The sequence below is a fragment of the Bos javanicus genome, chromosome 22 (assembly GCF_032452875.1).
Source record: "Bos javanicus breed banteng chromosome 22, ARS-OSU_banteng_1.0, whole genome shotgun sequence".
NCBI lineage: Eukaryota > Metazoa > Chordata > Mammalia > Artiodactyla > Bovidae > Bos > Bos javanicus.
The window spans coordinates 24,722,632-24,866,810 of NC_083889.1; positions in this window are offsets into that span (position 1 = coordinate 24,722,632).

Below are 144,179 nucleotides of genomic sequence, written 5' to 3' on the forward strand. Positions count from 1 at the left end.
CCTCTAGTTGTTTATGGAAAAGTCCTTTGAGTATGTATTAATAACATTTAGCATTTATTGAGTACTTCCTATTGTTAGACATCTCCCTGAGTATTTTAGACATACAAATTTATCCAAAACTAACAGCCCAATAAAATCAACTTTAGAAATGAGGATACTGAGCAGAGATGTTAAGTGACTTGTACAAAGTCAATAGCTAATAAGTGATGGAACTGGGATTTTGACCCAAACAGCAGAATTCCAGAGTCGTCCTTTTTATCTACAGTGGTATACTACATTAGATTCAATGCTACAGTGGTATACTACATTAGATTCAATGCTACATTCAATTCAATTGCTATAAAAGCAATCATTATATTAGGACATTTGGATAGGATTATTAAAGTAGTTTCCAACTCGTAGTCTTGATAGGAGCAAGCTGCATTGTGGAAACTCTCATGTTCTTCTCACAGCTGAACAGATGATATGGAATAGACAGTAATGATGTTGTGAAGGGCATGAAATTAGTTCCAATCATCAACACTCATTAAAGAGTTAGACTTAATAACCAAAGAGGTAAGGGATTCAGCAGTGCAAGAGTTATTCCTCTACCTAACAGCTCTTGAAGTCTAGTGGGGAACAGATATTAACTGAAGATCACATACATATTAATTACAATAATGACAAATGCTGAAGAGTGGAGTGGCTACCAAATGCAAGAAGAACATATAGTCAGGCTTTTAACCTAGTCAGAGAAGGATGGGATACACTGAGAAAGTAACATTTAAGCTGAAAGATAAGCAGAAATTAATCCTACTCACAGGGCAAGAGAGTTTCAGGTACAAGGGAATAGCATGTGGCATCTTGAAGGAGGAAGGGAGGAGTCAGTCCCATTAGAATAAGATATTCATTGGGTATGGAAAGAAAATGCTAGAACTGTTTGTATTCAGTTAAGTCAACCTCTAAAATGTTTATTATATTGTAGTTTTATAAGAGGCATGCAGTATCAGTTTACATATATACTATGAATAAACATGTGTTCATTATAATTGCATACTCAAGAAATTTTATTGATGGTCACACAGAGTAAAAAATGCTTGAGGACTGGTGGTTTAAGCAACTGTAAAAGGAACATTATGAGTAAACTCAGGGGTTGGTGGTGATGGGGAAGTGGAACAGGAAATTAACACTGGATGACCCTGGAGACTTGGCCCACACAGGGCTTGGTGGACCAAGTCAAGTATTCAGGGTTTAAGAGCAAAGGGAAAGTTGAAAGGATTCTACCCATGAAATGCACACTTGTCCATCTAGCCCTCAGTCTAAGATGGCTACCAATTATAACCATTTAGAGAAAGGTTAGAGGATACACAAAGGTAAGCTTAGAGTGGACTTGAAATCTGCCTTAGTATTTATTTGGGTGCATGTTTTCTCTCCTTTTCCAATGAAAACCATGTGTTATGGACTGACTGGTTGTAACCACCCCCCAAACCCCACCAAAACATCCCTCATATTTAAATCCCTATCCCCAGTGTGATGGTATTGGGAAATGGGGCTTTTGACAGGTAATCAGGTCATGAGAGTGGAGCCCGGTGATGGGATTAGTGCACTTGAAGAAGAGATAAGAGAGAGTTGACATCCTCTCTCTACTCTCTACATGTGAGGATACAAGCTCAAGGCCCTGATCTGCAAACCAAGAATGAGGCTCTCACTAGATGCTAGACCTGCCTGCTCACTGATCTTAGACTTCCTATCCTCCAGAAATGTGAGAAATGTTTCATATTTGTTTAAGCAATCCAGTCTTTGATAATTTATTGTAGCAGGCTGAACTAAAACACCATGTGAAACATGATTATTTCATTCATCACTAACCTCTTCTTCTTACATAAGCTGTTATATGCCCCTCCAACGGGACAGTAGAATATCTGGCATACACTAGACATAGTAGGTCAGGCAAAGTCTGTAGGTTAGGCATATGAATTACACAATGACCTCAAGTTTAGCACATTCCAAATGACTTTTATTTTCATAAAATGAGGAAAATAAAATGCTTGTTTACCTATTGTGTTAGGTAAAAAGTTCATTGGGTTTTTTCTGTAACCTCTATGGGAAACATCAAATGAACTATTTGGCCAACCCAATATAAATCTGATCATGGCATTCACACTTCTGCCACTGAAGAAGTGATTTCCTTTCCCTGAAATATGCTTCTTTTTTCTCTCCTAAAACACCTTGTGTCATCTTTAAGCTCTCAGATGTATAACTTTCTGTCACTTTCAAGTCAGAATTCATAGTTCTCTGTTTGTGTCCTCAAAGACAATGCAATCCTCTTATTGTAGTAACTATTGCACAGTTTCTTAGCTAGATTGCTTGACATTCTTTAATTTACTCAGGAATTTTACTGGTATTTCATATAGTTTTGTGGTAAAATAAAAGATAATGCCTATGGAGCACCTAGAATGTTATAAGTTCTCAATAAATGCTAACTATAAATGTATCTATTTTACCTTTTAACATGTCTAAGTTCCTCAGGGGTGCAGTTTCTGTATTCACTTACTAAAAGAATAAATGTCTTTCAAACATAAGACTCTACACTTGCAGGTGATGTGGATAAATCTACATGTTCACATTTGGTGACTTGTCTACATTTTATTATCTGTTAGTTTACTTCTTTTTTTTTTCTTTTCTCATATTAATGCTGTCAGCATAGAAAGGACTACAGTTAGCACAGAAAGCAGAAATTTGGTAATAATCCTTGATTCCTTAATTTTTCCTCTTCATCTCCTTAAACCCACCAGAAAATTGTATGGCTTTTTAACAACTATATCTCAATTCTTCAGTCTAGATAGCAGAAATCATCTGAAAGAGTGTTAAAAAAGAATGACATAGATTCTGACAGACTAACATAAAATAGGTCTATGATTCAGAAAATATCACCTAATTTCAAAATGTTGTATATCATACTAAAAATTGAGAGAATGCATTAGTAAACAGTCTCTATTCTTTCCAAATTGATTACTACCCTTTTAGTGCAGGCAAACCAATATTTTTTTTATTGTCATTGATTTCTGTCTCCTTATTTCGACTTTGATCATTCTGTAATCAGATCCCCTCCCAGTGTTAAGAAAGAATAATTTCAAAATAGAAATTAGATTATATTTCTTCATTACTGAAAACTATTTTATGACTTCTCATTCCATACAGAAGGAGATGGCAACCTACTCCAGAATTCTTGCCTAGAGAATCCTGTAGACAGAGGAGCCTGATGGGCTGCTGTCCATAGGGTCGCATAGTGTTGGACACAACTGAAGCAACTTAGCATGAATGCATACGTTGGAGAAGGAAATGGCAACCCACTTCAATATTCTTGCCTGGAGAATCCCAGGGATGGAGGAGCCTGGTGGGCTGCCATCTATGGGGTCACACAGAGTCAGACACGACTAAAGCGACTTCAACAGCAGCAGCAGCAGCATTTCATACAGAGAGAAAAAGGTCTACAAGCCCTTGTCTTATGGTTTCTGCTCAGCCCTACTGCCTCCTATCATGCCCCTTCTTCTAACTCCTGCTGCTCTAAAATTCTTTCAGCTCCTCAAAGATGCTGAGCTCATTGGCAGTTTAAGAGCTGTTGCCCTCACTGTTACTACAACTGCCCAGTAATGTCTTCTGCCTGTCTCTTCATTTGGCTACTGCTGTTCTTCCCAAAAGGTTTTAACTGTCACCAACTTAGAGAGGGCTTCCCTGATCATTCTACCCAAAAGAGGGAAACTCTCACCATCTTACGTTATAGCACTCAACACAGTTGGAAAATACATAACTCATTCACTTCTGATTTTTTAAAATTTATCTGCCACCAATCTTGGTTTGGATATTCCTAGAAGTAGATCCTGAGTCAAAGATATACTTTGAAGTAGCTAATTTTGGATATTATTTCAGGAAGCACCAGTAAGAAAGTGTGAAACTGGAGGAAGGAAGCTAATTTAGGTACATTATTGAGCAGGCTGCTGTTGTGGACAGCTGAGGCTCAGCCCCAAAAGGGAAGTCTGGGGATAGGGTAGATATGCCTTAGAGTAGGGAGAGGGGACAAGGATGTTATTTACCCAACCACATCAAACTGATTGAGGGTTGATTTTCAATGATAAACGAGCCAAGAGGGTTCCAGAAGTTTTCAGCAGCCAGAGAAACTGTTCAAGCAAATCTTTCAAGGCTTGAGAAGTGTGCCTAAGAATAATGAGCATGGGAAGAACATGGATGTGACAACACTGGCATGGGCTACTCTGCCTCTCCAGCGTCTAAGCAGTGGTAGGAATCTTGTTCAAGACTATATATAACCCAGTACTTGGCATATAGTTGGTGCTCAGCAGATTAAAATGAAGGAGTGGATAATACGGCAAGTGGATAAGTTATACTTTATAATACAGAATTTAATTAGATTAATAAAGTTGGTTTGGATTTAATCTAGATCCTATTCACCAGAGGAGAATCAGACAGATCAACTCTGTGATGTAATAACCTGAGCTAAACCTAGTAATGACTCATTTATGTTACAAATCTTTATTTATTTCCTAGAGCAGCCATATCTAAACACTGAAAACTGGACAGCTTAAAACAACAGAAGTTAATTGTCCCAGAGTACTGGAGTCTGAAAGTCTGAAATCAAGTTATCGGTAGGGCCATCTTTGCTCTAAAACCTATAAGGAAACCCTCCCTTGTCTCTTGCTAACTTCTAATGGTCTGCTTACAATCTTTAGCATTCCTTGGGAAGCAGCTACATAATTCCAGTCTCTGCCTTTGTTGTCATACAGTGTTCTGTCACATGTGTCTGTTTATAAGGATATCAGTCATATTAAATTAGGGCTCCATCCTACTGCATTCTGATTTCTTTTTCCTTAAAGAGCTGTATCTGCAACAATCTTATTTTTCAATAAGGTCACTTTCAGAGATATTAGGGTTTACGACCCCAACATCTCTCTCTTTTTTTTGAAGGACACAGTTTAACCCACAATGGTATCCTTGAAATTCAAGTCTAAGGAAGAGCTAATTATAGAGTAAAAAATAGTGTTGTTGTGTTCAAGTCTCAAATCAGCCTTCAAAGTCAACTAAAAAACACACGTGTTCTAGGAAGAGGAAAAAGAAAGCTTTCTGGATTTTGAGTGGTCCAGACTCTCATACAATGTACTGGTATATTGGTTGCATGTCTGCTTGCCAGGAGGCAATCTGGTCTGTGCAGTTAGTTCTGTTTCCAGAGGGACAATGCAGAGAATATGCGGAAAGAGGGGCCAAGTTCAAGGGCAACTCTGGGATTCCCCCTGTGATCTCATTAAAGAAATAACTCTAGGGCTTTCCCAGAAAAAAAAAAAAAAAAAGTAATTTCATTACTCTTACTCCTAAATCCTCACATGCTACCCACTATGTTTTCAGAAATCAGATATACTTGCAATTATTTCCAAAAACCATTGCTTCTACTCAGGATAATTTGCAGATAATTACTCTATGTTTGTGGAGTATATCAACTGTGTCTGTAAAGCTTATTAGAGAGACAAACAGAAATACTTACCTTTACAGTTACTTATATATCAGGTGTTTTTCTATCTACACATGTAATTTCCATAAACTCTGACAATAAAAGGCTATCTTGTACTTAGCTGCTAAGAATCATTTTGTCACTTTGTATAACAGTGAAATGTTTGATCAAGGACTTCAACTTCTCTTAGAAATCAGTGTAACACAACAGCTAAAAGACTCTCATCACAAAAGAGACACAATTCTACTTACTATAAAATGCCAAAGTCCAATCTTATTCCATATGATTTCTGTGATGATTCTAATTGACCATTTAACACACAATTTTCAGGCAAATGGTACTCTCTTCTCTAAATTATTAACAGCAACATTAAAAACAATATTAATACATTATTATATAGGCAGAAAGAAGTGATGAGCAAAATCAACAGCCAAGACTCAGATATTTTAATAACTGAGACTTGTTTGTGTCAGATAGCTAATATCTCTTCCCACATATTTATAATCTACATTTTATGAATCAAGTGTTAAAATTATCTTGAATTTGAAGGTAAGTATAAATCTTACCATAATTTACATCTTCAACAATTAAAATAGCTCAAAAGTAATACTCACATGAAAATAAACAATACTATATTTGAACACAATTTTGCATGTGCAATGAATGAGTTTATTCAAAAGTGCAATTTTATGTTTGCATGCCACTTGCTTTAAGTGTACAAAAGTCATGAAATGCTTATAGAAATGAAATAATCCTTATGAAGAATAAGCTGTACCATAACTTAAAAAGAATCTTATTTTCTCCACTATCTAGGAAAAAAAGATTATAGGTTAATGGACAGAAAGAGAAGGGTGGCGATTTTACATAATATCTATGGTTTTTTATAATCCCTCACCTCGATTTACTATAAACATTTCATCTTCTATCCCCCTACAGTATTTATATGTCATAGGTAAGTATAATATCAAAAGTAAAAAAAAAATCTCATTTCATCCTTGATCCCATAGATAACCACTGGAATAGTTTGATATATATTTTCTAGAATTAGGAGTGCGTATATCTCTATGTGTAACTTAGTGTATAATTTCTAGGCCTATTTTTGTATACAGTTTCCTAGATTTAGTTGATAGTGGAAATATTGTTTGAAATAAAATTTTTCTATATAACAATGCATCCTCCCTCTCTTTCATGTAAAGACTGAAAGGGATTATGTCTCAACTTTATTTTCCACTGAAAATATTATATAACATTCACTTAGTTAGATACTAATTCTGAGATTTAAAAATATATATATCTTACCATATCAAACCTTTCCACATTATGGGGAGTTGAACACATAATTTTCTCTTGCAACTGCAATTGAGATTTGCTTTGTTTCAAAGGGAAGTTGCTTTGAATCATTTCCAATTTGCAGTGATGGCTGTAAATCATATGACCATTATGGCTCTGTCACCTCACTTGAGATTGGTTTTATTTAACTCACTAAGAAGAGAAGTAGAAGGATGACAAGCAGATTCAAAGAAAAGAGAATTTGAAAAATGAGTGTTTTACAATCTAGTGGGGGAAGTAAGGAGAGATTACAAAAATATAAGTCAGATTAATGTCTACAAGGCAAAAAAAACAGCAAAGCACAACTTTTCAGTAAAACCATATCTAGTAAGTTTCACAGAACAAAAAAGTTTTCTGAGTCCTAACCTATTGTGTAAACAAACTTCTATTCTTCTAAAGTTGCAGATAAACCTTGGGTGTAGGTTTATAAGAAAATTCCCTGGTATGCAGTATAAAGGACTTACAGTTATTCTTTTGTCTTTCCCCAAGTTTTGGACATTTGTCTTACTACCATTAAAGTTTATTTTGCTTCTCTGAGATACAATGTCTACCTATCTTAGTAACATCAATTGAAAACCATGGTCATCACAGTTTTTTAAAATTTTTATGTTTAGACTATCAAAGGAAATTTGATAAAAGATTTTTGAAATATATTTGCATAATATTTCATTTTATGGATTTTCTGTATGATAGGAAACACTTGACTCACATATGGGCATTTAAATTATTTTCATTTTAACTAATTCTCACTGAATAGTTTCATCACTTTAACCTTACACAACTCCATGTACATAAATTCATAAGCTAATCCTACAAGTGGAATTGCTGCTTCAGAATTTATATACATTTAAATATTATAAACTTAATTGTCAATTTTTCTCTATATAAAATGTATTTTTGCCCTCACAAGAAACATGTATAATATCATATATGAAACGAATTGCCAGTCCAGGTTCGATGCATGATACGGGATGCTTGGGGCTGGTGTACTGAGACAACCCAGAGGGATGGTTCGGGGAGGGAGGTGGGAGGGGGTTCAGGATGCGGAACACGTGTATACCCGTGGCAGATTCATGTTGATGTATGGCAAAACCAATACTATATTGTAAAGTAATTAGCCTCCAATTAAAATAAATACATTTATATTTAAAAAAAGAAAAAAAAAGAAATCACAGATATATTTTATTTATTTATTTATTTTTTATTTTTGTCTTTTTTTTTTTCTTTTCTACAGATATATTTTAAATAGCCATTTGGGAGACTTGTTTTGTTGTTTTTATGTATGTTTTTACATAATTAAAAGATTACCTATTTTCAGGTCCCTGGTCATTATTAAGTTATTTGAGAAGGAAGAGCAATGAGAAATGAAGGGGGGAAGTTCCAGGGAGTTCAGAAAAAATCAGAAAGCAAACAAACCAATGAACAAATAATGAATTTAGATAGAAAGGCATGGAGATTTCCAAAGACATGACAGAAAATATTAGCTAGGAACTAAGAGTTATTTGAAACTTAACGGTTATTTGAAACTTATGAGAAAAATAAATTGCAAATAATGCAGTTCCCTAAATGATTGGAGATGAGGTTTTGGCTAAACTCAAAGCTGAAGGTAATGGAAAGAAAAGTTAGAGACCCTTTTCAATGGCTGATTCATTCAAAAAGCTTTTAATTGTTAACTATAAATGAAGATCTCTGCCAGTAAGGGAAGGAATCTTCAGTAGTTAAAGAAAAAAATGGGCAGAGAAGAGTATGGATCTAACTGTGAACTAGAGAAAAATATTCTAACGTTTGGTTCAAGAATTCTAAGATAAGGAACGGCTTTTGCTTGGGACTCAAATTGATGATAGGGAATGGAAGGTCATGAATTCAGTGTCATGGATTGAAAAGGAATAGTAAAATAAAGAGATAAATTGTGTTTCGTGTACAAGAAGAGGGACTGAGATATGAAGAGGAGAGAAAAGAACTTGCTCTTAGCAGAGAAGGAACCAGATGATATAGAAACTTGAGTCTGCAAAAAAAAAAAAAATGATCAGTTAAGAACTGACATTACAGTAGTGACTAAAAGACTTTAAGAACTAAGAGCTAATATCTATGATCCAATTTTGAGTTTCAGTTGTCTAAAATCTTCAGAAAGACTACTCGGCATATGTGCGTTAAAATAAGAGAAAATTAGGACTAGGAAATGAAAAGCAAGTGAGACTGAAAATTCAGCAAAAGCAGAAACTCCAAGTTAGAGGTAACCATGAGATTTTAAGGGGCCTAGAATTATCAGAAAACATGGAGATATCTTTGTTCAACATGCCTCAATTGCTCAATATTACCAAAACAGGATGGCATAAGTTAGCACCCAGAGTATGCAAGCATTCATCAAGAGTTTAAAAATAAACCACAAATGTAGAAAATAATATGTTGCAAGAGAAAGGGCAGTGAACTAAGAATTGGATGATCTAGTTCCAATATTTCATTGTCTTCCTCTGATAATGGTGTATTCTTGAGCCAATTTCCTCACTGGTAATAGAGGCATAATAACATCTATCTATCACTGAGTAGTTACGAACAACATATATACACACACACACACACATATATATATATACATGCATATATATATATATATATATATATATGTAGGTGTGGTGTGTGTGTGTGTGTGTATAAAATCTATAAAGTGTAAGTATATAAAGTTTATATAAAACATAATACTCATATTTAAAATGCTACCACCCAAACACCAAAGTCCTACTGAGTAGCTCAGGGAACTATATTCAATATCCTGTGATAAACTATAGTGGAAAATAATATAAAAATATATATGCAGCTGAATCACTTTGCTGTACAGCAGTAACTAATACATTGTAAGTCAACTAGGCATCAATAAAATTAAAAAGGGGATGTTCAGGATGGGGAACACATGTATAATTTTTTTTTAATTAAAATTGAATAAAAAAATAAATAAAATTTAAAAAAATATTATCACCAATAATAATTACATTTGTATTTCCATATTTAGAGCAAAAGAGTATATATCTTTCACCATATCTAGATAGAACTAAAATGTATTTTGACTCCCACTTTTACCCCTAGGAGTTTCCAGATCAAAGAAAGACACTCAGAAAGGTTTTCTAATAAAAAAGAATAAAGATTTTCTAATTAGTGCTGGTGCCTTTGCAGAAAAGCACCACCATGACAACCTGAGCTGTTTTTGAAGCCCTTTGGAGGAGATTCTGTATTTATCCTCCACACCCTATCCAAGGGTTAAGAGGCATCAACATCCCCAAGCTTTCTTCTTTCAAATTCTATTCCCTTGGGCATTTTAAGGTTATTATTAGTCATACTCTTTCAAAATTAAACTTCAGAACCAAATGGCTTTTATTTACATTTTGATGCCATATTATCTGTTCCCCTTAGTTTGAAAATCAAAACAATTCTAGTTAAGAAGGGTTATTTCTCTGTACAAATTCAATATACAATCCTTATTCCCCTCTGAGGTATCTTAGAGTCTAGCTTTGTTTTCTAGATGTTCATATAATTGTCACAGCAATACTCTTGAAACTTGTTTTACCCCTGTACAAATTAAACAGAAACTAAATAAGCTCTGTGAATTAAAACAATCCTCCAGATATGCAAACACTTCCTGTGGGAATATTAAAAGATTTCCACTTTTTTTTCCTTTAAAGCAGAATTACATTAGATTACAATAAAAATAAATGAGAGATGGGATTTAATCAACACTATCATCCTTGAAACAAAGAAAAAGAAAAACAACTGGATATCAAACTTCCTTGTACATTCCTCTCTGTACACTTTCTTCGCCATTTCAAGAATGATGACAAACTCTACAACTTTTACAGCACTGAAAAGGGAAGACAATTCACACTTCTTCACAGCCAAAAAGAATTCTGAGGGAGCAGCATAAGTGGTTGGGAATCCCTCCTGATCAGTCTTCCACCAACACTGAGACGCTTAATCTCAAAAAATGAATCGGTTCAGTTCAGTCACTCAGTCCAGACTGACTCTTTGTGAACCCATGGACTGCAGCACACCAGGTTTCCCTGTTAATTACCAATTCTCAGAGCTGGCTCAAACTCATGTCCATCCAGTCGGTGATGCCATGCAACCATCTCATCCTCTGTTGTCCACTTCTCCTCCTGCCTTCAATCTTTCCCAGCATCAGGGTCTTTTCCAATGAGTCAGTTCTTTGCATTAGATAGCCAAAGTATTGTAGTTTCAGCTTCAGCATCAGTACTTCCAATGAATATTCAGGATTGATTTCTTTTAGGATGGACTGGTTTGATCTCCTTGCAGTCCAAGGGACTCTCAAGAGTCTTCTCCAACACCTCAGTTCAAAGGCACAAATTCTTTGGCTTTCAGCTTTTTTTGTAGTCCAACTCCCAAATCCATACATGACTACTGGAAAAAACATAGCCTTGACTAGACGGACCTTTGTTGGCAAAGTAATGTCTCTGCTTTTTAATACGCTGTCTAGGTAAGTGATAGCTTTGCTTCCAAGGAATGAGAATCTTTTAATTTCATGGCTGCAGTCATCATCTGCAGTGATTTTGGAACCCGAGAAAATAGTCACTGTTTCCGATTGTTTCCCCATCTATTTGCCATGAAGTGATGGGACTGGATGCCATGATCATAGATTTCTGAATGTTGAGTTTTAAGCCAACTTTTTCACTCTCCTCTTTCACTTTCATCAAGAGGCTCTAGATCGTCTTCTCTTTCTGCCATAAGGGTGGTACCATCTGTGTATCTGAGGTTATTGATATTTCTCCTGGCAATCTTGATTCCAGCCAGTGCTTCATCCAGCCTGGCATTTTGCATAATGTATTCTGCACAAAAGTTAAATAATCAGGGAGACAATGTACAGCCTTGACATACTCCTTTCCCAACTTGAAACCAGTCTGTTCTTCCATGTCCAATTCTAACTGTTGCTTCTTGACCTGAATACAGATTTCTCAGGAGGCAGGTTAAGTGGTCTGGCATCCCCATCTCTTGAAGAATTGTCCACAGTTTGTTGTGATCCACACAGTCAAAGGCTTTGGCATAGTCAATAAAGCAGAAATAGATGTTTTTCTGGACTCTCTTGCTTTTTTGATGATCCAACAGATGTTGGCAATTATATCTCTGGTTCCTGTGCCTTTTTTAAATCCAGCTTGAACATTTGGAAGTTCATGGTTCATGTACTGTTGAAGCCTGACTTGTAGAATTTTGAGCATTACTTTTCCAGCATGTGAGATGAGTGCAATTGTGCAGTCGTTTGAACATTCTTTGGCATTGTCTTTCTTTGGAATTGGAATGAAAACTGACCTTTTCCAGTCCTGTGGCCACTGTTGAGTTTTCCAGATTTGTTGACATATTGAGTGCAGCACTTTCACAGCATCATCTTTCAGGATTTGAAATAGCTCAACTGGAATTCCATCACCTCCACTAGCTTTGTATGTAGTGATGCTTCCTAAGGCCCATTTGTCTTTGCATTCTGGGATGTCTGGCTCTAGGAGAGTGATCATACCATCTTGATTATCTGGGTCGTGAAGATCTTTTTTGGATAGTTCTTCTGTGTATTCTTGCCACCTCTTCTTAATATCTTCTGCTTCTGTTAGATCCATACCATTTCTGTCCTTTATTGTGCCCATCTTTGCATGAAATTTTCTTTTGGTATCTCTAATTTTCTTGAAGAGATCTCCAATCTTTCCCGTTCTATTGTTTTACTCTATTTCTTTGCATTGATCCCTGAGGAAGGCTTTGGTATCTCTCCTTGCTATTCTTTGGAACTATGCATTCAGATGGGTATATCTTTCTTTTTCTCCTTTGCCTTTAGCTTTTCTTCTATTGCCCTATTTGTAAAGCCTTCTCAGACAGCCATTTTGCCTTTTTGCATTTCTTTTTCTTGGGGATGATCTTGATATCTGCCTCCTGTATAGTGTCACAAACCTCCATACATAGTTCTTCAGGCACTCTGTCTATCAGACCTAATCTCTTGAATTTGTCACTTCCATTGTATTATTGTAAGGGATTTGATTTAGGTCATATTTGGATGTGCTAGTAGTTTTTCCTGCTTTCTTCAATTTAATTCTAAATTTGGCAATATGGAGTTCATGATCTGAGCCATAGTCACATCCCAGTCCTGTTTTTTCTGACTTTATAGAGCTTCTCCATTTTTGGCTGCAACGAGTATAATCAATCTGATTTCAGTATTGACCATCTACTGATATCTCTGTGTAGAGTCTTCTCTTATGTTGTTGGAAGAGGGTGTTTGTTATGACCACTGCCTTCTCTTGGCAAAACTCTGTTAGGCTTTTCCCTGCCTAATTTTGTACTCCAAGGGCAAACTTTCCTGTTATTCCACTTCTGCGTTCCACGTCCCTGTAATGAAAAGGACATCTTTGAAGGGTGTTAGTTCTAGATGGTCTTGTAGGTCTTCATAAAACCATTTAACTTCAGCTTCTTCAGCATTTCTATTTGGGGCATAGACTTGGATTACTGTGATACTGAATGGTTTGCCTTGGAAACGGACAGAGATCATTTAGTCATTTTTGAGGTTGCATCTAAGTACTGCATTCCGGACTCTTTTGTTGACTATGAGGGCTACATCATTTCTACTAAGGGATTCTTGCCCACAGTAGTAGATATAATTGTCATCTAAGTTAAATTCACCCATTCCAGTCTATTTTAGTTTGTTGATTCCTAAAATGTCGATATTCACTCTTGCTATCTCCTGTTTGACCACTTCCAATTTACCTTGATTCGTGGACCTAACATTCCAGGTTCCTATGCAATATTGTTCTTTACAGCATCGGACTTTACATCTATCACCAGACATATCATCAACTGAGTGTTGTTTTTGCTTTGGCTCCATCTCTTCATTCTTTCTGGAGTTATTTCTCCACTGATCTCCTGTAGCATATTGGGCACCTACCGACCTGGGGAGTTCATCTTTCAGTGTCGTATCTTTCTGCCTTTTCATACTGTTCATGGGGTTCTAAAGGCAAGAATAGTGAAGTTGTTTGCCGTTCCCTTTTCCAGTGGATCATATTTTGTCAGAATACTCCACCATGACCCGTCTACCTTGGGTGGCCCTACACAGCATGGCTCATAGTTTCATTGAGTTAGACAAGGCTGTTGTCCACGTGAACAGTTTGGCTAGTTTTCTGTGATTGTGGTTTTCATTCTGCCTGCCCTCTGATGGAGAAGATAAGAGGTTTATGGAAGATTCCTGGTGGGAGAGACTGACTGAGGGGGAAAGTGGATCTTGTTCTGATGGGTGGGGCCATGCTCAGTAAATCTTTAATCCAATTTTCTGTTGATGAGAGAGGCTGTGTTCTCTCTCTGCTGTTTGACCTGAGACTAAACTATAGTGGAGGTAATGAAGATAATGGCAACCTCCTTCAAAAGGTTCTGTGCATGCACTGCTGCACTCAGTGCTGCCAACACTGCTGGAGGCCATCGCCAATCCATGTCTCTGCCAGAGACTCCTGGACACTCACAGGCAAGTCTGGGTCAGTCTCTTGTGGGGTCACAACTCTTTTCTCCTGGGTCCTGGTGAGCACAAAGTGCTGTTTGTGAAGCATCCAAAAAAGGATGCTTCAGCTTATAATGACTGTTTCGGAAAGCTTGACTCTGTCAATGGAATAGGGGAAAACACATCCACTACTGCTCTGGTACAAAGATTGTTTTCTCTGTTAAACTGATTTTTTAATTTTTTATGTTATTTAAGATTTCCTCCACCCATTTTCAATCACCAATGAAGCGAACAGGTGTTACTGAATATGGAACTGGCTGAATGACCAGAGCCTGTTCCGTAAAGCCCTAAATATCTTATGGAGAGTGACTTACATTACTTCAGAGTCAGCCTCACTAATGATGATTCCTATTTGTAAGGCATAATTCTTTTGTACTACGGGAAATACTTTACATTGATCTTCTTTATCATTGATTTATCATTGATCCTTGCAGCACTTTTGTCAGAGGGTGAATCATTCCTCTTTGGGCAAAAAATGGTGGAGCTTTCAAATGATAGCCATAAAATAACTCATTGTACCTAACAGTGTGATTTGTACACCATCAACGTTGGTGATAACAAGAAATTCATGTTATTAAAGAGTGCTATTACTCACTGCTTAAGAGCTTTGTGTCAGTGCTGTTTATAACAAAGTCCTCCAGCTAAACACCTATTTTCAACAGGAAGTTTGTGTCTAAAGTAAATGTCTTTAAATTTCATTGCATCCAACCTCAAGTGATCTGTTGTGAATGTGGTCATTGTCAACATGTGCAGAAGGCCTTAAAAACCACAAATGCATAAAGTCTGCTCTTAGCCATGATTTATATTTCTCCAGAGTTGGGGTTGCTATTTCAAGATTTATATTGATTTTGGAACATCATTATTTCATGAATGAACCATGTCAAATAAGAAAGGTGATGGTCATCTTGTTGTGGAATAAACATGGAGAATCAAAATCTGGGTCCAAATGCTGGACTAGCTACTTATAAAGTACAGGGATTTGAGTATATGTTTTTAAAGTATTCCTAGGTTTTGAGTAAATTGTTTCTAAGGTCCTTTGCAGGTTTCAAATACCATGACTCTGAGAGATTCAATGGTTCCTGGCATTGCAAAGTACACTCTTGGGCCTAGTGCTTAAATTTTTTGTGCAATACATGGGGAATATACAAGATACTAACAAAATCTAAAATCAGTGTGTTAAAGCAGTCTCTCACTTTGGTGGAAATAAAAAAACAAAACAAAACACACTAGAGCAATAAAAAATAATTTTTAAAAAATCCTTAATTTATTGCTACATGATGAATACCCTCATCACTAACAGGAATGTCCATGATTCTTCAATTTATTTGCAGAAGACTGATTTTACTAAGGCAGTGCGGTCAATAAAAGTGTCACAGAAAAAAAATTAATAATTAGTTTAAGGAACTTGTAATTATGATCATTATACACTGCTTCTTTTGTTAAGCCAGAAGGGGTAAATTTTAGAATATGCACTAGAGATTCAGCCATATGTCACTCATTAAAATTAATGGAAATGACAATCTCATCTTGTCCATCACACTGTGCTTTATGTCTAAAATTTACTCAGAGGAATTGTAAGTGATTTCCCTTCCTTTTCATCAAAATTTTCTGTAGTTTTTTTAAAACTAGTACCTACTTAAAAAAAAAAAAATATATATATATATACATATAAATATCATCTTGGTCATATTGATGAATATGGTCCTCACTTATTTTTCAACTTCATACCTCAAACTGTATACAGACATAAAAGAATCCATATATATAATAAGTAAAACAAAATATTATTTTATTACTTAAAAGCAAAATGCTGTAATAATTTATAACTCAGAAGCCATATGAAAAAGATGACAGATGAGAGTATAAAATTTTTAAATGTTATCATGACCATCATTTTTAATGATAATAATTTAATCAATTTTAGAAGCATCTGAAGTCATGACTAATTTCTTTTCTGTAACATTATTTCTTAAAAATGTGAGTTTTAACAGCCAAAAAAAAAAAAGAAAAAAAATGACTGTAATAATTTAAGTGTCTAAAATGGAAAAAGCTACTAAGAATATAAATTGAAAGAATGTTTTCTATAAATATCTGTCAGGGTTTTAAGCATTTATGCTTAAAATATAATGCTTAATAAAATATTATGCTTAATAAGGAATGCATGAAATGAATGAGATAAAGAATATAAGTTCTGGAATCCTGTGGGTAAAAATGTCAGTGCCTAAGTAAAAAGAAACATTAAATAGGAAATAAATGTCTGTGTGCTAAAATATTTAGAAAAGGAATATACACTGGTATCAATTGTTTCCTGGCATGTTATATTTAAATTTCTCTCTGGAAATTCATTGAAATTTCCTAGCTCCAAATATGACTAAAAACCAGGGAGTCATATAAATACTAAAAGACTGACTTACTGTGCATGAGATTGAATCAAAAATCATAGGTTTATGTGGAGGTGAAGTGGTTTTTATTCTTTTGTTGAAAAAACATATCATATACATATAATAAAGCAATGTAGTAAAGTGTATATATATATATATATATGTGAAGCGTATATGGTATACATATATAAATAAGTATACATTTATATTTTCAAGGTATAACTACTCATCACTGTTGTACAATCATTTACACATGTGACTTGCTGACTCATTTGCAAAGGTGGCAATTTCCCAAAATACCTAAAGGAGTTTTGATTAAGACAGTGCTAAAAGAGGTTGAAAAAATTAATTAAAAATATAATGTCTCAAGACACAGAGCTTGAAATGTTTTTCCTTTGTTCCTTCTGTTGAAATCCCTATTATAAAATGTAAAAAGAGAAGCCACTCCAATCCCATTTGCATGCAGAGTAAATAGAAATCAGCAAACGATAGTGTAGCTTATTAAATTTGCAATGTCTTTTATAAACCTATCTGTTCATTGTCTGTCTTGAACAGCTTTGCACTTCCTGTAAAGCATGATAAATATAGCATAGGTTCCTTTTAAATGTTTAAGTTCCAGAGAGCAATAAATAGCTTATCTGTTTCCTGCTGGAAAGTATAAACGCAATAATCATACAGATATAAAAATGGCTGCATTTATTCCTCTGGATGACTTCTAGTAGATCAGCTGCAGGAAGTTGAAGAAATGACAGTAATATTGGTGATTATTTTTTTTCAGTCCAGCTACACACATTATAAAATAATCTTAAAATGAAGCCTGTTAGAAAATTTAATATACTTTATCAAGAATTCATAAGTATTTTAGATAAAAATTAAGCAGGAGTCATTATTTGTCAGGTAAATTTCAATGAGGATTCCCTTAGTGGCAAAGATTGGAATTCTGACAAGAATTCAAGGTCTCTGAAAGGGACTGATTAACATATGTGACGGGAAAGCAGAGACTTTAAGTTCTTTCCAAAACAAGGACAGCAGGTACTAGATTCCTCTTGGTGGATCCGGTTCATGGGGTCGCAAAGAGTCAGATATGACTTAGCGACTGAACTGAACTGAACTGAAACTGCTATCTATGCCAGTTGAAAACAAAACAAAACAAAAACTCAGAACCACCCTCCTCCAAAAAAAAAAAAAAACCCAATACCTTAATTCACATAGACAAAATATGTAAAATAGAGCACTGATTAAGGATAAGGCTGCCATGAGATTACCAGATCTGAAAACTAGTACCACCAACACTTACTATACACATGACTCTGAAAAATGTATTTAATTTCCCCATCTTTGTTTCCTCTTTTGCAAAATGGGAAAAAAGTATAGTACCCACCTCTTAGAGATTTTATGAAGATTATGTGAGATCATAAATATAGGGTACTTATAGTTCAATGTCTGAACCATAACAGTTACTCATTAAATACTGGTTGTGGTTGTTGTTATCATTACATAATTACTTATGGCTAAGGGTCACTGTCTAGTAGCCTTTGAGTGAATGATGAGAATTATTGAAATACATTGATTAACTAAAATTCATAACTCACTAGAGTTTATGGGGGACTTTTTTCTTTCTTCTTTTAGTAGTATTGCAAACTTATGCTCTCATAAGCAGTTTTCAAGATTTTTGATAACATGCTTCATGAGTATTGTTGGATTTATTCTGGTTTCAAATTGTAATTATTCATGCATTAATCTTTAGTCATCATTTGCTTTTAATTGCTATGCTATTTTCATCCAAATTTGTATTTCAACCCTCTCTATTCTTCATCTAACTCACTTTTTATTCCCAACAGAAAGTTAAAACTTGTGGGACTGTGGTCCATGTAGCCCATTCTCTCACCCATGTTTGTCTTAGGATTTTAGTTCTACCTAAAAAGGTGAAAGTCAGAAAAAGTTACTCTGTTTTAGAGGCTTAAGAAAATAAAGGGATTCTTTCCATGAGGAATCTAACAGGTTAACATAGTGTGACCTAGTTAATTAAGTATTCCTTGAATAGTGATTTGTAATAATCTATTCAGTTCTTAAAATTCATTGCATCTGCCACTGACTTCATTTGTATTCTCTTTCTCTCTCTAAACTGAATTTTTAAACAGCCCCCTTTTATTTTTCCATTGATAATCTCTGCCTCCTCCATTCCATCCACTTATTGTCAATAGTTGTGTTTCCAAAGAGTAAACCCTTGATATTACTCTGACTTTATAAAAAAGTTTAAAGGCTACTATTATATATGGTGAGATTGACAAATGAAAGCAGACATAAAACCACTGACCAAAAGATTTTGCTCATTAGTAATAGCAGCTTTTAGTTCTGAGCTTAGTGTATTGAATACTCTCAACAGAAATTGCTGCTGCTGCTGCTGCTAAGTCGCTTCAGTCGTGTCCGACCCACTCTGACTGCAGCCCACTAGGCTCCTCTGTCCATGGGATTTGCCAGGCAAGAGTACTGGAGTGGGGTGCCATTGCCTTACTGCCAACTGGAGAAGGCAATGGCACCCCACTCCAGTACTCTTGCCTGGAAAATCCCATGGGCAGAGGAGGCTGATAGGCTGCAGTCCATGGAGTCGCAAAGAGTCGGACACTACTGAGCGACTTTACTTTCACTTTTCACTTTTCACTTTCATGTATTGGAGAAGGAAATGGCAACCCATTCCAGTGTTCTTGCCTGGAGAATTCCAGGGACGGCGGAGCCTGGTGGGCTGCCGTCTATGGGGTTGCACAGAGTCGGACATGACAAGCGACTTAGCAGCAGCAGCAACAGAGTTGGTAAAGGAAATCAGACTTGCCTGTCATTCTTGGTTTATGGAATCACATCCACATTCCTTCCACGTGGTTGATGATCTTTCGCCTGATGGTCTCAGCCTACCTTTCTAGTCTTAACAGTAATTTCTTTCCCATGGTAGAACCATGGGAAAGAAATTAATATTTTCTCAGTACATTTCCTGAGCCTTGGGTCACCTTTAAAATATTGTAGCTTTTCTCATGTTTCTGCTTGTATCTGACTTGGGTTACTTAGTATTCATAGAATAAAAAACACCATAGCATAACCTTCACTGGTCAATATTTACTCTAATGGATGACAAACTTTACCTAGGCTTAGATGACCTAGACTGAGGCATATAATATATGAAACTGTGCTGTATGTGAACCAATTTAACTCTTAATATGGCCAAAGTTAACACATTCACAGAGTTATGATAATGATTATTTTACATTGTAGACATGAATATATCTGAGAAACATTGTATCATTTTTCCTTCTTCAAGTTAGGGGTTCTGTCAGATCAGATCAGTCACTCAGTTGTGTCCGACTCTTTGCGACCCCATGAATCGCAGCACGCCAGGCCTCCCTGTCCATCACCAACTCCTGGAGTTCACCCAGATTCACGTCCATTGAGTCAGCGATGCCATCCAGCCATCTCATCCTCTGTCGTCCCCTTCTCCTCCTGCCCCCAATCCCTCCCAGCATCAGAGTCTTTTCCAATAAGTCAACTCTTCGCATGAGGTGGCCAAAGTATTGGTGTTTCAGCTTTAGCATCATTCCTTCCAAAGAAATCCCAGGGCTGATCTCCTTCAGAATGGACTGGTTGGATCTCCTTGCAGTCCAAGGGACTCTCAAGAGTCTTCTCCAATACCACAGTTCAAAAGCATCAATTCTTCAGCGCTCAGCCTTCTTCACAGTCCAAATCTCACATCCATACATGACCACAGGAAAAACCATAGCCTTGACTAGACGAACCTTTGTTGGCAAAGTAATGTCTCTGCTTTTGAATATGCTATCTAGGTTGGTCATCACTTTCCTTCCAAGGAGTAAGTGTCTTTTAATTTCATGGCTGCAGTCACCATCTGTAGTGATTCTTGAGCCCAGAAAAATAAAGTCTGACACTGTTTCCACTGTTTCCCCATATATTTCCCCTGAAGTGGTGGGACCAGATGCCATGACCTTCGTTTTCTGAATGTTGAGCTTTAAGTCAACTTTTTCACTCTCCACTTTCACTTTCATCAAGAGGCTTTTGAGTTCCTATTCACTTTCTGCCATAAGGGTGGTGTCATCTGCATATATGAGGTTATTGATATTTTTCTTGGCAATCTTGATTCCAGTTTGTGTTTCTTCCAGTCCAGCATTTCTCATGATGTACTCTGCATATAAGCTAAATAAGCAGGGTGACAATATACAGCCTTGACAAACTCCTTTTCCTATTTGGAACCAGTCTGTTGTTCCATGTCTACTTCTAACTGTTGCTTCCTGACCTGCATACAAATTTCTCAAGAGGCAGATCAGGTGGTCTGGTATTTCCAAACTTTCTACAGGATGACTTGATAAAGTGAAAAACATCATTTTCAGTTCACATTCCACTGTTTTTGAAAAAGGAATGCAACTGTTTGTGACTGCTGATATCTAAATTTCATTTTTAAAATTCTCTCTAGACCAATAAAATGAGATCCTGTTGATTTATTTTTGGTCAAAATGGATCGCTTAAGCTGGGTTTCAGAAGTCAGAATGTATTCATTTATTTTAGTCTCTCTTTGTAAAGACTTTTGAACTGCTTAAGTTGGCTTTGTTTAATCTTCAAGTTTAATGCTTTGATAAAATATCATCCTCACATTCTTGTTTTGTAATATTTTTCAGTTACAGGTTTTGAGACAGGCAGCTATCAGAATATGGCTATAAATCATAAATGATCATACTTTTGCAAGAAGATCCAATAATACGTGTGTAGAAATATGTGAGTGGCCATGTACATGAATGATAAGAAGAGGTGAAAGGTAAGTTCTGCTTAGCTTCAAGACCATGACTTCAATTATGTTAAAAAAAAAAAACCGTGTTTAGAAATTCTCCACTTAAATCCATATTTCCTTGAAAAGAAAAAATTTAATACAATAAACCAATATTGGGTATTAGTGTCTTACTTGAAATAAATTTCATATATTAATCAGTCAACTGGTAATGCCTTGACAAAGAGAGTAAAATCTAGAAAAACATCTGATTTTATAAAATTCCCTTCTTTCTTCCTTCTCTCCTTCCCTACTTCCCTCTTGACTTCTCCATTCACCTAAAATTTTATTTACTGAGCACCTGAAATGTACCAGGCATTTGGTATATTCTCTTTTGTAACTGGTTGCTCCTTAAGGATCTCATTCATTCTCATTATCTGTTTCCTCTGAAATGTGTACCAGCAGCCCAGCCCTCTCCCTTGAACCCCCATTTAGTACAAGCAAATATCCATGGAACATCTCCATGTGGATGTGTAATAGGCATCCTAAGCTTAATTTTTCTCCAACTGAACACATGTAAAGACTCTGAGGAGAGAAGTTGCTCATTAGAGTCAAGTAACAACAAAAAGTCTAGTGTTCTCAGAGCAAAATAAGAGAGTGATGACAGAGAAAGGCTGAGAACAAGCCTGAGGCATAATTTTCTCTCCCTATCTCCTGCTTAAATCTGTTTTATGGCTATGTGGTGCTTTCAGATTTAAGAATTAGTAAATCCTGGTTTCCACTTATTCTAGGCAAATACTGAGAGAGATCTTATATTCCCTAATTTCATTTCCATACCCCCACTCCCCAGCCTTCTAAAGACCACACAGCACTGGTCCTTGCTTTAAAATATATGCAAAATCCAAACACTCCAGCCAACTCCACTGTTAATACCTTGATCCAAGCTGCAGCTATCTCCCACCTGGACAATTGTAAAGCCCCTTAATTGGTCTCTTTGCTTCTACCTGGTTCCCCTGCACTCTGTGCCCTTCACACCAATAGAAGAGGTCCCTATGTTATCAGATCATATCAATATTCTGTCCAAAACCCTTTGGTGACTTCACTCAAAAAACTAAGTCTGCATTGCCATCTATATGGTTCTATGTGTCTAACCTTAGCTACCTCTCCAATCTCACTTCCTACCCTTTTATCTATTCTGTTATGCTTTTTCTGGCCTCCTTGCTGTCCCAGATAATCATGATGGTGTGATCACTCACCTAGAGCCCAATATCCTGGAATGTGAAGTCAAATGGGCCTTAGGAAGCATCACTATGAACAAAGCTAGTGAAGGTGATGGAATTCCAGTTGAGCTATTTCAAATCCTGAAAGATGATGCTGTGAAAGTGCTGCACTCAATATGCCAGCAAATTTGGAAGACTCAGCAGTGGCCACAGGACTGGAAAAGGTCAGTTTTTATTCCAATCCCAAAGAAAGGCAATGCCAAAGAATGCTCAAACTACTGCACAATTGCACTCATCTCACATACTAGTAATGCTCAAAATTCTCCAAGCCAGGCTTCAGCAATATGTGAACCGTGAACTTCCAGATGCTCAAGCTGGTTTTAGAAAAGGCAGAGGAACCAGAGATCAAATTCCCAACATCTGCTGGATCATTGAAAAAGCAAGAGAGTTCCAGAAAAACATCTATTTCTGCTTTATTAACTATGCCAAAGCCTTTGACTGTGTGGATCACAATAAACTGTGGAAAATTCTGAAAGAGATAGGAATACCAGACCACCTGACCTGTCTCTTGAGAAACTTATATGCAGGTCAGGAAGCAACAGTTAGAACTGGACCTGGAACAACAGACTGGTTCCAAATAGGAAAAGGAGTACATCAAGGCTTATTTAACTGCTTATTTAACTTATATGCAGAGTACATCATGAGAAACGCTGGGCTGGAGAAGCACAAGCTGGAATCAAGATTGCCAGGAGAAATATCAATAATCTCAGATATGCATATGACACCACCCTTATGGTAGAAAGTGAAGAAGAACTAAAGAGCCTCTTGATGAAACTGAATGTGGAGAGTGAAAAAGTTGACTTAAAGCTCAATATTCAGAAAACAAAGATCATGGCATCTGGTCCCATCACTTCATGGGAAATAGATGGGGAAACAGTGGAAACAGTGGCTGACTTTATTTTTCTGGGCTCCAAAATCACTACAGATGGTGACCACAGCCATGAAATTAAAAGACGCTTACTCCTTGGAAGGAAAGTTATGACCAACCTAGACAACATATTTAAAAGCAGAGACATTACTTTGCCAACAAAGTTCCATCTAGTCAAGGCTATGCTTTTTCCAGTGGTCATGTATGGATGTGAGAGTTGGACTATAAAGAAAGCTGAGCACCGAAGAATTGATGCTTTTGAATTGTGGTGTTGGAGAAGATCTTGAGAGTCCCTTGGACTGCAAGGAGATCCAACCAGTCCTTTCTTAAGGAGATCAGTCCTGGGTGTTCATTGGAAGGACTGATGCTGAAGCTGAAACTCCAGTACGTTGGCCACCTGATGTGAAGAACTGACTCATTGGAAAAGACTCTGATGCTGGGAAAGATTGAGGGGAGGAGGAGAAGGGGAAGACAGAGGATGAGATGTTTGGATGGCATCACCAACTCAATGGACATGAGTTTTGGTAAACTCCGGGAGTTGGTGATGGACAGGGAGGCCTGGCGTGCTGCAGTTCATGGGGTCACAAAGAGTCGGACACGACTGAGCGACTGAACTGAAGTGAATGTGCATGTCATTCAAAACCTTGGAAACTATCACTCCTTGGATATAATTTCTCCTCCTCCACATTTCTTCTGGTTTGTTCCCTCTTTTCATTTATATTCCATCTCATACACATACCATACACAATACCTCTAATACCATTAGAGGATATTACCTCTGCCACTTTTTTCTCTACTTCCCTTATGTTGCTTCAAGTTTCCACACAGCACTGATGTTATCTGGTATGTAGTTATAGCTTTCTGCACATAGTTATAGCTACATGCATATAGTTTTCTGGTTAGTAGTTACAGCTGTTCAAAATCCTATAATCTATAAGTTCCTATTAATCATATAAAGTCCTTTTGGAATGTGCTGCTTCATTCTCTCTTGTATCTAGCTCCTGGATCCTTGTTCAGGTGATAACAGTTGTTGAGAAAATAGTGTTTGAATGAACCATTATTGGTGTGAAGGTATAACATGAAATTATTTGAGCATTTTTGTAAAATTTGGAAGTAGAGGGAAGGTCACATACTGCATATAGAGCTTCAGTCAGGCAAAGGAATCTGTACAGAGTTCTAGGTGTCATGAAAATACTTGTACAGGAGGAGTGGAAAGAAACAGAGAAGCAAATATACACAAAACAGAAAGATATCACTCATTTTAAATTGTATACAATTACAGCTTTAGCTATTCTTATAAATAAATCCAACATATTCATGATGATTTGGAAGGGAGGCATGTTGTCCCTTTTATTTCCCCTCTTAATTTCTTTTTACCAAAATTATTCCTTCAGACCAGTGTGGAAGATGATGAATAGAAATATTTCTAAAACATGATTTTCATCCTACAAAATTTAACCAGAGATTTACCACTGGCTTGCAATAAAATTAATAGATTTGATTTATTGCAAAATCCCCTCTTCTGTATTATGTTAGGCTGTTTATGATGGCTCTAAGGTCTTTGGGCAATTTACTCTAAGTATCTCTTACTTTCCTATGGCTCATTTATTTCTAGTATATCTTGCTTATGTTAGGAATAATTTTGTTTTCTTCCTCCATACCTGCTGATCTTGTCACAATTAAAGCAGTTTCTTTTCTCTGTCACATCCTGCCGTAGGCCCATTCTCTTTAGAAGTTACGCTGACATTCTTCCAAGATACACATAACAAAATTATGATGCTAATATATCCAAATGAGTCAAATAATGTCAGAAAATTCTATTGACAGCTTTCTTTATCTCCAAATTGAGATCAATTCTCATTCTTGAGAACAAAATGTCACTTTGAAAGAGTGACAATGAAACCATGGTATTTTACTTTGGTTTTGCATTTTTTAAATACCTGAACTCTTTTAGTTATATTCCAGCTGCTAAAAACTAGATACTATGATATCTTCCAATAGTAAACTATTATAGTGAGAAGAGATCATTTAGACCAATCATTTATTTGAGAGATGAAGACACTGAGGAGTGAAGTAACTTGCCTCATACAGAAAGTGAAGTTGCTCAGTCGTGTCCGACTCTTTGCGACCCTATGGACTGTAGCCTACCAGGTTCCACCATCCATGGGATTTTCTAGGCAAGAATACTGGAGTGAGTTGCCATTTCCATATTAATAGAAAGAGAAAAGGGTACCTTAAGACATGACAGTATATATAACATCTTTTAGGGAACTAAGTTGCTCACAGTGTTTTTAGATAAGAATTAAAAAATCAGCTTAATTAAAAATATTATATAATACATCCATAAATTATACATATCTATATTGATGGTATATTTCCCCACTATATGTATTATGCATACATTACTAAATGCCTTGATATAGGAAAAAGTAGTGATAGGATTGCTATATTGAAGCACTTAATAAAAAGAAAATGGGTTTATTTTTGCCAGTTTTTATTTACTCAGGTCTTTATATACAGCTGGTGGAACTGTTATGTCTAAGTCACTAAAAGAAATGTTTATTCAAACATCCATTTATGAAGTGCTTTTGTATTCAAGTTGTCTCTGCAAGTCAATTTTAATTTCTTGTGGATACATCTACAAACTTTATTTTAAATTGTATTAAAATTCTGATCCTTTTCAAAATGAAAAGACAAAGATATAAATCATACTTAATTTAGCTTATGTACACATTTAGACGGGTCTTCCTAGTTGGTGTCAGTGGTAAAGAAACCTCCTGCCAACTCAGGAGACATGAGATGCAGATTCGATCCCTGGGTTGGGAAGATCCCCTGGATGAGGGCATGGCAAACCACTCTAGAATTCTTGCCTGGAAAATCTCCATGGACAGAGAAGCCTAAGGGGCTATAGCCCATAGGGTCACACAGAGTCAGACATAACTGAAGTGACTGAGCACGCACACACATTATGATGCACATTTGTTTGAAGGTAAAGAAACAAACTAAATGGTTCACGATTCTTCAGATATTGTAATATTCCTGTTTTTTGGTAAAAGCTCACAGACTTGTAAACTAGATAAAATAACAAACAGACTATGAATAGATATAGGCTTTATCAACCTCAAAAAATATTTGATAATCTTTTAAGAATGATTTTCTAAAAGTAAAATGGGACAAAGTATACAGGATAATTGTATACTTGGCACAGACATAATTGATCTCTACAGCTCAGTATAACCAACATAAATATTTCTAATATATACTTTCTTCAGTCCTCATGCCTTCTTTTATATATCACCTTATTCCCAGACCAATTCTAGTCGTTCAGACCTTCTTCCTACTCTTTCAATACCTGCTTTCCTAACTTTACATTACAAAAGATTGAAGATAATTTGCAAAGATAAAATGATCTTATATTGAAGGTGGGGTGAGGAAAGGAGCTGAAGTCAAGAGAAGAGGAGACCACTCTCTTATCCATTAGTAAATTCAATTCCTCTTCTATCAGCTGGCTTTGCAGATGCTTGAATTATTATGCAAAAGGAGTGTTTATCATAATGTCACTAGTAGATTTACTAATTTGTTTCAACACAGTATAAAGAAATACTTTACATGAAAAAGTCAAACTTCAGGAAAATATTTCAAATGACCAAAAGCAATAATGAAAAAATATATATATACCATATAATAATAATGTTTGTGCCATTAAAAGAAAAAATAGCTAGACCATTGTATTTGCGTTGAAAATAATATTTGAGTAGGGGATACCTAAGTGGATAAGAAAGTACAGCTCTTTGTTACTGGCCAGTAGTACGATATGACTGGCATTATGTTGTGATGAGGGAAGGCAGCAGAAAGAAATAAATGATGGTTGTTACATTGGATTCTCTTTTACAAGCTACCAGGTATTGTGTCTGCTTCTGTGAAAATGAACACATTCTATAGAGAGGAACTGAGATGCTGAATTGACTAGAAATCATGTTAAATTAGAAAGCATGCCATACAAAGAAGAGTAGATGTGAAGGCAGGGGGGAGATAAGAGGTGTTTTCAAAATCATATCTGAAGTTTTATTAGACAATGCTCAGAATAAATTCATTTTGTATGGCTTTCATGATAGAATTAGAGTCAATTAAGTGAGGCAAGAGAGAGTATGATTCAAAGAGAGCATGATTCAAATCTCTATTATCAGATATTTCAAGAAGAAAAGATATGTGTTAGAGAGCTCTGAGTACGGGCCACTTGACGAAACTATTTCATTAAAATAAAAGATAAGATGGAGGAAGGATAATCTGAAGGATTAATTACTTAAAAATCCCTACCACTCTTTGAATTTTATATTCAGTAGACAAAGATCTAATCACATGGACCACAGTCTTGTTTATCTCAATGAAACTATGAGCCAGGCCATATAGGGCCACCCAAGATGGATGGGTCATGGTGGAGAGTTCTGACAAAATGTGGTCCACTGGCGAAGGGAATGGAAAACCATTCAGTATTCCTGCCTTGAGAACCTGATGAACAGTATGAAAAGGCAAAAAGATAGGACACTGAAAGACGAACTCCCCAGGTGAGTAGGTTCCCAATATGTTACTGGAGATCTTGGAGAAATAACTCCAGAAAGAGTGAAGAAATGGAGCCAAAGTAAAAACAACACCCAGTTGTGGACGTGACTGGTGATGGAAGCAAGGTCCAATGCTGTAAAGTGCAGGATTGCATAGGAACCTGGAATGTTAGTTCATGAATCAAGGCAAATTGGAAGTGATCAAACAGGAGGTGGCAAGATTGAATGTCTACATTTTAGAAATCAGCTAACTAAAATGGATTGGAATGGGTGAATTTAACGTTATACCTACTACTGTGGGCAAAAATCCATTAGAAGAAATGGAGTAGCCATCATAGTTAACAAAAGAGTCTGAAATGCAGTACTTGGATGCAATCTCAAAAACGAAAAAATGATCTCTGTACGTCTTCAAGGCAAAGCATTCAATATCACAGTAATCCAAGTCTATGCCCCAAAGAGTAATGCTGAAGAAGCTGAAGTTGAAAGGTTCTATGAAGACCTATAAGACCTTCTAGAATTAACACCCCAAAAGATGTCTTTTTCATTATAGGGGACTGGAATGCAAAAGTAGGAAGTCAAGAAACACCTGGAGTAACAGGCAAATTTGGCCTTGGAGTACAGAATGAAGCAGGGCAAAGGCTAATAGACTTCTGCTAAGAGAATGCACTGGTCATATCAAACACCCTCTTCCAAAAACACAAGAGAAGACTCTACACATGGACATCACCAGATGATCAACCTCAAAATCAGACTGCTTATATTCTCTGCAGCCAAAGATGGAGAAGCTCTATACAGTCAGCAAAAATAAGACTGGGAGCTGACTGTGTTCAGATCATGAACTCCTTATTGCCAAATTCAGACTGAAATTGAAGAAAGTAGGAAAAACCACTAGACCATTCAGGTATGACCTAAATCAAATCCCTAACAATTATACAGTGGAAGTGAGAAATAGATTTAAGGAACTAGATCTGTTAGACAGAGTGCTTGATGAACAATGGACAGAGGTTCATGACATTGTACAGAGACAGGGATCAAGACCATCCCCATGTAAAATAAATGCAAAAAAGCAAAAGGGCTGTCTGAGGAGGCCTTAAAAAAAAACTGTGAAAAGAAGAGAAGCAAAAAGCAAAGGAGAAAAGGAAAGATATACCCATTTGAATGCAGAGTTCCAGAGTATAGCAAGGAGAGATACCAAAGCTTTCCTTAGGGATCAATGCAAAGAAATAGAAGAAAACAATAGAATGGGAAAGACTAGAGATCTTTTCAATAAAATTAGAGATACTAAGGAAACATTTCATGCAAAGATGGACACAATAAAGGACAGAAATGGTATGGACCTAACAGAAGCATAAGATATAAAGAAGAGGTGGCAAGAATACACAGAAGAACTATACAAAAAAATATCTTCAAGACCCAGACAATCATGATGGTGTGATTACTCACCTAGAGCCAGACATCCTGGAATGTGAAGACAAGTGTGCCGTAGGAAGCATCACTATAAACAAAGTTAGTGGAGGTGATGGAATTCCAGTTGAGCTATTTCAAATCCTAAACGATGATGCTGTGAAACCATTGCACTCAATATGCCAGCAAATTTGGGAGACTCAGCAGTGGCTGCAGGACTGGAAAAGATCAGTTTTGATTCCAATCCCAAAGAAAAGCAATGCCAAAGAATGCTCAAACTACTGCACAATTGCACTTATCTCACACGCTAGTAAACGGATGCTTAAAATTCTCCAAGCCAGGCTTCAGCAATACGTGAACCATGAATTTCCAGATGCTCAAGGTTTTAGAAAAGGCAGAGGAACCAGAGATCAAATTCCCAACATCTGCTAGATCATTGAAAAAGCAAGAGAGTTCCAGAAAAACATCTATTTATGCTTTATTCAGTATGCCAAAGCCTTTGACTGTGTGGATTACAATAAACTATGGAAAATTCTGAAAGAGATGTGAATACCAGACCACCTGACCTACCTCTTGAGAAATTTGTATGCGGATCAGGAAGCAACAGTTAGAACTGGACATGAAACAACAGGCTGGTTCCAAGTAGGAAAAGGAGTATGTCAAGGCTGTATATTGTCACCCTGCTTATTTAACTCATATGCAGAGTACATCATGAGAAACACTGGGCTGGAGAAGCACAAGCTGGAATCAAGATTGCTGGGAGAAATATCAATAACCTGAGATATGCAGATGACACCACCCTTATGGCAGAAAGTGAAGAGGAACTCAAAAGCCTCGTGATGAAAGTGAAAGAGGAGAGTGAAAAAGTTGGCTTAAAGCTCAACATTCAGAAATGTAACATCATGGCATCTCGTCCTTTCACTTCATGGCAAATAGATGGCGAAACAGTGGAAACAGTGGCAGACTTTATTTTGGGGGGCTCCAAAATCACTGCAGATCGTGACTGCAGCCATGAAATTAAAAGACTCTTGCTCCTTGGAAGGAAAGTTATGACCAACCTGGATAGCATATTAAAAAGCAGAAACATGATTTTGCCACAAAGTTCTGTCTAGTCAAGGTTATGGTTTTTCCAGTAGTCATGTATGGATGTGAGAGTTGAACTATAAAGAAGGCTGAATGCTGAAGAATTGATACTGTTGAACTGTGGTGTTGCAGAAGACTCTTGAGAGTCCCTTGGACTGCAAGGAGATCCAACCAGTCCATCCTAAAGGATATCAGTTCTGAATGTTCTTTGGAATGGATGATGTTGAAGCTGAAATTCCCATACTTTGGCCACCTGATGGGAAGAGCTGAGTCATTTAAAATGACCCGATGCTGGGAAAGATTGAAGGCAAGAGGAGAAGAGGATGTCAAAGGATGACATGTTTGGATGGCATCACCAACTCAATGGACGTGAGTTTGAGTAAACTCCAGGAGTTGGTGATGGACAGGTAAGCCTGGTGTGCTGCAGTCCGTGGGTTACAAGAATCAGAAACGACTGAGCAGCTGAACTGAACTCAACTGAACTGAGACAAAGATGATCTAATTAGAAAAAAAGTCACCTCTATTATAAATAGAATTTCTTTCAAATTTATGTGCATTTTCCAAAAAAATCTGAAAGTTTACAATTTTATGTCCATGAGATAAGCATATCCATCTTTATTATGCCATAGGCATCTAAACTCATACCTAAAAATATAACCATAACAGCAACAATAATAATAATTAAATTTACTATATAGTGAGCACTCAATAAAGATACATCAGGCATTAAGGATTTTAAATACATTTCTTTGCTAATTCCCCAAAACCTATTGGGTAGGTAGGATAGAATTCATGGATTTGACAAGACACACAGTTGGTAAGTAGCAGAACTAGAATTTCAACTCAGATTTGTCTGAATTTAATCAGTATGAAGTGAAGTGAAGTTGCTCAGTCATGCCCGACTCTTTGCAACCCCATGGACAGTAGCCTGCACCAAGCTCCTCTGTCCATGGGATTTTCTAAGCAAGAGTACTGGAATGGGTTGCCATTTCCTTCTCCAGGGAATCTTCCTGACCCAGGGATCGAACCCAGGTCTCCCACATTGTAGACAGACGCTTTACCATTTGAGCCACCAACTGGTATACTGTTGTTATGGCTTGTTCTTTAATGCTTCTCTAAATGACACTCGAATACATGTAGCATAGAAGCCATTATTATAGGGAAGAGAACTTGTTGTACCACACAGATATCCCCATGTATAGACCTGCAATTCATAAAATTTCCAAAAGCACTCAGTAACACTGTGGAGATCTATCTTTAAACAAGCCTCAGCAATAAGTCAAATGGGCATTTTGTGATATAACAGTCAATTCCTAAAATATTACCTTATAAGCTTAATGCTGTCAATGCTTATCAGAAAAATTAGGAATAATTTATTATAATTCTCCAAAGAGAAGAACTAGTTCATTAGAATTTATAAATACAGAAAGGTTTTTACATTTTCTACATAAAACCATTGTTTCTCTGCCTTCCTGGGAATGAACCTAGTCACGCAATAAAAATGTCTTTGTGAAATTTTACAGAGTAAAGGCCAAGTGAGAGAGTAATAGTTTTATATTTTTTTCTTTTCTTAAAGAGGGCTCTTGTTTAACCTTTTATAAGGTATAAGGGACAGTGTTTTTATTAAAGTAGATTTTTCTTTTGAATCAAACATGAACTAAAACATGAAAAATAATGGAAATGAGACTAGCACAGAAACTAAACATAACAATGGTCATTCAAAAATGCATCATTGAATGTAATTCTTCACATGATAAACATAGTTAATAATCTGAAGAGTCAAAAACACAACTGAGAATGTTAGAATAAGAGAAGAAAGTTTAAACACAAAATATATGTTCAAAATCTACATAAAAAGACTGGCTTATTCCATCTAAACAAAAACAACAACAAAAACTATCTGGCCTTCTTTAGATCTCTTTCAAGCTTGGATGTTGACTCATAGAAATTTGTAAGAAAGAATGATTGCTATAAGCAGACAAATCACTAGCCTAAAATCAAGAACGAAGAAAAAAAGATCATATAATTAAGCACAATAACTGAAAACATTCATTTTGTGATAAGTGTTCTTTTGAACTGAGTATCTGAACCGGCTAATTTGATTTTTTTCTCCAATAACAGAAAGAAGCTCGGAACAAAGTTTTGAATTATGCCAGGCGTTCCTGGTGGTTCAAATGTTAAAGAATCTGCCTACAATATAGGACACTCAGGTTTCTCAGGGAATCTTCTCGATTCTTGCCTGGAGAATTTCATGGACAGAGGAGCCTAGGGTGACACAGTCCATGGGGTCACAAAAATTGGACACAACTGAGCAACTAACACTTTCACTTTTCCATCCTAGGATTGGAAGAGAGATTGTTTATTCACATCAGTAAGGCTATTTCTTGGCACTGTGAACATTGTCTATATATCTGCCGGGACTCAAATAAGTGGTGAGGGAAAAAAAGGCCACCATTTGCCATCTAAGGTAGTTCCTTATAGCCAGATAGGAGAAGAATAAGCAGAATACTCTGAAGAAATTCATCACAAAATTGAGTTATATGGACAGATTGATGGCAACTGGAATTAAAATGTCTAGAAATTACCACAAAGAAGAGTCTTGGAACTATATTGTGTGAGTTTGGCAAAAGCACTAGTAAGTGAATAGAAAGATATTATGTTGAGAAATTAGAAAAAAAATAATCCAAAACAAACTTTTCAGAATTAAAAGAATCATAATGCAAATACACAGAGATGGAGAGATGGAGCTCTGATAAAGTGATATTGAAAAGACTAAGTTCAAAGATTGGATCTGAAACAAGAATGGCATGGAGCAGGACCTTATGGTCATTACACTCCATGTCCTCTTCCTGCCTTTTGTCCATGGAAAAACTTCAGCCAGAAAATAAATTTAATCCAAGAACTGAGAACATGCAGAAACAAAGGAAATGGTCAAAGGAGGCCAAATAATAATAACTTAGTTATTAAGCATAGTCAAGGACCTTTAATTCCTTCTCAAGGGCTATAGATAATATTCTCAGCCATATCCTATGAGCCGCCTTATAGAGACTGAAACCCCCACCAAGTGAAAGAAGTTAACTACATGATGACCAGACTATAGTCATGACACAAGCTGCCACAATTCCAAGCACTGGCCCTAAAGAAATGGAAACAAAAAATCGACTCTGAAGCTGAAGGCTAACTGTACCTAAAACGATCAAGATGATGCTGGTCAGACCACTACCAACGAATTTCAAGACAACTGTCAGAGATGACTGTACTGCATGTAGCTCTCTCCCTCAGCCTATAAAATCTGATTGTCATTGTGAGTATGAATCAGCCTTTGGGTAGGACTCCCCTCCACCACAGGTTGCTGGCATCCAAAATAAAACACTTTGCTTTCCATCAACCTTGCTTCTTTACTGGCTTTTTGTGTGGCGAGCAGTCAGAGCCCGACTTTGGTTACAAGAAGACAAGTGGCTTCATTTCCTCATCTGCAAACAACATGTGTTCAGTCTACCCTACAGAGTGACAGGGACGATCATACGAAGACCTCTCAAAGTGCTTTGGAAATTGCAGATGGTTACAAAAATATCAGATAATGATGGTGGTGGTGGTGGTGGTGAAGAATGAGGAGGAGGAGAAGGAAGAGGAAGAGGAGGAGGAAGAGGGAGAAGGAAAAGAGAAAGAGAAAAGAGGAGTGGGGTGGGAAGGGGAAGAAGAAGAAAATACGCTACACAGATGGGCAGGGCTCCGCACAGAATAAAACACTCTCTGGAAAGTAAAGTTATAATCATGGTATAAATTTAAGCCAAATTAGTGACTTTGTTTAGGCATTTACCAGAAAAAAATACTTGAACACATTCTTAGTAGAAATAAACTATTTTAGAAAGCAAAAATAAATACATTTTTAAACAGTTCTCTTATTTAATGGGGTTTTAATATTTGTCTAAGAGTCAAGACCAGATGTCAAAAGTGTTTTTGTCTTTTTTAATTCAATTAATAAAATATTGTTCTAGTAAATGGAAGATGAAGGTGAGTTTTTCTGAGAAATAAATGTGTTGATAAGTGATACTTTTACTTTTTTTTTTTTTCTTCTTCTTAAGGATTATTTCTTGGATGTGAGAAATCCTGTCAGGAAAAAAAAAAAAATTGAAACTTTTTAGATGTGGCTTCTGTTTTGAGTCACAAGAAATGGGAAATGGTCTCATGATTATTCCCTTTTCCTTTCTCCTTCAATTGCAATTGATTTTTATTAGAACCATGAGCATTAGAAAAAGAGTGTCTGTCTCCATTAATGAACTGAGATGTGCAGGTGCGTATGATAAGTTCATAAATATCAGGGCTCTAAAGTGCACAGATTCCCCCCAGTTTTCTGCAATATTTTTTGTTTCTTATCTTTATGACTAAATAATGATGAGAAAACTAATGATGCCATTACCCTGTAATTGGGAATTGAGCCTGTTTAGCAATGATAAAGCGTGCACCGAGCAGAGTTAATGGGCCACCAAGCAGCCCCACTGGGTAACTAGTCCATAGAGCACAAAGACTGAACATTTGTAAGGTAAGATGATGTTCATAAAAGGCAGTAAGCATCAGGAAATGTTTTCTACTGATAACTACTGCTCTATCAGCCTAGGGAGAGTTGAGAGCTCAAGAAAAGATCTAAAATGATTCTTGATGTCAAGAGCTGTCTGCCTCCATGATTTAATGTTTTATAAACTTCTCACTGGCTTTACTTTCACCAAAGAATCCATTATTGTAATCCTACCATATTCTACCTCATAATTTAAAAGGGAAAAATATTACAGATGTTAGGGGCTATAAGTGAAGTTGCTCAGTCGTGTCCAATTCTTTGGGACCCCCATGGACTGTAGCCTACCTGGCTCCTCCATCCATGGGATTTTCCAGGCAAGAGTACTGGAGTGGGTTGCCATTTCCTTCTCCAGGGAGTCTTTCTGACCCAGGGATTGAACCCGGGTTGTCTGCATTGCAGGCACACACTTTACCATCTGAACACCAGGGAAGCCACCGAGGGACTATGAGCATATGTCTTTATTTATAATACTTGTTCCATCATGGCAGCTGGAACATAGTAGTTGCTTAGTGAGCTATTTGTTCAATCAAGATGCTTCAAATTGGTAATAATTACTATTATTTATTGAGGCTTTATGCCAGGCATTATGGTAAACACTTTAGATAGATCATTTCACTTAACCCTCACAATAATCCTTTGAAGTGAGTTTGATTAACTTCTTCAGATTTTAGTTTGGAAATATGGGGCTTAGAGAGGTAAAGTGAGTGTGCTTAGGGTTATACTATCAGTAAGTAGTAAAACAGGGATTTGAAAGAAACATGATTCAATTCCACGGTCTTACATCAGACTGCATTATAGCACATCATACAAAGTGTTTTCCATGCATTAACTCAAATAAGCCTTTCAAACGTTCTTTCAATTAGGTTGAGCTGGTTTTGAGCTCCCTTGTACAGATGGGAGTTTAAAGAAATAAATACGTGGTCAGGATTTACACAGTTATCAAATGACAAAACCAGGTCACAATCCATTTTCTCTCTCTCTGAAGCCAGGGCACCTGGAAGTGCAGTGCATTACATATTTCCCAGTCAATCCCCAAGCCAAGCATTCAGCACTAAATGTTAGAGGAAAGCATCTTATTTTTGGAATATCTAAGTATCCTTCTAAAAAGGGACACCTCCCCTCTGTGTCATTCTTCCCTTCCAACAAGAGCGGAGGATGCAGCCTGGGTCCAGTGCTACCTCTCTTGTCTCTTTCAATCTTTTCAGTGAAGTTCTTTTCCCACTCTTACACCGCACATATCTAAATCTACAGCAAGTTTTCAAGTTATTTTAAGGTGGATCCTTTATCACAGCTCTTGATTTCACAGAATGCGAAAGGACATTCTGCTCTCAATTATACTCACCAGAATGGCTGCTCTTCATCCTGTAATCCCTAGGAGGCATCTCTCTGTGGTTTGGGGTTTTAGACATCAGTGGAAGCAGCTGTGAGTATAGTAACATTCACCCAGTAGCTACTGTCACTCTAATCATCACAGAAGCAAACTGCACCACATGCCACAGAAGCAGAGAGTCACAGCCCAGATCCTGAGGACCTCTGGGGCATGTGCCACAGCCTGTAAAGAGCTTCATTAACTTTCTCCAAAGTTCTGACTTATTTAGCTGTTGTTTAAAATATTATTTCACATGCTCCTCCAGAAATAATTCTGATTAGCTAAATGGTACAGATTAGCACAAGACATCTAACAAAATGGGCTTTCCTTGTGGCTCAGCTGGTAAAGAATCCACTTGCAATGCGGGAGACCTGGGTTTGATCCCTGGGTTGGGAAGATCCCCTGGAGAAGGGAAAGGCTAGTCAGTCCAGTATTCTGGCCTGGAGAATTCCATGGACTAGTCCATGGGGTCACAAAGAGTTGAACACAACTGAGCAACCTTCAGTTTCACTTTCACTTTCTAACAAAATATCCCTATATTTGAGTGGAAAATTCAAATACATTTTTCCCCTCACTGGATTTTCCAGAATTTAAAAAGGTTTTGGCCTCTACTATAGACTCATGTTGACACATTCTGGGCATGTAGAGGAGAAAATGATGACAGTTTAATCATGAAGACATGAATGAGTATGTTTGTAGCTGAGTATATAGATATCAGGCTTCCCTGGTGGCTAAGATGGTAAAGAATTCGCTGACAATGCATGAGACCTGTGTTTGATCCCTGGGTTATGAAGAGCCCCTGGAGAAGGGGATGACAACCCACTCCAGTATTCTTGCCTTTAGAATTCCCAGTGGAGCCTGGAGGGCTACAGCCCATGGGGTCACAAAGAATAGGACATGACTGAGCAACTAATACACACACATAATTACCACACAGAAGAATTTAATATATAGTTTTCCTTCACCTAGAAACCTTTACAGATGGAGATTTGGCTGGGGTCCTAAGGAAGCAGTACAAATTACATAATAGTTAAGCCCTGTCCTGGGTGCACATCAAGTTAAAGACAAGGAGGAAGGCTGGAAATTTTGTGATAGATGCGAGGAAATGAATAGTTTCTTCACTTTATCTTTTTTTTCCTTCATTTTTTTCTTCCTTCCTTCTTCCCTCTTCTCTTTATTTTATGACCTAGCATAGATTAGGACATTTCTATTTTTTATACCTCCTTTCCTTGATGGAAAAGACTCATTTAAGCAACCCTTTATAAAATATTTGCTCTTATAAATAGACATGTTCCCTTATTTCCTTCCACTGAACTACCTCAGATAACCTTGAGCATAGGTTACTATTTGGTTTGTCATGCAGATTTAGTTCCATCCATCCATGTATCAATCAAAGCATTTATTGATTACCCACTGTATGTTGAGCAATTTCTGGGGACTGAATAATGATTCTCAGACCGGCATTACTGATGATCAATGACCTTCTTATCAGAATCTTATGTTTTTATGCTCATGTGTTCCAGAGGCAACCAATCATTTATTTACATCCACAGAGCCCTGATATCATTGTGTTAAGGTATTCCATTTAGAGAAAGGTAAATTTTGCCATCAGTTCCAATGATCTGTTTTTCAATTGAAGAAGGAGTAGTTTGAGTCTGTCAAATCATTACAATATTCCACTGAAAGAAAAAAAAAGTCTAAAAAACTGCTAATTTAAAAAGAATAGTGTCATTAAGAAGTGTTCAATTTAGGGCAGACATTATTATCTGTAATATCACAATCTATTCATTGCCTGATCTGTTGAAAGTGGAATGTGGCATGAAGTTCAATCATCTTTTTCAGTTCTACCCTTGACACTTGGTACCCACTAATGTGGAACCTGTGGATAAAGAGCGCTGTCTGTAGTAAGTCATTTTAAACAAGGGACTTGAACATTCTCAGATATTGCTATCTGCTAGAGTCCTAGGAAATCCCTCCCCTGGATACCAAGGACAACTGTAACGAACAATAATAAGCTTATTTGGGCATCAGAATAAAATTTTAAACTAGGGAGGGAAGTTATCACTAGCGATAGTAATAACAGTGCTAGCAGTAATAGAAAATGGAAGCGACAGGAATAGAATAAGCTTTTATCACCATATCTATCCAACTCAGCAGCATCTGTAGCTACTTTCTCTTCTTTCATTCCTCTTCTCTTAGGTGCATTCTCCACCCTCCCATTTAAGACCAATCCTCCCCATTTGTACAAGATACCAATCTTTTCCATCTACTCAGAACCTCCACTCCAGCATATCCCCCCTCCCCTCTTAGAATATCACTGTTTTCCTATCTCTCCTGAATCCTGCTCACCAATGTATAAATATATTTGTTTTTACTTTTTTTTAATTTTTATTTTATTTTTAAACTTTACAATATTGTATTGGTTTTGCCAAATATCAAAATGAATCTGCCACAGGTATACATGTGTTCCCCATCCTGAACCCTCCTCCCTCCTCCCTCCCCATACCATCCTTCTGGGTCGTCCCAGTGCACCAGCCCCAAGCATCCAGTATCGTACATCGAACCTGGACTGGCGACTCGTTTCATACATGATATTATACATGTTTCAATGTCATTCTCCCAAATCTTCCCACCCTCTCCCTCTCCCACAGAGTCCATAAGACTGTTCTATACATCAGTGTCTCTTTTGCTGTCTCGTATACAGGGTTGTTGTTACCATCTTTCTAAATTCCATATATATGCGTTAGTATACTGTATTGGTGTTTTTCTTTCTGGCTTACTTCACTCTGTATAATAGGCTCCAGTTTCATCTACCTCATTAGAACTGATTCAAATGTATTCTTTTTAATGGCTGAGTAATACTCCATTGTGTATATGTACCACAGCTTTCTTATCCATTCATCTGCTGATGGGCATCTAGGTTGCTTCCATGTCCTGGCTATTATAAACAGTGCTGCAATGAACATTGGGGTACACATGTCTCTTTCCCTTCTGGTTTCCTCAGTGTGTATGCCCAGCAGTGGGATTGCTGGATCATAAGGCAGTAAATATTTTTGTATTCATGAAAAACCTCTCTTGACTATACTTCCCAAGTTCAGTTTACTGCCATTTTGTTTATTCCCATATACAATAGAACTCTTTAAAATAGTTTATATTTCCTGGCTCGATAAGATGTTCATCACTTCTACACTCTCCCTCAACCAGCACTGGCTGGTTATGGTAGCTATGACTTTCATACTACTGAACCCAAAGTCAATTCTCAGTTGCCTAATTGATCCAACAGCAACATTAACCACAGCAGACTTCCTCCTTCCCGGAAATATTTTCTTCTCTTAGCATCCTAGACCTCTCTCCCTCCCTCTTTCCCCCTTCTCCCTTTTCCTCCCTCTCCTTTCTGGCTCTGGCTGTTCTTCTCCTACATCATTACCAGTTCTTAGTACATCAGTTTTTCTATTCCCTGACCTGCTGAATTCCAGATTACTTTGCTTCTTTTTCTTACTTAATACCTCTACTGAGATGCTAATACTTATCTCAAGCCAAACACACCTGAATCAGATCAGATCATATCAGATCAGTCGCTCAGTCCTGTCTGACTCTTTGCGACCCCATGAATCGCAGCACCCCAGGCCTCCCTGTCCATCACCAACTCCCAGAGTTCACCCAGACTCACATCCAATGAGTCAGTGATGCCATCCAGCCATCTCATCCTCTGTCGTCCCCTTCTCCTCTTGCCCCCAATCCCTCCCAGCATAAGAGTCTTTTCCAATGAGTCAACTCTTTGCATGAGGTGGCCAAAGTACTGGAGTTTCAGCTTTAGCATCATTCCTTCCAAAGAAATCCCAGGGCTGATCTCCTTCAGAATGGACTGGCTGGATCTCCTTGCAGTCCAAGGGACTCTCAAGAGTCTTCTCCAACACCACAGTTCAAAAGCATCAATTCTTTGGCGCTCAGTTTTCTTCACAGTTCAACTCTCACATCCATACATGACCACAGGAAAAACCATAGCCTTGACTAGACGAACCTTTGTTGGCAAAGTAATGTCTCTGCTTTTGAATATGCTATCTAGGTTGGTCATAACTTTCCTTCCAAGGAGTAAGCGTCTTTTAATTTCATGGCTGCAGTCACCATCTGTAGTGATTTTGGAGCCCAGAAAAATGAAGTCTGACACTGTTTCCACTGTTTCCCCATCTATTTCCCATGAAGTGATGGGACCGGATGCCATGATCTTAGTTTTCTGAATGTTGAGCTTTAAGCCAACTTTTTCACTCTCCACTTTCACTTTCATCAAGAGGCTTTTGAGTTCCTCTTCACTTTCTGCCATAAGGGTGGTGTCATCTGCATATCTGAGGTTATTGATATTTCTCCTGGCAACCTTGATTCCAGCCTGTGTTTCTTCCAGTCCAGCGTTTCTCATGATGTACTCTGCATATAATTTAAATAAACAGGGTGACAATATACAGCCTTGACAAACTCCTTTTCCTATTTGGAACCAGTCTGTTGTTCCATGTCCAGTTCTAACTGTTGCTTCCTGACCTGCATACAAATTTCTCAAGAGGCAGATCAGGTGGTCCGGTATTCCCATCTCTTTCAGAATTTTCCACAGTTTATTGTGATCCACACAGTCTTTGCCCCAAAACCTTTCCCTATTACATTACAACTAATGATATTTCTATCCTTGTAGGTTCCTTCCACATTTAGAGTCATTCTTGATATGTCTTTTTCTTACACCATACGGCCAATCAGAAGATTAGCTTGGCTCTACGTTCAAAATATATCCAGAGTCAAACATTTCTCACTATCCCCATTGCTAATGTTACCAACTCTCCCTTGGGTTGTCATAACCAGCATTTCTGCTTCCACTCTTGATTCTCTTCCATCTTTTTCAGTTTATTTCAAACACAATAGTAACTCTTTCATAGCACACCAGTGACTTATATTTCACCCACAGGAAAACCCAAGTCCTTAAAATGGCCTCTAAATCATAAAATAATTTGCCTCCTTTCTCCTCTGTTACATTTCCTAACCTCTTCTAATATGACTTTCCCCTTGTTCATTCTACTCCAGACTTATTTTTCTTTTTATTGTGCCTCAGACACACCAGATGTATTTTGATCTTAGCACTGGGTAGTCATCACACTGGGATATCTTTCCTACAGATATTGACAGCATTGAAGGTGCATCTATTCACCACTTTTCAAATAAAATGTACATCTTTTTTTTGAGAGGAACACCAGAGAGATAAAGTGCCTTTTTCATCACACTATACTATGAGCAGATACTCTCAGTACAGCTTCTCACTGTTGATGTTGACCTTGATAACCTGGCTGAAGTAGTGATTGTCAGACTACTCTGTTAATAAGTGGGGGATGATGCTGTAGTCCCTGAGGGTTGAATATATATACATAAGTTCTTTGCACAGGAGATTCTTCTTCACAAGAGATTTGCTTCTTCCCTCCCATTTATTTATTTATGCTATCATTTATTTATAACAGTATGGACTCATGGATATTTACTTTCTTCTTTGGATTATGATTCAATATCACTGTATTTAATTTGCTAAATTTTTTTTCCAGCTTTGCCCACTGGGAGACCTTTCAATTAGATCCATTGTCCCTTTTATAAATCTTCCACTTGTGTGTGTGTGTATTTGAGTATTTCCTAATTTTACGGCACCACAAGACACTTTATGCTCATCTTGTGTATGTTCTGCCCCAGTCCCAGAATCAAACATGTTTTTTTTTTTTTCCCTAAGAAGCTCTGGTTCCTTTTATTAGACAATCATATTACAATCCAATAAATGGGTGCTAGATGTATTCACTGTTACTGGGAGGAATCACGGCTTCTGCATCTTTTCAGCTGACAAAGGTATGAGTTATACATTAATATATTAACATATGTGTACACATATCTGAAGATTTGTAGATGTAGCTGTGAAGTAAAAGTCATATTTTATGAGAATACAAGAGAAATTTAAACAAACAAAAATAAATCTTCCCTGCTCTTTGGCCTCCTCTCTCCCCTCACTCAGTACTGTGTATCTGCACTGTGTGTTGACCAAATCTCTGACATCACCAAAACTCTCCCATTGGTAGGAATCCTGCTCAACTGTAAACAACAACATTCCCCCAGCATCGACAAGATAACTCCTTAAAAGATCACATACCCTCTTGATCTTGTAAGGGACCCTGTGCCCCCATGACATAATACGTAGATCTGAATTATGTAAACTGTCAATAACACATCACTTTATATTCAACCCTCTGTCTCAAAAAAACTTTTATAATTGTGCCTTGACTTCTAATTTGCTGAACAGTTCTCAGAGCTTTTTGAGATGCTCTTCCCATGTTATAATACTCAAATTTGGCTTGAATAAATTTATCCATCTCTTTCTTAGATCAACTAATTAATAACTATCCATGTCTATAATAAAATAAATTAACTTCTTGCAAGTGGCTTCTGGGTGGTGCAATGGTAAAGATTCCACCTGCCAGGAGATTCAAGAGATACAGTTTCAATCCCTGGATCAGAAAAATCCCTGTGGTAGGAAATGGCAACTCACTCCAGTATTCTTACCTGCAAAATTTCATGAACAGAGGAACCTGGAGGGCTATAGTCCATGGGGTCACAAAGAATCAGACATGACTGAGCATCCACACACAACTTCTGGCAAGACAGCATGGGGAGCACTGCTGAACTGCTCTGCAGTGAAACTAGTGTGGACACAGCCCGTGGAAATGGTCCTAAGGACAAAAAACAAATGAAGAAGCATCTGTTAAGGAAAATCTGTGAACATCAACAAGAATGTTGAAAGTTTGGAGTATTTGGACCAAGATGACTACCTCCACTCCAGATCACTGCAGCCACAAACCCAGGGCCTTGCCTCATGGCTACCAGCCAGAAGGTTTTGGGAGGAGTGAAATTTCAGGATTACTCATACTTCCCCCAGATGCACGGGACTGAGGCTAAGTCCCAGAAATTTCAAACAAGAGGTGAGAAGCACCCTTATACTAACCCTCACTCATGGAATGTTGACTCTACCATAGGTATGGTGCACTGAGAATACTGGTGTCACAGATTCCTTTGTCCTGGTTCATAAAGCGGTGGTTCCATGTAAGAAGCAAGCCAAAAAAGACGTCAGGTACTGGTGCCCACCACTCCACCCAGTGCTCATTTCCTAGAGTGGAAATGTCTATGGAAGGAAGTTTGCTATTGTGCCCATCCCAGCTCCAGAGACATAGCTCAGAGATTTTAGCTTGGAAAGGGATCAGGCTTAAAACAGATAGCTTCTAATCTCTTCTCAAAAGACCTGAATTCACTTGTAGCAGAGTATGGAAAAGTTTAAGCATGAAGGCATACTCAAGAACAGTGAGAAGAGATCAGGAAGATACTAGTAAATTTAACCAAAGGTACAACCTAAACTATAGTCTGGTTAGCTTGCAGGACAGAACTAGCGAATAAGACATCTGGGAGGGGTCCTCTTATGTTCTGAAAAAATATAATGCACTGATCTCAGTAAATATTTCTTCAAAAGAGACACAATTTGATTGGATTCATTGGTACAACAGTTTATACCCCTGAGAATTGTTGAAACAAGACAGGAATCAGCAGGCAACTAGTGGAGGTTAATATCTGAATGTAGCTAAAGAAAGAGTACTTCCCAAACCATTGTTATCCCAGGATAACTGTGGGCATACACAAAACTGCACTGGATAATTAAAATTATATGTGTGTGTGTGTGGGGGTGTTAAATCACTGAAGTTATATAGTCATTAAAACTAACCAGGGAAACAAAGCAGGGACCTGGGCATGGGAAGTGGGCATAGGGAGGCAGGAGGGCATCAGCACTGAGCTGCTACAACACATGGTCTAAAACGTGCAGTTACTAACAAAAATGGATGAAAAATGCACAGTAACAGGAAAATAAAACCCTTACTTTGGAGGAAAAGGAAAAAGAATTTTTTTTAAAAGGCTATACAAACTATGAGAGTGATTAGATGCTGTGTTTAAGAGAAAAAATCATTTAAAACAATCATTATAAATATGTTGATAGAGCTAAAGGAAAGCCTGATAACAGATACAATGCAAGATATGATTGACTATGTATATCAATAAATAGATAGAAACCGTGCCACAGAATCAAGTAGACATTATGAAGTGAAAAATAAAAAATCTGAAATTAAAAAAAAAAATCACTAGAGGAGTTCTAAAGCAGATTGGAACTGGCATAAGAAAATATTAGTAAACTCAAAGACAGATCAATAGAGGTTATTCAAGCTAAACAATATAGAGAAAAAAATAATAAAGAAAATTGAAATGTGACATACTATTAAGCACACCAACAAATGCATAATAGGGATACAAGAAGTAGAGGACGAAGAGAAAGGAGCAGAAAAAATTCAAATAAAGACTAAAAACTTCTGAAATATATTGAAACATAATAATCCACACATTTGGAAAGCTCTACAAACTGTATATGATAAATACAAAAAGGTTCATGATAAAACACATCATAGTAAATGTGCTGATTGTCAAAGACACATAGAAAATATTGAAACCAGCAAGAGAAAAAAATGACTCCTCACTTATAAGAGAACCCCCAATAAGATTAACAGCTGTCTTCTCATCAGAAACAATGGAGACCATCAGGAAGTGGTTAATATGTTCAAAGTACTTAAAGATACATAAAGAATTGTTCATCAGAATCCAGCAAAGCTATCTTGAAAAAAAATGAAGGTGAAATAAAGACTTTACTAGATAAACAAAGTCTGAGAAAATGTGTTGCTACCAGACTCACCTTAATACTAAAGAAAGTTCTTGACTCTCAAAGCAAAGGATGCCAGATAATCAAATCCATGTGAAAAAAAGCACCGTTAATTGTACAGCTATAAGAGAGAGTATAAATGCATGTTTGCTTTTCTTTCCTTAACTACTTTAAAAAGCAATTATTAAACAGCATGTATATAAGATATTATGTATATAAGATATTGTACATATAAGATACAGAAATATATTTACAAAAAAAAACAGTACAAAGTAGAAGGGTGTTTGCAAAGCTGTATTGGGTTGAGGAAATGACTATTGGCAGTACAATAATAATGATAGCAACTTATTATTCAGTTTGTAACTTGATGGATGTAATGTATATAAAAATACAAAAAAAAAAGGAAAGGGAATAAACCTATATAGTAGTCTTTCTATATGCCACTAGAAGTAAGCTAGCATAAACATGAAGCTGATTCTGACACATTTAGATACATATAGTAAATAACTGAGACATGATTAATACAAAAAGTATATGTATGTTTAAAAAATTAAAGAAATTAAAATGCTACATTAGAAAATAATCCAGTTTATGCAAAAGAAAGCAGTAAAGGAAAAACATAGGAGCAAAAAGACAGGGAATATATAGAATACAAAAGTAAAAATGGCAGATATAAATTCAACTACATCATTAATGATATTAAATATGTTTAAATTAAGTAATCTAAAAGGCAAAGATTTTCAACATGGGTTAAAAAAAAACGACCCATTTGTATCCTATCTAAAGGAGATATATTTTTGATTCAATGATATGAATAGGTTGAAAATGAAATCACGGAAAATATATATCATGACAGCAATACAATAAAATAGAGTGACTATACTCATACCAGAGAAGGCAATGGCACCCCACTCCAGTACTCTTGCCTGGAAAATTCCATGGACGGAGGAGCCTGGTAGGCTGCAGTCCATGGGGTCGCTAGGAGCTGGACATGACTGAGTGACTTCACTTTCACTTTTCACTTTCATGCACTGGAGAAGGCAATGGCAACCCACTCCAGTTTTCTTGCCTGGAGAATCCCAGGGATGGGGGAACCTGGTGGGCTGCCGTCTATGGGGTCGCACAGAGTCAGACACTACTGAAGCGACTTAGCAGCAGCAGCATACTCATAGAGATTCTATATACTTTATAACCAGAAATGTTACTAGAGGTAAAGAGGAGCAGCACATAAGGATAAAATCTCGGCACCACACGGCAATAAGCATTTGCTTATATTTACACTAGGTTTGGCTGCAGCAACTTAGTTGCCGTAGCTGCTATGCATCACTTGTTACTCCTTCTCCTCAACCAGCAGGCTGCCCTGGGCATATTTATCTCATTGAGATGATGGAGTTGAAGGAAAGCATATGGTTACACAAGAGATCTTTTGAAGTCTAAATACAGAGATGATTCACTGTCATATCTGTTCTCTTTTATTGATCTAAGAATGTCACAAGGCAAAGCCCAAGGTCAAGGGGTAGAAACTAATAAATAATAAATATCTTTAAGTTGGATAAACTGAAAAGTTACATGACGTTGAACATAGAAAAGGATGACAGTTTGGACCAATAAAGAATCCATCTTTCAGGTTTCATAGCACACCACCTCCACTACTGAAACCCTAGTGGCTATAGAACCTCTGCTCCTCAGTGATCCTCTTTTTCAAATTGCTTAAATGTATCAAGCCGGGGACTAAGGTGGAAACATAAAGAAACAAGAGAACATTCCAAGTGGATGTGAGGATGGTGGTATCCAGTTTCTATCTGGCTTGTTAATTTCTTCAAAGCCTGTAATCATGTTTCTCTGAGTGATCTCCTCCCATTGCTCCTGCAGTGCAAATATCAGTGCTTCCCAAAGGTGAGTGCTTAATTTAGTGATTTCCTAAGGTGCTTCCCCAATGGCTCACAGGGTAAAGAATCTGTCTGCAAGGAAAGAGACACAAGAGACCTGGGTTTTATCCCTGGATCAGGAAGATCCTCTGGAGAAAGAAGTGGCCACCCACTTCAGTATCCTGCCTTAGAAATTCTACAGACAAAGGAGCCTGGTGGGCTACAGTCCAATGGGTCACAAAGTAGGACATGACTGAGTGACTAAGCCTGAAGGCAACTCAACAATGAAAACTTTCAGAGAAAACAAGACTTTCATTGTTTTGTTATTCTACAAAAATAATCAGTCATTCTAAATGCATTTTTTTATATTTATTATCAATATATAGTGGTCAACTTCAGAGATTTACTCATCTATTAATCTAGCTCTCAAACAGTATATTTGTTTTTCATCTGCCTTCTGTTGATCTTAAATCTTCCAAAAAATAATTATGAGTGTAAATGACAACAACAGAAACTACCAATAATAAAATAACATTTTCTCTCAAGTGAATAGCTCTTCCTAAAATTGCCAAAAGTGAAAATATAATATTTTCATAAGACATTTGTTATAGGATACAAAAAGTATCCTATAAAAAAATTTTTATGTTATAAAAAAGTAATATGTCTTGGAACTTAAATTCTCTTTTACAAAAGTCATATAGTTGGACTTCAGCTTATAGACTAAGAAAATGTATGAAGCCTACTCTGGTATTCTTATCAGGTTTAAAATATGAACCTCTTAAACATTTAAAACATAAGACCTAGAGAATTTCATTAAGAGCCCACTGTATTCTTCAAATGACACTTCATGTATTTGAAAGTGAATTGAGGCTCAGGCATTAGGAAAGTGCAAATCCATCCATAAATCATAAATGAATGCACTAGAGCAAATGAATACTCAGCCTTTGATTATTTTTAGATTTCTTAACTCTACAACCTAACATGCAACCATGAAACAAAACACAGGAGTATCCAAAAAGCTTCCCAGGTAGCCCAACGGTAAAGAATCGTCTGCCAATGCAGGAAATGTGGGAGACATGAGTTCGATTCCTGGGTGAGGAAGATGCCCTTGGAGGAGGAAATAGCAACCCACTCCAGTATTCTTGCCTGGAGAATCCCATAGACAGAGGAACCTGGCAGGCTCCTGGGGTTTGCAGTCCATGGGGTCGCAAAGAGTCAGACACGACTGACTGATTGAGCTCACACTCAAAATAGGATTTTAGACATCATTTTAGAACTGTTATTCTATATCTTAGGATTTGTCATCAAGATTGAAAATTATTTTAATCTACAATAACTTTGGTTCTATATCTTTTTAAAAATCGCATACTTTAAAACACAAAAATGTCAATATTCTTGCTTAATCATACAGTCTTCATGAGTGACAGTTACATACTCACAAAAATATAAATGAGCAAAATTCTCTTTTTATACATATTTTATTATTTAGCCAGTTAAATCAATCAATTCATGGTTGACTATATTTTCTAAATTCAGTTGCATAGTCTAAGAACAAAAGCATGTTCAGACCTAGAAATGACTGTAAAGATTATAATACACTATCCTCTCATTTTACAGTATGTAAAGTGTGCCCATGTATGGACAGTGATTTAACACAACACCAAGCCAGAACCACGATGCAGATGTTCAACATACCAATTCAGCTTTTATCTTCATGGACACAATTTATTTTTTGGTTCAGATTTTACTTTTATTTATTATATGCTTTGAGGGTAACATCCATAAATTAATAAAAGTGACTTAAGGATGAAAGGGACTAAAATCATGACTATAGAACTGAAAATTGAAAAGAAAATTATTCTTCTCCCTTTAAAAAGATCAGTGACAGTAAATAACATTTATATCCCAATGCCAGGGATTTGAGTAAGATTTTAATTAATTGTTACCTGGAGTCTAGAGCTTTCTGTTAAAGTGCCATTTAGAACTTCTACTCTCTACGATACTTAGCAAGCTTAACTAAGAAAGTGATATTGTACCAAATTATCAATGCATAGGTATATGTCATTTTGCTGTTTTTATTATTGCCGTAATCTGTTTTCACTATTTTATCTATTCCCCCCGCATACTGTAAATATATTATGTTATTCCGAATTCAGAAATTTTCAATTCTCTTTTTAGCTTGTGGCACTGAATGATGCCATCCATGTTTATAGTTACTTGGTTCCAATCTGCTTCAAACCTCAGACATGAAAAGATGACATTTCTTACACATCAAGATAAACAGTGCATTCTTTCTATCACTTTGGGGAATATGTTAGTCAAGTGCTGTAGTTTTTACTTTTTGCTCTTTATAATATTAATAGCTATGCAATAAGAAGTGTACTATTGAACTGTCAGGAATGATTTGTTACCAGATGTTAGCATAATTTGCCAGCTGTCAAATTTTAATAATTTTTATTTGCCTAAAATGTGACACTTAACTTTCATGGTAAATCAAGACATATAGTAGAACTTATCTGATATTACAGAAATTGGAGTAAAGCTTGTGTGTCACTTGAACTGAGCATACACTTCACATATGGTATTCAGAGTGCATCTTTTTGTAATATACTGCAAAATTTGTGCTTTGCTGTATGTTTTTATTCATTGTGTTTCATGCAGAGCTAAACAATCTATAGGGCTTCAGTACTTATGATGCATACAACAAAGAACTTTACTTCTGAAACTGTTAGCTTCTTTACTTAAATGTATTTCATCTTTTTTTTCCATTCTCTGATAATCTCATGTGAGTGCAAAAACAGAGGAAAAATTGCCCTTTAAAGTGAACATGAATTAATGTCTCATGTTAAAATATTTGTATTTTCTTCATCTTTAATATTCATAAGACTGAATGATATAAATTCAGTCTGCCAATAATTTTTCCAGGCTCTATGAGGCAACCATTCTTAATAATTTGAGTATTATTATGTTAGGATTATTATGTTGATTTGGTTAATCCTTTCAAATAACTTGCAATCCAGTGGGGAAAACAACAGCTTCCACTGGTATTGGCTTCACCTCCATCACTTACAATACATTTAAAAATCTTCAGCCAGTTTATGGAAAAGAAAAAGATCAAAAGTAATGTCAAGCAATATTCCAAATCTAGGATGATTCATTTTTTCCTAATTTATAGTCTGGGAAGTATAAAAAATGTGCACACTCTAAGTTATATTAAGTTTACATTCAACAAAATCTTTAATGTTGATTTAGTAAACTTACTTTTGTTTGTTGAGTTTTTGGATTAATGATTTAATCTAATTACTAATGATTGTTCTGTTCAGATTTTCTATTTTTTCCTGATTAAGTCTTAGAAGATATATGTTTCTAGAAATATATCCACTCTTCAAGGCTGTCCAATTTTTTTGGCATATAAGTATACCCTCTTTTGATCATTTGTATTTTGGTGATGTCAGTTGTAGCTTTTCTTTCAGTTCCAAATTTATTTATTTGGGTCTTTTCTCTCTCTTGTTGAATCTGACTAAAGGTTTGTTCAATTTTGCTTATCTTTTCACAAATCAAATGTTAGTTCCATTGATCTATTTCAGTGTTTTTTTATTTTTTTTCTCTATTCCATTTATTTCCACTCTAATCTTTATTATTTCTTTCCTTCTACTGACATTAAGCTTTGTTTGTTCTTTTCCTCCCTTTTTAAGTATAAGGATAGATTGCTTATTTGAGGGGTTCTTTTTTTCGTTTGTTTCCTGAAGTAGACCTATATCACTCTAGACCTCCCTCTTGGAATTGCTTTTGCTGCATCCCATAGATTTTTGAACACTGTGCTTCCAATTTTATTTGTCTCAAGGTAACATATTTGTGTTTTTTTTTTCCAGTTTTCTTATAATTGATTTATAGTTTTGTACTATCGTGGTTGGAAAGATGCTTGATGTAATTTCAATCTTAATTTTATTGAGACTCATTTGGTTCTAGCATGTGCTTTATCCTGGAGAATGTTTCATGTGCACTTGGAACCAATGTGTACTCTACTGTTCTGGGGTGGAATGTTTGTATATGTCTAGTAAATCGGTTTGACCTAATGTGTTGTTTAAGGTCAAAGTTTTCTTAATTATTTTCTATCTGGATGTTCTATCCATTGATGTAAATGATGTGTTGAAGTCCCTTATCATTATTTTATTACTGTCAGTTTTTGCATTTATATCTGTTAATCTTGTCTTTATCTGTTCTTCTCTTTAGGTTATTGAGCATGTTTATGAATACTACTTTGAATTGTTTATCTGATAGATTGCTTATCTCTGTTTAATTTAGTTCTTTTTATGAGGTTTTGTTTTATTCTCTTTTATTTGAAAGTTATCCTGTTGTCTCCTCATTTTGTTTCTATGTGTTAAATAAATCAGCTATGTCCCCCAGTCTTGAAAGAGAGGCCCTATGCAGAAAAGGTATCCTGTGGGGCCCAGTGGCAGAATCCTCCCTGGTCACCAGAGCCAAGTACTCCAACCATATCCCTGCAGGTTGCTTGTCTCCTCTTATTGTAGCTGAGCCATGATTGCTGTAGGCATGTTAGTTAGTGGAACTGGTTCCCAGGCTGGCTGGGTGCATTGCTTGGCTCTAACTGCTGGACACAGTCTGTAAGTGGGGCTGGTCCTTGGCCTGGTTTGATGATAGGTTCTGGTCTGAGTACTATCAGTGCAGTGATGTGCAGACTTGTCCCCCCAGAGTGTGAACCACTTAGGAAGGGTTCTGGTGATGGTCATGGCAGTCCTTTAGGTGAGAGAGGGCAGGAGCCAATTGAAGAGACCAGTGGGGTGGGCAGGTTCAGTGGACTATGTCCTCAGGGGAGCAGTGGGGTTGGTGGGGCACCTGGTGTTAGCTAGGTTGATGAAGAATGACAGAAATAACACCCACAAGAGCTGAGCCAATTATCTGGGAGAGAGTTAACAAAAAAAAAAAGGTTTACCAGCACTTCCATGACTAGAGAAAGTACCACTGGATCCTGCCATATGTCTTTTAAGCATGTATCTTATAGTTAGTGGATCTTCTTTTCATATAATCCAGGTGTACTTCAAGCTGCTGCCTCTCTACTGGAATTTGGAGCAAGTGACTTTGTATATGAGTCTTTCAAGAGAAGAGTCACAGTTTCTCACAGCCAGATGTGGTGGTGGTGGTGGGGGTACCTCTACAATGGTGACATCCCTCCTGCTTGTGGATCACTGAATGGGGATGTGAGACTTTTTAATGTCAATTTTTATTATGTATTTGACTGTTCTGGTTCTTAGTTGGAGCATGTGGGACCCAGTTCCCTGACCAGGGATCGAACCTGGCCCCCCTGCATTGGCAGTGCAGAGTTTTAGCCAGCAGACCACCAGAGAAGTCCCAGGATGTAAGTTTTGATAAGGCTGCATCTTTGCCCCTCCTACTAATCTTGATGTGTTATTTTTTTATAACTTTGGTTGTCGAAAATCTGTTCTGCTAAGTCTTTATGTCATTCTCAGAGATAGGTGTTCTATATGCAATTATAGCTTTGATGAATGTATAGAAGGAGGTAAGTTGACGATATTTCTACTTTGCCATCTTGATCTGGACTACCTCCCCTTCATTATGGAAGGATTTTTTTGAGGGGATGGGGCTTGAGCAGATATTAAATACGTTGTTCAGAATCTTTTACTTCAGCACTCAATTATTTCACCCCACTTCCTTTTGGCCTCTGTGATTTCTGAGGAAAAATCTGTGGTTCATCTTGTAGTCACTCTTTCTTGCTAATTTTGAGGTTTCTCTTTGTCTGTGACTCATTTGGAAAAGATTCTGATGCTGGGAAAGATTGAAGGCAGAAGGAGAAGGGGGGTGGAACATGATGAGATGGTTAGATAGCATCACTGACCCAATGGACATAAATTTGAGCAACTTGGGAAGATAGCGGAGGACAGAGGAACCTGGCATGCTGTAGTCCAGGGGTTGCAAAGAGTCAGACATGATTTAGTGACTGAACATCAATAACAACAAATAGTTCTCAACAATTTAATTATGATGTGGTTAGGTGTGGATTTATTTGACTTCATACTATTTAGAGTTCAATGAGCTCTTTGAGCTCATCCTATTTAGAGTTCAACAAGCTCTAGGTCGTGCAGATTAAAGTTTTCATTAATTTGAGACATTATTATATTATTTCTTCATATATTCTTTCTGATTCTTTCTCTAATTTATTGGGGCTTCCATTATTCATATGTTGATATTTCAATTTGTGTCCCAGAGATCTCCAAGAAGTTGCTTACTTTCCATTTTTTTTTCTGTTCTGCAGACTTTGTTGTTCAGTCTCCCAGTCATGTCTGACTCTTTGTGACCCCATGGACTCCAGCACGCCAGACCTCCCTGTCACTCACCATCTCCTGGAGTTTTCCCAAGTTCATGTTCATTGCATTGGTGATGCCATCTAGCCATCTCATCCTCTGACATCCTCTTCTCCTTCTGCCCCGAATCTTTCCCAGTATTAAGGACTTATCCAATGAGTCATCTGTTTGCATCAGATGACTAGATGCGAAAAAACTAGAACTTCAGCTTCAGCATCAGTCCTTCCAGTGAATATGCAGGGTTGATCTCCCTTAAGAGTGACTGGTTTGACCTTCTTGCTATCCAAGGGATTTTCAGGAGTCTTCTCCAGTACCACAGTTCAAAGGGATCAATTCTTTGGCATTCTGTCTTCTTCATGGTTCAGCTCTCGCAACTAAATGACCACTGGGAAGTTCTGCAGACTAGATACCTCTATTCTTTGTGTTTTGCCAGAAAAAAAGAAATCTGCTTTTGTAGCCCCTCTAATGAATGTTTTCTCAATTAATATATTTTTAAGTACATAATTTCTATTTGTGTCTTGTTGTCGTTCTACTTCTGAATAAATTCTGCCTCTTTGTTGACATTTTCCACATTGTGAGGAATCGGTCTCATATTGTTTTAGCTCCTTAGATGTTGTTTACTTTAGTTCCTTAAATTATCAGATTTAAAGTCTTTGTAATAAGTCCAATAGACGGACTCTTCTGAGACAGTTTCTATTGACTACTTCTTTCCTGCATATCAGGTACATTTTAACATTTCTTTGCATTTCTCATAATTTTTAGTTGAAATATAGTTATTTTAAATAATATAACGTGGCAATGTTGAACACCAGAATCTGTCGCCTTACCATGATTTGCTGTTGCTGCTGTTTGTTGTTGTTTCTGCTGGCTTGCTTAGTGACTTTCTTGAACTAATTTTTCAAAAAATTTGGTCATATGTCTCTGTTCATATAGCCTGGTGGCCAACTAGTGATTGGACATATTTCCTTAAACATTTAAACAAATGGGTATACCATCTTTGTCAGGTACTCTTAGTATTTGTTGGGATCATGCCATCAGTGACAAGCCAGGGAGTTTACAATTCTGCCTTAATCTTCACTGCCTGCCTTCACACTTCCTCATGATCAGTCAGCAGTAAGACAGTAGGCATCCTTGGGTCTTTTCTGTGCATGTGCACAGTACTATAGTTTCTAGTCTACTAGATATCCACATATTTTGGAGCTTTTCTAAAATCTCTGTGGATATATCACCCAGCACCCCCCCGCCCCCGCCCCAAGTTTTCTATTACATATTTGGTCAGCATCTTGTTTGCTCCAACTGTTGTTACATCTCAGACAGTTGCAATGCCACTGATTGTTTTAATAAATGCCCTCAAAAAAAGAGTTGGTTGCAGACAGTGAGTTCTGAGTCAGGTCAAATAATGACAAATTCTGTGAATGGTGGTTTCCAGGGAAATGGCAGACAAGTCAAATCATGCAAAGTTTCTGAGAAAGGGACTTTGGGGAAACTTAGAATTGTTTACTTCTAGTGATTGCCATGCTTCTGTTTTTCCTGACTTCAGTAATTGCAAGGCTTTTTATTTTTAAGGGAAACATACAGTAGGAAATCATGGGCTAAAATACACAAAGCTCACTATTATTACTAAGATAAATCCATTTTTTCTTGAGCAAATGCTCCTCATACTGGTGCAAGCCTTTGGATGATTTCCATAGTTGATTTTGACAATTGTTTTTAAAGTTCTTATTGCTTGGGATGAGTTGTTTTGGGGGTGGTGGTGCATAATTTGCTATTTGTGTTGATAACACTTCTCTTAGTTTCAATTTTAATTCATATAGCTTCATTTTGAGTTTTTGGGTTTGGGATATCCATTTTCAAAGTGGTCTATCATTTTGATTTACCATGACTTCTCTCTTCTTTAAAAAACAAAACAAAACATGTTTTTTCATGCCCTAGAAACTTCTCTACATGGCTTAGACCTGTTTTACAGTATGATGGCACGATAGCACTTTATGCTTGATGACATACTTTTATAACACCAAGTCAAAAGCTTAAATGAAATATAATTACTTCTAGCATAGCTTATTGGTTAATACAGTTACATATTAGCTCAGACCCAACAGATTCTATCTTTTACCAGAAAGAGCAGCAAAGAGTTTGCTACTGCTGCAGCTGCTAAGTCGCTTCAGTCGTGTCCGATTCTGTGCGACCCCATAGACGGCAGCCGATCAGGCTCTCCAGGCAAGAACACTGGAGTGGGTTGCCATTTCCTTCTCCAATGCATGAAAGTGAAAAGTGAAAGTGAAGTCGCTCAGTCATGTCCGACTCTTAGCGACCCCACGGACGGCAGCCCACCAGGCTCCTCCGTCCATGGGATTTCCAGGCAAGAGTACTGGAGTGGGGTGCCATTGCCTTCTCCGAAAGAGTTTGCGGCACTCTGCAAATTTACCACATATGTTACCTATTTTATCTTCACAAAATTTTACGGAATACATACTGTTATTCTCACTTTACAAATGCTAAAACTGAGACAAGTTAAAATGTACAAAGAGTATAAAGAAGTGATATAAATCTGATATGTCATATTAACCCTAAATTTGTATCTTTTAATGATTACAGAGTAGAAAGCACTTTTCCTAAATTGTTTTCACAGAACCATAATAATTAGAAATTTGCTAAAAAAGAAAAGGGTTATGAAATCAAGTATTTTAAAAGCAAAAAGGAAAATCAGTATATTGGAAACTGTTTTTAGACACTCACAATGTTTATTTTCTTGCAAGCTTTTTCTCTGCAAAATAACTTTTGTGTAAATAACTGCTATTATATTCCAATGGAAAATTTAAGGAACACACTTTCAGGAAACAGTAGATAATCACTCTTAATATTTACTAAAATGACTTTAAGGGTCACAACCATCAGCAAGTGTCACTGAAATTTCAAAGGTTGAGTAAACTGTTACATTTCAAGGCAAGAAATTGAATCATGTGCTTTAAACAAGGATGTGGGTAAGATAGTACAAATACAGATACCATTCACTTACCTAGTAAGTATAGCAGAACCGATTATTGTGGAAAGGAGTTATTTTATTTGGTGACATGTACCATAGAATTTAAGAATATAGAGTAGGATCATAATTGCCACTTTTCAGATCTTGGTTTCTCCTCTGAGTGTAAGTATAGCATTTGCTCAACTATTTATACTCTGTGCCTTTGATTCCTTAGTGTAATATGAGGGCAAAAATAATCCTCCCTTTATTGAATATCTAAAGTTGAAATGAGGAAATGCCCATAAAACCCATGGCATTTTGTAGGTAGCCATTAAGTTTATAAGAGTAGTAATTACAAATTTGTGGTATTCTAAAGTCTAGCAGCAGTCTATTGTGTTTACAACACAATTAGCCAGACACAATAAAGTCAATAAACTAAAGTCAGGACAATTGTTAAGGCAGATCTCAACAAGTATACACACAGAAAGGCAAAGTAGGTTCCGTGCTGGCCTTATACATTTGAAGATATGTTTCAAAATCAAGAGAATGCAAATAAACATTTGTAAGGGTATGGAGAAAAGGGAACCTTTCCACACTGTAGGTGGAATGTAAACTGGTGTAGTCACTGTGGAAAACAGTATAGAGTGTCCTCAAAAAATTAAAAATAAAACTACTCTATGGCCTAGCAATTCCACTCCTAGGTATATATAGCTGAAAAAAACTAAAGCACTACTTCAAAAAGATACATGCACCCCAATGTTCATAGCAGCAATATTTACAATAGCCAAGACATAGAAACAACCTAAGTTGTTTCTATCAACAGATGAATGGATAAAGAAGCTGTGGTATACACGCACAATGGAATACTACTCAGCCATGAAAAAGAATGAAATTTTGTCATTTGTAGCAACATGTGTGAACCTGGCACAAATATGCTAAGTGAAATAAGTCAGACAGATAAATAAGTCAGACTATATGATATTTCTTACATGTAGAATCTAAAAAATACCAACAGAAAACAGTAAATGTAACACAAAAGAAGTAGACTAACAGGTATATAGAACAAACTGGTAGTTACCAGCGATGAGAGGGAAAGGGGTAATACAGGGGTAAGGGAGTGAGAGGAACAAACTATTGGTTATAATAAGATAGGCTCAAGGATGTATTGTACAACAAAGTGAATACAGCCAATGCTTTGTAAATAACTATAAATGGAAAGTAAACTATAAAAATTATATAAAAAATTAAAAGGGGGGAAAACCTTTTGATTACTATTTTTCTTAGTGATAAATCTCAGAAATTTCTATGTTATTGTATTCACATAATTTTTCTATCATTAAATCTTGATTACATATATATATATATATATCTACATATGTATGTGGGTATATAGATATATTAAAAAAATAGTTGCTTTCTCTGTGTGTATCCAGGGATAAATAGAAGAGTTAAAATGACAGAACACAACTGATTTTTTCATAGTTAGAATACTCATGTAAGTCTCAGATTGTGCTCAGACTAAGTAAGAGTTTTCTTTTAAAAATGTGATATAGATTGAATTTATTTACACCTAGTATATATTATTGAAAAACGATGTTGTAAACAAAAATGGACATGTCATTTTCATTAAAAAATAAAAGGTGCATATAAAAATCTACAGAAATATGCATCAAGCTATTCAGTGTTGTGTCTTTGTGGCAAATTGCATAAAATTCTCTCTGCTATAGATTTCTGAAGTATTTAAATTTTTAACAATTATGTGGACATTTTTGTAAGTTCAGATGAAAACGTTGATTTTAAAAGTTGAAATTTGTTCAGTCAGTTAAGAAGGAATTTAGAATGGGAGAAAATAAACAAATGCAAACCTGAATGGCACAACGCACAAGGAAACTATCAGCTAGGTGCAGCCGAAAATGAAAAATAGCTCAAACAACTTATCAGGAAAAACATAAATACAGTATACTAACGCATATATATGGAATTTAGAAAGATGGTAACAATAACCCGGTGTACGAGACAGCAAAAGAGACACTGATGTATAGAACAGTCTCATAAATAAATAAATAAAGTTTCTAATTTCATCTTTATCATTGCAACATACAATTGGAACTATAGACACTTCAAATAATTGTGTTTAAAATTTTGTTAGTAAATATTTTGTGAATCATATGCTTCTTGGGAATAAATAGGCAATATAAGTGTCTTTAGTTGGGAGACATAATATAGTGCCTTAAACAATGATAATTGAAGTAACTGGTAAAAATATTTATTATTTTAAACATTTAGTCGTGGAACTTATGTTTGCATATTTCCTACACATGAATGGTTGTGGCATAACAAAAATAAAAAAAGAACTGCTAAAAACAATTGATTGAGCTCTATAAAATTTGTTTGAAAATGATATATTTGTCCCTAAAGATTAAAGGCTTATTTATAAATTCAAGAATTTAGCAATTTTATTTCAATTAAATGAGCTTGCACATTTGCAAATCATTTTAATTCATGTTAGAAGTGCTCATAAAAATGAAAGTTTAAAAGAATTCAGTGATGAAATAGTATCTGGAACATCAAACACATTTATTGCTTGCCATAAAAATATGACATTATATAAAATGCAATGAATATATGAAAAAGGCATCTTATTTATTATAAAAATTAAGATATCAAACACTTAATAACTAATAAACACTGAAAGAACTTTGTTTTCTAATAAATTTTGTGATAAAAGATAATGTTGACAAGAATGTTCTCTATGAAATATCTAAAATGATGGCAGCTATTTATTGTATTTAGTAAGTGATGAAAAATACATTTTCTTATATAAAAATAGCTTATATAGGGCACTCTACAACCTTCTTGAGAAACTTTAACCAAGTCCAATTAAAGGTTTCTAATTAAAATTATATAGATAGGAAGGGAATTAATGTCTTTGTTTGAACTATTTGTTTATTTCAAGTGTACTGGATATAATTGCAAGGCCAAGAAGAAATCATCAGAATTATTCTTTACCCTGTTGATTTCCTGTTATATCAATTCATTTCAGAACTTATTTTTCAAGCTTTGAAGGAAAACAGAAGTAGCTAAATATAAGACATTAACCTAGGGAATTATTTTTCCCTGTCATTATTAGCTAGAGACAACATGTATTGAACAAAATAAAGGTTAAACTTCAATTAAGCATTCTAAATATATTTAGCGAGATATTGAAAAAACTCATAATGCTTCTACCCATACAATTTATCAGAAGCTCTGAATAAAATAAATTATAGCAGAAACCATAAGAATGCTCAGGTGGTTTTCCATGGTATATTACAATTGCCCTAACATTATACACAGTTGTTTCTCAGAGGGGAAAAAATATGTTTTCCAAAAATAAATAAATAAAATCTGTTTCATAAATGCTGCCAACATTTCAGAAAGTCTTTGAGGGAATGGCTGAAAGTAAAGATACATACAGACTTATTTTTTCCTCCCCAGATTCAAATGCTCTTTCCAGAACTTAAAACTATGTGGAAGCAGGTCATCGATGTGTTACCTTCCAGTCCATTGCTACAGCTAGCATACTAGAGGCTTCTTTATTGCTGAAACTCAAGGGATTAATCTACGGCTTAAAAATCAGAACAAAGCCTCAGCACTAACACACAGATTGAGGAGGACAATTTTCCGAAGAAGTGGAGATCATCCCATGGCACTGGAGAGAACCATTGTTTATCTCTCCTTCTCTGCTTCTGAGAAAGAGTCTGGATACTGGCTTGAGCACAGTCTTCTGCTTCCTAACTGTGAGCTATCTTGGCACATCTTTTTCTGCAACTGAAAACTTCACTGTCTGAAACAGGGGTCAGGAGGTCAGGTGCCACTCAGAGAGTGCTTTACAAAGGTGCCACTAACATAATCGTCTCTGAAACTCTGGCTGAGCAATGACGCTCCTCCAGGTTGCTTTAGGTCTGTGTCTCTAACACTCCTGAAACCGCACAACTCAGTAATTTTGGTAATAATATACCACAATTTAGTGGGAAAAAATGAGCCAGAGAGTTATTTGACATTATGTATTTGTTCAACTCACTGTCTCATTCTGAGGAAGGTGCATTTTAGGTATGTGCAAACTAAGTTTAGAGAAGTAAAGTCATTTGCCTAATATTATATAAGTAATTAGGGAACAGCTAGGAATTTAATCCCAGTAAGTCTAATTTTAATACCTATCCTCTCCTCAATATATTTTATCATAATTAAAGTAGTGTGTGTGTTTGTGTGTGTGAGACAGAGAAAGAGGGAAGAAGGGAGGAAATTCTCTTCCCCATGTTTGGAAACATTGTCTTTACATTTTATAACAATATTTATCTTTATGATTTATGGAATTTAAGAAAATGTGTCTACACTTGGAATCACTGAGTCACCAGCTTTCAAAGATATCTATTTAGATGTGGCAATTAACACTCTAACACATTGTGGTGGATTTATATTTTGTCAACTTAGCCAATCTGGAATGATGTTTTACAAATTATATACATATAGATAGATATCTGTGTGTATATATAAGAGAGAGAGAGACAAATACAGTATCTGGTTAACATGGGGCAAAAGTGACAATTTACATAAGATTTGAAAGGCAAAAGTTAAGGAAGCAGATATACATCTACATAGATAGATATAGCTTAGCTGGTAAAGAGTTGGACACATAGTGTGTGAATATATATGAATATAGATATATTTTAAGAGACTTTTTTTTGTAACTTTACAATATTGTATTGGTTTTGCCATACATCAACATGAATCCACCACTGATGTACACGTGTTCCCCATCCTGAACCCCCTTCCCATCTCCCTCCCAATACTCTCCCTCTGGGTCATCCCAGCGCACCAGCCCCAAGCATCCTGTATCATGCATCAAACCTGGACTGGTGATTTGTTTCACATATGATATTATACATGTTTCAATGTCATTCTCCCAAATCATCCCACCCTCACCCTCTCCCATAGAGTCCAAAAGACTGTTCTGTACATCTGTGTCTCTTTTACTGTCTCACATACAGAAGGCAATGGCAACCCACTCCAGTACTCTTGCCGGGTAAATCCCATGGACGGAGGAGCCTGGTAGGCTGCAGGCCATGGGGTCGCTAGGAGTTAGACACGACTGAGCGACTTCACTTTCACTTTTCACTTTCATGCTTTGGAGAAAGAAATGGCAACCCACTCCAGTGTTCTTGCCTGGAGAATCCCAGGGACGAGGGAGCCTGGTGGGCTGCCGTCTATGGGATCGCACAGAGTTGGACACAACTGAAGCGACTTAGAGCAGCAGCAGCATACAGGGTTATCATTACCATCTTTCTAAATTCCATATATATGTGTTAGTATACCGTATTGGTGTTTTTCTTTCTGGCTTACTTCACTCTGTATAATAGGCTCCAGTTTCATCCACCTCATTAGAACTGATTCGAATGTATTCTTCTTAATGGCTGAGTAATACTCCATTGGGTGTATGTACCACAGCTTTCTTATCCATTCGTCTGCTGATGGACATGTAGGTTGCTTCCATGTCTTGGCTATCGTAAACATTGCTGCAATGAACATTGGGGTACACGTGTCTCTTTCAATTCTGGTTTCCTCAGTGTGTATGCCCAGCAGTGGGATTGCTGGATCATAAGGCAGTTCTATTTCCAGTTTTTTTAAGGAATTTCCACACTGTTCTCCATAGTAGCTGTACTAGTTTGCATTCCCACCAACAGTGTAAGAGGGTTCCCTTTTCTCCACACCCTCTTCAGCATTTATTGCTTGTAGACTTTTGGATCACAGCCATTCTGACTGGCGTGAAATGGTTTGTGGTTTTGATTTGCATTTCTCTGATAATGAGTGATGTTGAGCATCTTTTCATGTGTTTGTTAGCCATCTGTATGTCTTCTTTGGAGAAATGTCTTTTTAGTTTTTTGTGCCATTTTTTTATTGGGTCGTTTATTTTTCTGGAATTGAGCTGCAGGAGTTGCTTGTATATTTTTGAGATTAGTTGTTTGTCAGTTGCTTCATTTGCTATTATTTTCTCCCATTCTGAAGGCTGTCTTTTCACCTTGCTTATAGTTTCCTTTGTTGTGCAGAAGCTTTTAATTTTAATTAGGTCCCATTTGTTTATTTCTGCTTTTATTTCCAATATTCTGGGAGGTGGGTCATAGAGGATCCTGCTGTGATTTATGTCGGAGAGTGTTTTGCCTTTGTTCTCTTAAAGCTAATTTGTTTTTGTTGTTACGTTTAGTCATTCAGTCATATCTGACTCTTTTGCAATCCTATGGACTGTGGCCTGCCAGTCTCCAGTGTCACGGGATTTCTCAGGCAAGAATACTGGAGTGGGTTGCCATTTTCTACTCCAAGGTATCTTATTGACCCAGGGATTGAACTCAGGTCTACTGCATTGGCAGATGGATTCTTTACCACTGAGCCACATGAGAAGCCCAAAAAGCTAATTTAGGTTCACAGCAAAATTGAGTGAAAAGCAGAGATTTCCTGCCATATCCCTTGTGCTCACACATGCATATCTTCCTACCTCACTATTGAAATTGATGAATTTATATTGACACATAACTACCACCCAGAGTTCACAGCATACATTAGGATTCACTTTTTGAGATAATCTGCCTCCATGTATTTTTCACATGCAGATGGTTGGATTTCATGTAGCTCTCACAGGCTATTGCATCTCATCTATCTTACTTTTTTGAAGTGTGACGGAAGCAGGATTCAGCTCCTTCAGTTTGTGGCATATTGCCTCTTTCAGTTTCTCTGACTCCTGGGGCAGGTGTGTGTTTAGACCTGAGAGCAAAGGCAGCAGTTTCTCCTGCAGGACACTCTGCTCTAAAAAGCTGGAGGCTTGGAGATGGTGAGTGCCTCATGGTTTCTGTCTGTCCTTACAGTCTCCTGCTCGTCCATGCTTTTCTACATCATGTAGAAAATTCATTTATTTTCTCTGGAACTGCCTGCCCTGTGGATTTCAGACCCTAGCACCAGACACAGAGGCAACAGCTTCAAAAACTATTTAACTAGTTCTCACAATTGAAAAGCATAAAATCAAATTCGTACAATGATCAAATCCACACAATAAATTTCCTATTGAATGAGAGGAAGGAGTTGGAAGAAGAGAGAGCTCTCCTATAGTGATTCCACTTTTCTGATTGTTCCCCGATTGATACAATGTTGATTCATCTCCCCTTTCCCCATTTTCACCTCCACCACATATTTTGTTTGTTTTTTTCACTATGTTTGTCTTGTCTATACACACAACTGATTATTTTCTAATTAGCTTATTCCTCTCAGAGGATTAAATTTTTTGTATGTTGATTCTCCTTCATCTACTGTTTCCATTATTTTTTTTCTCTAACAATGTAAGCATGCCTTTTTTTCAACTTCATTTCATTCTGTTCTCTGAAGGTGATATTATTTATTTTTGCTCTGTTTTAGAGTGCTTTTCATTTTGGACCTTCCAATGTGACTTTTGCTTTCACAGTGTTATTGTCAATCAGTTTCATTTATTCACTAATCCCTCTCAGTTTACTTATTTTCTAATTCTGTTGTGTTTTTCTTTCTTCTTCTTTGAACTCTTTGAAACTTTGATATTCTTATTTTCATTATTTTTCAGGTATTTAAATCACACTTATTCATTATTTATTTATAACTAATGGTTTTGCTATGTTTTTACAACATATTATAGGTTTCACGATTTCAACTGCTTTTCATGTGAGGAAACTTATATAGTCTCTTTGTATTTGTTGTGGTTACTCATTTCCAAATGGGAGTACTTTTTTTTTTTTTCCTGGACCAGATGATTTTTAAAATTTTTAAATTTATTTGTTTATTGAAGGATAATTGCTTTACAGAATTTTGTTGTATTTTGTCAAGCATCAACATGAATCAGCCATAGGTATACATATATCCCCCCTTTCTGAACTTCCATCCCATCTCCCTCCCCATCCCACCCCTCTAGGTTGATACAGGATCCCTGTTTGTGTTTCTTTAGCCATACAGCAAATCTCCGTTGGCTATCTATTTTACATATGGTAATGTATGTTTCCCTTTTACTCTTTCCATACATCTCACTCTCTCCTCCCCTCTCCCTGTGTCTGCAAGTCTATTCTCTATGGCTGTTTCTCCATTGCTGCCCTGTAAGTAAATTCTTCAGTATCATTTTTCTAGATTCGTATATATGCATTAGCATATGATATTTATCTTTCTATTTCTGATTCACTTCACTCTGTATAATAGGTTCTAGGTTCATCCACCAACTGACTCAAAGGTGTTCATTTTATGGCTGAGCAATATACCATTGTGTATATGTGCCACAACTTCTTTATCCATTCATCTGTTGATGAACATCTAGGTTGCTTCCATGTTCTAGCTATTGTAAATAATGCTGCAATGAACAATGGGATACATGTGTCTTTTTCCAGTTTGGTTTCCTCAGGGTATATGTCTAGGAGTGAGATTGCTGGGTCATATGGTGGTTTTATTCCTAGTTTTCTAAGAATCTCCATACCACCTTCCATAGTGGCTGCATCAATTTACATTCCCACCAACAGTGTGAGAGCATTCTCTTCTCCACACCCTCTTCAGCATTTATTGTTTGTAGACTTTTTGATGATAGCCATTCTGACCGGTTTGAGGTGATATCTCATTACAGTTTTGATTAGTATTTCTCTAATAATGAGTGTTGTTGAGCATCTTTTTGTGTGTTTGTTAACCATCTGTATGTCTTCTTTGGAGAAGTGTCTGCTTAGGTCTTTTTCCCACTTTTTGATTGGGTTGTTTGTTTTTCTGGTTTTGAGTTGTATGAGCTACTTGTATATTTTGGAAATTAATCCTTTGTCAGTTGTTTCATGTACTATTATTTTCTCCCATTCCCAGGGCTGTCTTTTCTTTTCACCTTTCTTAGTGTTGCCTTTGCTGTGCAAAAGCTTGTAAATTTAATTAGGTCCCACTTGTTTACTTCTTTTTTTATTTCTTCTACTCTAAGAGGTGGGTCATAGAGGATTTGCTTTGATTTATGTTGAGTGTTCTGCCTATGTTTTCCTCTAAGAGTTTTATAGTTTCTGGTGTTAAATTTAGGTCTTTAATTCATTTGTGTTTATCTTCATGTATGGTGCTAGGAAGTGTTCTAATTTCATTATTTTATATGCAGCTGTCCTGTTTTCCTGGCACAATTTATTGAAGAAACTGTCTTTGCCCCATTGTATATTCCTGCCTCCTTTGTCAAAAATAAGGTACCCATAGGTGCATGGGTTTATTTCTGGGCTTTCTATCTTGTTCCATTGGTCTATATGTCTGTTTTTGTGCCTGTACCATACTGTCTTGATGACTATAGCTTTGTAGTATAATCTGAAGTCAGGAAGGTTGATTCCTCCAGCTCCATTCTTCTTTCTAAAGACTGCTTTGGCTATTCGGAGTCTTTTGTGTTTCCATATGAATTGTGAAAATTTTTGTTCTAGTTCTGTGAAAAAGGTCATTGGTCATTTGATAGCGATCACTTTGAATCTGCAGGTTGCATTTGGTAGTTTAGTCAATTTCCATAATATTGATTCTTCCTACCCAGGAACATGGAATTCACTCCATGTTTATGTCATCTTTGATTTCTTTCATTAGTGTCTTATATTTTCTGTGTACAGTTCTTTTGTCTCCTTAGATAGGTTTATTCCTAGATATTTAATTCTTTTTGTTGCAATGGTGAATGGGATTTATTCCTTACTTTCCCTTTCTGATTTTTCATTGTTAGTATATAGAAATGCAAGTGATTTCTGTGTATTGATTTTGTATCTTGCAACTTTGCTAAATTCACTAATTAGCTCTAGTAATTTTCTGATGCTATCTTTAGGGTTTTCTATGTACAGTATCATGTCATCTGCAAACAGTGAGAGCTTTACTTCTTTTCCAGTCTGGGTTCATTTTATTTCTTTTTCTTCTCTGATTACTGTAGCTAGGACTTTCAGAACTATGTTGAATAATAGTGGTGAAAGTGGACACCCTTGTCTGACCAGATGATTTTTGAATATCAGAAGTAGTTGGGAATGTGAGTTGGATCAATATCTTAGATTTTAGTTTATTGTTTTAAATACTGAAATTATTCTCAGATTTAATCTGTTCCATAATATATCTTGAGTCTGGCCTTGGCCAGAGTGCAACTTGATTTGTTAAAGATCTTCTGATTTAGACTGATTTCCATCCACTTGAAAGAATTTTATTGAATTATAGTTGATTTAAAATGTTATGCTACTGTACAGCAAAGTGACTCAGTTATACACACACACACACACACACACATATATATATATATAATTTATTTATATTTTTTCCATTATGGCTTATCACAGGATATTGACTACGGAGAAGAAAAGTGAAAGTGATAAGTTTAGTTTGTTACCCTCCTATACAAATCAATTCAGCTATATCATTTCTCATGAAAAGCTAAGTTATTCTCCTACAGTGATACTGGTTAAGCCTGCCCCTATAATTTCAGTATTGCAACTGCCTTTTTTTGGATATGAGAAAAATATGATAGAGGACTTTAAGCAGTGAACCTCATTTACTTATTAAAAAACACTTAAATGGCATTATATTGTTTGTATGCTCTTTACACATGTTATCCCCTATAGTCTGATTTAATGAAGACTGTCTGAAGTTTGTATTGCTTACACACTAACTCACAATAAACCTTGAAAGAAGCTCAAAGAGGATTCCTTTAACTTATCTAATGTATAACTATTTCAGTGAGAAAGAATGCTGTGACAGTATATATCATTGTCCATTATTATGAATTAGAAAAATTATTTATTAGGATAAGTGATGAACCTGATATTCAAGTTCTGACTCTGCCATATGTTATACAGATGATTTTGCATAGTTTAATTTCTCATCCCAAGTTTCCTTCAATAGTTGTATCAGTCATCAAAATAGAATACTTTGTTTAAAGAATAACATGTATCATTTAGTATGTGTAAGTCAAACAACTCGAGAAAGTCAGAAAGTCTTCACAGAGGAGGTACTAAATGAACTAGATCTTGGAGGATCAGCATGATTTATTCAAAAGTAGAAGTGTAGAAAAGGGATTGCATGCAGAGAGAAGAATATGTGCAAAGACATAAAAGAATAATAAGAATGGATAAACTGGAAAATTAAACAGTTGGGTGTGAATTTATTAGACTGGAGGGTATGTTCAGAAGGAATGAGGAGGTAGAAATTGGAGAAGTAGAAGGTCATAAGGATGCCTTACCCCATGTCTATTGTTTTAGGCAATTTTTACACATTGTGCTCAAATGTTATTTTCTTTTTAGTTCATTAGTTTCATATTGAGTCACTTGCATAATTGCAATCTAGTGACTTCTGTGTTTTTAATGTGTGTGTTATTGTTCTATAGTTGGCATTTTTAGTTAATACAATTCAGAGATGTAAAAGGAATAGTGTAGCTAAGTTACCCCATGCGCAATATCATTGGACCTTCACTCTTTAAAAAAATAAATAATCCAATCTAACAATCTCTACCTTTTGATTGAGGTGTTTTGTCTATTTACATTTACTGTGATTATTGACAAAGTTTGACTTCAATATTACATTTGCTATTTGTTTTCTATTTATGGCATCTGTTATTAATCCATTTTTTCTCTTATATTGCTTTCTTTGGGGTTAAGTATGGTTTTTATAATTCCATTTTACTTCTTTTGGTGAATGAACAATACATTGTTAGTGGTTGCTTGAGGGCTTAAGCATACATTTTTTAATTATAACTTTATTTTAAGTAATATTATGCCACTACAGTGTATTATTAAAAAAATGGTATACTTACTTTACCATCTTTTGTGCTACTGTTTTTATATTTTACTTCCACATTTGTCACAAACTACATTAAGTATTGTTATCATTTTTGCTTTAAATAGTCATTTTAAAACATACTTTAATAATAGGAAAATATTAAATATTTGCATGCAAATTTCCCTTTTCCATTGCTTTTCATTCCTCGGTGAAGATCTGTCTTTCTGTATGACAGCATTTTCCTTCTGCCTCTAGGATTTACTTTAAAATTTCTTTTATGCAGGTTTACTTTCTGTATATTTATGCCTGAGAAGTCTTTATTTTGTCTTCATTTCTTAAAGTTATTCCTGCTCTGTATAGACTTCTTTATTGACAGACTTCTCTTTCTGTATGTACTTGGAAGATGCTACTCTGTCTTTTGGCTGACTTTGTTCCCTGTGAGAATTCTGCCATTCTTATCTTTCCTTCTCCATATGTAATGCGTTTTTAAATTTTCTCTCTCAGACTGCTAATAATACATTCTCTTTATCATTGGCTTCCAGAAATTTGATTTTGATTTTGTTTTTATTCAGTCACCCAGTTGTGTCTAATTCTTTGCAACCCCATGGACTACAGCACGCCAGGCCTCTCTGTACCTCACCATCTCCTGAAGTTTGCTCAAGTTCATGTCCATTGCATCAGTGATGCCATCTTGTCATCTCATCCTCTGATGCCCATTTCTCCTTCTGCCCTCAATTTTTCCAAGCATCAGGGACTCTTCCAATGAGTCAGCTGTTCACATTTGATAATCAAACTACTGGAGTTGCAACATCAGCATCAGTCCTTCCACAAAGCATGCAGGGTTGATTTCCATTAGGATTGACTGGTTTGATCTGCTTCCTGCCCAGGGGACTCTCAACAGTCTTCTCCAACACCACAGTTCAAGATCAATTCTTCTATCTTCAGTTTTCTTTATAATCCAGCTCTCACAACCATACTGTGACCACTGGGAAGACCATAGCCTTGACTATACAGACTTTTGTTGGCAGAATATTGTCTCTGCTTTTCAGCATCTGTCACTACCTCCACATTTTCCCCTTCTATTTTCCATGAAGAAATGGGGTCAGATGCCATAATCTTAGATTTTTTTTTTTAATATTTAGTTTTAAGTTGGCTCTTTTCTTCTCCTCCTTCACCTTCATCAAGAGACTCTTTGGTTCCTCTTCACTTTCTGCCATTATAGTGGTGTCATCCACATATTTGATTTTTATGTACCTTGGTATGATTTACTTTACATATTGTGTTTTTGGGGATGTTTGTGATTCTTAGATCTATTTATAGTTTTTATAAATTTTTTAAAAATTAAGCAATTAACCTTCAAAATTTTTTTCTATTGCTACTTCTCCCCATTTTCCTTCAGGACCACAATTACACATACATTAGGTCATATGAAGCTATACCACAGCTCAGTGGTGGTCTGATTATTTTATTTTTTTTTTCTATTTCATTTTAAATATGTCTATTTATATGTCTACCAATTCACCAAGCTATTAACCCCTTACTTGTCCTTCTTAACATTCCAGTTCCACTTCTTAAACTCTAAGCATCTACTGGACTTTGCCTTAGGTTCGCCTTCCTCTACTGCTACCTGGAAACACTCTCCACACGTAAGCTGCTACACCATAGGACTCACTTCACTTGTCACCACCAGTCTCTCTGGTGGTGCTGCCCTGCACTGCACAAAGCTCAATGGTGAAAGCAACTGCTTCATATTTTGTCCAGTTTTCTATTTGTTTTTGGTGCAAGGGTTAACACCTTGACAGGAAGTGGAAGTACTATTTTAAACCCACTTAATGTAAATAAGCAAGTTGGTTAACAGTAAAAGAATGGAAAAACAAGACACCATTCCTACATTAATCGATAGAAAACTGAAGGGCTTATATAAATGTCACATCAAATAAATTTCAGAACAAAGAATATTACTTGGGCTACAGAGGGTTATTGCTTAATGATGAAAAATCAATTTAATACCATGAGATAAAGTGATTGAAACATTTATTTATTTGTGTTGGAAACAACCCAGATTTCCACCAACAGTGAACAGCTAAACATATTATGGTGTGAGATTACTCAGCAACAAATATAAATGAACATACAACAACATGCATGTGTTTGAAAATAATTTTGTTGAGTGTAAAAAGTCATGCCAAAAAACCCTACAGACTCTATCATCCCATTTATATGAAGTTCTAGAAATGAAAATAAATCTTTAGTGACCTAAAACCCATCAGTATTTGATGATGTGTGAGTAGGGGAAGTCAGAGGGAATGACAAAGTGGCAGTGGGGGAAGGGTGACCATTATGTTAATTATCTTGATCACAGTGATTATTTATGTCTGCATACATATATCAAAACTCATCAAAATGTACACTTTATATTGAATCTATATACTGTTAATTATGCTTCAGTAAACCAAACAAAAATTTAAAACAGATAGGGAAACAGATTTAGGACTCAACATCTCTGTGTTCCCTATCACAGCTCCCTACTAGCAATGCCAATAATCCAGAATCATTATGAGAAACAACCTCACTTATTCTTTCAACAAATATTTATGGGTTCCTGCAATGTGCTACTTCCCACTTCAGTTGCTGCAAATAAAATGGAAACAAGGTAAATAAGGTCTCTAGACATGTGATGATTACATTTTGTTGGAGAAGGAAGAAAAAAAATCAAACATAAATAGAAAAATAATTACAATGAATGATAGAGAACAGCATTTGAGAATAACTGAGGGACCTACATTATAGTGATCAGTAGGAGGCTCCTCTGAGTAGATGATATCTGAGTTGAGCCTTGATGTTTGAGGAGTCATTCAGACAAAGACACTGGAAAAGAATATGTCAAGGATAGGGCTAGACTGCATTAAGACTTGCAATGAAAATAAGCTCGGCTTGTTTCAGAAACTGAGAGGTCATTATGACTATGTCTCTAGAAGCAACACATACAGAATACTCTTCTGTGCTCCTTTTTTCATTTTAATTTTGCAGCTTCAGTCCCTTCTCTCAGAGCACTCTAAATATCTCTGCTGCTACTGCTGCTAAGTCGCTTCAGTCGTGTCTGGCTCTGTGCGACCACAGAGACGGCAGCCCACCAGGCGCCCCCGTCCCTGGAATTCTCCAGGCAAGAACACTGGAGTGGGTTGCCATTTCCTTCTCCAATGCATGAAAGTGAAAACTGAAAGTGAAGTCGCTCAGTCATGTCCGACTCAGCGACCCCATGGCCTGCAGCCTACCAGGCTCCTCCGTCCATGGGATTTTCTAGGCAAGAGTACTGGAGTGGGTTGCCATTGCCTTCTCCAAATGTCTCTAGTAATCTTTTATTATTTCTTCTAGAGCAAACATTTCAATCATATATGAAATGAATCGCCAGTCCAGGTTCGATGCATGATACTGGATGCTTGGGGCTGGTGCACTGGGACGACCCAGAGGGATGGTACAGGGAGGGAGGAGGGAGGGGCGTTCAGGATGGGGAGCACGTGTACACCCATGAAATACAATATTGTAAAGTAATTAACCTCCAATTAAAATAAATAAATTTATATTAAAAAAAAGAAAAAATCACCATGAAAAACCAGGAAAAAGAAAGAAGATCCTAAACCTTTGAAATAATGAAGCCAAATATATTGGAAAAGAGATGTTCTCATTTTTAATATCTTTTCCATACCTTCACTTACAATCTTAAACTGGGAACAGAGATTATTTCATTGAAGCAAGATTCTTATAGAAGTAGTGTCACTGTTAGATTTCTACGGAGCATCAGAACCAATATCAGAAAGAATAAAACAGAGAGAAGGCAGAAAAGAAGGGGAAAAAAAGGGAGGGAGAGAAGATAAGCAGCATCAAGGACAGGATTAAAATTATAAATTTATTTATCTTTCAGTGTTGTCTATAATATTTACCTTGTCATTATCCTTTCAAGAAGTGCTAGAAGATAACAACAGTGTTAAAAACAGCAGTCTCTCTGTACTCACTGCCAACATAAAGGAGGCATCGTGAATCCTAAAAATATCAGTACTCATAGTCTCACTAGAATAATCATAGATTCTTTCTTTGTGAACATGTTATGTGAAAGATGAGGATGCTAAAATTGTTTGCCAGTTCTATAAGGTACAACTCAAGGATGCCAGGGGAGTATTAACTAATGTAAGGCGATCAATAAAGTCCAAAGTTTGCCTTCAAGCAGGGGAAGTAATGATTATAAATATGTGTCCCAGCTGCCAGGAAACAGGATCGGCAAGACCAGCAGGTTTCACTTCAAAAGCAACACAAAGATGAATAAAACTGAGGAAATTTCCTATAGAGGAATGAAACTACAAGGTGGGTAAATTCTAAACATTTCCTAGATGTGCTTTTATTTGGTAAATGAAAGGTAGAAGTTGGTCTTGAATATTGCCCAAATCTAAGGCTGCTGCCCTGGTGAGAAGGCAGTTAGCATGGGAGAAATCTCTAAAATAGCCACATTGCCTTGTTTTGAAGTTTCTCTTAGGGGTTAGTGCCACAAGAGCCTTCTGTTCCTATTAGTTTAGCAGCGATAGCAGTTTGGAATTAGCCAATTAACTTGGACTGACCCAATGGTCAATGGTCAGTGGACCAGTGGTCCCCAGTCAAAAGTGGCTGGAGGGAGAATGCAGTCTGGTGTTATTCAAATGACTCCTACTGCAGGTAAAAATAGAAACTCCAGGACTGCTCACATCAGAGATTAAGGAAGAACAAACTGGAGTTTCTACAGGTATCAGAAGAAGCATAGATGATGATGATGACAAATAAGAAGAACCAAAGAGGAGCCTAATGGTTCTGGCCCACCACTGTACCTTAAACAAGTCATATAGAGTCATACATTTCTGTTTCACCTCTAAAACAAGAACACATTTTCCTACTTCACGGCTTATTTGTGAGGATTAAATAACATAAAAGGACAGTGTAAATTGTAAAGCCCACACAGATGTTAGCTATTGCTATGGAAATACTACAGCCAGGATGGCACAGTGTTCTATTTGCCATCGCATTACTATGAGGAAAAGGTTTTGGCTCAAAATAAATTTGGATGGCAACATAGTTTAAGACAAGTGGTACAGTGGCAGAAAAACAACAGCTGGTTGTCTGTATTAGTCTCTTCCACTGTTTTCTTCAATACTGGGTTTCTATCACAGATAATATAGCCCCTAATTATCAAACAGCATGTGGCTTGGAAGGGCTCAGTGATTTGTGAAATAAAAGTCCTCTTGAAGACTCACCATGGTCATAAGCTCAAATGGATCCAGAGGGGCTTGTCAAGATGCGATGCATGCTTTAATAACTTTTTAATTTGCTTTTTTCTTGAAAGAACTGGATTCTTGTGTCTCATTGAGCAAATAAGATTCTGAAAGGAACTGCGGTCACACACACAAAAAAAAATGCACATTGAGAGAGAGAAAGAAATCTGTCAGGGTGAGTTGTAAGAGGTTAACATGGCAAGAAAACTTCAATAGAGCCCTTGTGATTAAGACTTAAAAGAAATCACGCTGTGGGCAATTATGCATTTTTATATAATTGGGAGCCCAAAGCTTTAGTACTGTACCATTTTAGAGGCTACAAAAAATATTTTGCCTAACTATATTTCCTATGATATTGACATATACAAAGTGAGGTTTGATAGAAAACCTGGTTTAGTACCCATCGTAATCCAGTATCTATTATTTGCCCCTGTGTATTTTCTCTAGGAAACATTTATAACTAAATGCTAATGTCAGTGAAAGAAGGCTTGGGTGATTTTTCACCTATCACATTCCATTTATTTAAACACATTTTGAGCACATACTATACTGAGCAATAAACATATATGCTTTATTTAGGGGTCACAAAAATAACAATTTTTGAGTAGTTTCCTACAATAAAAACCGAGATATAGTATACTTTAGAGAAAGAATTGGGTATAGACTCAATTTCTGTTGTTACTTGTATTGTGCTCACAGCTAACAGATGTGGAGTCCAGGTATGAACTTGACGTTCTGACTCAAGTCCATTCACATAACCACTGTTATACTGCGTTGTTGTTGTTTAGTCATTAGGTTGTGCCTGACTCTTTTGCAACTCCATATACTGTAGTTCACCAGCTTCCTCTGATCTATGGGATTTTCCAGGCAAGAACACTGGAGTGGATTAACATTTCCTACTCCAGGGGATCTTTGAGACCTAGGGATCAAACCTGTGTCTCCTGCTTTGGCAGACAGATTCTTTACCACTAAGCCTGCTTCTCTTACATAGTCTGAGAAATACTAAAAACTGTCTTAGTGTATGAACAGATTATAGGATTATCCCCATGGGGAAGCCATGGCCAAGTATAGCTATAAGTCATGAAGTCACCAACTGATAAACATTCACATAAATATAGCTTTCTGGTAGGAAGGCTGTTTGCAAAAAGGGAACCAATGAAAATTCAACACTCTTAAAAAGCACCAGCATACGGCTAATTATGCAAGATAAACCATACCTCAAGGATGTTATGAGCTTAAAATCAGAATTGTCCCTTTCTAGTTAGTTGTGTGCCTTCATACAGTGCACTGCTTCAAGCTTCAGTTTGTTCTTATTTAACATGGGAAGAATACCTTAGTTAATCATATAGTAAACTACCATATAAATTATAAGTAAATAATTTTAGTATAAGCTATAAAGGGCTAAACACATAAAGGTACAAATAAAGTGATACAGTTGGCATGAGTGTGCTACAAGTATGAAAACACCCAGATAAAAGTAACTTCAAAATAAAGATTTATTATTCCTTGTAACAAGTTGCCTGGAGCCAGGTGGCACCTGGATTGACTCAGTGGTTCAATAATGGCAGTTCTCAGAATGGATTTCTCTGCAACTGTCTCAGTCTCTCCAGCAGAGTAGTAAACTGGCTATGGCAAATACATATCACTGCATCTGAGTTCTACAGTTAAAGCTGGAAGGAAGGGGAAGGGATTTTCCTCATGCATATTACTATTACCATGGTGGAAGTTCTTTTCTAGCAGATTTCTCCTTCTGGCCTATTGGCCAGGCGATAGTCACATATGAGCATAGGCTGTTGATAAAGAAGGTAAGGCACATACCTGAAGCCTTCACTGTTTAAACTGGCCCCTACCCTCAGTGAACAAGGTGATAAACAGCTGCTGGAGAGGCTGTTGAAGGAGGTACTCTGATTCACTGAATTGCAGAGGCACAGGCATGCATAGATGGAATGAAATCACGAAGGCAGGTGGTGGTAGTGATGGAATACATGAAGATAAACATTTTGACTTGATTCGACTTGTGTGAAATTATTTTAAAAGCAGCAGAATAAGATTTTTTTCTTTCAGTTACAAGTTGCTAAATTCCTTTTATATCTATGAGGTATGTATGAACCTGCAGCTAGATCCTGGAAGACATTAAATTTGAGGTAAAGGAGTTGAAATGATGTTGCCTACAAAAAGCATTTCTAAAAGCATTGGGAGTCCTAAATACTGGGCCATACGATGTTGGCTGATTGGGACCAGGAGGTCTACAGCAATCAGTGAAAGATTCATGATGAAAATCAAATACAAAGGGGCAAGAAGATGAGCATATATTCAAAACCACTGTTATCTCTGAGGAGTTAGAATTCCCTAAAGTTTCTCAGTGTGTTGACATATTGGACAGGACTGAGCCGTGGGGCACACACTGTATAATTATGCTCTCCAGTGCCTTCTGTTGTATTTCCCATTTATGCTGTTTCCTGGGGGACCAGCTGGCTTCTCTACATTCTGTGAGGACCAACCTATGTTTGTGGCTTCAGCCAGCCATTTTGTATATTCATGAACTTTGTCAAGGAGGACCAGCAAAAGAGATGCATTTGTACAAATCTATCCATCCTACCAGAAAATTTCAAAGAATCTTGACTGTATTAGGGATAATTTCTGTGTTATGAAATCAGGCACCTCATTTGTTTCATCCACTGCTATATCCCTAGAACCTAGAATGCAAATGGCACATAGTAGACAGACAGTCAGTGACAGAGTTTATTTTCTTGGGCTCCAAATCAATGTGGATGGTGACTGTAGCCATGAAAGTAAAAGATGCTTGCTCCTTGGAAGAAAAGCCATGACAAACCTAGGTCACATATTAAAAAGCGGAGACATCACTTTGCAGACAAATGTCTGTATAGTCAAAGCTATGGTTTTTCCAGTAGTCATGAATGGATATAAGAATTGGACTGTAAAGAAGATAGAGTGGCAAAGAACTGGTGCTTTTAAACTATGGTGTTGGAGAAGACTCTTGAGAGTGCCTTGGACTGGAAGGAGATTGAACCAGTCAATCCTAATGGAAATCAACCCTGAATATTCGTTGGAAGGACTGATGCTGAAGCTCCAATACTTTGGCCACCTGATGCAAAGAGCAGATTCATTGCAAAAGACCCTGATGCTGGGAAAGACTGAAGGCAGGAGGAGTAGAGGATGACAGAGGATGAGATGGTTGGATGGCATCATCAACTCAATGGACATGAATTTGAGCAAACTCCAGGAAAGAGTGAAGGACAGGGTGGCCTGCCATGCTGCAGTACACAGGGATGCAGAGTCAGACATGACTTAGCTACTAAAAAAATAAACAAACAAACAGATGGCCAGTGAATGATAATTATTTTACTAATAGATACATCTACTAGTTATTGACTTGCAACTCAAATGCTTTCAAAGATAGCGAACTGCTCTGACCAATTATCTCAAAATGAAACATTCCTTGGGAATTTGGAGGTATGTGTCCCTTTCCCAGTTCTAATACTAATTCTTTGAAAACTTCAATGCACAATTTAACTTCCCTGAACCTTAATACCTTCAATATCTATGAAAGAAATGGATTTGACAAATGATTTCTATATTAGCTTAATTTCATCAAACAGGTAAAAAAAAAAAAAATTAACAAGTCTAAAAACACTCAACGGTAAAATTGGAACAAGGCTTCTGAAAGAAACTAAACCAGGACTTGATAAGCTCAGCAAGAAGTCTCTCATATTTTCAAATTTGCTTTCTTTGTCTCTTATTTGTTGATCTATCTGCTTCCCAGTTGGTACAAGCCAGAAAAGCTGGCTGCTCAAAGATTCTGCAGCCACGTAATAAGACCCAAGCACCTGCAAAGGTGGATTCATGCAGAGTACACATTCCAGATTCTTAGCAAAAAGGTTATAGCCATATCTCATTTGAATCAACTATCCATGTAAGCAGGAAGGACAAAGCCTTGGAAAATGGAAGAGACCATGCATGAAATGACAGCTTAGATACCACCTGTGCCTCAGGTATGGGCAATCACCGAAGAGGCAGGTGCTGTTAAGAGCTGAGAGTGAAACACAATAAGGTCTCCTAACCTTACCAGTTGGAGAAGGCAATGAACCCCACTCCAGTACTCTTGCCTGGAAAATCCCATAGATGGAGGAGCCTGGTAGGCTGTAGTTCATGGGGTCACTAAGAGTCAGACACGACTGAGCGACTTCACTTTCACTTTTCACTTTCATGCATTGGAGAAGGAAATGGCAACCCACTCCAGTGTTCTTGCTGCAGAATCCCAGGGACAGGGGAGCCTCATGGGCTGCCATCTATGGGGTCGCACAGAGTCGGACACGACTGAAGCAACTTAGCAGCAGCAGCAGCAGCAACCTTACCAGTTAAGATTTCCAGATAGAGGGCTTCCCTGGTAGCTCAGCAGTAAAAAAATCTACTAGCCAGTGCAGTAGACACAGGTTCGATCCCTGATCTGGAAAGATCCCGATGATGTGGGGAAACTAAACCAATGCACCACAACTACTGACTCTGGGCTCTAGAGCTTGGGAACCACAACTAGCCCATTTGCTGCAACTGTTGAAGCCCACATGCCCTAGACCCATGCACTGCTACAAGAGATGCCACCACATTGAGAAATCCACACACCACAACTAGAGAGGAGTCCCCACTTGCACAAGTAGAGAAAAGCCCATGCAGCAACAGAGACTCAGCACAACCAAAAGTAGATAAATAAATAAAATTAAGGGCTCCCCAGGTGGCATTAGTTTATATATATCTTTAAAATTTTATTTTAAAAAATGGTTGCCAGATAGAATTCTTCATGTGCCAATTGATACCAGGTGACACTATAATGTTGTCCTAAACACTACAGAAATCTGAAATGAAAAACATCTGATGATTCAGAATTTATAACCTAAAGTTATAACAGTGTTAAGGATAGAGATTATTATACTCATTATCAAGGAAATGAGCCATGGCATTAATAATAATCCAAAATATCTGTTCATATAGATACGATACATATTTGTCTTTGGGAATGCATTAATTTCTTTTATAAAGCAGTTTTAGCCTTTTAAGTGTTCAGTTCAGTTCAGTTCAGTCGCTCAGTTGTGTCTGACTCTTTGCGACCCCACGAATTGCAACAGGCCAGGCCTCCCTGACCATCACCATCTCCCGAAGTTCACTCAAACTCACGTCCATTGAGTCGGTGATACCATCCAGCCATCGCATCCTCTGTTGTCCCCTTCTCCTCCTGCCCCTAATCCCTCCCAGCATCAGAGTCTTTTCCAATGAGTCAACTCTTCGCATCAGGTGGCCAAAGTACTAGAGTTTCAGCTTTAGCATCATTCCGTCCAAAGAACACCCAGGGCTGAACTCCTTCAGAATGGACTGGTTGGATCTCCTTGCAGTCCAAGGGACTCTCAAGAGTCTTCTCCAACACCACAGTTCAAAAGCATCAATTCTTCGGCGCTCAGCTTTCTTCACAGTCCAACTCTCACATCCATACATGACCACAGGAAAAACCATAGCCTTGATTAAATGGACCTTTGTTGGCAAAGTAATGTCTCTGCTTTTCAATATGCTATCTAGGTTGGTCATAACTTATCTTTCAAGGAGTAAGCGTCTTTTAATTTCATGGCTGCAATCACCATCTGCAGTGATTTTGGAGCCCAAAAATAAAGCCTGACACTGTTTCCACTGTTTCCCCATCTATTTCCCAGAAGTGATGGGACTGGATGCCATGATCTTCGTTTTCTGAATTTGAGCTTTAAGCCAACTTTTTCACTCTCCTCTTTCACTTTCATCAAGAGGCTTTTTAGTTCCTCTTCACTTTCTGCCATAAGGGTTAGTTCAGGCTAATACTTAAATTAGCTTTCATTTTCTAAGCACTTATCAATTGATGGAACAGAGAGTGACATCAGATGTGTGTGCTGGGAGGCAAAAAGAAATCAGCCTGAGATTAATCAACTCTGAATAATTCATACATGGGTAATTGAGAGATGATTGACAACCAGCAATTGAACAACAAATAACCTTTTAGGTATTTATAAAACTTCTCTTACTCGCATAAGACATATTTGAAATGGTAAAGTACATACTGACACTTTCCCCATTTATCACTCATTGTTTCCCCAGAGAAACAGAACCAATAGCATAGAGTAAATGAATAATTTTCTTCTGCCTTTTGTTCTATTCAAGGCTTCAACAAATTGAATGATGATCATTCACTTTGGGAAGGACAATCTATGGAGTCCACTGGTTCATATGTTAATCTGATGTGAAAACATCCTCACAGACACATTCAGAAATAATGTTTAATCTGGGCATCCTGTGGCCAGTCAAGTTGATACATAAAGTCAGCAGTCACACCCGTGGTCCAGATCTTGCAGCACCAATTGGAGCAGACGAATAATTTTCTGTGTGCCCAGGTATCTGGGGCATTCAACAAACCTTACTCCTTACAAGACAGTTTTGTTTTGTGTAGTGAAAACATTTCAGCAAGATTGTAAAGTCATTTAAAAGGTTGTATTAGTTTACTTTATTACTGCTGTAATACTTTATTTTATTATGCACTTTACTTTATTCGGTTTACTTTATTATGCACTGGGTGCATAAAGAAGAGAAATGTATCATTTTACAGTTCTGGAGGCTAGACATCCTGAGAGCACGGTGCTGGCAGGGCTAATTCTTTCTGAGATCTATGAAGAAGACCCTGCTTTGTGATTCTCTCCTTGACACGGAGGTGGCCACCTTCTCATTGTGCTTCTATGTTATTCTCTCTGTGTTTCCAAATTCTCTTTTTTTTAATATAAGGTCACCTGTCATTTTGAATTAGATCTATTGCCTGGGAAATGTCCTAGACATAGGAGGCTGGTGAACTACAGTCCATGGGGTCACAAAAGCTGGACACAGCTTAGCAAACCACGACCACCACCATTCTAATGAACTCATTTTAATGTGATGACCATTTTAAAGACACTATCTCCAAATAAGATCACACTCAGAAACAATAGAGGTTAAGACTCCTACATATCTTCATTGGAGGGACACAGTAAACCTATAACAGAGGTGGTGACTTGGGAATAACAAATCAATACAAATATTAGCATGAAATGTATAGGTAAATGAGAAGATACTGCCAAATAGCAACTGAATGTAAGGCATGTATTCAGTATAGGGCAGACATGCTTATTATTATAGTTAAATGTTGCTTTTAGAGAGTTTTTATAACTGAAAAGTAAAGTTATAGTAAAAATTTGTAGTTTGAGAAAAATCAAAGGAACTTTAGAAATATACCAGGGAAGTTCATGTATAATTGACAAGCTGATTAAATATGTAGTAATGACTGGCAAAGTTCAGAAAAGGAGAATGCCCCTGTAGATTGGGTGATGAGATGTTCAAACACTTTCAAGTAGGTTACAAGCTTTGAATACACATGTCTAAAACCTACAAGAAAATTATCCAGATATTCCATAATTTACATTTCTGCTATACTGACTTGCTTTAGTTTGCTAGCTAGTGTCCCATAGATCCATCCGAAGTCTTATTTTCCTGCCTTTGACCCTATGTATATAGATTATGTTGTCCTTTCCACCTTATCTCATTGTTTCCACTTTCTATCCTCTCCATCTTCAAATTCAACCTCATTCTTTAAATTAAAATCCATAAAGCCCCCACTGATTTCCATTCACCTGTTTTATAATGTGATGCCCTACATCAGTATCACCACGTACACCTTCATGGGACTTATCAAATTATTAGATAATATAAATACTATACTACATAATGGGCTTCCCAGGTGGCTCTAGTGGTAAAGAACCCACTTGCCAATGCAGAAAACATAAGTGACCTGGGTTTGATATCTTTGTCAGGAAGAGTGGAGGAGGGCACGGCAATCCACTCCAGTATTCTTCCTTAGAGAATCCATAGACAGAGGAGCCTGGCAGGCTACATCCATAGGGTCACAAAGAGTCAGACATGACTGAAGCAACTTAGCACACACATACTAAATAATATACATAAATAGTTATGTGTTATAGTTATATAAATAAATAGTTATTTCTTTCCAATTTTTGTTGGAAAGAGGATTAAGGATTATATATATAATCATATATATATATATATATATATATATATATATATATATATATATATAATTAAGGATTATAATTTCTTTGTATCTCCAAAGCCTAGAATCCTATTAGAGATACAGATTCCAAAAAAATAATTTAAATATTTTGCAAGATAAGCAAAAGTTCACTCAATTCAAAGAGATAAAAACCTTAGTTTTGATGTTCTGTAGTAGCAATGGAATTATTTATATATTGGTTGAAAGAATCTGAGCACTTAGCTGCTATATGTATGAAATATCTCAAATGAGCAAAACTCAAAAGTACTGGTGACTAATTTCACAGCTAGGCACATGCACAAAAATATTTTTTCTAAGTAAAATGATAATTTTTTGTGACAATCATTGTTTTCATTTGCAAGGATTAAAAAGGATATCCTTGAAAAATTAATATTTCCCCATAGAATATCACATATCTAAAATCACATACAAGATACCTAGCAATATTTTTCCTGTTTTCCAAGGCTTAGAAGAAGTTTTCAATGGAATAGAAACAACACTAAAAAGCCTACAGAAATGAAATATTTTTTCAATATGCAAGTTATAGCACATTTTAACTATATTATTTTTCATAACTAGCAACTATGGTTTGTTGGTAAAACAAATCAATATATTATAATTCCACTGTTTATCTTCACCATGATGTTGTGTTTTTTTTTTATTAAAATTACATAATGTTCTCCTCTCAACATTTAGAATAATATGATAAAATTAATTTCTCAAAATCAAAGGTTTTATGACCAGAACAGTTTAATGGTGAGAATGAAGAGAAAGGGGGATATCTACAATTTAACTGACTCAATAACATCAGAGACGATAACCAAACAATACCAGAGAAAATTATGTAATTCCATGTCTCCAAAGCAGATTTTTTAAACAAATTAACTTGATCCATGCTAAGGTATATGATGATAAACTGAGAGGCCAAATCATTAGTAATTGCATGAGCCTATAGTTATTCACCAATCATCACCATCATATTAGACCACTTAATTTTAGCAAGAAACCCCTCTCACCTTTTTTATTTTATTTACTTATTTATTTATTTTTGAGTATAGCTGGTTTTGCTTCCCTGATTGGCTCAGTGGTAAAGAATTTGCCTGCCAATGCAGGAGATGTGGGTTCGATACCTAGGTTGGGAAGAGCCCCTGGAGAAGGAAATGGTAACCCATTCCACTATTGTCTGGGAAATCCCATGGACAGAGAGTGTGGTGGGCTATAGTCTGTAAGTTTGTGAAAGAGTTAGACGACACAACTTAGTGACTAAACAACAACATAGTTTCTGTATATAGCTGTGTCGGTTTCTGCTGTATAGCTAAGTAAATTCATCTGTCCCCTCTTTTTTTTTGGATTTCATTCCCATTTAGGTAACCAGAGAGCACCAAGTAGGGTTCCCTGTGTACACAATAGGTTCTCATAAGTTATCTATGGTAAATATAATAGTGTATATATTCTCAATCCCAATCTCCCAATTCATTATACACACCCCTTGCCCCCTCGGTGTCCACATTTGTTCTCTACATCTGTGTCCCTACCGCATCTCATCTTGAATTAGTTTACATAGTATAAAGCAATCAAAGAATAAAAATATCTGATAAAAGTTTACTTAATTGGAAACTGTCTCCTTAGACACTAGGAAATACCAATTTTTAGACTTCTAAACATATTAATGCTATAGATGCCACAGTGTTAAGAATATATTTTTCTTGATTTCAAATTATATAGTCAGACATTCTGATTTATTATAAAATCATTCTGTAATATTCTACTCTTTCATACAGCTAGTTTATGTATTAAGTTAAACTGAACGAAAGATAATTCAATTCTTTGATAACAATACCAGGTTCAACTTAAGCTAGAAAACCTATTGAATCTGGGTACCAAGTAAAACAGTCATGTGAATAATTTCTCTTTCAATATCAGTTGAATCATCAGGATATTCATAAATGAATTATTTAGATGTCTTTGGAGTATGGAGGAATTATGTTTTATGAAGTCAATAGCATTTCCTGGCCACATCATGCAAGAAAACAACAATCAAAATGGACTTAAGTTTTAAAAAAATGACTGAAAGGGCTAAAGGTAGCCCAGACAGAGCAAAAGCCAAAGCTCATATGATTCCAGAGCATGCTGGCATTAGGATAAGAGTGCTGTGGTCATGCATTTACACTTGTATAAGGGTCTTCACCTCTCTCCTTTCCTCATCTGCAAAATGAGGAGGATCAGTTGAATAAAATCAGATTATCTGACAGTTTGAGGAGATAGTTGTGGGCACTTAACCAAACTTGCAGATCCACTGTGCTTAAGCACAATGGCTCAAGTTAGAGAGAATCTATCACTTTATGAAATGTCTTGTTCTATGATGAAATAGTTCCAATAAGTGATAATAATGCATTCAAGCAGAATATTGAAATTTATGACACCTTCATTGACATTATTTTTCATATTCATATAAACTGTTATAGGAAAAGGTTGCTATTAAGAATTCTCATTTTATTCATGTTGAAATCAAGATTTAGAGAGAGTAAGTGATGTGTCTAAAGCCACAAACCACAAAACCATTAAGTATTATGGTAGGAACAAACGAAGGTATTTGGATTCCAAGTACAGTGTTCTTTCCATTATACCCCATTGCCTCTCTAGAAGTCTGCTCATATTACACTAAAAGCTACCTCTCTCCAATCCTCTTCCATTGATCCCCCTATTATTATTTGAACCAATAAGCATTTGATATATTTTAATAGAGCCAATCTCTTAAACATCTGCTTGACTCACTGAAAGCTCTCTTGAAGAAGCCATTTCCCTGCAATGTATAGATATTTCTTGATATGCTTATAAATATATTTGATGAACAGAGTGAGGTGGGGAACAAATTACAACAGAAATATAAATTTTAAATGCAATTCAGACAGAGTCATTGCTAATTATAAATCAATGAGAAATTAGAAGGTGTTGTTTTGAATTAGATTATTTTAGAAAATACAAGGTAACAGAAGAGTAGTAGCTTCAGTTACTTTAGAAAAGCTTCATGGAATGCAAGAGAATTTAGGGGGGTTTAAATAGAGGGTATTCCAAACAGTTGTATGTCATGTGAATTTTGTAGTCCTGTTGTTAGATTTCAGTAAGAATTTGTCAGACCAAGGAAGCAGAGCTTAAGAAGCGTCCTATGGTGTGATGAAGCAGGAAGGCAGCTGGCACTGTGCTTCTACTTGTTGCCATATACAGAAGAGTGAAAACTTAACGATCCTCATGGATGATCTTTCACCTCAATGATCATTTTCCCTCCTAGAAAGCAGTCTAAACAAATCCCAACCTCATCATTGCTGCTCTCCACAGAATAGGTAGTGGCTGGGAACTGGATGCCCAGACAGAAAGTACATTTCCCAGTCTCTGCTGCATTTAACGGAGAAGGCAATGGCACCCCACTCCAGTACTCTTGCTTGGAAAATCCCATGGATGGAGGAGCCTGTTAGGCTGCAATCCATGGGGTCGCTAAGAGTTGGACACGACTGAGCAACTTCACTTTCACTTTTGATTTTCATGCATTGGAGAAGGAAATGGCAATCCACTCCAGTATTCTTGCCTGGAGAATCCCAGGGACGGGGAGCCTGGTGGGCTGCCTTCTATGGGGTTGCACAGAGTCAGACATGACAGAAGTGACTTAGCATAGCATAGCATAGCATAGCTGCATTTAAGGGAAGTCATAAGACTATTTCTTGCCAATGGAATATAAGTGAAAGTGGCATGTGTCACCTCTGTTGTTACAAGCTTAAGAAGTGTGAAAGCCTTCTCCTCCCTCATTCTTCCTTTTATTCTACCCGAGCACAATTGACCCTAGAATGCTAGACTTAAGAGAGGAAGTTCAGAGATGAAAAGATCTAAATTCCTAAATCTTCAAATTGAGTAGAGCCACATTCTGTCCAGGAACACCTGCATCAGAACTCTCATCCAAGTAAGAAATTAGTTGCAATGTGTTAGTCAATACAATTTTGAGGTTTATTTGTCACATTAGTTTTCATTACTCTAATTAATATTGGAAAGCACTGGTGAATAAGACAGATATAAGCTGAGTTGAAGGAAAGTTGGAAATAAGTTTTGTTGTTTATTTCTTACACAATAGTCATCCTCATTTCTCAGGATTAGTTTCTGCATATTCAGGTCATTCCATATTATATTTTCTAATTTTTAAAAAGTTCAAAATAAAATATTTGAAATTTAAACTTTTTTGCAAACTTTAAAGGTGAAAATAATGAAATATTTAATTATTTTCTCTTGCTCAAGGTCTACTGAAATTTCACATGCATAAATGCACTGGAAAAGAACATGCATTCACATTTGTCTTTTTCATTATTCCATTCAGAAAACATTTGTACCATGAACTGTTCCACTAACCTTGGATGCTTTTCCAGGTTTTGTCTCTTACTGATATGATATTGATTACTAGAACACTCTTCTAATATACTCATTATCAGAGAAGCGCACAAGATTCTGAAAACAACCTTTAATTGTGTGAGCATTTAAAGTTAATTTGGTCTTCATTACTCTATTTTAAATGAGGCTTCATTTTCATACTAAAATTATTCATACCTAGATTTTATAACACAACTCATTTTCCCCCTTAAAAGTAGAATGTTTTTTAATTTAAATTTTTGTAAATGTATCAACTATCAAGAATTCAAAAACAGTACAATAAGTGCTATTTAACATCTTATTGGTCATCTGTCACTGTGTGAATGGTAGTCAATAATAATTTGTCAGCCAATTAACAGAGTTAATAAATAGTAACAGAATAAGCTAATCTGCCTGCCACCAGTAGTCACTAGTTATGAATTAATGTACTGAAACTCTTTAACATCACACCTGATACCCAGCAAGATGGAGAGCAAACATGACATAACAGATGATGATTAATGATAAGGATGACATAATTCACTAGTAATATTTTAGGTCCTAGAAATCCTTTCTCTTCCCTCTCCTTGTTAATTCTGCAAACATGTACATGTACTAAAGACTCTTTTAGGCACTGTATGCACTCTTGCCAATTTTTGCAAAAATACACATATTAATATAAAAATGAAACTGAGGTCTAAATTATCTGATTATATAATTTCTTCACTTGGATTGCCCCATAATAGGAAAAATTATAATGTGTGTTATTTAAAAAAAATGTTGACATTTATCCAAGTAACAAGGGACTGAGAAATCATGTTTATAAAACTAAGACTGCTTATAAAATCAAATAGTCAAAGGAGTATATTCTGAGAACAGAGGAAAGAATAATATGAAAGAATTAGACTGGTTCTTTTACATCATACAGTCAGAATTGAAAAAGATTTTCCACATTATCTAATCCAAATCCGTCCCAATAACTAATTTCTTTAATTGTTGTTGTTTAGTCACTCAGTCTTGTCTTGACTCTTTGTAACCCCATGAACTGCAGCATATGACTTCCCTGTCATTCACTATCTCCCGGAGCTTGCTCAAACTCATGTCCATTGAGTTGGTGATGCCACCCAAGCATCTCATCCTCTCTTGGCCCTTATCCTGCCTTCAATCTTTCCCAGGATCAGGATCTACTCTAAGGAGTTGGCTCTTTGCATAAAGTGGCCAAAGTATTGGCTTTTCAGCTTCAGCATCAGTTCTTCCATTGAATATTCAGGACTGATTTCCTTTATGATTGACTGGTTTGATTTCCTTGCAGTCCAAGGGACTCTCAAGAGTCTTCTCCAACACCACAGTTCAAAAGCATCAATTATTTGGTGCTCAGCCTTCCTTATGGTCCAACTCTCACATCCATACATGACTACTGGAAAAACCATAGCTTTGACTATATGGACCTTTGTCAGTAAAGTAATATCTCTTTTTAATATGCTATCTAGTTTTGTCATTGGAGAAGGCAATGGCAACCCACTCCAGTACCCTTGCCTGGAAAATCCCATGGACGGAGGAGTCTGGTAGGCTGCAGTCCATGGGGTCGCAAATAGTCGGACACAACTGAGCAACTTCACTTTCACTTCCATGCATTAGAGACGGAAATGGCAACCCACTCCAGTGTTCTTGCCTGGAGCATGCCAGGGACCGGGGACCCTGGTGGGCTGCCGTCTATAGTGTCGCACAGAGTCGGACATGACTGAAGTGACTTAGCAGCAGCAGCAGCAGTATGTGTATATATACATATACACACACATACATATACATATATACACACATGTATGTGTATACATATACTCCTTAACCAGAGAATCAGGGTATGTATATATATTACATATAATATAGAGAGACAAATTTAATATGAGAAATTGGTTTGTAGAAATGTCAGAGTTGGCTAAATAGCGCCGAGGGCGGAGGTGGGGGCAACGGCGGCACCGGCGGCGGCTCCCCGGGGCCCGCCTCCTGCACCGGCGGCGACCGTCGCTTGGCCGCCGGCTGCCTCGCCGCCGCCCGGCTCCCGCCCCCGGCCTGAACCGCGATCGGCACTAGGGGCCGAGGCAGGGGCCCTGGAGGTCCCTGGCCGCTTCTGCCCCAGTCCAAAGCTCTTATGGTAGGCATTTAAGAAGCAAAGATCACAAAGAGGCTGAAATCCCATGAACATGGGCTGAAGTGGCTGGCTTCGGTGAAAGTCTCTCTTATTCTCCCTCTCTCTCTGTCTCTGTCTCTCTCTCAGGTCTAAGTGCTCTTTAAAGGCCTTCCAGTGAATTAGTTGAGGTGCATCCAAGATAATCTCGATAATTTAAAGTCAAGTTTTTAGGGTTTTAATTATATCTTCAAAACCCCTTCACTGTAGCCCCTAGGTTGTGTTTGAATCACTGGGTAAACGTTTTACTTATGGTATAAAATGGCTTGTGATTTCTTTCCTTCTTCCAACTCTCATAAGACTATCTTGTGTAGTCCACCTGTCCAGAAACTTACAAGAAAGGAATTTGGAGTGTGGGTGATTTATCACAGTCAAACTGACACACCAAAACACATGTTCTGATTCAGAAACTCTGGGGATGGAGCACAGAAGTTTTAATAGGCCCTCTAGGTAATTCTGATATACATTGAAATCTGAGAACAAGATAAAAATGTTCAATCTTTATATATATATATATATATATATATATGTATGTATGTATTTTACATTCTGTTGATAAAACTTTTGCAAGCTAGTCAAAAAAGTATATTTTACACATATTGTTTTAAAAGCACAGTTTATCTTTTTAAATATACCATTGTTTTTGCATATTCCTGTCTCTGATTAACTCTGATATCCCTCCATATTAGCTATAGTATTTTAAATTTGGTCAATATATGTTTCTAAGAATTCATGATAATATAACTATATTATTTTCCCATATAAACTGATTATTTGAATTAATCAAATTTAATTTATTCTTCTATAATCTATGTTCCTGTAAACATGCATCACCAAATATCAATCTCAAAAATAAACAGTATATTCGTTTAAACACAGAGCAAAAATTATGTGTATTCTTATCATGTGCTGATATAAAGAGGTAGAACTATATATATTGCAAATGAGAATCACTAGCCTATTTAAAAGAAGTGTGGCTCAGATGGTAAAGAATCTGCTGGCAACGCAGGACACCTGTATTCAATTGCTTTCAGGAAGATCCACTGGAGAAGAGAATGGGTACCCATTCCAGTATTCTTGCCTGGCGAATTCCATGGATAGAGGAGCCTGAAAGGCCATAGTACATGGAATTGCAGAGAGTCAGACACAGTTGAGCAACTAACACACATACAACACATAGCTGCCTATAATCTGATGGTTTATTAACAAGACTGTCCTAATTTTAGAAATAGTTTCACCAGGCTGAATTCGTTTGATGCTTTTAAACATTAAATTCACATAACTGATGCACATTGTTTTATTTCTGTGTTCACCAAATACTTTTGTGGTTATAATTTGTCATACTTTACAGCATTGCCTATGGGAAAAGTGTATTATGCCTACTGATGCGAGTATGGTCTACATGGTAGTTATATTTAAAATTAAAAATTCTCTTTATAGTAATATACCAAGAGTTTGGTAAAAATCTTGTAAGTGGGAAATGACCTCAAATTCGTGAAGACATTCTAAGTACATTATTTTTAATATCAATGGAAAACATTCATGAGCAAATAATTGCCCCTGTGCACCAAAATGTTTGGGCATTTCAGTATTATTTCTGATGTTAAAAATGTTAATATTAATATCTATCAAGACATATGTGGTCTTGATGGAATTTAAAGCAATAACCCATACTATGCAATATCATCTTTCAGCTATAAAGAATAAGATAGATTCACAGACAGATCCCCAAGAAATGTTCTTGTATATATTTTAAGATATTTTAGAAAATAATTCATTCTATATCCAAGATTGACAAACCATTTCTTAAAGGGCTAAATAGCAAATATTTAATACTTTTCAGATCATAAGACAAAAATCGAGGCTGTCATATAGGTACGTTCTTACATAATTCTTTAAAAGTAACAATTTAAAAACTGCAAAAACCAACCTTAGCTCACAGGCAGTAAACAAAAAGGAGGCCAACAAGATTTGACCACCAGGCTAAAGATTTCTAATTCCTGTTGTATATAATTTCTTTTCTATTCATGGATATGATGATAAATGCCGGTTTATGGATATCAAAAAAATACCAAAACTGATAGTATGTGTATCTGAGAACAGAAATGATATTGGAATGGGAATGTGGTAGTCAAGGGATTATTGCTTTACTTATATTACTTAAAATTTTAACATATGGTTTACACACACACACACACACACACACACACACACACACACGAGGGACCGACATTCAACACTCTTGGAGATGATACAAACAGAGCATTCTAAGTAGTAAGCTGCCTGGACTCCTGTACCAGTCCCAGTCCAATTTATGTAGAGTACTAAATTCAAGATTTTAAGCTTTTCCTCATATGTGGGGCCCCAATAGTATCAAAAAGCAGAGAAGAAACTACATGAAAGTTTAAGTTCCTCCTTTATTACCTACTTCAACTTGCCATTGTGAAGGTGGAAAGCAATAGGTAAAGAATCACCAGCATCTTTCTTGAGTGCGTAGACATAAAATCACTTCCAAGCATCTACCTCAAATACTTTTCCTTTGAGATATATTTTTTTTTTCTGTAGAGCATAAATCCCTTTAAAACTCCTTTCCAGATTTTTCAACCAAGATGGAGCTAACTAGAGTGTATGCAGCAGCATTTCTAGTTACTGTTTATTTCATTTGCATAGTATTTTCCTCAACATATTTCCATTCTTATGAGTCTGCACAGTGTAGCCTTAATTTAGATTTAACTCTAGTTGTTAACTCTAGTTGGTCAGATTTTTACTATTTCTTGGTCTTTCTCACTTTGTGATTAAAATTATGCAAACTATTTCAGTTTTGCTTGCTTTCTTATTGTATTTATCATTTCTCCATAGTTTCTTTTGGCCTATATGTTTTCTCTGGAATTAACTGACTTAACTTCTCTTATTTCTGCTAGTTAGCAAAAATGTCTTTTCCTCCTCTCACACAGCAGATTTTTCATTTCTTACCTTTCTAATCAGTATCTCACACTAAACATTGCAAAGTGAAATGAGCTTATAAAATTAAGAGGTGAAGTTTCTTGGTTGTTCCAAGGTGTAAACAGGTACCATGTTGCAAATCCTTCTGAGCTTGCTTTCAAATACTTTATTCTTTTCTTTTCTTTTTCTCTCTTTTTTTTTTTTTTTACTTTATTCTTTTCTAATCTGTTTCTCTGGAATAAATTCTCAAGAAATTGTGGTTAATTCCTATAATCGGGGTTTATCTTTACCTCATTGACTTTAGGCTATTCTACTTCTTTTTTACATTTCAGCAAGATCTCATTCTTACCTCAAACTCTAAAATTTAAAAAAGAATGAGATGTATCTGAAGCAAAGGTTTCTTTTTAAATTTACGAATCCCTACAATGACTTCAGAGGCACCACCACAGGCCCTTGGAACCATACAAAATAGAGATTGAAAATTTCTAGATTATAAGTTTTGTGAGCAAATATCTACATCAATGCTCATTAAATTACTTGTGTTAAAAAAAACCGGTATGTTGAGAAACAATCATCTATGAGATAATCATATGTCAGCATGTCTTAAGAGTGAAAGAGATACTCATTGCCCCTTATCCTCAACTATCTTTTCAAGAAGGTTTGTATTGTGAACAACTTTGGAGGACAGAGTTTTTCTCTGAAGCAAAGAACACATTTGCTTATAACCTGAAATGCAGAGATAGCATCTGTGTTTGGAGCAAACAGCAGGTATGCTTACTGTTCAATATAATATATTAGGCTTGTTAAATTCAGGGTTCCTTACCTATAATTCAATTCACTGCATGTGCAAGAGTAATCTGGCGCTGTTTGTTCACTTTGGCAATGATTGGGTTGATGAAACAATACTAAAAATGCTGGTGCTCTGGCACTTCTACTTCAAGTGATAAACTGTCCTTAGTCTACTCTCTGAGCCCACAGTCTCTTGTCTTCATACCTGATCCATGAAATATTGGCGGGCTAACTTGTTAAATGATATACATCATGGAACAAAATGATAATCCCTTCACAATTTTTCATACAATATTGGTTTCTACTTGAAATCTGGTTAAATATGACTATTTTATTACATACTGACATATTTATTTTTTTTTAAAAAAGCCTGTGGTTAGTAGCTTCTAAGATAATTCCCAATGATACCTAACTCCTGGTTTTAATACTCTTGATAATCTTCCTAAAAGGGTGAGCTAGATGCTGTGACTTTCTTCTAATGACCACAATATGGCAAAAAGGATAGACTGTGACACTTAAGATTAGGTTACAAATAGAGTCGGGCTTCTATTTTGATTTTCTTCTTTTTCTCTTGCTTGGCACCATGATGGAAGCCAGATGTTCGTTATGGAAAGGTCCACATGACAAGGAACTGATAGAAGCTTCTATCCCACAGCCAGTGATGAACTGAAGTCCTCAGTCCAACAAACCACAAGGAATTGAATGTTGTTCAGAACCATGTGAATGAGGCCAGAAGCAGATCTCCCTTAGCTGGGCCTCCAGATGGCACTACGGACCTGACTGCCATTGTGATTGCAGTCTGATGAGAAACTCTGAAATGGAAGATGCAGCTAATCTATGCCTAGATTTCCAAAAGTACAGAAACTGAGAGATAATAAATATTTGTTGTTTTAGGCTGCTATATTTTGGGGGTAATCTGTTAAATAGTGAGGCATTTCAAGGACTGGCATCAGTTAATGGAATCTCTTGCCGTATTCTAGATAATTCTTTACCTAGCTCTTTGTGGGAAGGAGTCCAATTACCTTATTCATCAGTGCATCTTCATACAATGTAAGGTACATGGTAGGTTACTAATTAATTATTTTTGAAAAGATTCATGAGTCACTGGTCAAGCCCAATTATGGTCAGAATATATGTTAATGAGATTTAAATTGAGAATTGAGAAGTATGATGGCAAGACTCATGTAGGACAGCTACTATATTACAATGAAGATGGTAGGTGATACATATAATGAGTAGAAGAGAAGTTTGGAAACAATAATTTAAATAATAATGAATGAGATCTATTCTTAATCCACATGCTGCTAAGTCACTTCAGTCATGTCCGACTCTGTGCGACTCCATAGACGGCAGCCCACCAGGCTCCCCCATCCCTGGGATTCTGCAGGCAAGAACACTGGAGTGGGTTGCCATTTCCTTCTCCAATGCATGAAAGTGAAAAGTGAAAGTGAAGTCGCTCAGTCGTGTCCAACTCTTAGCGACCCCATGGACTGAAGCCTACCAGGCTCCTCCATCCATGGGATTTTCCAGGCGAGAGTACTGGAGTGGGGTGCCATTGCCTTCTCCAGATAAATGTACCTAAATATATATATAAACATACATGAACCTAAATACATGTATAAGAAAGTTGGCTGATACAAAACCCTTGTTCTTTTAAATTTTCTATTATAATTGACTTTAATTTTTTATGTAATTTTAAAAGGATACTCTTTGGCTAACATTTGGTCACAAATCAGTGATTAAAAATGAGAGAGTCAGACAACTGCTATTGATTGTGTGACTGAAGGCATTTAAACTGTGTGGTCCACTGTGACTGCAACTGTAAAAAGATCATCAGGTAAATGAACTCTATAGTCTCTTCTAAAATGTATAGATTCTATGAATCCTGATTCCTTCTAGAAAAGTTAAAATAAGTCAGGCCACATAGACCTGAAAGAAACATTTCATGAGACTCTTTAAAAAGCAGATCTAGTTCTAATTTAAGACTGCCCCACAAATTTGATAAGGTAGTATTTTAAAAACAGAAAAAACCTAGGACTCCCTGGTGGTCTAGAAGTTAAGAATCCACCTGCAAATGCAGGGAACAAGGGTTCAGTCGCTGGTCCAGAAAGAATCCATATGCCACGGGACAACCAAGCCATTGAGCCACAACTACTGAAGCCTGCACACTCCAGAGCCCGTGCTGTCCAACAAGAGAAGCCCCTGCAATGCGAAGCACACACACCACAGTGAGAGACAGTGCCCACTTGCCACAAATAGAGATAGCCTGCACACAGTAATGAAGGCCCGTGTAGTTATAAATAAAATAAAATAAATATTAAAATCCTTGTCAAGATAAAAAATGTTACTTCTCAAAAGAATAACAATTATTTGATGTCACCACAGTTTCACTTATTTTACAAGAAGAATTACAAAAGACAGCTTGCTAAACATGATAATTTTCTTTAAAATAATAGAAATAATTTCTAAAATTTAACTCAACTTTTATTTTTTATATAGTATGACTTTTTAGTTGTTTCATACTTACTTTTGATTAAATTTTAGTTGATGTAAGATCTGTCATTCTAGCTTGCAGTTTTTCTACTGTCTGATATCTCAACTGAATTTATGACTTGAAAATAACAAATCAACCAAGGACTTCCATTATGCATTGTTATATTTATAAAGAAATTCATTTTTCCTAGTAATAAAATTATAGCTCATTTTCAATTTTCTCTAATGGATTTTCTTATTTTATACATTCACATTTTCCCCAATAGATTTCTTTAATGTAAAGTACAACAGTAATTTTCCACACCTGTTCAAGCTGGAAGTGTTAAAAAAATTACAAAGTAATAAGATGAATAACTTACCACCCAGGGAAGAAAACCTACTTAGATAATAGGCTTAATAGCTAGCTAAAATTCACTAGCTCATTCTAATTCAATAAGAACAAATGGATGCAATATTTATGATTTAAGAAGTAAATTGATGATTGTCATATTGAGAAATATTTCATATTAGCAGTGAACCAAATTTTATAAGCACAGACAATAGTAATTTTGTACAAAATATACTTCACAATAGAAAAGAGAAAATAACACACATAAAAGTCTAGAGAACAAGTGTTTCATTGGTAAAAGGTTGTATATTTTCAGAATTTAAGAAATCACAGAATGAAAAATGCTGATTTAGGAGCAATAAAGACACTAGAGACGTAAATTAAGGAAGTTTCTATGACTTCTACTTTTTTGAAAGTGGAGTTTTTTTGCTGATAAAAAGTAAAGAGCTATTGAAGGTGCTTATCTGCATAAAATGGCAGATATCATTTGACTCTGTTCATAAAATTCCTCAGTATTGGCTAGGATTTATACAGGGTGCCTTCATTCAGTCCCTTCACTTCATATGGCGATGCAGTTATTTCTAAGGCTCAATAGTACACATTCTCTTACCAGGATATAATTGGACAAACTGAATTTGTAACTGTGAGCACACCCAGAAATGTCACATTTCAATATAAAACTCAGCTAATCTGGTGTGACGAGCTCACCATTAAGAAACCTGGGCTGTTCTTCATGTGTGGAAAGAATGCTTAAAGGGCCCCTCAGGAAACTCTGAGGCATTAAGTATTACTTCCAGCAGACTAGGGTCATTAGAAAATTTGGGAGACCTTGAAGTAAGAGGGGAAAACTCATCTCATAAATATTGAAGACAGAAATTGGTTGAGATAAGTGGTTTTCTATTCAGAGAATAGAATTCAGAGAAGATGACTTTAGAAAACTTTAAAAAGAAGGAAAAGGCAATAACTTTCATGGTATAGATTCACCATATGGCTATTTTCTACAGTGTCTTAGATTCGCTGATCATAGAGCAAGTGGGCTTTTGTGTGTTAACAACGCATTTTGTACCTATATAGATAAAATGGATAAAATACACAACACATAACTATACAAGCCCATAGACTACATAAAACAGCCATTGGGATTATTTTAGTAACCATTCCCAAATGTGAGGAAGTCATTCAAAGGAATAGTAACAGTATACTTAAGGAAATACAATTGTCTTTTCAAAGTCAGATATAAAATTTATTGTAAGAAAAGCTTTAAAACTTCTTAAAGTAACTTAAAGGAGAAAGTAAAGAAAGAAGTGCAGTGAAGAAATGAATTTATATAAAAATCTCATCAGTATCATTGAATTCTTTCCAAAGCTTGGATTTTAACATTTCCAGATGGTTGAAGAAAAGATTCTGTAGTAGTTAAAAAGTCTCATAATATGAAAAACATATATAAATGCCATTCTGTGGATAGGCTGGCTTTGTGAAAAAAATTGAAAAAGTAATTAAGACAGTGAAAAATACATTTTCTTAGTTATATTACAGTTGGAAATACTACAAAGCTCAGCTTTCAGATACTGTGCTGGTTACTACATACTGTGAAAATAAGGCTTGCTTTTATTTATTAAACTATAAAATTATCATAACATTATTGACCCATTGTTAAAATGCATCAACACACTACAGACAATTGTAAAATTATACTCCTAAAACTGATTTATCTATTTATGACTTTCTTCCTCTCTATTTCAGTCTTTGAGTTAGAAGTATACATTTATCAAATCTTTACTTTTATATGTCTATATGTGTTAGGCATCTGGTCCCATCACTTCATGGGAAATAGATGGGGAAACAGTGGAAACAGTGTCAGGCTTTATTTTTTGGGGGTCCAAAATCACTGCAGATGGTGACTGCAGCCATGAAATTAAAAGATGCTTACTCCTTGGAAGGAAAGTTATGACCAACCTAGACAGCATATTGAAAAGCAGAGACATTACTTTGCCAACAAAGGTTTGTCTAGTCAAGGATATGGTTTTTCCAGTGGTAATGTATGGATATGAGAGTTGGACTGTGAAGAAAGCTGAGCACCAAAGAATTGATGCTTTTGAGCTGTGGTGTTGGAGAAGACTCTTGAGAGTTCCTTGGACTGCAAGGAGATCCAAACCAGTCCATTCTAAAGGAGATCAGTCCTGGGTGTTCTTTGGAAGGACCGATGCTGAAGCTGAAACTCCAGTATTTTGGCCATCTCATGTGAAGAGTTGACTCATTGGAAAATACTCTGATGCTGGGAGGGATTGGGGGCAAGAGGAGAAGAGAACGACAGAGGATGACAGAGTGATGCTCAATGGCATCACTGACTCAATGGACATGAGTTTGGGTGAACTCCGGGAGTTGGTGATGGACAGGGAGGCCTGGCGTGCTGCAATTCATGGGGTCACAAAGAGTCAGACACGACTGAGTGACTGAACTGAACTGAATGGTTTAGGCAAAAATTTGTTTAGATTTTTCTGTAAGCTGCTATGGAAAAATCTGAACAAACTTTTTGACCAACCCAATAAGTTAAAGCTACCCTATTTATTTTGAAAATATAAGTAGCTCTTAAAGCTAACCTTGTTATTAAACAGAATACAAAAGTGTTTTTTGAGCCCTATTTATGCCACCAGTCCTGAAAAGAATTCTTTAGCTGACACATACAAAAAAATAAAAATAAACAATTTCACATTTGAGGAAATAAAAATCTTGCTAAGAAGTCTAGATGTACATATAAAACAATAAGACACAGAATTGAGCATTATGAACATAACACTGAAAATAACATGGTGATTTTTCTGGTCCATTTCATATTACCACTCAATAAAAAATAAAGACACTATTATAATTATGAATGCCATGATTAAAATAATGGGCATTCACTTCTACACAACATTATCTTATAAAGCCACTAAAACTGACTTAGTATCTGTTAGTATGGCTATAATGTGTTTTGAGATATTTGAATGAAATACATTAAATCACCATCACTAATGACCATTGTTGCTGTCATTAGAATCTAGTAGCAACCATGTGAGAGTCTAACAGGAAAAGGGAACTGTAATGTATTGTAGTGACCATTAGATTATTTAAAAATCTCTCCCTACTCATCTCTTATCCATGGTTAAAATAGAAAACAGTATGAAGTTGAGTGGGCTGGAATTTGCATGAGCGATGATAATCAATTTTTAAAAATCTTAGTGTCGCACCACAGCAGTTTCAAAAACTGTATTTCATAAGCTAACAAAATATTCAAAATGGATCTTCTGCAGATTGAATGTGTTTATATGTTGAAACCTAATAACCATGAGATAGCATTTGGAGGTGAATTTTTTGATAGGGTTGGGTTGAGGGTGATAGAGCCTTCATGAATGGGAGTAATGTCCTTATAAAAGAAACCCTGGAGAATATCCTTGCCCCTTCTTCCATGTGAGGACATAGCAAGAGCATGAACCTCTATGAACAAGGAAGCAGGCCTTCATCAGTGGTCAAATTTGCTTGCAATTTGATCTTAAACTTCCCAAAGCACAGGATTGTGAGAAATAAATGTTTATTTTTCATAAGTCACCTAGTTATGATACTGTTATGACAGGCTGAATTAAAACAGCCCAAACTGACTAGACAAGGTCTATTGTCTATAAAAGAAAAAAAAAAATATATATATATATATATAGTCAGGTAGAGACATAATCTGAAAATTAAAAGCACTTCTTTAAATTCAACAGATTTAGCTGTATGGGTAAACTTTCACTGAAGTGTGCTTATTTTTCTTTTTGCCATCAATCTCTGACTCTACTGGGTCTGGATTTAGGGATTCTACTGCTGAAGAGTTTTTTCTCCCATATTTCACATTTTATTTTCCATCTTGTTGAGGACAAGGCTTGTTGCTCCCTCATTTATGACACACAACTAACCAGGTATTTATGAATGTCAGACAGTGTAAGAATGCACCTAGACCTTAAAATCAGCACCATTAAACAACAACAGCAACAACAACAAAAAAACCACAACTCTAGGAGCCATGTTCATATTATATGCTATGGGAATATATCCCCCTCCCCTGGGGAACATGGAGAATACAGTGTGAACGTTAATTTTGAATCTAGACAACTTGGTTTGTTCCCTTAAAAGTTAGGGCACTCTAGAATCTAGATAATATCACTTAATTTTCAGTGTGGTAGACTGAATTGTTGAACAATGATACATTGCCCTAAAAGTACCAGAAATATTCCTATTGCCTCAATTTCTTTTTTTGTTAAAGGATGTAATGGAACAAATCTTGTTATGGAGAAACAAGAGAAATACAACCGGGAGGAGACTGTTGAAGATATTTTGCATTTGCAATATTCAAATATTTCATTTTTATATTGGCTGTATCAGTCTATGAAAGCAAAGTAATATATTCTGTGCTCATGATATGCTCTCATGCATTATAACATCAAGGATTTACCTAAGGTCAGTGAACCAGAAAAGGTTTTATTATTTCAGTGCTTTGTCAGTTGTCTAAAGACTTTGATGAGGGCTAGAAGAAAAAATCTGATATCCATATGACCATTATTTTCATATCTAGCCAGGTAAGCATCATAACATGCCATTATATTACTAAGGGAGAGAGGTCTTGATGACACCAAAAGCAGTCAGAAATAGAATTGTCAAAATTCTTATATCTAAGAATCTTATCTTATATATAATTTTCATATCTAAGTTTACTTAATTTGAAAGCCTAATCTTAGAGCTGATATATGTGAATGTATATATTTCAGAAAATCTAGGTTGCTTGGTAGATTCTCCTGCAACATTCTAAGTTTTAGTTGAAAATTACTATTGGATAACATGTAGTTATACAGATTATTTAAGTATGCAACTGAATTTTAAGTTAAACTCCAGGAGAGAAAAAGATTTGAGCAAATGGTTGCTTTTGTCAAAAATACATTAACACTTTTTGAAACTGTGTCAAATAGGCTTTGAAATATTAATTTCTGAATTCTGTGATGAATTACATAAACTGGTTTTGGTAACAATTGACAAAGGACTATGTACATTCACTATTAAATGAATATATTGTTTCCATCTTGTAACCATAAAGCTATCACTCACTCTGCCTACAAGCCTTCCGGCATTAAACTTTATATGAAATTGGAGAGAATATGTGGTAAGATATCTCATGAGCAGAAAATTTCAATACTTGTGGGAGGGCAAATCTACATTTTGTACTTATGGATGTTTTAAACTGAAGGCAAAAGCCATTATGAAGGTTTAAACAATTTGTAGAATCTCACAAAATATTCTACTTTGTTTTCTTTTTTGAGGTAAAGGATTAAGAAGCGATTCTACAAATATTAGGGCAATCATATACAGAGAATTGCCCAGGAAACATATTTTTAAAAATACAGCTTAAGTAATCTATCCCAAGGATGTCCTTGTTCATTTCATTTCCACTTTTTAGCATTAAAGTATTTTTGTAGGATGTGTCTGATGTGATGAAAATGCATCACTGGCTCAACTGAAGCTGAGACGTCTCAATAGTGTTCATAAATAAATGACCAACTTCTTGATCAGAAGTAGTGTTCTACAGAAAAGGCTAGCATGTGACATTAACTACATAATTTCTTAATGAGAGAAAAGAAATAAAAATAAACAGTCTCTGAATAAACCCAAAAAGGATAGAAGCAAATGATGTCAGATGACTTCTGAATGCATGGGAGATAAGAGAAATTGGTTCCCATTATATGATCATTGCTAAAGTACACAAGTGAGAGAAGGAGAATGCCATAGGACAAAGATGCATCAATGAAGAAAGATGATTTGAGGCAACTACTGTTGAATTGGATTGGAAAGACTAAACCAAACCATGTCATACATCTGCCACTTAATAAATGAAAAGTGTATAAGGAAGAGCCATGTCAGAAAGCGACTGCTGAGCAAATGTGAATCAAATGAAGATAAATAATGTTCAAGAGTGGTTACTGAGACCAGCAGGGTGAATTAAGATAAATGATATAAACCACCAACCTTTAAATGAACTAACGACAAACCAAGATCAATGTTTCCAGATGTTAAAAAAAAAAAAAAATTAAAAAGGGAGTATCCTGAAGTGGAATTTTGAGCACGATGACAAAAATCTGTATCTAATGGCTACTATGACAGACTATCTGATATATACACTTTATCCTTCTTCCTAACATAACTCCATTAGGTTAAATTAACTTCACTTGCAGACAGTCCTTCTGAGTCAGGTTGGGCTACAGAAATTCAAATTTTCAAGTTAGTTCAGTCACTCAGTCATGAACAAATCTTTGCGATCCCATGGACTGCAGCACGCCAGACTTCCCTGTCCATCACAAAGTCCCAGAGTTTATTCATACTCATGTCCATCGAGTCAGTGATGCCATGCAACCATCTCATCCTCTGCCATCCCCTTCTCCTCCTGCCTTCAATCTTTCCCAGCATCAGGGGCTTTTCAGTGAGTCAGTTCTTCACATCAGGTGGCCAAAGATTGCAGTTTCAGCCTCAGCATCAGTCCTTCCAATGAATATTCAGGACTGATTTCTTTTAGAATGGACTGGATGAATCTCCTTGCAGTCCAAGAGACTCTCAAGAGTCTTCTCCAACACCAGAGTTCAACAGCATTAATTCTTTGGGTGCTTAGCTTTCTTTATAGTCCAACTCTCACATTCATACATGACTACTGGAAAAACCATAGCTTTGACTAGGCAGAACTTTGTTGTCAAAGTTATCTCTCTGTTTTTTAATATGCTGTCTAGGTTAGTCATAGATTTTTTTCCAAGAAGCAAGCATCTTTTAATTTCATGGCTGCAGTCACCATCTGCAGTGATTTTGGAGCCCAAGGAAATAAAGTCTCTCACTGTTTCCATTGTTTCCTCATCTATTTACCATGATGTGATGGGACTAGATGCCAGGATCTTAGTTTTTTGAATGTTGAGTTTTAAATCAACATTTTCACTCTCCTCTTTCACTTTCATCAAGAGGCTTTTTAGTTCTTCTTCGCAAGGGTAGTATTATTTGTGTATCTGAGTTGATTGATTTTTCTCCCAGCAATTTTGACTCCAGCTTATGCTTCATCCAGCCCAGTATTTCACATAATGTATTCTGCAAATAAGTTAAATAAGCAGGGTGACAATATTCCACCTTGAAGTACTCCTTTCCCTATTTGGAACCAGTCTGTTGTTCCATGTCAGGTTCTGATTGTTGCTTCTTGACCTGTATATAGATTTCTCAGGAGGTAGCTCCAGCGGTCTGATATTCCCATCTCTTTAAGAATTTTCCACAGTTCATGTGATCCACACAGTCCAAGGCTTTAGTATAGTCAATAAAACAGAAGTAGATATTTTTCTGGAAGACTCTTGTTTTTTCAATGACAATGAATGTTGGCAATTTACCTCTGGTTTCTCTGCCTTTTTTAAATCCAGCTTAAACATCTGGAAGTTTACAGTTCACGTACTGCTGAAGTCTGACTTGGAGAATTTTGAACATTACTTTGCTAGCATGTGAGATGAGTGTAAATGTGCAGTAGTTGGAACATTCTTCAGCATTCCTTTTCTTTGGGATGGAATGAAAACTGACCTTTTCCAGTCCTGTGGCCACTGCTGAGTTTTCCAAATTTGCTGGTGTACTGAGTGCAACACTTTCACAGCATCATCGTTTAGGATTTTAAATAGCTCAGCTGGAATTCCATCACCTCCACTAGCTTTGTTTGTAGTGATGTTTCCTAAGGCCCACTTGACTCTGCATTGTATGATGTCTGGCTCTAGGTGAGTGATCACACTATTGTGGTTTTCTGGGTCATGAAGATCTTTTTTGTATTGTTCTTCTGTGTATTCTTGCAACATCTTCTTAATATCTTCTGCTTCTGTTAGGTCCATACCATTTTTGTCCTTATTGAGTCCATCTTTGCATGAAATGTTCCCTTGGTATCTCTAACTTTCTTGAAGAGATCTCTTGTCTTTCCCATTCTAATATTTCCCTCTATTTCTTTGCATTGATCACTGAGGAAGACTTTCTTATCTCTCCTTGCTATTCTTTGTAACTCTGCATTCAAATGGGTATATATTTCCTTTTCTCCTTTGCCTCTAGCTTCTCGTCTTTTCTCAGCTATTTGTCAGGCCTCCTCAGACAACCATTTTGCCTTTTTGCATTTCTTTTTCTTGGGAATGGTCTTGATCACTGCCTCTTGTTCAATGTTGCGAACCTCCATCCACAGTCAGGTTGGCAACAGAAACTCAGATTTTCAAAGAGACCTATAATATGTGATGAATTAATATCTTCTGTTCATATAGGACTTCTCTGGTAGTTCAGCTGGTAAATAATCCTCCTGCAATGAGACAGACCCCAGTTTAATTCCTGGGTCAGGAAGATTGCCTGGAGAAGGGAGCACTCGAATATTCTTGGGCTTCCCTGGTGCCTCAGATGGTAAAGAATATGGATGCATGCAATGTGGGAGACTTGGGTTCTAACCCTGGGTTGAGAAGATCTCTTGAAGAAGGGAACCACTACCCACTTCAGTATTCTGGCCTGGAGAATTCCATGGACTGTAGAGTCCATAGAGTTGCAAAGAGTTGAACACAACTGAGCAACTTTCACTTTCACTGGAGAAGAGCATAGCAATCCACTCCAGTATTCTTGCCTGGAGAACCCCATGGACAGAGGAGACTGGTGGGCTATAGTCCATGGGGTCGCAAAGAGTCAGATACGACTGAAGGTACTGAGCACAGGACAGCACATGGGACTTAGGGAGAACAGATGAGTCTTTAGTTTAGGAGAAGTGAAAAAGCAAGGCGAGCAAGATATGAAATGAGTTTGCATATGCAAGCAAGTGCTAGGGCATGGAGTACTTTGTGGATGACATTGAAGATTCTTGTTTTGGTCTTCAATTAAATGGCATATTTTCTAAGTGTAAAAGAAAACAATACTAAACTAAACAAACATCATCTCTGGCTGAGGTGTAGAGAATAGACTGATAAGGTGCAAAGTTGACCTGATTAAACTATTTAGGAAACCAGTACTTTAAATCCAGGGACTTCCCTGGTGGCTCAGATGGTAAAGTGTCTGCCTACAATGTGAGAGACCTGGGTTCAATCCCTGGGTCAGGAAGAGCCTCTGGAGAAGGAAATGGCAACCCACTCCAGTACTCTTGCCTGGAAAATTCTGTGGACGGAGGAACCTGGTAGTCTACAATCCAACATGACTGGAGAATCCCATGGACGGAGGAGCCTGGTAGGCCACAGTCCACAGGGTCGCAAAGGGCTGGACACGACTGAGCAACTATACTTTCACCTTCACTTTAAATCTAGTAAGAGATGGTGGTACCATGGCTTAGAGTGGAAACAGTGGCAAGAGAGGGAAGCAGGTTAGGTATGTCATATATAGAAAGTTAAAGCTCCGAAGTGTTCAGTTGGCTATGGGAGATGAGGTAGTGAAGACTGATCAAGGCAATACCTTTGTGTCTGATTTGCTTAACTGACTATTCCACTGCTGTAAGGAATCAATAAAAAATAATCAGGTTTATAAAGAAGATCAAGAGATAAAATATGTGATTGTTAGTGGTGGTGATTTAGTTGCTAAGTTGTGTCTGACACTTGTGACCCCATGGACTGCAACCATCCAGGCTCCTCTGTTCACGGGATTTTCCAGGCAAGAATATTGCAGTGGTTTGCCATTTCCTTCTCCCGGGGATCTTTCCAACCCAGGAATCGAACCCGGGTCTCCTGCATTGCAGGAAGATTCTTTACCGACTGAGATGTGATTGTTACATATGCCTTTAAAACCTACAAGAGGAGATTTTTAAGTTAAGGGAGAGGGAATTATCAGTATGGAGCTCAGAAGAGAGTTTTAGCCTAGAGAGATAAATTTGGGAGTTGTGTACAAGCCGAAATAAAAATTCAAAATTCAACTCTACTACTACTGAGAAAGAGTGGACAAATATGGCAAACTAATGCTCTTCCAAATCTACTTTTTTCCATATTCCTGAGCATATTGTCATACAGCTTGTGATTACACTTTACAGACCCTCCTATATCTGAATATAGCCATGTGAGTAAATCTTCATCAACAGAATGTTAAAGAATTGATGGAGCCAACTTCTAGGTTTTTCTCACAATACTGTTTTTTCATAATTTTCTCATAATACTTGTCCTGAAGTTGTTTATTCTTCTCATTCAAAGTGGCTGGAATTAGATACAATAAGAACTAGAACAGACCCACTTGTCCCTGGATGACGTTCATGTGTCATAGTCTGCCCTCATGCCAGATACTGCCCACCACTCTAGAGAAATAAACTTTTATCCTGTTGGAGCCACTCCATTTTTAGGTTTTTTGATCACTGCAGTTTAGTGTTTACCTAAATTTTCAAAAGCTCACCTATAATATAATGAACCTATAGTTTAGAGAAATTTACAGGTGATGCGCAAAATGCAAATACATTTTTTAGCTTATGGAATCATGCAAATAATTGTTTATATTCATATAAATCCTGCAAGTTAGGATTCACTATTCCTATTACATAGGCAGGAAAGTTAAAGAGCTCTAATAAATTCATTAATTCACTGAGATGTTAAGGGATCCAGGATTCCAACACAAGCTCAAGATCAAAGATCCCATTGTTTCTAAGACTTCGTGTTACAGGTTTATATCTCTTAATTGTTTCATTACCTTGAGTATCAGCATGAGGTCTTTTACTTCTTATTTTCCAGAGTGCCTAACACAAGGCCTCACACATGGTTGGAACTCATTAAATATTCATTTATTTCCTTAGAATACAGGCCTTAACAGCCCAACTAGAGAATTCACTTCCTTCCATAAAATTCAGTAGTGAAAATGAGCCTGAAGAGACTTAATTTCATTTCAGAGAATCTATATCCAACACCACATCACTATATATTATAATCATGGCTTATTTGCAAAAGGAAGGCGCTATTCTAATGGGTCTGAACTCTCGGCTTTTTCATTTTGTTCAGGCATGTAAATCAGCATGCAAGTAAACAAACAACCTCCAATAACCCATGCAGTTGTGCTCTTTGATTATTTGTTTTGTTTTTATTTTAACCAGCCTGCCTCATTCTCAAGAAACACATAAACACTGAAATCAGCATTTCTCCAAACCACTCACTCAGCAGAAATAATTAAATGCTCCTCACCTCTGAATAATAGCTAGTTACATGATTAAATGATTTATATACTTATTATTACTATCCAACCACTGTGTCGACTGGAAACACTATGATTCCACGTGAAATAACTGAAAACCTCTATGTATTCGATTCTGTGTGTTTACCTATCTTGACACCTCTTTCTTTCATTAGTATTCATGCAGCCTAGTAAATGGAGAAATAAGGTAATGAAAACTTAGCTTGAACCCAGATCTGTATTCACATGGGCAGGCATGGACGAGGAAGTTCATTCTGGCTGAACCCATGAGCTCTCTGATTTTTTTCCTTATTAATATTTTCCTTGTAATCATTAATATACTTTTATTGCATCCTGGGAACAGTGTGGGAGTTAAATATGATCGTTAAATAAATAGAGGCATGTGGTTCAGCTTCCCTGCTACTGTACAGATGGCAGGAGAAAACACAGAAATAGATGTATAAATTAACCCGTGTGCAGTCATACCTACTTAATTCTGCCAATATGATGACTTATCAACAGTTCACAGTTGGATATGCAGGGGACTTTCTTCAATAACGTACAGTGAATTAGCATGTCCTTTACTCCCAGTTACTAAGAATGATAACAAAATGTGTCCAGTTAACAACACATGGAGGAAATACAATTGCTCATATTGTTTGAACACCAAAGGAGGCTGTCTCTGATACTAAAATTTCATTTCTCCATTCATATAAATGAAGTTGCTTTTCCCAGTTATACAAAGGGTGTCAAATTCTGCTTGATTAATAACATGAGGTGTATAAAAGAACTAAATATATTGTTTCAAAGAATACTTATAATCAATTGCTGTCTTTCAAATTTGAGTTGTAGCATGATACTGTGTTTGTGTTAAGTAAGCACCAATGTTTTACCCTCTTAGACTAAAGATGTTTCAAATCATACATAAAAACTACTCTAATAACAACAGTCACCAATCAACCTAAACCTAGTTTAGCTTAATAATGAGAACAAGGCTTTATTGTGTTCATTCTACAGTTTTAAAGTTTATTCTACAGTTTCATTCCTTTTCTTCATCCCTCTTCTCTTGTGATAAGATTCCAGGAAGCAAGAGATTATAAGTTTAATTCCAGCAAGTCACCTCCAAAATCCATGAATTTAATAAAATAAAGCATAATATTTGACTGCATAAATACAGGGAAAATCATCAATTTAAAAACAGTAAAATAAACAAAATAATAAGAATTAATATTATTGAGCACTTTTATGTCAAGTACTTCTTGTTGTGATTTACATGTACTTAGATTTGTTCACTTGATCTCTCAATTGACAGAAGGAGTAAGTATAAAGCACATGCCCTTTTCACAGTGATGAAATCAAGGCACTGCAAGGTTTGCTGCTTTTTCCAGAGCTTAAGTGATGGAACCTCAATTCAGACCCAAATAGTCTGACTCTGGGATTTGTGTTCTCATTCACTCTTACATTGTCTTTCTAGGTAGTCTGCATCTTAATTGTGACTTCAGTGATGGTTACCATCCTCAAATATAAAAAGAACATATGCCCACAGCTATTCATAATCAATTACAAATTTCGATTGTTGTGCAGATAATCATTGAGAATACTAGTAACTGCACAAAAGAGAGGCTGTGAGGGCAAGAATGAGATTCAGGATTGCGTATTTCAGTATGCACTGGATTTAGTGAATACAAGTAGAAAACTATTTGGTGAGGACATTAAAGGGTAAGTAAAGTGCATTTGAAGGAAAAAAATTTCGATTAGAGGCATTTTGGATGTGTGAAATTTTGAGAGCAAAAGAGGAGGTGTTGCCTCCTATTGATAGGGGCAATGATAACAATGCAATCCACAAAATGCATGAAAAGTCTCACGATGGCCTTTCAAAAAATATGAAAGTGGGAGAGAGGGAGGAAGAAAAAGAATGAAAGTTAGGGAAAATATAGAATAAATGCAAAGCCTATTTGTTATTATTTAGCAAAGAAAATATTTACACTTCATTGTGCTGGCTTGACCTAAATGCAGGTGTGTTAAGTAAAATAAAACTTTTTTTTTTAAATAAAACTTTAAAATATTCACATACTTAATAAAAGTAGTCAGAGTATAACTGACACTGGGAATGGTAAGAGACAGGTAATTTTACAGCCTATTATTTTATGGTGTATTTCCACTTTTGCTTTAAATGAAATATTTGAAAGAATTTAAACAGCAAAATTATTTTAAAATCTGTCTATATTTTTATTCAGAAATATATATATATATTTATGCTTTTAATGCATGCCTAGACATATATAAGTATATGATATATATTGTGTGTTATAAGGACTCTTATTACAATAAAAATAATGCTTAATTTCATTTACTGTTGACTCTAGTTGCTTTCTTACCTGAAAGATAATTAAAAAGTTAAATCAAGAACAACCGAACAGGATTGTGTAGGTAAATAAATGTGACATTATAAACTGTTTTGAGATACACTTTTTCTTTCTGAAATCAGAAAATAATTTGTTGATATACTGCTTACTCTGATTCTTATCTAAAAGAGTATTTCTATGAACCACACAATGGACATCCAGTTATTTATTTTTCATTTATTTTGGCCTCTGTAGGTTCAGCAGGGAAAGTCACATAAAATGAAAAAAAGAACAAAACCACTAGCTTTAGAATCAGACCATCTGGAAATAAAATTCCAACTGGAATAATTACTAGCTGTGTAATTTTTGCAAGCTATTTAAAATATTTCTAATTTCAGTTCCTTTTATATAAAATGGTAATACTCTGTATACCCTAGTAGTATTGTTAGAATTCCCTGAGATAAAGTATGTGGAAAGAAAAAAATAAAAGTATTTTCCAGACTGATGATGTTTAATAAATACCCTCTTGAGCAAAATCCAAACTAAATAACTACTTGTAAAAGATGTGGAGCTTCAGTTGCCTAGGTGGCTGTTTCCATTTATTAATTTTGTTGGGAAGCCTTTCATATTGCAGCTCTAGGGTCTGTTGTGAAGCTCTGATGCACTATATTCGCTCAGTCCTCTTGACTGAGGGATTCTGCAGTGTCAGAATACTGCTCCCTTCATGCCTTTTCATTCTTACAATTCTGGATTCACCCTAACATAGGAATATCATCGGGTTGCTCTTTTCTTTCCTACTCTCCCTTGTTGGCAAATTAGTTTTAACTTTCACTTTTTATTAAAAATTTTAAATCAGATTGCATGATTCCGTATCGCTCTGTACCAGGCCTTCCGTAGGGCTGCTATCCAAAGTCTAAATGAAGATTGAACAGTTAAACAAACATTATTGAAAGCTTCACATTTAAAACCACTCAGGAACACAGCAGCAGAAATGCTTTGGCTACATGGCATAAAAGAAAAACAAAAACAATGTTGGAATAAATGTATAAAAGCAAAACTGTAAGACCCCAAACCCCTTTATAATAAACTAGGTACAAGTAAAAACAAAAGAGAATAGTGACTGGAAAAAAGTTTTCTTTAAAGGAAAACAGAAATATAAGAAAATTTGAAACTGCTTAATAGCAAATGGGTTTTTAGAAATGGTACTCTCTTAGGATGTTTGTGTGCATTATTTGCCAAACTTCAAAAGCACAGCATACTTTTTTTATGTTTTTGAAGTTTGATCAGTGATTCAGGAGTGGCCAGAGTGTGACTACAGGCAAAACTGCCACTTGTTGTTGATTAAAAAAAAAAAAAAAGTGTAGGACATAAAGATGTATACCTTCAAAGTAGTTGGGAAAATTTTTATAATTGAAGAATTTTATAGAGGTCCTCTTGGCCCCACTCTACTGAAGCAAAGGACAAAAGCAATTAAATATAACACCCTGTACTATAGTTACAGAGGCCAAGGATACAATTTTAAATTATTAAAACAAAGAACATAGGGATTACAATAACACTTGGCTAACAGCCCTTATGATGAGTTGTACTTTCCACCAAATTCCTTTGAAGGTTCTAGAAAAGGTGACCACAAAAGCATCATGGAAATATAGATATGACAGTAACTATAAAGAATTCCCAGAAAGAACTCAGGCCTATGAAATTTAATAGAAAAATATCAAAGATGAGACCTCTGAAAATATATCTAGAAGCAGAAGAACTTTTACTATTTGAAAGTTGCAGGGAAGTCTTTTGGATCTGGCTCATTTACATAATATATTGGCTCATTTACACAATGCATATTGAGAGCCTACTATGTGCCAGGCACCTTCTGCTGCTGCTGCTAAGTCCCTTCAGTCGTGTCTGTCTCTGTGCAACCCCATAGACGGCAGCCCACCAGGCTTCCCCATCCCTGGGATTCTCCAGGCAAGAACACTGGAGTGGGTTGCCATTTCCTTCTCCTAGGCACTGGAGTAAAACAGGTGATGTCCTTTTCTGAGAGAACTTCTGATGAAGGATGGTAGGAAATAAATAGACCGATATTGTGTCAGTGCCTGAGGAAACATAGGAGCAGATAGAGCAGTTCCAGTGAAAGGCATTTAATCCCCTAAATATTGCTCCAGACCTCATTTTGTTCTGTGGTCACTGATTCTTAACTTGGGAAGTTTTGCTGTTTGTCCATGTAACATGTTCCCCATTTTCACTGCATTGCTCTCCAGAGCCTGATTTGCAGAGATTCTCTGTTTTCTTTGTCTATCAAATACCATTCTTGTTGTTTGAAATTATTCTTTTTCCCCATATACTAATAAAAACTTCATGCCCTCTAACACGCCTATCCATTCAGCAGGTGTTACTGTTTCTTTGATAGAGAGTGGAGGAAGGAAGGGATTGAAGAAGAGGGAGATTACAGGTTCCATTTATTTTCTGAAACACAAAGAGCTGATTTTTTTTTTCCTTTTTTTGCTGTTGCTGTTATTTATAGAAGTTCCCTTCTTTTTAAATTGTAGCTTTTTTTTTTTTACAATGTTGTGTTAATTTCTGCTGTAAAGTAAGGTGATTCAATCACACATATATGCATTCTTTTTTCATTTTAGTTTATCATAGGATATTGAACATAGTTTCCCATCTTATACAGTAGGACCTTGTTGTTTATCCAGTCTATATATACAAGCTTATATCTGTTTACTCCAATCTCCCACTCTATATAAAGACAGTTGGTTTTTACTGTCTTTTTAGGTTTCAATACAAAATTTAAAAAACGCTAAAAATGTATTATTGATAATCATAAAATTATAATATTTGAACAATTATTTAAAATTTCATGTGTATTTTACATGTATCTGCTCTTATTTCCAAAAATAAAACAAAGGACAAACAGTGGGTGAGTTCTTCTTTCAGTTTTCTTAGCAAATAACATTTATAAGTTATTTTAAATGAAAAATAAAAATCCTGCGAAAATTTAAGGCCATGTAATTGATATGACAGAAACAACTACTGCATAAATACATGATACAAATACTAGCACTTGATAATAGTAAAATATACAAAGTAAAACAACAGAATTCCATTTTAGAGCTTAAATGGTCAAAATACATCCTCTAATTTATAACGTGATTATTCCTATTTGTGACAATTATAAAAACACATACTGTTGCTAAGAAGTGCAGTTTAATACAACATTTTGAGAAAGCAAAATCACTCAATGTTTACTCCTTCAACACTGTAATTATATTTTTGATTTTTTCCAAAATAAATATTTTTAAAAGAAAAATAAAAAGCAATTAAATATACAAAAATACTTGTCACTATATTTGTAAAAATAAACAGATACACAGCTTAAATATTTAACAACAAAATAATTGGCAAAAAAATTTCATGATGTTTCAATTCATGTAATAAGTGGCAGCTATTAAAATAATTATTTAGATTAGACACTGACATGGAAATATTTATAATAAATTAATGGCCAACATTTACTATATGTATGTATGTATGCATATATACGTGTATGATAGCTTAAGGTGAATGGTGCTGGATTTGTGATCTCCAAAGAAGATTTCGCTTCAGGACCAGGGACCAGGCTTGATCACTCAAGACCTTTTGTGTAGCAGAGTTTTATTAAAGTAAGAAAGTAAAGTTGCTCAGTGGTGTCCGACCTTTTGCGACCCCATGGACTGTAGCCTACCAGGCTCCTCAGTCCACGGAATTTTCCAGGCAAGAGTAGTGGAGTGGGTTGACATTTCCTTCTCCAGGGGATCTTCCCGACCCAGGGATCGAACCTGGGTCTCCCACACTGCAGGCAGACGCTTTACCGTCTGAGCCACCAGAAAATTGACAGAGAAAGCTTCTGACATAGACATCTTGCACTAGCCTAAGCAAGACAGCTATACATTTTTTAATTAGTTATTATAATAAATCAAAAGAATGTCTCAAGGTTGTAAAGATCTTACTAGACCCACTCCCATAATTTACATTTTAAGATAACAGGATTAGCCACAAGGTTTTCAGGATGGAGAAACTGTACTCAAGCAGGATACACTGCTGTTCTATAATCCTTCTATAGTGCAGAGTTTGAACTGAGTTGTTTGTTGTGTAATCATCAATTCTGGGCTTAAAGGACCCTGGACTTCTTATCAACCTACCTAGGAATTGATTCTCTCAAACATATATACACTGCTGCTAAGTTACTTCAGTCGTGTCCGACTCTGTGCGACCCCATAGACAGCAGCCCACCAGGCTTCCGCGTCCCTGGGATTCTCCAGGCAAGAACACTGGAGTGGGTCGCCATTTCCTTCTCCAATGCATGAAAGTGAAAAGTGAAAGTGAAGTCGCTCAGTTGTGTCAGACTCTAGCAACCCCATGGACTGCAGCCTACTAGACTCCTCTGTCCATGGGATTTTCTAGGCGAAAGTACTGGAGTGGGGTGCCATTGCCTTCTCCAACATATATACACACACACATAAATTTTAGTTGAACACAATGCATAAAAACAAAAGGATTAAAGAATAAAACATGAAAATAATTTGACTTCTGTCATGCTAGTGTATGCTCCTCCAGAACAAAGATTTGGAGTGATGGACATTAAAGCCCCCCTTCGGCGTGTCACAGCTCTCAGGTCTTAGACAGACTGTGTTATAGCTCTCAGGTCTCGAAAGGTCCGTGTTATAGCTCTTAGACAAATCAGTGTTACAGCTCTGTGCTACAGCTCTATTTTGTTTAGATAATAGCAAGAAAATCCATCTTCGAGGCGTGCAGGCATGTTGAGCCAAAGACGTGAAGAGAAGAGTGTCCCAGCGCACGGGCCGGGGGGCCGAGAGAAAGAGAACCCTTTGGCTCCTCTTTTTATATGTTTTTTTCTTCCCCTGGGCCTGCGCTATGCAAATTGGGCTTAGCCAGAAGTGCTGTTCTACCTGAAGTCCTCACTCCAGTCCTCGGACCTTCCTTTGACCTTCCTTTGTTCTATTTTCCCAGGCTTTTCCCTTCCTTGTCTTTTGGCCACTGCCATTTTGGACTCTGTTTTCTATTCTAACTACCTAACAACTTCCAAGAATAGCAGAATTATGCGTGACTTTTCATTCGTTTATTGCTTGTTATTCCTGTTACTGTTCCCTTATAATGTTGGTATAATTATACTTAATTAAAATGATAAAACACTGTCAATTTGTTCTAGCTTCAGAGCCTTTGCTTACTACTTTCTCTCTTTGAATCTTTACCTTCCAGATATCCACATGGCTTTCTTGTTTGTTTTTGGTTTGTGTATTTTTCAGATCTTTATTCAAATACCATCTTAGTGGACACTACCCTGGCTAACTTGTTTATAATTGTAAATCTTGCTACTTGCCAACTGTTCTTACTTCCATTTTCCTTTCTAAAGTTTCTTCTTAACATTTATCACTATATAACTATTATCTCTTTCATTTATTTGCTGCTGCTAAGTCGCTTCAGTCGTGTCTGACTCTGTGCAACCCCATAGACGGCAGCCCACCAGGCTCCCCCGTCCCTGAGATTCCCCAGACAAGAACACTGGAGTGGGTTGCCATTTCCTTCTCCATTTCATTTATTTACTAGGTTCCTTTTCTATCTTCTCACAGGAATTTAAGATAAAGTATGTATTTTCAGTCACTCAGTCATATCTGATTCTCTGTGGTCCCATGGACTGTAGTCCGTCAGGCTCCTCTGTCTAGGGGATTTTCCAGGCAAGAATACTGGAGTGGGTTGCCATTTCCTTCTCCAGGGGATCTTCCTGACCCAGGGACTGATCCCGCTGCTTTTGTATCTCCTGCATTGTCAGGTGATCTTTTACCACTAGTGTCATCTAGGAAGCCTAAGATAAAGTACATATTTCTTAACCAAAAGAAAAGAAAAAGGAACAGAGCTCTTTGTGGGATGTGTTCTCAGTCTAGTCCTCCAGCTACATCTATCCCTAAAATCTTTCTCCCTCCTCCCAGCCTCCTGCCACCATTGGCTATCTATTTTACATATGGTATTGTAAGTTTCCATGTTACTCTCTCCTTACATCTCACCCTCTCCTAAAACCTTTCTTATATCTTCCACTCTGGTCACATATTGTTGAAAAACTTCAAAAAATAATATGGATTGAATGCAGAAATAGATAGATGGATAGATACTTGATAGAACTAAGATGTTAATGGCTGAATCAACTTTCTAAATATGCATTTGCTGTATTTTTTAATCAGATTTGTAAATTACTATTTATTTCTTATAAAGTGCTGGGGGAAATCCCATCAAACAAGTAAATATCATATGAGGAATTTATTTTATTTAGCCTGATTTGAAGAAATGAACTATAATGATACTGTTTTAGATAAACCAGGGAAATATAAACACTGGTGCAATTTTAGCCGATATTATGCAAATAGTGCTATTAGCTTTTCAAAGCATGATAATTTAGTAAATATTGTGTTTTTTTTAAAGGACTCATATTTCAGACAATATGGAAAATTTTTAATGGGTGAAATGCTTTTGTGTCTAGGCTTTTTATGAAATAGGGAAGTGAAGGTTGAGGGAAGAATAGAGGTAAAAAATAAACCAAGAGTTTGCCACACATAGATAACTGATAAGATTGGGTGGTGGGTACATTGGAGTTTAGCATAGTATTTTGAAAGTTTCCATAGTGAAAGTTTGAACAGCACTTCTCATATCTCTCTCATTAATCATATCATATGGAATCACATTTAATTTTACTTCTTTTATTTAATTTTACCTCTTTTGTTGGACCACAAGTACAACAAATATTATATCTGTAGTTCCTAGCATAGTGCCTATAACTATGAAGTAGATATTCAATACTTGTCAGTTATTGAATTTGAAATATCCAGATAATATAGTATACAAATATTGGTTAAATTTGTAGCAGAACTACTTTTAAATTTCCATTATTCTTTCATTAAATAAAACAGATGGAAGTCAATTTTGCTAAGTAAGACCACCTGGCTATTTATAATTCTTAAGATTATATATGAGTGTAAATAATATGTTAAGAACAACTATATAATGTTCTTAACTTCTAGTTCACTGTTTTTTCTAATCATTCTTTCACTTCATAACCACTGTGTTAACTTTCAAAACATATCCTTAGTAATAATCAAACAACTGTCTATTTCTCTTGATATAATTATTTTTTCACATGTTTTGCTTTTATTCCCACCTGCTAGCTAAGTGGTTATGCACTGCTAAGTTGCATTGGGGAAGTCAGAGGTAAGACTTTTTTACCTCTATTCTTATTTTTTACCTCTATTTTTCCCTCAACCTTTGCTTCTCTATTTCATAGAAAATCCTAGACACAATAGCACTTCACCCATTAAAAAAATTCAATATTGTCTAAAAACACAATACCTATTAAATTATCATGCTTTAAAAAGCTTCCTCAAAAGCTACAAAAGTACACCTGTCTCTCTCCTTCCTAGATCTCAAGCAAGTGGCAAAGCTCATAGGAAAAATAGTTTTGTTGGCTCTCAGAACACTGGCTTTGTGATAGAGAGTTGCTGCTATAGACACACATTAAATGGTGTGTTTTTATTATTCACCTGACTCTTTATACTCTCTGAATTTTGATATACCTTCTGCCCAGTACATACCTGAGGTTGGAAAGAATCCATGCCTGAGTAGCTCTAGGGAAGCAAATTGTGCAACCATGTCACCTCTAATGCTATTGCATGAGGAAATTACATTAGTAAGCCATGAACTATCTGATGTGTACAGTTGGTTGACAGAAGAGAATAACTTTTTCCAGAACCAACGACAGTGTATAAACATTTCTTTAAGCCTGTATGCTTAGAATGGAAAATTCTAATATTAATGTTCTTGGAAAAAAGAAAGTTGTTTAAATCTCTAGTGTAACAAATTTACAACATGTAATATTTTCTGCAAAGTATGTTATTTCACTTTTATTTACACATTTTATCATTTGCCTCAGATGTGTAATTTTCCAAGACATCTAACTTTAGTCCCTCAAAGTAAATCAAGAATTAACTTCATAGTGCCACAAACTAGAAATTATTGAACCAGATGATTAATGAAAAGCAAGTAGTGAAAGTCAACAGAAAACTTATATGACCTTCCTTATATTCAGAGGGATGATTCTGAAATGAGTTTTATCTGAAGACCTTTATAAATCTCTAGTGAACAAACAATTGAGATTTTCACTTGATTGCTGGTACATTTTATATACTTAAGGAGTGAAATGTGTTGTCTGTTTTCTCAACTGCTGCTGCTAAGTCGCTTCAGTCGTGTCCGACTCTGTGCGACCCCACAGACGGCAGCCCACCAGGCTCCCTCGTCCCTGTGATTCTCCAGGCAAGAACCCTGGAGTGGGTTGCCATTTCCTTCTCCAATGCATGAAAGGGAAAAGGGAAAGTGACACGACTCTTAGCCACCCCATGGACTGCAGCCTACTAAACTCCTCCATCCGTGGGATTTTCCAGGTAAGAGTACTGGAGTGGGGTGCCAGTGCCTTCTCAACTGAGCAATTCATAAAAATGAATTGCTCAGTTTACTATCCCCCCTCTAAAAAAAACCCAGAAAGATGAAACATGTATTCTTAGTAAATTACAACTGGGAAAAATCTGTCCTAAAAAGTACAAACTGTTCACCTACATCTTTAAATAACAATATTTAATATCCAGAGTACATATACTCATTGTCAGAATTTTTCTCATGCTAAAAATGGAGCTAATAATATATATAGCCACAAAAATTATAAAATATATCTCATTCATTATCTGGCTCTTGTCAAATGATCTAATGTTTGTGATTAAGCTGGAAAATACCAATATGGCTGGTTAAATTTTTATTTGTAATCAATGTTTGTTACTTTATTAATACTACTGTTTTAATACTGCTGCTGCTGCTGTCACTTCAGTTGTGTCTGACTCTGTGTGACCCCATAGATGGAAGCCCACCAGGCTCCCCTGTCCCTGGGATTCTCCTTAATATAGATACACTTGTGCATATATGTACAATGACATGAATTTTCGTACTTAGGTCAAAAGCAATTTAAAGAAAAATCATTTTTCTTACAAAGCAAAAACAATTTCATATTTATTTGATTAAATAGAACAAGCAAGCACATACAGGCAATCAGAATGGAAGGAAGAAATTTGTTATTGCTATTCAGGAGAAGGAAAAAATATGCACTGAACTTCATGTGTTCAGACAAGAGAAGTTCTTGATGACTGGGTTGACAAACTTAGAATACGATTATGTTAGCTTTGAAGTTGCATTTATTAGATTTAGTTAAGCAAATTTTGGTGGGGTGGGAAGAATATCCGAATTTGTTTGGAATAATCTATCATTCCATAGATTATTTATTTGCCAAATTTCCAAGACTTTGAAACCAATGATAAAAGCTGTTGGTAGATGGACACTAATTTATCTATTAGTTTATCAGCACAAAGAAATTTACAACCTTGAAATCTATGACTGCATATAGGATATTGTGATGACTAAAGTAAGAATCTCATTCATAACCTTCTGTGACACTGGGTTGAGCAAATTTCAAACTTATTTAAGGAGAGTTTAAAAGGACTTCCCTGGTGGCTCAGACGGTAAAGTGTCTGTCTACAATGCAGGAGACCCAGGTTTGAGCCCTGGGTTGGGAAGATCCCCTGGAGAAGGAAATGGAAATCCACTCCAGTACTATTGCCTGGAAAATCCCATGGACAGAGGAGCCTGGTATGCTACAGTCTATGAGGTCGCAAAGAGTCAGACACAACTGAGCAACTTCACTTTCACTAAGAGGTACGAGTCCAGCTTGTCACTTTCCTGTCACAAGTTAAGGCTGAGATTAAGGGTTCAACTTTCTTTTGAAGTAAGAGATGGCCACAAGTTTGGATCACATTTGCAGAAAAGCAAATCAGAAAATTAAAAAAAAAAAAAAAGGAATGTGGCATTACAGAACATAAAAATGAACAGTATTGCTTTCTAAAATCTAGAAAGTAATAAAAATTATGTAAGTTTTATTTTTTAAATTCCAGTATAGTTGTTTTACAAGATACTAGTTTCAAGCGTACAATGAAGTGATTCATTATTTTTATAGATTATACTCCACTTAAGATTATTATAATATAATGGCTATATTTCCAAGTCTATATTTCCAAGTCTTGTACAATATATCCTTGTTGCTTATGTATTTTATACATAATAGTTTGTGACTCTTAATTTCATACCTTATCCCACCCCCTCTTTCTTCCCTCTCCCCACTGGTTAACACTAGGTTATTCTCTGTATCTGTGAGTCTGTTTCTGCTCATTATATACCTTCATTTGTTTTATGTCTTAGATTTCACATATAAATGAAAATATAGTGTATGTGTCTTTCTCTGCCTTATTTCATTAAGCATAATACTCTCTAGATCCATCCACATTGCAAATAGTAGACTTCATTCTTTTTTATGACTGAGTAATATTCCACCAGGGCTTCCCTGGTGGTCAGATGGTAAAGAATCTGCTTGTAATGCAGGAGACCCAGGTTCAGTCAGGGGTTGGGAAGATTCCCTGGAGAAAGAAATGCTTACCCACTCCAGTATCCTTGCCTGAAGAATTTCATGAACAGAGGAGCCTGGTGAGCTATAGTCCTTGGGGTCACAAAGAATTATACATGACTGAGAAGGGAAGCAAAAAGCAAAGGAGAAAAGGAAAGATATACTCATTTGAATGCAGAGTTCCAAAGAATAGCAAGGCGAGATAATAAAGCCTTCCTCAGTGATCAATGCAAAGAAATAGAGGAACACAATAGAATGGGAAAGACTAGAGAGCTCTTCAAGAAAATTAGAGATACAAAGGGAACATTTCATGCAAAGATGGGCTCAATAAAGGACAGAAATGCTATGGACCTAACAGAAGCAGAAGATATCAAGAAGAGGTGGCAAGAATACATGGAAGAACTGTACAAAAAAGATCTTCATGACCAAGATAATCAAGATGGTGTGATTACTCACCTATAGCCAGACATCCTGGAATGTGAAGTCAAGTGGGCCTCAGGAAGCATTACTACAAACAAAGCTAGTGGAGGTGATGGAATTCCAGTTGAGCTATTTCAAATCCTGAAAGATGATGCTGTGAAAGTGCTGCACTCAATATGCCAGCAAATTTGGAAAATTCAGCAGTGGCCACAGGACACAAAAAGTTCAGTTTTCATTCCAATCCCAAAGAAAGGCAACGCCAAAGAATGCTCAAACTACCGTACAATTGTACTTATCTCACACGCTAGTAAATTGGTGCTTAAAATTCTCCAAAGGGAATGGCAACCCACTCCAGTACTCTTGCCTGGAGAATTCCATGGACGGAGGAGCCTGGTAGGCTGCAGTCCATGGGGTCGCTAGGAGTCAGACACTTTCACTTTTCACTTTCATGCATTGGAGAAGGAAATGGCATCCCGCTCTAGTATTCTTGCCTGGAGAATCCCAGGGACAGAGGAGCCTGTTGGGCTGCTGTCTATAGGCTCACACAGAGTCAGACATGACTGACGCAACTTAGCATCAGCAGTAGCAGCAGGCTTTAGCAATACGTGAACTGTGAACTTCCAGATGTTCAAGATGGTTTTAGAAAAGGCAGAGGAACCAGAGATCAAATTGCCAACATCCACTGGATCATCGAAAAAGCAAGAGAGTTCCAGAAAAACATCTATTTCTGCTTTACTGACTATGCCAATGCCTTTGACTGTGTGGATCACAATAAACTGTGGAAAATTCTGAAAGAGATGGGAATACCACACCACCTGACCTGCCTCTTGAGAAACCTGTATGCAGGTCAGGAAGTAACAGTTAGAACTGGACATGGAACAACAGACTGGTTCCTAATAGGAAAAGGAGTACGTCAAGGCTGTATATTGTCACCCTGCTTATTTAACTTATATGCAGAGTACATCATGAGAAATGCTGGGCTGGAGGAAGTACAAGCTGGAATCAAGATTGCCAGGAGAAATATCAATAACCTCAGATATGCAGATGACACAACCCTTATGGCAGAAAATGAAGAAGAACTAAAGAGTCTCTTGATAAAAGTGAAAGAGGAGAGTGAAAAAGTTGGCTTAAAGCTCAACATTCAGAAAATGAAGATCATGGCATCCCGTCCCATCACTTCATGGCAAATAGATGGGGAAACAGTGGCTGACTTTATTTTTGTGGGCTCCAAAATCACTGCAGATGGTGATTGCAGCCAAGAAATTAAAAGGCACTTACTCCTTGGAAGGAAAGTTATGACCAACCTAGACAGCATATTAAAAAGCAGAGACATTACTTTGCCAACAAAGGTCCGTCTAGTCAAGGCTATGGTTTTTCCAGTGGTCATGTATGGATGTGAGAGTTGGACTATAAAGAAAGCTGAGCACCAAAGAATTGATGCTTTTTTTTTTAAGGAAGATTTTTTTTAAATTTTATTTTATTTTTAAACTTTACATAATTGTATTAGTTTTGCCAAATATCAAAATGAATCCACCACAGGTATACATGTGTTCCCCATCCTGAACCCTCTTCCCTCCTCCCTCCCCATACCATCCCTCTGGTCGTCCCAGTGCACCAGCCCCAAGCATCCACTATCGTGCATTGAACCTGGACTGGCATCTCGTTTCATACATGATATTTTACATGTTTCAATGCCATATTCCCAAATCTTCCCACCCTCTCCCTCTCCCATAGAGTCCATAAGACTATTCTATACATCAGTGTCTCTTTTGCTGTCTCATACACAGGGTTATTGTTACCATCTTGGAGAAGACTCTTGAGAGTCCCTTGGACTGCAAGGAGATCCAACCAGTCCACCCTAAAGGAGATCAGTCCTGGGTGTTCATTGGAAGGACTGATGTTGAAGCTGAAACTCCAATACCTTGGCCACCTGATGTGAAGAACTGGCTCATTGGAAAAGACCCTGATGCTGGGAAAGATTGAGGGCAGGAGGAGAAGGGGACGACAGAGGATGAGATGGTTGGATGACATCACTGACTTAATGGACATGAGTTTGGGCGGACTCCTGGAGTTGATGATGGACAGGGAGGCCTGGCGTGTTGCAGTTCATGGGGTCGCAAAGAGTCGGACATGACTGAGTGAGTGAACTGAAGTCAACTGAGCAATTAACATTTTCACTTTTAGCCAATCTTCTTTATATTTATCTGGTGGTTGGCCCTTAGGCTGTTTCTATATCTTGGCTATTATAAAGAATGCTACTACAAACAATAAGGCTCATTACTCTTTTGAAATTAATGTTCTTGTTTTCTTTGGATACATGCCCAAGAGGAACTGCTAGATCAACTGGTAGTTCTATTTTTAGTTTTTTGAGAACCTCCTACTGTTTTCCATAGTGGCTGCAACAATTTACAATCCTACCTACAGGGTACTAAAGTTTCTTTTTCTCCATATCCTTGGACAGTATTTTTTATTTCTAGACTTTTGATGATAGTCACTTTGACAATGTGAAGTGATATCTCATTGTGGTTTTGACTTGTACTTCTCTGATGATTAGTGATGCTGAACATTTTTCCATGGGTCTGTTTGTTATCCTTATATTTTCTTTGGAAAAAATGTCTTTTCAGTTCTTTTGCCCATTTTTAATTGAGATTTTGTCTTTTTGATATACACTTGTATAAGCTGTTTATTTTTTTTTTGATGTTAACTCATAATTGGTTATATAATTTGCAGATATTTTCTCCAGTAACTAGGTTGCTTTTCTGTTTGAAAAATTATTAAATGTGATTAATTTTTTTAAAAAAATCTACCACTTTAATACAGGTATATGTGTAAATATAAGCCATAATCTCTATATTGTGATATGCCCAAGAGCAATTTGAAGTATTGGTTATTATCAATATGAAATTGTTTAATTTCTGAGTTTTATTATGTTGACTTACCTAAGTAAGCCTAAAAAAAATTAAAGTTTTCAATTAAGAACAAATAGAGCTTTAACCATTTAACCTAGTAGTTATTTTGGTTTTTGCCTGAGCAAATACTTTTAAAACTGGAGAGAACATTAAAGGATATAAAATATGAGAGAGAGAGAGAGAGAGAGAGAGAGAGAGACAAAAAAAGACAGAGAGTGACCGTAGAGTGCAAGAAAGAAGTATAGAATATCTGAAGGTAATGTTATTCATTTCTGGTTTGATATCATACTTTGCAATGCCTTTCCAACTCCAAGGGACCATGACTTTCTGAATTCTTGATAGCACCATTAAACAGCTGTGCAACACTCATTCTGGAACAAAAACGCTCAGGCAGGAACACTGGAATCAACTGTGGAGAATACAAAGTAGCTAACAGATTTATTCCTCATACTGACATAATAAACAAATATTGATGGCTTCCTGTAGTGTAATACATCCTTATTCATTGCTTCACAAGTCACTCATAGCTTCTTCATTTTCTCTTCAATGCTTCTAAATGGATGATTCATCCTACACTTCTCGAAATATTAGTCTGTTTACAGTCTTCATACAGCTAACAGATTGTACATCATTAAAGGAGCTCAGTGATGGCTTTTACTGTAGGTTGTTGTTCTCTTTCAATTAATTTACTTTTTTCTTTTTTAAGTTTTTTTTTTTTAAAGGAAAAATGGCATCTTTTATTTAGTAACAATGTTTTCATTGTATACAGTAGTAGTATGTTTTTAATAGCTTTCAGCTTTCCAAATACATCTAGCATAGCTAAAATACAAATTATTCAAAGCAAAACTCTATTACCAAAGTAAGTATTTTTTCCTCCTTTTGTGCATAATATCTTAATCCTTCCCCAGTTGTATAGTCAATTTGAATGGAAATCGTAAGAGCTCTGTCCATCTTTCTATTTAGAGTAATGTTGGTATTGAGAAAACACTACTATTTTCCTATTTTCCTTAGGGCTTTTTGGTTTTTTTTTTTTTTTTTTAGTATGAATGAAGATTTCACATTTCGAAGAAAAAGGCTCAAAACTAGAAATATTTTACTTCAGTAACACCTGGTTATATTTTATAGTTTATTTAAGTCAGAACTGCTCTTTTGACCATTGGCAGGCATACCATAAAGGGATAAAATGACACCAAAAAGGGATAAAATTACATACTCCAAATTGTAGAGTATACCAGAGTGAGAAATAACATATAAATCCTGCTTGGAACATATTATCTATATTTTGGAATGCTGAACACAGGCATCTTGCAATGGAAAACCCAACTCTCACACCATTCTTTCTTGGTTGTTTATTGATTGAACTTGGATCAATGCCACTGTTTGCTATTAAACTTGTATTCTTTACAGGTTCCACACTGAAATCACAAGTAAACCTGTCTATTAATGATAATGGACATTGAATATAAATCATTGCATTCATAATGAATGCATGCCTAAGTCGTATTTACACTATTTAGTGTCAAAAAATCTCATTCTACAGTATTCCTGTGTATTAATTCTTGTTAAAATGTGTTTTGTCTTGGAAAATAATTACAAGATTAAGTCTGAGACAGTAAAGGGCATTTAGTTGGAACTCATAAAGTTTCTATAACTATGTACACAGGAACTTTACCAGGCATTGCACTTGCTTGCAATACAGAATTCTCACTTCAAGATTTCAGTTTGATGATATGAAAAAACAACCTACTGAGCTCAATAAATTTAGACTTTTTTTGGAGTGACATACATTATTAACTGTACATTGATAACAAAACACAGGAAAAAATCAATTACAATCTCTTTGGAAGGAAGTTATTGACATGTCTGAATTCAAATGCCTATATATCCCCTGTCATTTATGTCAAGAGATAACAATAAATAATAAGACAATTGATAAATTATTTATGTTGGTAATAGTTTTCTAGTAATACAAATGTGGCATCTGAAATGATTTGATACCAAATATCGAAGGGCACCATTAAGGGGACAGCTATGCTCTGAGGATTGATGAGTGCTGTAATGAAAAGAACTAGATTTTGACTCAGAGATCCTAGCTTATGACCCAGATCTGCTACACACTATATTGTTTGACCTCAGGCAAGTCATGCAACCTCTGAGCTCTGCAATTTCAACACCTTCAAAATACAAAATAGAGCAATTCACAGTCATTGTATAAGTAAATATATATATATGAAGACCATTGCAAATCATGTATGTGTGTGTATGTATAAAATTTACATATGGCATTAGAAAGAATTTTGGCATAGAGACATCTAATCATTGACACCTCTGTCACATTCCATCTTAGCATGAATTTCATCTTTTCTACAAAATCCATCCTTTTTCTCACGTCAGTAAGATATTAATGGGCAACTAAGGAAGAGGACATCATATACAGCTCTGTGTATCATAGAGACACTCATTAATACTAGCATCTTATTGGTTGAATTATTTAACCTCTCTGCACTTCAATTTCCTTGTGTATAAATCATAGGGGAAAAAATATCATTTAAGGTTGTTGAATTGACTAAAGATAATATCCTATGATCACAGCTGCTGCTGCTGCTAAGTCACTTCAGTCGTGTCCGACTCTGTGCAACCCCATAGACGGCAGCCCACCAGGCTCGCCTGTCCCTGGGATTCTCCAGGAAAGAATACTGGAGTGGGTTGCCATTTCCTTCTCCAGTGCATGAAAGTGAAAAGTGAAAGTGAAGTCACTCAGTCGTGTCTGACTCTTAGCGACCCCATGGACTGTAGCCCACCAGGCTCCTCTGCCCATGGGATTTTCCAGGCAAGATTACTGGAGTGGGGTGCCTTCTTCGCATATAATCACAGAGTAACCCTCAAATTATTGGTAGCTATCAGAATTTTGTGCCATATTGTTGCCGATACCTTATCGCTGTTAAAAATATATTAATGATCTCATATTTGATGTACGTTCTACCATGTTTTCATTTCTAGCAGATTAGGTATCATGATAAATTTTTTGTATGACCTCATTCATGGAACAATGTACTGGTTCAAAATTGGGAAAGGACTTTTAGGCTGTACATCCTCACTTTGCTTATTTAACTTATATGCAGAGTACATCATGAGAAATGCTGAGTTAGATGAAGCTTGAGCTGGAATCAAGATTCCAGGAAGAAATATCAGTAATCTCAGATATGCAGATAACACCAGCCTTATGGCAGAAAGCAAAGAGGACATAAAGAGCCTCTTGATGAAAGTGAAAGAGGAGAATGAAAAAGTTTGCTTAAAACTCAACATTCAAAAAACTATGGTCATGGCATCCGGTCCCATCACTTTATGGCAAACAGACAGGGAAACAATGGAAACAGTGACAGACTTTATTTTCTTCGGCTCCAAAATCACAGTGGATGGAGACTGCAGCCATGAAATTAGAAGATGCTTACTCCTTGAAAGAAAAGCTATGGCAAACCTGCTGCTGCTGCTGCTAAGTCACTTCAGTCATGTCCAACTCTGTGTGACCCCATAGACGGCAGCCCACCAGGCTCTCCTGCCCCTGGGATTCTCCAGGCAAGAACACTGGAGTGGGTTGCCATTTCCTTCTCCAATGCATGAAAGTGAAAAGTGAAAGTGAAGTCCCTCAGTCGTGTCTGACTCTTATCGATCCCATGGACTGCAGCCTACCAGGCTCCTCCATCCATGGGATTTTCCAGGCAAGAGTACTGGAGTGGGGTGCCATTGCCTTCTCCACATGACAAACCTAGACAGAGTTTAAAAAGCAGAGACATCACTTTGCTGAAAAAAGTCCATACAGTCAAAGCTACGGTTTTTCCAATAGTCATGTACAAATGTGAGAGTTTGACCATAAAGAAGGCAGAGCATAAAAAATTTGATGTTTCAGAATTGTGGTGCTGGAGAAGACTCTTGAGAGTCCCTTGAACTGCAAGGAGATCAAACCAGTCAATCCTAGAGGAAATCAACCCTGAATATTAATTTGAAGGACTGTTGCTGAAGCTGAAGCTCCAATACTTACCACCTGAAGTGAAAAGTCAACTCATTGGAAAAGACCTTGGTGTTGGGAAAGATTGTGGGTAATAGGAGAAGGGAGCAACAGAAGATGAGATGGTTGGATGGGATCACTGACTCAATGGACATGAGTTTAGGCAAACTCTGGGAGATACTGAAGGACAGGGAAGCCTGGCATGCTGCAGTACATAGAGTTGAAAAGAGTCTGACACAACTGAGTGACTAAACAATTCTTTTAAGGTTAGTCTCGGTCATGCTAACAACTGTTGTCAGATGCAGGTTGTGCCTATAACCATTTTAAACTCAACTCATCTACAGCCTAGGTATCCTATTGGACAGGTACTAGACTATCCAATTGCTATATATTTCAAGGCTGACTGGTTTCATACATGTGTTAAACACTGTGATGTTTTTGTGCTATATTGATTACTATAATATTAATAATTACACTCTAAACACACACAACTCTGTAAGACATGAATAAAGATTATAGCACTTCCAAATTGCATTCAGATCAATAATTTGATTATCTACAAAACAACTTTCTTTTACAAATGAAGAAACTAATGCCCAGAGGTATTAAGTAATTTGCTTAATTCACATAACTTGTGAGGAGCAAAGCAAGATATAAGAACCAAATTATTTATCATTTAATTTTATTGTCATGTGTTAAATACATTACTAGAGTTTTTAGGAGGTTCTCAAAATTTCATATATATATACTTTATTTGCAGACAAATTGTTAAAATCTAGATTTAGGGATAAAATAAAATTAAGTGGTGATGTTAATTTTTTAAGAATTTTCAATGCAATTAGTTTAACGAGATTTTATAATCCATTTGGATGCCTGTGTTTCAATATCTTTGCTACATGATTACATATCACATCAAGATTCTACATTAACTTTCAAATACCTTCCTTCTTTTTAAAATGAAGAACATGTGTAATTTATAGGTTAATGACTATTTCTAAAAACCAATTTGTTTGACACATTGGTTGGTCTACTCAAAGAGCTTATTTAAATAAGCTCTTTTTAAAAGAAGTAGCTCAAATTTGATGTTTTATTATTCCTCTTTATAGCTTCCTCCACATGTCTTATGTTTCAGGCATGACAAGGAATTCATTCTTTCCTGAACAAAGTTCATACATTCCTGCTCCTATATTTTTGCTCATTGTCACTTCCACACTCTGGAGTTCCCTAACTCACTCTTCTCTGTGCTCCTAGAAAACACTACTAACCATCTTCACTTCTCCCTACTTGATCTGAGATACAGTGTTAGAATAATTCTTTGTGTGTGTTTAAATTTACTTATTTTAATTGGAGGCTAAGTACTTTACAATATTGCAGTGGTTTTCACCATACGTTGACATGATTCATGTTCTTTACATCTGTGTCTCTTTTGCTGTCTTGCATATAGGGTCGTCATTACCATCTTTCTAAATTCCATATATATGTGTTAGTATACTATATTTGTGTTTTTCTTTCTGACTTACTTCACTCTGTATAATAGGCTCCAGTTTCGTCCACCTCATTAGAACTGACTCAAATGTGTTTTTTTTTTTTATTATTATAGCTGAGTAATTGTGTATATGTACCACAACTTTCTTATCCATTTGTCTGCCAATGAATATCTAGGTTGCTTCCTTGTCCTGGCTATTGTAAACAGTGCTGCAATGAACATTGGGGTACACACATCTCTTTCAATTCTGGTTTTCTCAGTGTGTATGCCCAGCAGTGGGAATACGGCAGTTCTATACCCAGTTTTTTAAGGAATCTCCACACTGTTCTCCATAGAGGCTGTACTAGTTTGCATTCCCACCAACAGTGTAAGAGGGTTCCCTTTTATCCATACCCTTTCCAGTATTTCTTGTTTGTAAACTTTTGATGGCAGTCATTCTGACCAGCATGATATGGTACCTCAGCGTGGTTTTGATTTGCATTTCTCTGATAATGAGTGATGTTGAGCATCTTTTCATGTGTTTGTTAGCCATCTGTATGTTTTCTTTGGAGAAATGTCTGTTTAGTTCTTTGGCCCATTTTTTGACTGGGTCGTTTATTTTTCTGGTATTGAGCTGCATGAGCTGCTTATATATTTTGGAGATTAATTCTATGTCAGTTGTTTTGTTTGCTATTATTTTCTCCCGTTCTGAAGGCTGCCTTTTCACCTTGCTTATAGCTTCCTTCATTGTGCAAAAACTTAGCTACTGTCAATATTTGGACTTAAAATATATTTGCCATCTCTTCCTCAGCCTTTTTCAACATCCTTTCACCTGTTCCCTACAGCCACCAAGCAGGTAGGAAGAGGTTGTGTTTATTTATTTATTTATTTATTTTTAATTTAATTTTATTTTTAAACTTTACAATATTGTGTTAGTTTTGCCAAATATCAAAATGAATCCGCCACAGGTATACATATGTTCCCCATCCTGAACCCTCCTCCCTCCTCCCTCCCCATACCATCCCTCTGGGTCGTCCCAGTGCACCAGCCCCAAGCATCCAGTATCGTGCATCGAACCTGGACTGGCGACTCATTTCATACATGATATTATACATGCTTCAATGCCAGTCTCCCAAATCTTCCCACCCCCTCCCTCTCCCACAGAGTCCATAAGACTGTTTTATACATCAGTGTCTCTTTTGCTGTCTTGTACACAGGGTTATTGTTACCACCTTTCTAAATTCCATATATATGTGTTAGTATACTGTATTGGTGTTTTTCTTTCTGGCTTACTTCACTCTGTATAATAGGCTCCAGTTTCATCCACCTCATTAGAACTGATTCAAATGTATTCTTTTTAATGGCTGAGTAACAATCCATTTTGTATATGTACCACAGCTTTCTTATCCATTAATCTGCTGATGGACATCTAGGTTGCTTCCATGTCCTGGCTATTATAAACAGTGCTGCGATGAACATTGGGGTACACGTGTCTCTTTCAATTCTGGTTTCCTCAGTGTGTATGCCCAGCAGTGGGATTGCTGGATCATAAGGTAGTTTTGTGTTTAAATGTCTATTTGTCCAGATTCAAATCTACACCACATTCTTTAGAAAGCCATTTCTGATTTTTTGCTTACTAGATTCTCATCTGTCACTACTTATATTAATTGTTCTTTTCTCTGTACTGTGTAGCACTTGGTTCCTCTATTACAACATTTTAAAAAATATCTGTTTTGTAGTAAAACTACTTGATTTCATTTTGTACATTCCCAATGGATTTTAAAGAAGACTCAGTAACACCTAGTTGAATTCATCATCAAGGTGTCTATGGCTTCTTTAAAGCCATTGTCCTTCCCTGTCCAAATTATTCCAAGTGCATCCTCACTGAACCCCTTGTTCTGTCCTTGTCCCACTGGGTTTTAATTAACAGCAGAGTGATGTTTTAAAATCATGAGATCAATCATTTCCTTCCTTTGCTCAAAACCCTCCACTGGTTCCCCATCCACTTGAGGTAACAACCAAGGGCCTCACAATCTCCTCCATGGTCTATCACTGGGTCCCTGTCCCCTTCTGTTTCTCATCCCCTTACCTATTTCATTATAGCCTTATATACTGGATTTTTACTACTCCTTGAACTCCCCTGGCACACAGCAGCATCAGGACTTCTATACTTGGTGCTATCTACAGTTTGTTCTTTTCCTCAGATATCCACATGACTCAGTTCTTCATTTCTTTCCTCAAATGTTACCACCTTATTGAGGTATTCCATGAACACACTATTTAAAATTGCATATCAATGGATGAAGATGTGGTATATTTATGCAATGGAATACTATTCAACCATAAGAAGGAATGAAATGATGCTGTTTGCAGCAGCGCAGATGTTCTTAGAGATTTTCATACTAAATGAAGGAAGTCAAAAAAAGACATGCCATATGATATCACTTATATGTGGAATCTAAAATACAACACGGGTGTACTTATGCACAAAACAGAAACAAACAGAGATAATGGACTTGTTGCCAAGGTGGGAGGGGTTGAATTGGGAGTTTGAAATTAGCAAATGTAAAGTATTATATATACGTATAACTGAATCACTTTGCTATAAAACAGAAAGTAACAACAACATTGTAAATCAACTATACTTCAGTAAAATAAATTTTTAAAGAATCTCCATTAATGTCTTTCTTCCCCATTTTGTTTTTTTCTTTCCATCTCAAAGCCTCCTTGTGTGGTTTCTAGTTTATAGAGCAGAAACTTGTCTGTTACTTTCACTTCTATATTCCCAACAACTAGATCCAGTCTTGATACATAGCATGCACTTAATAATTACTTACTGAATAAATGAGTCAATCTGGAATAAATGGGTCAATTCATCCACTATACCTAATAACTAATTGATGAATCATAATACATAAGAAGTAATATCAGTCCTAATACAATGCTGGAGGATACTAGCTAGATGAATATAGTCCTACATTTTGATGTGACACAAAGTTCTAGCCACTGTCATTTGTCTAATTCACCCTTACTCTGACTGCAATTTGGAGACAAACATTTCAAAAGTTTCTGTGTAGACTCTGATGGAATACTTCCTACGCTTCCACATTATTTGTTTAGCAGTTCTATTGTTCACGTCATTAAATATGGTGGCTGGGAATCCTTACACAGTTGTTAGAATTCCAGTGAACTTACTAGGATTTTCCCCTTTAGAGTTACGCTTATACTGCCATGGCTTGACTCAAATATAACCAGAATTTACCTAATCAAGACAGTTCATAGTAAGCTTCCTTCATCATTCCAATTTGCATGCTCTTCTGCAGAGAAATCTGCAGTACACATGCTCTAAGGCAATTTCCCTTACAGAGGAAACATCGCTGCTTGTATACCCCCTCAAAAATCAAGATTTGTCTTTAAAGTTCTATAAATTATAGATAATATAGCTCTTGTGATCCCCTGAGAGTTGGTTCAGTCATTGCTGCTCCTCTTTGAACTTCTAGGGTAAGCCACAGATAATATCTCTGCAGCCACGGCATCTGATTCTCTGGCAGCCATTGCTGACAATTGCCTTGGCAGCTTGCATGCTCACTCCAATTCTCCTTATAGCCTTGGTGTCTACAGAGGGCTACTTTCTTGGATGAAATAATATTTTACACGTTTAAAGGCTCTCTAATATGAGGGCCATTCTTTATCTGAGCCTTGTATGAAAGAAGCAAGCCTGTCTGCACCTGCATATCACCCTGGAGGTCCTGTCCCCACAATTACCATTTCACCTTATAGGTTTCTTGCCAAAAATCTACTCTGTGCCAAAAGGCACACATCACATTCTGGGCATGTAAGATAAATCTATCTCCTGGCTTTTGGGTCACTTTCCTGTTTTAGAATAGGCATGGGACAGCTTGCTCCTCTATTAAATTTAAGTGGTCCTCATCAAAGCGCAGAACCTCTGCTGTGAGTGAAATTAACAGTACATTTGATGCATTGCTGGCACTCCGCTAATATGGATTTTTGACCACACAGCAGACTGAATACGACTAAAGTGTTCAGAATGTAAACCCTTTATGCAAGTTCTGTTCTTGCGGTCAGATGGGATCAATATCTGTCCTATAGGTTAAGCAAAACATGTGAGGTCGTGACTGTCGTTGTTTCAATTTGGGAGTATGGTGTTTTTTTCCTTTATAATACATAATCAATAATGTCTTCATTACATGCTAACTTAGTATCTAAAAGCGCACCAGGCTTAATTTTTTGAGACCTGGTAGGCCTCAAGGTGTTCTGAGACTTACACAGTGAACACAGATGAAACAGAAATTGAGACGAGACAGACTGCAATTAAGGTAAAAATCTATGTTGAATAATGGGTGTCATAGTGTGAAGGCATCATTAAGGGTCACAACAACTGGGAAGGCTTTATGAAAGGTATAGGGTTTGAATTGATCCTTGAGTTTGTTATGTACTGAATGAATGCTGTAACAAAGGGTTTACACTCTTTTGAAATCAAATTCTTAATTCCAGGTCTGTCCATAACTTGCTATATTCTCAGAGTGAACCACATTTTCACACATACATATGTCTACCTCATGAGACTGCTTGCTTTCTTCCAAAGGGTTCTGCAGTTTTCTACAGTTTGCATTTGCTCACAACTCAGTGTCCATTCATTAAAGGTTTACTGCTGCTTTAAGTCTCTGCCCAAATTCAAATTTCTCCAAATGTATTTCTGGATCATTTGAATCAGATGAATTTCTTTTCTTCTTATGCTTATTTAACACTCAATATTCCCTTAAACCTGCCTCCTTGCATTCCTTTGGTACTATTTTTCTTAGATCACATAAATTGTGTGTGTGCTTCTATTTATTGTTTTCATAGAAAATTGGAAATTTCATACATCTCTGTAAAACAAAATACAGTCTATGTACAAATAAAAACTAGGGATCGCTATCTAATCAAGAGCAAAGACAAGCTTTTTTCCTTTTTGATTTCTAAACTTTTGCACACAGAAACATTACATATCTACTTTCTCGAATTTGTTTTGGGAAATGGGCACAGAAGACTGAAAGCAGAGGGAGCTTTGCATATTGTATTAGAATAAGGCTATTTCCCCTGCCTTTTCATACTTCAGTTCCTTTTTGCATTATAGATGGCAAAGAGGGAATATTTTCAACAATGATGGAATTGTCAGTGCCCATTCCTAGCATAATCAAAAGCTTTGTGGTCAATACTCATCATGAGGACCTGTTTCCAATAGCAAGTTCCATTTTATCACACAATAAATGCAACAGAAGCTTTCTTTTTGTGGAATTGTCCTTTAAAGAGACAATCCTCTTTTTCCTTATCAGATTCAGTCATTGGCTACTGAATCTAACCTGAAATTCTTGATGGATAAATCCTGTTCTAAATACTGAGGCATATCAGGGATTACCAGGAAAAGTGGTCACCACTTTGGTGTACTCAGAGTGTATCAGAGGAAATAAATTAATCAATCATGTAACTTCTTGGGCTTCCCAGGAGGCGCTAGTGGTAAAGAACCCATCTGTTGATGCAGGAGACATAACAGACAGGTGTTTGATCCCTGGGTCAGGAACCTCCCCTGGAGGAGGGCATGACAACCCACTCCAGTATTCTTTCCTGGGAAATCCCATGGGTATGTAGCCTGGAGGGCTACTGTCCACAGGATTGACCAGAGTCAGACACAACTTAGGTAAGTGACTTAGCACATATGCATGTAACTTGTTTCATTTTTTAGGTCTTTTTTAGGCCTGAGTTAGAATCTGTAACCCACATTAAGTTTGTAACACCTGCTACAAACAAGACAAAGTTCTAGTTCAAAGTTCTTGCAGCCCCAGTTCTAACTGAGGTTCTTGGGAGCCTCATCAGTGATTGCCGGGATACAGCCCCGGTGGATCCAGGGAAATTCGAAGGAGAGATGGCGTTGGCGAATTAGAGATATAAAGAGTAATAGAATAAGGATAGCTCAGCAGGAAAATTCAGTGGAGAATAGAGGCTGAATAACTTGGTTTACGTGAAAAGCTAATAAAATTCCAAGGCATGGAATTTACATCACCTACGTAGGCCACAGGCATCCTGCCGTTCTCCCAAAGGAGAGGAGACACTAAGGCCTCCCCAGTCAGATCTTAGAAGCCCAGGCAAAATTAGTAGGCTTGATGAGCCTCCATGTTCCAGATGGGGATTCAGCCAGAAGGTGAGAGAAAGAACGACATGGGGAGACCAGTCTTTCGGGGAACTGATACCATTTTTTATTTGTCCAGGGTCTGTTTTTATACACTGAGATGTTATACAAAAGTCACACAGGGTCAGCAGTCTTGACTTTTATTAAAGTCAGGTGCTTCATACAAATGTATACAGAGGTCTTAGGGATGCTACATCATCTTCTGGCCAGGGGGCCTGCTGACAATTTATTACCCTCTCCTTGTGACAGTGGTCAGTCAACCAGAACACTTATTTCTCCAGGGGTGATTATTCTTAAAACAGACGCCACCTTCCGAAGGTACCAGATAAAGTTACATTCCTATAGGGTGAGGGTGTAGTGGGTTTTAATTAAGGAAACAATTTGCTTAGCCTAAGGTCTAACGTGATTAATATCAAAGGTTAATACTTATTTCTTCTATATATTCATTAATGTGTATAAGGGCAGGGGATGTGGAGACTTAGCAGTAAACATTGGCTCAACAAATGAAAAATCCTTCACCAATACAATTTCTAATCAGCCCACTATACTAATAGTTTTCTAACTTCTCTACAGAACCTGTTTTTAGAAGGTTTAAAGCATCTCGTGCATCTCACGATTGGGAGGCTGTGAACAATCACATGTGGCCGGACAAGCCTGTCAGGCAGGCTAGAGAACCTTCAGAGGAGTTTGTAGGTTGAAACACTCCTATCATGCCCAGGAATTATTATTAACTGGAGCTCTAAGTTAACTCCTTCTCCAAAAGAGGTGGTGGAGGACAGCCCCTCATAAAGTCAGACATGTAGGTGAGAGCACAAAGTAGTAAAATAGGCAGACTCTGGTTTTGGGGGTAGATGCTCAAGAATTTCCAGGGGGACTCCTGAGGCTCGATCCTGCCTTTGCATATGCCGAGCCTCCTTCCTCATGACCTTTGCCATGGGCGGAGTTCCTCATGCTGGCTCCCAGCATTTGATAATAAAATTGCCTTTCCTTTTTGTTAATTTTCAAAGGAGACTATATTGTTGATAAGATAAATTAAAAAAAGAAAATCTTAGGGACAAAAGACAAGCACACACATCACACTAGCTTCATCGTAACATTCCTCATTTATCCCTTCCTGAACTTAAAGCTCAACATTCAGAAAACGAAGATCATGGCATCTGGTCCCATCACTTCCTGGGAAATAGATGGGGAAACAGTGGAAACGGTGTCAGACTTTATTTTTCTGGGCTCCAAAATCACTACAGATGGTGACTGCAGCCATGAAATTAAAAGACGCTTACTCCTTGGAAGGAAAGTTATGACCAACCTAGATAGCATATTCAAAAGCAGAGACATTACTTTGCCAACAAAGGTCTGTCTAGTCAAGGCTATGGTTTTTCCTGTGGTCATGTATGGATGTGAGAGTTGGACTGTGAAGAAGGCTGAGCGCCGAAGAATTGATGCTTTTGAACTGCAGTGTTGGAGAAGACTCTTGAGAGTGCCTTGGACTGCAAGGAGATCCAACCAGTCCATTCTGAAGGAGATCAGCCCCGGGATGTCTTTGGAAGGAATGATGCTAAAGCTGAAACTCCAGTACTTTGGCCACCTCATGCAAAGAGTTGACTCATTGGAAAAGACTCTGATGCTGGGAGGGATTGGGGGCAAGAGGAGAAGAGGATGACAGAGGATGAGATGGCTGGATGGCATCACTGACTCTATGGACATGAGTCTCAGTGAACTCCGGAAGTTGGTGATGGCCAGGGAGGCCTGGCGTGCTGCAATTCATGGGGTCGCAAAGAGTCGGACACAACTGAGCGACTGATCTGATCTGATCTGAACTGACACACAAGTAGGACAGTCCTATGGTGATTACTATGACATCTATCCTAGTCTGCACCTTGGAGAGGATGCCTTAGTAACTGATACACTTTTTCTTGGTAGCCTCCCCTTACAGATTTTAAGGAAGGCCTCCAAGGCTCTGTAAACCCTTAATTTGCATTGGAGGAATGTTCGTGGGGGGAGGTCTTTAGTCTTCTGTAATTGTAGAGCAGGAAAGCTTCTCCATCTCTTTAAGCCAACTGTCTTCACAGAGAAGAAAACCAAAACTTAGTGATGAGAGGAGTTTTTCCCAAGGTCACCGAAAAGTTGCTTATTGCCTCTATCTTGTCTGCTAACTCAGGGCATGGTGTTATTCTAGTTGAATTTTTGGAAATTAAAGAAGCAACATTGCCTTAGGTAGTCTGCTACCCTTTTCTCAAGAGCCTAGTGAAAAAAAAAAAAAAAAGAGCCTAGTGGTCTTTTACTTTATGCTATTTCCTTGTACAAATCCTTTGATAAGTAGTCCAAACAGTTTCCCATATCTATCTGACATTCATTTCTCTTCTTCTCTTCAAAAATACCTATATTGGATTCCATTCCCTCAGGACCTTGTTAAGTGACCACTTACTTATCTGGCCCATAACACTACCCATATCTAAATAGGATACAAAGGACAATATACTTCAATATCTTTAGCTAAGTGTCCAGGTTTTTAACAAAGCTTTTACAGAGACTGTGTCTTAATCTCAAGTACAAATATCATGTGGATTTTGAACCATTAATTTTTTTTAGCTTTCTACTTGAATCATACTTTGTAACACCAGCATGTTATTATTAAGGTCTTCCTATAGGTTAGGACCTAGGAATAAAGCCACGAACAAGAACGCTCTCATTCTTGCCTGCTTGGAGTTTATATTCTGCTTTGGGGAAATGAGCAATGAGGTGAAGGTTCACTGCATTGGCCAAGGATATCAGAGAAGGCTCTTGGTTATGCTGATGCATTTCATTAGAGATCTACTACAAAGGAGTCAGCCATACAAAGGTCTGGAATAAGAACCTTCTGGATAAGAAAAAAGTTTTAACATCCTGAGCTAGTAGGAAGTTTGATTCTTGATTGACATAAATGAGGTCAGTGGTGCAGGAACATGAGTAGTATGTGATGAAGATGCTGTGGGAGGTAAACATCAGATGGAAAAGGGATGTTAAGCATGGATAAGGGTGTGGACTATGTTCTTACTGCCATGAGTAGATACTCACTTTAATTGGAAGCTTGATTATGTACATCCGTTTTTTCATAAAAAGTTATTTTGGTTATTTAGAGAACATAACCCCTAAGAGGACAAAAGTAGAAGCAGAGAATTTATTTGGATGCTCCTTTCAGCAATCTATTGAAAGATGACAGTGGCTTAGTTGAGGATTGTATCCATGGAAATTGAGATCTGTGGATGGGTCATTACCTAGGCTGGAAAGAAATCAATTGCAAATCTCCTATGTTTTGGATGGATATTGCAATTTACTGATACAGGGAAGATGGACATTATAATAATCCAGATGATTATTTTTTTCATCCAGTGGCCATAAACACATACTCATGTAACAGATTCTTAATGAGCAAGCTACTGTACAGAGTCATTCTTTATTTAGAATTCATTAGTTCCTCTTGAAAAGTATATCTATACACACACACACACATGTATATATATTTTAGATATTTTGTAAGCATTTGTTATGTGTAATCATTGTGCTAAGCACTTGGTGTGGAGTACATTTGGTAGTTACTGTCTTTTTTCTGCCAAGAATCTCTTTCTGGTAATTCTCTGATTATAGTAAAAAGTGACTGCATGACAGAAAGTGAGATGACGAAATCCTTTTGGGATTTTTCTGCTGGACCTTGAAGGAAAGATAGATTCTTTCTTCTTTAGGGAGCCCTTCTCCTGACATATTCAAACACTGGAGAAATAGAGCTAACATTTTTAAGAACACAGAAATAGGAGTACAAAGAGACAATCCTGTTGCAAATGAGCTCAGAAATACTGGGTTGGCCACAAAGTTCATTCAGATGTTTCCAAAAGATGATATGAAAAAACTCGAAGGAACTTTGGCCAGCTCAGTACCTGAAGACTTGGAGGCTTCCCTGACCACACAGTTTTCTCTTTGATCTGTGAGCTTCCACAGTTACAGTCCCCTTAATGAAGCTTACCCTCTCCATCTCCACTTACTCTTACTTAAGAGAGTTCAAGTTGTTTATCTATCCCAATCAACAGGGGCAAGAAAAATGTCTCATTTCAACCTATAACAACATGTTAAATTGGAATTCTTATCTCGTTTCATAGAAAAGAAGCAAAACTAAGAAGCCTGAGTCATTGCCTAAGATCAGACTTCATGGTGTGAGCCAAGATCTGAATATTGAGTCTCTCTCTATTGGTCTCTATTCAAGACCAACTTAAACTGAGTCTCAGAGTCTAATTCGCTAATATCTGCATACCATCAGGCCCTGTATTCTGGGTGAAAGATGGATATATATGTAGAAATCAGAGGACAGAAGAAACAAAATTCAGTCAGACCTAAGTCCTATCCTCAGTGACATTAAAATTAAAATGTCATAAACATAGCATGTAAATAATAATAAAATGAACATGAAATAATTGCTATAATAGAGGGACAATGAAAGTTAAGGAAAATGGTGGTTAATTCCCATCAGGATATCAAGAGAAAGTCTTTGAACTGGACCTTGAAAGACAAATAGTCCATTTATTACGCCTCCCCTTTCTTGAAAATCACCTATTAAGTAGCTGCTTTGATTTATCTCATAAACTCATTCATCCTTTATGGTTCAAATATAGGCTTTCCTACTAATTATTTTATTTTTCCCTAGTATGGCTCATGCACTTGAATCTAAATGTGTCTGAATACCCAAATGGAAACTCTAGAAATTATCTAGTTCATTTGATCCCTGGAAACAAGTGAAAGGAAAAAGTACCCCTATTCAAGACCAAATTAAACTGATAATCATTAAAACTGTGATTTATGCTACACAGGAAGTTGGAATCTCAATCTCTCCAGACCTTTACAGATATTTTCCCCCCAACTAATGCCTTTTTTTTTTTTTTTCATTTTCCTCTACTAACTGTATGTTTTTCCTTTGCCTTATTTTTGATTCTTATTTTCTGTGTGTGTGTGTGCGTGTGTGTTAGTCCCTCAGTCGTGTCCGACTCTTTGCGACGCCATGGATTGTAACCCACCAGGCTCCTCTGTCCATGGGATTTTCCAGTCAAGATTACTGGAGTGGGTTGCCATTTCCTTCTCCATCTTATTCTCTATTCCATCTCTTTTCCCAGTTCATGCAAATCTTCTTGGCTTATTTGAAAATTGCTTCAGGTAGATTGTGCTGCTATTCCATTGCTTAGTGCTAAGAAGGGTGTGAAGAACTTTTGAAGGAAACTTATTTGAAACTCTTTTTCAACCCACTCCAGTATTCTTGCCTGGAAAATCCCATGGATGGAGGAACCTGGTAGGCTACAGTCCGTGGGGTCACAAAGAGTCGGACACGACAGAGCAACTTCACTTTCTTTTCTTTCTTTCTAATCCACATTGGACAGGTTTTGTCTTTCTAAAGTGTTACAATATTTTGTGTGTATGTGTGTTTTTTAGTGATCGATAATAAATCCCCCTGGAACATAACTATACATTTCACATTGTCTGTGACTTCCATGAATGAATTTATTTGTTTATACATAAGCTTCAGATTATCCTGAGGCAAAGTAAGGCAAATTATGATATGAGTTGCTTCTGGGACTTTCAGAAAGATCACAATTAGAAGAAAACCAGTGCAAACATTCCATTCCCTAGATGACCTATGTTCTGACTTTTTATACCCTCCTTTTTCTCAGCCTCTCCAGGGCCTTGAATTCCCTCCATCCTTTTATTCTTATTTTGTGTAATATTAGTCCTCATCTTCTTGACATTAAGCCCAACTGAGAGATACTTTGAAGACAGGCTTTTAATAAATGTACAGAATAAGAAAAGGGCATTGAATGACATCAGGCATGTCCCCCAGCATCTTAAATATCACACTTTCATTTTGCTATCAATCTAATACAAAACTAACGCATAACTAGACTGTTCTGAAACTTCACTAATAATATTTGGTGGTAATCAGGTGGCATAAAAAAAGCTAATATACCTTCCAAAGTCTCCAGCTTTCAAGTAGACAAAAGTAACATGTTATTCCTTCTTTGCTGATTTTTTTTTTTTTTTTTTGGTAACACTATATCATTGCACTGAAATAGAAAAAAAGTGGGCATTGATTTATTCTGGATTCTTTTTTGTATGTAATTACAAACTAACACTTCCCGCATATATTTCTAAATCGTTTAGAAATTATTCTGAACCTTATTTCAAATATTTCAGGAGTCTAATTGCAACTGACCAACAAGACTCATAAATTTAGCTCTCTTTTGCCATGATGGCATCAACATAAGTGACACTTCTTTGTCTATAAATGGAAGACAAATATTCTCTAAAAACAGTCATTATAAATCTTTGCTAAATGACTTACTTAAATACCACACTTACATTTTGCTATGAGTCTAAACTCATAGCTTACAAAACTCATGCACAGTTAGACTGTTCTGAAGCTTCATTAATAATATTTGGTGATTAACACCAATAATATTTGGTGTTATTTTAAAGGGGATATTTTAAAAAATACACTGGTTTCAACCTTGAATGCTCACTCTTCCTGGCTTACTTCTATCTTACCTTTGACATAACCTAGAACCATATCCTTCAAGAATTTCCTAACTATTCTGTGTTGCTCAGTCAAATTTCTTGGTCCCTAGTATCATCTGGACCTTGTCAGTGCCTTAAAATAGCACTTGTCACAAAATGTCATTCTCTATTTAAATACTTCTCTCCCAAAGAGAATATAAGTATTAGAGGGCATGAACTGGGTTTCATTTATTCACTTCAGATAAAATTGCTGACCTAAACTCACTCATTCATTTTTCATATGAAGTTTGTACTATTAACCCTATTTTTAGAGAAAGAAATGAAAACTTTGAGTCTCAGTCCAGCCAGGGTCTACCCAGCTGGTGACAGCAGGGATAAAACATGAACCCAGGACTGTCTGACTCCAAAGTCTACACTTTGTTTACTCCAAGGCATTAAAATTTATCCGAGGTCAGGAGGATTAATGCTATTTTGGTTTGCCTCTGATCTGAAGCAATGAGTTGTTAAAAATAAGCTTAGATATCTGATAAACAATCTATATCTAGAATTTATAGAACTCTAACAATTCTAACAAAAAAGACCAAAAAATCCAGTTAAATAATGAACAAAGGATTTGTATAAATGTTTCACTGAAGACAACATATAAGTGACTCTTAGGCATATGAAATGCTATTCATTGTTATTAGAAAAATAAAAGTTAAAACAACGAGATACTATTTTACATCCACTAGAATGGTTAAAATAGAAAGAAAATAAATGCTTGTGGGGATGTGAAGAAACTAGAACCCCATACACTTGCAAGGATGTAGTATGGTATGATAACTTGGGAAAACAGTTCGTCAATTTCATTGTAATTACAATTGTAATTATAATTTCATGTAATTGTAATTACAATTTCATCAGTAGTTCCACTCCTGGGAATCTATAAAATATAAATTAAAATAGATGTTGTTAACATAAGGACTTCTTAGTGAATGTTCATAGTAGCAGCATTACTTATTTTTGTTCAGTCGCTCAGTCATGTCCGACTCTTTGCAACCCCATGGACTGCAGCACGCCAGGTTTCTAAAAGCCCCAGACTGAAAACAAACCATGTGTCTATCTCTGGTGAATGGATAAACAAAACACTGCATACTCATTGTAGAGAAATCAAAAGGAACAAAAACTGGTCATGTATCTACATGAGTGGACCTTAAAAACAGTATTCTAAAAGTGAAATAAGCCAGATATAAAGCCAAAATATTCCATTTATAGGAAGTGTCCGTCAAAGGCAAATTTAAAGAGATAGAAAGGAGATAAATAGTTGCTTGAGGCTGAGTGAAAACAGGAATTGAATGAAGACATGTATAGGGAAATTTTCAGAGTAATAAAAATGCTTGAAAACTGAATTTGTAGCAATGATTGTGCAACTTCGTATATATTTATAGGAATATATTATTGAATCTTACACTTAAAATGGTGAATTTTATGGTATGTAAATTATGATTCAATAAAACTGTAATAGGAATAAGTGTGGACTGTGGGAAAATTTACTTATTATGAACCATTTTCAACATAAATCTGTCTTCTTTTAGCATTAAATCGGCAGGGGTTCTTCCCAGCAAAACCTATTCTTAGAGCTCACTTATCTTCCAAACCTATATTTGCTATAACTAAGGTTAAGCAAACTCTTTCTGTAAAGGGACAGGCAAGAAATATTTTCAGCTTTGTGGACCAGACTGTCTTTAATGAAACTATTCAGTGCCGCCATTGTAGAGCAAATGCAACCACAGATAATATGGAAATGAATGGGTGTTACTGGGCTCCAATAAAGCTTTATTTATGAGAACAAACAGTGGGCAAGATCTGTTTTTTGAGCCATATTCAGTTAATAGCTGCTATAGACTAGTAACATTTGCTGCTGCTGCTGCTGCTAAGTCGCTTCAGTCGTGTCCGACTCTGTACGACCCCATAGACGGCAGCCCACTAGGCTCCTCAGTCCCTGGGATTCTCCAGGCAAGAACACTGGAGTGGGTTGCCATTTCCTTCTCCAATGCATGAAAGTGAAAAGTGAAAGTGAAGCCGCTCAGTCGTGACCGACTCTTAGCGATCCCACTGACTGCAGCCTACCAGGCCCCTCCGTCCATGGGATTTTCCAGGCAAGTGTACTGGAGTGGGTTGCCATTGACCTTCTAGTAAAAACTGAAGGTGCCGTAAAATATATCCTAGGATCTGCAATGTGAAGAAACAAAGTTCTTAAAGGATTAGAATTGTGTTTTGTCTACTACTGACTTGCTCCTTGTTAAGAAAAAAAAAATTACCGGATTTCAAACCTGGAATAACAATAGCTACTAATGATTGAGTGCTTTCCAGCGGCCAGGCACTCTTCTAAGAAATTCACATTCTTTGTTTCTTTTAATCCTATCAACAACCCAAAGTGGAAGGCCCAGAGAAGTTGAGCTATTTTGCCCAAGATAAAGATAGAATGTATTAGACTCCAGGGAACAATCACAGGCGGTCTAATTACAGAGATCACATTTTTCTAAACTCCTATACTCTACTACTTCCAAACATAAATTGGTACCTAACTATTCTTGAAGAATAAACTGCGGTTTCTAATTCATTGGATAGGGATTAGTTCCTTCAATAAAGAAAGTGAAAAACATAGGCAGCTCACTATGATATCTGGGAATGCAGACTGTCCTATTTCCACTTGGAACTAGTAACAATATAAGTAAAATTTCAGAAAAGTGGTGGTGGTTTAGTTGCTAAGTCATGTCCGACTCTTACAACCACATGGACTGTAGTCCACCAGGCTCCTCTGTACATTGAATTTTCCAGGCAAGAATACTGGAGTGGGTTGCCATTTCCTTCTCCAGGGGATCTTCTCAACCCAGGGATTGAACCTGGGTCTCCTGTGGAATATTTACCGACTGAACCAGAGAAATGGATTTTGCTTCTAATTAAAGCATTTTTTATTTATCTGATAAAGGAGACCTTAAGTTCAGTTTTTAAAAAGAGCTTAAATAGTGATTTCAATCATTAGTTAGAACTGAAGTTTCTCTTCAACAGACTTTTTTGGATCAATCTTTTTAAGATTGTTGATGTCATACTGTACCTTAATGCCAGCCACCCCCTCCCCTGTTTATAGATATATGTTATCTACAATATGTTCTAAAACGATGATTTGTTTGGCTAGCTCCAGAATTAATGCAATTGAAGAACAACTCACTCATTTTGTTTACCATATGTAATCGTGGCAACTACTTTGCAAGTCACAGGGGAAGTGAAGCATTTCTAATTCAACAAGTTAATCCTGTGATTTAAGGGATCTGAGGAGAAAAGAAGAAACTGCTTAATGCACTGCATTAGTAAGACAAGCATCCATGAAAATAAAAGGCTACTAAATTGTTCAAATGTAATGCTAAAATAAAAAGCAGCAAATTTGTGGATTAGGGTAGAGTGATTTCAAAGAGAACTGCAATGTTTATAGAGAATTACTATAGTGCTAAACAGGGAACTAAAGTAGAAACTCATAGGATATAATTATAATCTTTACTTTTTGGAGGTGCTAAAATTTTTGGTCCCACTCTGATTAGTTTAGAAGCTGGAGTAGCCCAAAGGTATATGGGAAGTTGATTGGTGAATAATAAATTGTGATAATGACATAATCCTGGAAAGTTACAGAGCACTCAATTTACATCAAGTGGATTTTAGCTGGAGATGTCAAAGGGAAGTTTGTAAAACAGGGAGACAT